Here is a 144,179-nt window from a genome sequence, read left to right on the forward strand (position 1 = left end):
CTTTATTTGATACTCCAAAGACATATATTTTGTTAATAAAAAAAGTCTTGAGTTCAATATTCTTAATGCAAATATATTTTTACTTTCAAAATGAGAAAAACTTTCATCTTTTTTATGACATACAGACAAATAATTTCTCAACTTTGTTATAAGTATACAAATGAATAGTGAAAAAAAACGCATGTTTACATATTTCATTGGCGAGATAAATTTAGTGTTTTTTTTCATATAATTTCATTCGTAATACTCTAAAGACATCAGTTTTATTCCGTATTATGTAGGATTACTGAAACTTTGCAAAAAATACGTGCGTTGTAGTTTTTCAGGAAAAATTTCATGAAGTATGTATTTAACTATGTGTAGTAGTATATAAGACTTGATTAGGAGGTTTGAAGTTCAAATACCACTATTCCCAGGTTAAGCAAAATGTTTTAGTGGGCTTAGCCGACTTAAAAAATGAGGTTCTTAAATAGTCAGATTTTTTTGTGTGGTATAAACCACGAGGTATAAGGTTCCATTACCGGGTTGGGTAAAGAGTTATTGAGAGTTTAGCCGACTAAAAAAAAGTAGAAAATTCTTAATTAGTTTGAATATTTGTTATGTATCGCAAATTACGAGGTCTGAGGTCTAATCAAAAAATAACTATTACTTACTTAAATACTAATGCAAGGTGATGCAGCAATAAACCTATGTGTTTTCAAAACACAATTTCAGCCGGAATTTGATTTCAATTACCTGAAACAACAAGAAATACATTTATTAGTATTTATACTTCAGTTTCCGTATGGTTAGTGGTGAATCTAGTGTCAAAGGTTTTTTCGTAACTGCCGCAAAAAGAATTGCTCTTGTGTCAGGACATATAGAAACATGCAAACAGCGGATGCAAAGTACAACCAGACCTGAAACAATTATTTGTGGATCTCTCACATCCTCCCGACGGCAATGGTAGCGTGGCGACCTAAACCAAAGCTTTCATAATATTAGTATAGATTTGTGTAAAAAAGCGATTTAAAAGGAAAGTTTTGTACAAAATTACAATATTGCAATATTAAAGCGGAGCGCTGCGGATATTATCCGCAAAAAATATCCGAGTTTTTCAACACTTGACATCACTATTGTAGGGCTGGCACGTAGTAATAATTTTCTTCATAATCGGGATATTTTCTAGTGTCGTTTTTTTTAAAAGGTGATTAATAATTTTGGATGTTTTTTGTGTGCAAAAATATTGCATAATAATATCATTTACTAGTTACGACAATTAATTATTTCGAGAATCTAATTTTGATTCCGCAGTAGACTAAAGTAATTTTATATGTTTTCTATATATTTTTTTGCATATTTTTTTAACATTTGCAACAGCAGTTAAATATAATATGGCGTGACCTTGTTTAATAAGTAACAAGTCTAACAAATACACCTCTGCCTACACAAATTGTACAACTTACAAAAAGATTTTTAGTATAACATGATTAAACAAATGTTTTTATTATTTTGCTCTCGCCAGCCCTATCCAGCAATCAGCAATTTGGTATAAAGTAGGTAGCGCGCAATCCATCGCCGGCTGTGCACCGAGCGGCGCAGTTGACCTGCATCACCACTGCTCTTTGTATAATGAACTCGACAATCGGAACAGCTCCTCGCACCACTGCCCGCCTGGTACTTTTCACTTATTGAAGTACTAATTTTGTACTACTAAATAAATATTTAATTAGTTTTTTGTATTTATTTATGATATTTAGTTTATAAACTATTTGTGTACAAAATTTCATGAAAATCTATTCAGTAGTTTTTGCGTGAAAGAGTAACAAACATACATACATTCTAAGAAACTTTCGTATTTATATTTAAGAGGATAATATTTTGTTTCGTATAGGAATCGAATCTACGACCCACGTAAAGATACTAATATCACTAACTAATTAACCACAAACGTGTTATATGTTATTTTATATGTGTATCTTTCTCCTTTATTCACCCCAAAACTGCTAAACCAATTTGGATACGAAATTAATATCTAATTAACTAATATTATAAATACGAAATTTTGTAAAAAATATGTATGTTACTCTTTCACGCAAAAATTACTGAACAAATTTTAATGAAATTTGATACACAGATAGTTTATAACCTAAAATAACTTATATTATACTTTTTTACCTTAAAAAATCTAGTAGATTTTATAGAAATACGGCGAAAGCTATAGGCCTAAACTAATGAAAATATAGTTTTGTAAAATGAGGTAATAATAACACTTTCTATATAAACGTTTCATGGTGGTTTTTGTGGTTAAGTTTCTATAACTAATAGAGCGTAGCTATTTATGTAGTCCAATCAGTTGCTACATAATATTACGACTTATTTACTAAGCGCTAGGCAGAGATTAATACTATTTTTATATACTATAGAGGCCGCCGTTGTAAATCCCGATCCCTCGGGAATTCCGAGATAAAAAGTAGCCTATGTGTTAATCTGGGTCTTCAGCTACCATTATACCATATTTCATCGTAATCGGTGAAGTAGTATTTGCGTGAAAGAGCAACAAACATACATACATACATACATTCTCACAAACATTCGCATTTATAATATTAGAAGGATTTTTTGTCCGCGTGGTTTGTGACTAAGGACATAATTTTCATACAAACTTTCATCCCCTATTTTATCCCCTTAGGGGTAGAATTGATCAAAATCCTTTCTTAGCGGATGTCTACGTCATAACATGTACCTGCATGTCAAATGTCAGCTCGATCCGTCCAGTGGTTTGTACTGTGCGTTGATAGATCACTATGTCAGTCAGTCACCTTTGAGTTATATGTATTTAGATTAATAAAATACAAAAAAAAAAGGTGTTCTCTATATATTAGTTTATTCTGAAAGTCATATAAATCGTTGAAACTATTTGATATTCATAATATTATATCGTGAAGAAACTACTCGCTTCTATCATATTTCACAAGCCTCTAGGGTCTATTAAATAAGACCTTTACTAACATACTGTATAAATATGTTTATGTCGTATTTTGGGCCAGTTTCACAGTCTATACCTACATATCAGTCTAACCTTTCTTCCAACTATGTTGTAGTCAGCTTCCAGTGATACCGGATGCAGCTGAATACCAGTATTGTACATGCAGCGACTGTCTATCGGACCTCCACAACACAGTTACCTGGGTTATAACACGATACTAAGTAACACTGTGCGTCACACTTTCAAGCTTCTGATTACTGTGACAGATAGACATATTTATATACTTGTAAATACATACTACATAGATGATGTAGTTGGTACAATAATACATTGATCTTGTCTGGAACTACTATAGAGTTCTGGTAAATAATCTGACGGCAAATATATAAAAGCCACTTAAAATTCCATCAGATACGCTATTTAATAGAAATTTTTCCTCTTCTTCTTATCGTATGGTTAGTGGTCAACCTAGTGTCAAAGTTGTTCAAGCCGCCCGAAGGCCTTTAACGACAGTTATCTTAATTAACAACAACCGGGACCGACTTTTAACGTGCTCTTCGAAGCACGGAGGCGCCCAGTTCAAATGCCACTATGCGGTCACCCATCTATGGAATGACCGCGCCAAGGTTTGCTTAACCCACAGATCGTTTACCGACTGGTGAGCGCAACTGGCTATGGGCGTCTCAAAAACTAATAGATATTTAGGCTAAAAGTTAAGAATACAACATCATATTAATATAAACATATAGCTCTATATGTATAGTGAGGGTAGTGAGGGAGAGGTTTCCGTGTACCGGTACCTCATTACCGAGTGCCGGCTAGGGAGGCGACCCCGGGATCAGGCCGGGATTATAGAGGTGAACCTTCTATGATATAGATAAAATACGGGATTTAGGTGTGTGTCGAATTTTGTGGATAGATATTGTGATAAAATTATTGATAACTAGGAATTTTGGGATTTCGTATTGACTTTTTTTATATGACGTTATGGCTTAATTATATTGTTTTAGTAATATTATAAATGTATGTTATATTTGTGAGAACGTATGTACGTATGTTAGAGTGTAACGTAAAAACTACTACACAAATTTTGATGAAATTCGATACATAAATAGTTTATATTCTTTTGTATACAAGGGGAAAGTCTGGATAGATTATAACCTAGATTATTAACACACAAGGTACTTGTTTATGCTTTCGTGGCTGGATAAATGAAAGACCAATAGTACTAATTGACTCAGGAATCGAACTCGAGACCTCATGATCTACAGCCGGATGCTTTACTAACGTGCCACAGAGCCAATCAATTCACAGATGAACTTTTAAAAATTATGAATAAAAAAATCCTGGAATATAGAAAAACTGAAACCAATATTTGAAAATACATATTTCAATATCAACATCTAAATAATTCACACAGAAAAATATTCCCGAATACACGTAAATTTTAGGCGTCAGATAAAAATTGCATCAATTTCCCGTTTCCCGGGACTGCAGCGCTTCCCTATCGGATGTCGTCCCGGAGTCGTCCCGGGCTCGCTTCCGCCACACTATCTCGTGTCAAATTGTACTCATATTTCTATATTTATTTATTTATTGAAATTATTTGACAACTTCTCACATTACTATGCGCCTGGTAGATGAAATATTATATGGATGTTTGTCACTCAATTATGAAGAAACTGCTTGATAGATTTTGATGAAATTTGGAAATCAGATAGTTTAAAACTGTCTGTCTCCGTTGCAAGAATTGCTCTTGTGTCGCGGGGACTTTTACAAACATACAAACAAACTCAAAGTACAACCAGACCCGAAACAAATATTTGTGGATCGCACAAATAATTGTTCCGTGTGGGAATCGTACCCACGACCTCCCGTCGCAATGGTAGCGTCGTGGTGACCTAGACCACTGCGCCACGGAGGAAATATTTAAATATCCATACTAATATTATAAATGCGAAAGTAACTCTGTCTGTCTGTCTGTCTATCTCTCTGCTACTCAATCACGCCTAAACTACTGAACCAATTTGCATGAAATTTGGTATGGAGATTTTGATACCCGAGAAAGGACATAGGTTATATATCATCACGCTACGACCAAAAGGAGCAGAGTACCAGTAATTAATGTTACAAAAACGGGGAAAAATTTTACCCATTCTCTCTTATTGGACGCAAGCGAAGTTGCGCGGGTCAGCTAGTATGATATAGTTTAGTCTCAATAAGTATGTACGCATAGTTTTCTAATATTTGTCGCATAGACGTATGTATGTACCTATAGGCAACCGGTCGGTGAAAGTTAGTACTCTTATTTAGGTCTAGACTTGTAGAGCTAGGCTAAACGGCGCGGTCACTGTTATAACTATTTCAAATACATACTAACACTAGTTGTATCGCACGGCTTTACTCGCGTGGAAATTAAGATTATTTTCAGAATATGGCCCCCACTGTATCATCTAGGGTTATAGAACAGAGCTTGTGACCTATTCTAATATAAACAACAAAGAAAAAGTACTTACAGAAATATGAAAATTCGTCTGTCTGTTTGTTACACTTTTTCGGCTAAACTACTGAACCGAATTCGATGAAATGTAACATGAAAATAATTGAACACCCTGAGTCCAAAGTTAGATAAATTTTATTGCAACCATACAAGTTTTCTCATAAATAAAATACGAGAAAAACCGCGCATCTCAGCAAGTTTCTAAACCAAAACGATTTGATATTTAATCAGCAAAACCTTTTTCGTCCCACCCAAGACATTTATTACAATCTAATCAACGCTGAGGTCCAAAACCTGGCAACATTACACCCCCAATTTTATTTGCTGGCAATTCTCTCAATTAATTGACCTCTGGCGGCGTAAATTACCGCTTGCTGACGTCACAGGGGGTTTTAATCAACGCCATCTATTAACTACAGATAGAAACTAACGAAGGTAGTTTTAATTAGCACATATCTATACTAATATTATAAAGCTGAAGAGTTTGTTTGTTTGTTTGTTTGTTTGAACGCGCTAATCTCGGGAACTACTGGTCCGATTTGAAAAATTCTTTCAGTGTTAGATAGCCTATTTATCGAGGAAGGCTATAGGCTATATAACATCACGCTAAGGTCATTAGGAGCGGAGTAGCAACGAAAAATGTTACAAAAACGGGGAAAATTTTGACTCATTCTCTTAGGTGACGCAAGCGAAGTTGCGCGGGTCAGCTAGTTCTTTTATATAAAACTATTCTTCTATATAGCTTCCGCCTGCGATTTCGTCCGCGTGAAAACCCTGTAAATCCCGATCCCTCGGGAACTCCAGGATAAAAAGTAGCCTATGTGTTATTCTGTCTTCATACACATACCAAATTTCATCATGTCTACATACCAAATTTCATCGTAATCGGTTCAGCGTTTGCGTGAAAGAGTAACAAACATCCATACATACATAGTCACAAACTTTCGCATTTATAATATTAAATATGGATATATCTGTATCATGTACGAGACTATAAACAAACTCCAGCTGGCCAGTTTATATAAAACTGGCCGCCGTGACCGACATCGTGTGACGTGTCGTGACGCAACAGGGTGCGGCGGCGCAACGACGCGCGACAACGCGCTCCATTGAGCATGCGTTACTACCGGTACTGTACACCTCTATGTTACTTATGACAACCTGGTACTTTTCGGAGAGACAGATTTGGAAAGTCATGGTCAATGACCATATTGGTGGTCAGAATTCAGGTTACATTACTAACATTAGGTACTTTGAACCCTTATTTTGTCGGATTAGGGGTGAAATTTAGGAAATTTTAGCATAATAGTAAATTGCTTAATGGAGTTTAATAGCGATAAAATTTACTTACATCGGTATTGGTCGAAGGCAGACTTAAAAAATATCCGTACCTAATTTTCGTCTATGCTAATCAAATCTCATTTCTCTAACTATTTCTCAACAAAATTTCATCAAAATCTTTTCAATAATTTAGTCGTAAGAGTGTGATAGGCAGGCAGAAATTAACTGCCTGATAAATGATGATCAGATAACCTTTTTCGACTACTTTGGAGTCAGCTTCCAGTCTCACCGGATGCAGCTGAATACCAGTATTGTACATGCAGCGACTGTCTATCGGACCTCCACAACACAGTTACCTGGGTTATAACACGATACTAAGTAACACTGCGCGTCACACTTTCAAGCTTCTGATTACTGGATAACGCCTCTCAAAAAAGCTTTGATAATGACAGCCGGGACCCACAATTTCACGTGCCATCCGAAACACGGAGGAACTCGATATGTAACAATATGGTCACCCATCCACTTACAAACCTCGGCAAGTGTAGCTTAACCTGATAGATTCGCGCGGCTGTTAGTCACTAGCTCTTATACAGTGTCACTCGGTATGTACAATATGGTCACCCATCCACTTACAAACCTCGGTAAGTGTAGCTTAACCTGATAGATTCGCGCGGCTGTTAGTCACTAGCTCCTATACAGTGTCACTCGGTATGTAACAATATGGTCACCCATCCAATTTCAAACCTCGGCAAGTGTAGCTTAACTTGATAGAGCTCTTATACAGTGTACAATGTAAGGAAGGAAACAGGAAACACTTAATGTATCGATTACTATCGAAACGGAACGAACTTTCTTTTTCACGTGGCTGCGCTTGTGTTCGTGCTAGCTACTAATACACTGTGGCGCCCGTAGCCAGTTGCGCTCACCGGTCGGTAAACGATCTGTGGGTTAAGCAAACCTTGGCGCGGTCATTCCATAGATGGGTGACCGCATACTGGTATTTGAACTGGGCGTCTCCGTGCTTCGGAGGGCACGTAAAAAGCCGGTCCCGGTTGTTGTCAATTAAGATAACAGTCGTTAAGCCACGTCAAAGTACTTCGGGCTTGAACAACTTTGACACTAGGTAGACCACTAACCATACGATAAGAAGAAGAAGACTAATACACTGTGTTAGTTTGTACTGCTTCTGTGTTGTCGGTGTATCAAGCTGCTGATCTTAAGGTCTAGGATTCAATGCCTAGGTCGGGCAAAGTACTATTGGTCTTTTAGATTTATATTGTAATGCGAAAGTTTGTGAGTATAGATGTTTGTTGCTCTTTCACGCAAAAACGACTGAACAGATTTTAATGAAATTTAGCACGCACATAGTTTAAAACATAGATTAACATAAAATATACTTTTTACCCCAGAGAAATCATTTCACCTGAACAAAATCACGCGCTGAAACTAGTATTATAAATATAGAATCTGAATTCATGATTTCTATGTTACTCTTTCAGGCCAAAAATACTGGACAGATTTAAATGAAATTTTGCACAGATACAGTTTAAAATATGTATTAACATATAGGATACTTTTTACCGTGAAAAGTCTCGCTACGCGGACAACATCACGTGCAGAAGGTAGTATTATAAAATGAACATAACATTTTCAATGTCAGGTGTCATTCACCTCTCACCTATTGTTGCAGGCTTCCTGCTTCAGATAAACTCTTCATACTTCCTGCTATCCTAGTACCCGGGGCATTGTTTAATGTCACGTGTGGAGGGTGTGTAGTGCCGGTTCGATTCCCATATTGCATTTTGTGTACAGTTTCGGGACTTATTTCTGAGTGAGGAATATTTGGATTCGATTCCTGGTTTAAGTATTTCTCGATCCTGTTTTTGGCCCAAAACTTAACTCAAAAGTTAATGTTATATGTCAATCTAGGTTATTAATTTTTTTTGGTGCCATATCATCAAAATGTGTCTAGTAATTTTTGTGTCAAAAAGCACCCATTTGCAAAATTAGCAGAAAAATAATATGTTTTATAATTATTATACATTAAAAATTTAAAGAACCCCTGATTAGGTATACAATTTTTTTCTTCATACTTTTTATTGGCTAGTTAGGTTAAGCCGTTCTTATATTCCCACCACCAACTTTCTCATCATACGAAGCTATTTGAGACCCCATCCGAGTAAATTTCCTCTCCTCCCCTCATTTTCACCCCCTACAACTTTTTACCGGCTCAACCGATTTTCATCAAACATGTCTAAGAACACTCGCACATAAGTATCCTTTAATACATAAAGAACTAAATTTAAATCCCTGCATCCATTCGTGAGTTATGATGCCACAGACAGACAGACACGTCAAACTTATAACACCACTTTTTTCTTGTTTTAAGACAACACCCGCACTAAGAATTGCTCTTGTGTCGCGGGGACTTTTACAAACATACAAACAACGGACACAAAGCACAACCAGACCCGAAATAATTATTTGTGGATCGCACAAATAATTGTCCCGTGTGGGAATCGAACCCACGACTTCCCGATTCTTGCGTCGGGGGTTAAAAAAAAACACAGGTACTATCGCGTTGCGTTGCGTAGGTCGCGTGGGACGACCACGAAAGGCTTATTTCACCATTATTATTCATATTGGGTACCAGGAAAACATATTTAACAAAGAGTTATTAACTTCTTAAGTATAAAATTATTCTCAAAAGGTTATTTTAAGTTGAAGGTTATACAACAATGGTACAAACATTATCGGTGTATCTCTTATTTTGCTGGCCCGATTGTTAAGAAACTTTTTGCTATTTATAGATAAAATATTGTAACTATTCTATGTACTCTAGCTCTTTGCGAAGTGTAAATACATTTTTCCTCTTTTTTAAAGACAACTACTGCACTAAGAATTGCTCTCATGTCGCGGGGACTTTTACAAACATACAAACAACGGACACAAAGTACAAGCAGACACGAAACAACTATTTATGTATCGCACAAATAATGATTCCGTTTGGGATTGAACCCACAACTTCCCGACGCAATGGTAGTGGCGTGGCGACCACCTTAACTACTGCGCCACGAAGGTCATCAAATTACAAGATCTCAGATTTGATTCTCGATGCAGGCAAAGTACTTAAGGACTTTTCATTATTGTTGAAATATTCTCAATAATTATCATTGGACAACACACACAATATGATCATTTGATTCCAAACTAAGCAGAGCGTGTACTGTAACCAAATAATTGATAAACATACTTATATACTTCTAAATACATACTTATATAGATACATTCACATCCAGGCGCAGAACAAATACTCGTGCTCATCACACAAAGATTCGTCCCAGGTGGGATTTGAACCCACCACAAGCGGCGCTTCGGTTATTGCGGCGAGGTGACCACTTGAACCACTGAGCCATACGTGCAGTTACATGGGACAAACATTATTAATAGTTGTTGTTATTTTTTAACTAAACTTAAAGGATTTTTTTTAACTTATTACTGCCCCACTGTAGGGCAAGGGTCTCCCAAACGAGGGGGAGGGGTTAGGCCTTGAGTCCACCACGCTGGCCAAGTGCGGGTCTTATCCTAAAGGATAATAAAATGATATAATTTTCATCCGAGCAATGTCCTGGCTGGTACTAGGAGCGCAGCGCGCGCGGGAGCAGTACCGGTCGGCCGTGAGGCGGGCCGTTGACCCCAGAGTTCATTGTCGACGAGGTCGCGAGATTGCACTGATACAGCCTGTACACTCTACCTCTGTGCTTTTATTGTTGCCTAGTACATTTTTTTAAACGAGTTATGACATTTTTGGTGATGTTTTTTTTCGAAAATAGTGTCTGTTGCTGTGATTTGAGTATTTTTTATGATTTAGTTGAGAAGTCACAGGTTTGATTCCTAAGTTAGGCTATGTTTTGAACATATTTGATGGTATATTCTTGGTCTAAAAGTCGATTTTCCATTTAAGGATGCTTAAATATTCCTCTCGTATTTAGCCCGGAGTTTGATAACGTGCCCGGTTTATGGCAAAAGGGCCCTCCCGTAGTTCATATGGGACTATTTTTCGCCCTTTGCATGGGACCATATAAATTTGTACGGGAATCAAAACCGTGTTTTTCAGTCATGCCAAAAGTACTAAACAAATTTCAATGAAATTTAGTTCTCAGACTCTATAATCTAGACTAGAACAAAGGATTTTTATACTGGGAAGTCCTTTCAAAAGTCGCTGTACAAAAGTTGTAGGTCCATGTGTAATTTTCAAAGATATTTGACGGTTACCAGTAGTCAGAAGCTTGAAAGTGTGACGCGCAGTGTTACTTAGTATCGTGTTATAACCCAGGTAACTGTGTTATGGAGGTCCGATAGACAGTCGCTGTATGTACAATAATCTCTACTAAGTCGTGATTCTATACTAGCTAGATTATCGGTATCGCTTATAAATTCAATTTAGGTACTAATTGGTTTAGGCTCAACTGGTGATCGTTGATTAAGTTATCTACGTCAGAGCCTACGATATTAAACGTAGCTTCACCACCTCTTACTAAGTCCCGGTTATCTTAACTGGGGAATTTTGAGAGTTTAATACTGTAACTTTATCTACTGGTTAGGTTATCCGAGAGTTATGTGTAAATCGTAAAAATGGTTCTAAGTGTGCAAGAGTAGTTCAGATATTAGGTAGTTTTTGCCCGTGAATTCAGGAGTGTGAAAAGATTTTCAGGGGTAAAAAGTATCCTAATTCGTACCGTCTCATTCATAAAAATATATGAAGTTATGAAAGGCTTATAAAGTGTTTTGTTTCTTTCACTCCTTAGCGAAATGGAAAAGAGAAAACATATTGTAGTAGCTTTTTAACTAAAATAGGTTTATAGTGTGTTTATGAATAAGAGGGTATGTGTGTACTGAATATCATAAAAATAGCTTCAGTAGTTTTCACGTGAAAGAGTGACAAATTAACAAACATCTTTATAAATGTTGGCATTTTTGCAGGCATTACAATTTTATTTTTGCTTGAAAATCTTTGACAAACAACTTAACCGATTTTATATGTATATCTTTAACCAATAAAAAACTGAACTTACAACCATTTTTATAAATGTTGGCATTTTTGCAGGCATTATAATTTTACTTTTGCTTGAAAATCTCTGAAACTACTGAACCGAATTTATATATTCTTTAACCAATTAAAAGCTGTATTATTTTTGAATAATATTATATACTTTTCATGTCAGGAAAGATTTACAAAATCACGGAAAAGCGATGTTAAAAATTTACTTGTTTTCACAGAAAATTGGCGGACATTTTTGGATACTGAACTGCATTAATGTGAAAAAGGGACAAAAAATAAGTCAAATGTATGTGTAAGAAAGAGTCAGAGTTTTAACTCTTCGAAGAACAATGAAATAAGGAATTTGAGTAATGTATTAGTCATTAAGTTTTTAGGAAAACTTTGTACATAAAAATGCTTGAGGTATTTTACGTGGAAAATAACCGTATTATAATAAAAGATGTGCCTTTTTACATTGTGTATTAATAGCCAGCGAAGCCTTTCTTCCAACTATGTTGTAGTCAGCTTCCAGTCTCACCAGATGCAGCTGAATACCAGTATTGTACATGCAGCGACTATCTATCGGACCTCCACAACACAGTTACCTGGGTTATAACACGATACTAAGTAACACTGTGCGTCACACTTTCAAGCTTCTGACTGCTGTTAACGACTGTCAAAGATCTTTGATAATGACAACCAGAACTCACTATTTAACGTCCTTTTCGCAACACGAAAAAACTCGAAATGTATAATATGGTCACCCATCCACAGAACAACCTCGGCAAATGTAGCTTAACCTCAGTGATTGTTCCGCGCGGTTGTTGTTAACTAAGCCACGAGTTCGCTAGTATGATATAAAAACTCATATGTACATATGTATGTATGTGTGTATGTATGTATTATGTAGTTCGCTACCCGCCGACCTTCACCTTGAGAGATTTGGCGGGAAACGAGTTATAACGATCAGTCCATACTGTCATGCTTGTTTGATGTAATTGCTTGACGTTTTGAACGTATACTGCACACTAGACTGTCTTTGTGGCGCGATTTGTTGTGTATTCGACTGTTAAGCATGTTGTTTCGGGTTCGAATCCTGGGTCGGGCCAAGAAAAAGTGTTTATTGTGTAGAATTTCTCCGAGATTGTCCGGAGTCAGGAAGTTGAAGTCGTAAACCTCCATGTCTCGGTAAGCACTTCAATCCGAACTCCGGTCTGCTATTGAAAATATCCATACTAATATTATAAATGCGAAAGTAACTCTGTCTGTCTGTCTGTCTGTCTGTCTGCTACTCAATCACGCCTAAACTACTGAACCAATTTGCATGAAATTTGGTATGGAGATATTTTGATACCCGAGAAAGGACATAGGCTACTTTTTACTCCGGGAAAATGACGCATTTCCCGGGAAAATTCAGGTGGCGAACGTAGTCGCGAATAATCAATATTATAATGACATTAAATAAACAAAATTCCGTTGTCATGGCAACTGTTTTAATGGCGGATATGCCTTAGCGCAACTTCGTTATATTAAGAGATATAAATAATATTAAGAATATTTTTCGTGGAAAAAAAGCATATTTTACCTATATCATCACACTACGACCAACAGGAGCAGAGTAACAGTAAAAAAGTGTTACAAAAACGTGGAAAATTCTGACCCTTTCTCTCTTATGTGACGCAAGCGAAGTTGCGAGGGTCAGCTAGTTTCTAATATTTTCCCTAACATGAAAAACAGTATTTAAATGTAAAACATTTATTTATGTAGTGTGAACACTCCATAACCAATTACAACCGGTTACGATTCAAATAACGAGCGCAATTATATTGTATCTGTGGTTTATTTGTTCAGCGTTAACTGTCATTACTGTCAAACAATAACTCTGTGTTTTAAGTACTTAAAATTATGTTCGTCTCTATCGGTACCCGGAGTATATGGCAATAGGCTCTCCTGTTACATGGGACTAACATTGTTAATGGTGAAACGTGAATTTAAGACTTTAGGGTTTAAAAGACTTTAAGTTAGTATTCATTATTAGATCGGTACCTCCCACGTAAGTGGTCACAGGTTCAGGCAACACACCAATGACTTTCCCAAGTTATGTGTGTTAAAATTAATTATCACTTGTTCCAACGGTGAAGGAAAACATAGTGATGCAACCTTGCGTGCCTAAAATTTGTTTAATTTTATTGTGGGTGTGCAAAGTCCACAACCCGCATTTGGTCACCGTGATGGGCCTTACCCCTCCTTCGTGTGGGAGGAAACCCTTGCCCAGCAGTGGGACAATAACGGGTTAAGAAAGATATTGTTCTATCCTAACTCATAACCAAATTTATTCATTAAATATCATCATATTTCGGTCATTACAAAAAATCTCAATAAATTACACATTGAAAACTTTTTCATGAATCACTCTATCTAAGAAAGTCGTTTGAAAATCTCTGTTCAACAGATTTCGAATTAATTCGAATATTTTTCTACACAAAATTACATTTATTAACAAGTTTTTTATATAAACTGTGTTCGCAAAAACATGATAAAGCCCTGACATATATTTTATGCCGCCATGACAGATGACAGCGCGCCAAAACTAACGTTCTATTTTTAAATTGACGCGGTTTTAAAACTATATCATAAATTGTTGATGTCTATGACACGTCGTGTTAAAGATAATATCCTGATTTATATTAAATCAAAAATATTAAAATGTTTATTACATAAGCATTTATAAACTATAGTTAATATATTATTTTGATATATTGCCAAATTAAGGAAAATACGGTAAAATTATGAACCTCCCTTTTTTAAGTCGGTAAAAATAATTAAAGTAAAATATCGCTCTATACAAAGTTACTTTATACTTGAGGATTTCTAAGAAAACTACTCTTTAATTTTTAATCTGGGTTTAATTAAATGAGGCCAAACGAAAAGCATAGCCTTACAAACTAAACAAAATCATGAAAATCTGTATCAAACATAAATAAATGAATAGAAAGAAATTGAGACCCTCAGCCTTTTTAAAGTCGTTCAAAAAAGTTATTTTTGACGTTTCATAGAGAACAGCTGATTTGTTTCGTAGTAATAGTAACAAGTCAATTAGTATGTTTCGATCAGCTGTTATACCAAAACTATGTTATTAGATGATAATTAAATTATGTAATACGTGCTAAATATCTTTGGAAACTATACTACATCGTGGGAGTCTTAGAGCCAGTTTCACAGTTTATAAGTGACAGATGAACTAACTGCTAGATAGATGGACAGCAAAATTTCGTCTTCATTCATTCATATCGTATGGTTAGTGGTCAACCTAGTGTCAAAGTTGTTCAAGCCGCCCGTAAGGCCTTTGACGTGGCTTAACGACTGTTATCTTAGTAGACAACAACCGGGACCGACTTTTTACGTGCCCTCCGAAGCACGGAGACGCCCAGCTCAAATACCACTATGCGGTCACCCATCCATAGAATGACCGCGCCAACGGTTGCTTAACCCACAGATCGTTTACCGACCGGTGAGCGCAACTGGCTACGGGCGCCTCAAATTTCGTCTGATAAGCTATCTTATAGTTATGTTTAGTGGTGAAGACAGTACTAATACTTTAGTAAGAAGTTTGTGTCAATTTTTTACGGCGTCCGTTTCGCAATGGTTATGGTCGCCTTGCCACTACCATTGCGTCGGGAAGTCGTTCGATTCCCACGCGAGACAATTATTTGTGCGATCCATAAATAGTTGTTTCTGGTCTGGTTGTATTTTGTGTCCGTTGCTTGTATATTCGTAAAAGTCCCCGCGACACAAGAGCAATTATTAGTGCGGGTTGTCTTTAAAAAAACATGTGAATGTTTGTGATGATGAGTGTACGTTTATTATAGCGTCGCGAAAAAACTACTTAATCGATTTCGATGAAATTTTGCAAATAGATCTTAGAGTTTATTACCTGTATCATCACATAGGTAACGTAGGGTACTTTAGCCCTGAGAAATCTTTTCATATAGACGAAATCGTAGTAAAAATGTATTACAATTTACCAAATCAAATAAAAAAAGCGATTATATTCACGCAATGTGTTTTTCATTTGAAATAAAAGTTATGAGTATAAAAAACAGTGTAGTTAGCGTAAAACGAAACGTTGTGAGAGTGTAAAGTTAATGGCGTGGAGAATATTATTTATGGTTGTTAAAAAAATAGCATAGACGGTTACTGTCTACGGTAAGAAATTAGGCGCCAATACTGCGTTGTTTGTGGTTTGTTAGTAACTAAATCTATACTAATATTATGAATGGGAAAGTTTGTTTTTCTTTAATATTCTTAAACACTTTTATTGCTAAAAAGAATTTGATAAAATGTTGTTTTGTAAGTATATGAAACATCCCCTATTTTAACCACTGGCGCCCATAGCCAGTTGCGCTCACCGGTCGGAAAACGAACTGTGGGTTAATGGGTTAAGCAAACCTTTGGCGCGGTTATTTCATAGATGGGTGACTGCATTGTAGTGTTTGAGCTGGGCGTCTCCGTGCTTCGGATGGCATGTAAAAAGTCGGTCCCGGTTGTTGTCTATTAGGATAACAGTCGTTAAGCCACGTCTAAGGCCTTTCGGGCTTTCGGGCTTGAACAACTTTGACACTAAGTTGACCACTAACCATAAGACAAGGGCATGATTTTTTTAATAAAATCAATCGGTCTTTATTTGATATGATTCTTCAAGTACTTCCATGGAAAATTTCATCAAAATCTGTGCATCAGTTTAGCCGTGAAAGAAAGAATAGCATAAAAGGTATTCTAACCAATGACGTAAAAATCCCACGATTTTATAAAACAATAGTTTTAGATAAGACGTATTAACAGTAGTCAGAAGCTTGAGTCTGACAAGCAGTGTTACTTAGTATCGTGTTATAACCCAGGTAACTGTGTTGTGGAGGTCCGATAGACAATCGCTGCATGTACAATACTGGTATTCAGCTGCATCCGGTGAGACTGGAAGCTGACTCCAACATAGTTGGAAGAAAGGCTAGACTGATATATAAAATAAAAAAATCGCTTACTTTTATTCAAAGATGTTGTACTTACGAAAAATCCCATTTCATAAATTTCTTGTTATTGTATGAACACTTTTTCAGCCAAAAATATTCCATTTTAATTACCTGAAACAATAAAAGATAAATTAATTGGTATTTATACTTCATTCTTCGTATGGTCAGTGGTCAACCTAGTGTCAAAGTTGTTCAAGCCGCCCGAAGACATAACTTAACGACTTTTATCTTAACAACCGAAACTGACTTCAAACGTGTCCTCCGAAGCACGAATACGCTCAACGACCAACTTTTTACGTGCCCTCTGAAGCACGTAGAGGCTCAGCAACTAACTTTTTAGTTGCCCTCTAAAGCACGTAGACGCTCAGCGATCTACTTTTTACGTGCCTTCCGAAGCACGAAGACGCGCAACTAACTTCTTTTTACGTGCCCTCCTAAGCAATTAAACACTAAGTTCAAAGACCAAGCGGTCATCCATCTAATTCGCGTCCTTACAATAATTCCTTACCATCACATAGTTCACATACCAAGCGGTCACCCATCCAATTCGCGTACTACGTAAAGTAATTTACCATCAAATATAACCTTAACTTGATCTCAAAGTACCAGGCTCGCATTAATTACGAAGAGTTGTAAACTTCCTACAATTAAAACAGTTTGTAACCTTCGGTGAGTTTTTGCTGAGTTTTTTATTATTCCTATTGTTTTGATACGTGAGAATTAATAAGTACTGTGTTATGTGTTAGTGGCAGGTTCAAGGTTCAATTCCCTGTTGGATTATTGTCAATAGCACGAAAATATACCCGGTATATAGCAATAGGCATTTTTTCAAATACGGTATTTTTAAAAAATACCTGTTTGTTTGTGTGTGTTTAACTCAAAAACTACTGAATCGATTTTCGTATACTTTTCATTAATAGATAGAGTGATTCTTAAGGAAGGTTTTGGTATATAATTTATTTAATTTTTGTAAAAATTTACTGAATTATGATGATATTTGTCGATTTCGAAAAAAATTACACTGCGTTCAATCTAACGTGTCAATTTCAATCAATTTATTTCGAAATCTCATGAGGAATAACTTTCATTTAATTCTTAGAAATAATGAATTGGTACATTTATTATTTAAGCCGTGTAGTGTAAGCCGGCTTATTCGGCTTATCAAATATTTATAGAACAATCTCATGGCTTATGTACCGGGAGTGCAGAAATGTGAAAAGGTGGTAGAATTATACTCAAGATAAGTTTCAGTATGAAGTGTCGGGTATACTATCCGTAAGATAAAGAGACTGTTAAAGCCAGTTTCACAGGTATTGGGTAAGTGTTAGATAATTTAACCGCTAGATTTACAGCAAATGTATTAAAAATAAAGTTTTATAACATTGACTAGTATATGCTCGCGACTTTGTCCGTTAAGACAGATTTTTCAGTGTTTAAAGTATTCTGTATGTTAATCCAGGTTATAAACTATTTGTATGTCAAATTTAATTAAAATCTGTTTAGTAGTTTTAGAGTGAAAGAGTAACAAACATCTTTACAAAAAAAATTGTAATATTGTAAAAATCATTTGCTATACATTGCTCGCTTTATACGAGTCGTACTTAGTGGTCTTAGTAACAATACAGCAATGTATAATTAATGTTATAAAGTTACAATTTGATGTGGTCAAGCGTATGGCCTTTGGTATAAGCTTACATGAGTATATTGTATCTTTAAGCATTGAGATTTAGAGTTAAACTACCTGACCCGCGCAACTTCGCTTGCGTCACATAAGAAAATCATAATTTTCCCCGTTTTTGTAACATTTTTCACTGGTACTCTGCTCCTTTTGGTCGTAGCGTGATGATATATAGCCTACAGCCTTCCTCGATAAATGGGCTATCTAACACTGAAAGAATTTTTCAAATTGGACCAGTAGTTCCCGAGATTAGCGCGTTCAAACAAACAAACTCTTCAGCTTTATAATATTAGTATAGTATAGATTAAATGATAATGTATCCAACTGCTGATTAAGAAGCCTTTGGTTCAATTCCCAGTTCAAGCAAAGTACTACCGGACACGAATTCTAGGAAATATCCTACTAATATTATAAATGCGAAAGTTTGGGAGGATGTATGTTTGTGACTCCTTCACTAAAAAACTACTGAATAGATTTTAATGAAATTTGGTACACTGATAGCTTATAACCTGGACTAACACATAGGATATTTTTCAGCCCGAAAAATATCTACACCTACTTTTTACGTGCCGTCCGTAGCAAGGAGACGCCTAATCGAATACACTATGCGGTCACCCATCTGTAAAATGACCGCGCCAAGGGTTGCTTAACTCACAAATCGTTTTACGGTGAGCGCAACTGGCTATGGACGCTGCAAATCTCAATAAGATTCTAGTTAATAAAAACAGTTAATAATTATAAAAATGCCAGTTTGTTTACATTTTTTCTGCGCTCCATTTGTTTACACTTAGCTGTGTGAACAAATTCTTTAACTCAGAATGTCCGATCGAGAATTTTATCTATACTAATATTATAAAGCTGAAGAGTTTGTTTGTTTGAACGCGCTACTCTCAGGAACTAGGTCCGATTTGAAAAATTCGTTCACTGTTAGATAGCCCATTTATCGAGGAAGGCTATAGGCTATATATCATCACGCTAAGACCAATATGAGCAGAGTACCAGTGAAAAATGTTACAAAAACGGGGAAAATTATGAGTCTCCTGTGTGACGCAAGCGAAGTTGCGCGGGTCAGCTAGTATTAGAATATACGTTGCGTAAAATGTTATATATCTTAGGTTTTATTGCACCGATTTTGATGATATTTGTTGTATTTTGTAGGGCATTTTATTGGCTTTTTTACGGTAAGTTTTGTGAAATTCTGTTCAGTAGTTTTTGTGATGTGTCTAAATATATAAATACATAATTTTGAGTGTTTTTAGGTTAGGTTGCTTTGTCGCCAAACCGCCCTTAGTTGTAGATCTTTCTTTTAAACGAGATTTTAAACAAATCCCGCACTAAGAATTGCTCTTGTGTCGCGGGGACTTTTACAAACATACAAATAACAGACACGAACACAAAGCACAACCGTACCCGAAACAATTATTTGTGGATCACACAAAAAATTGTTTCATGTGGAAATTGAACCCACTACCTCCCGACGCAAGAATATAATATAGTTTTTATTCCTGAAATTCTTCGGGAATGGGAACCTAGAGGTACAATCCACGCAAATAGAGTCACAGGCAAAAACTAGTTTCCAATAAATTCTGTTAACTAAATTATAAACAAAACTACACCCTATAATTAGTAGAACATAAACATTACCGCGGCATCCATCGTTGGGTATCGTCCAACACTTGACGGCGCGCACGGACCGGAACCGGCAGTGTATATCGAAGCGACCTTGACACATTTAGATCGCGCGCGCTAAGATCCGAGGGACGGACTGAATACAAAATGATATTGATCTAAGACTATTTATTGACATTGAAATAGAAAATAGATATTTTTAACAATTATTAGTATTATATCTATCTATCTATCTATCGTATGGTTAGTGGTCAACCTAGTGTCGAAGTTGTTCAAGCCGAAAGAAGAACGAAAAGTATTTTACATGTGAAAGTTGATGTTTACGCCAAAACGGCTAAGCTGATTTTAATGAAGTTTGTGAATGTGATAGACAAAATTCCAGGAAAAAAGCTATTCTTTTGCAATACGGTGGTTGAAGGTTACCATAGTAGGCGAACGTTGCTGGTTCTAATGCCAAGATAATTTTTTTTTTTTTTGAGCCACACGTAGTAGCCTAGTCACATTTTATGCTAATTATTTGTATGTTTGTATAAGTCCCTGCGACACCCAATATCTCAACATCTAATCCAACACAAACGGAATGTGAAGAAAAACAAGTAAAACTGAAACCCGAGACGATATAACAGCAGAATAAAGGCTCTTTAAACCACAGCTCGATAACCATTTGAACAATACTGAACAAACATCTGAAGAGTATTCACAACATAAACACGATCATATCAATATAACAACGCGGCTATCTCCACAAGCAATAATCATATCCTCAACCCGACACAAGCCTTTGACACGGTAGCGTACCTCTGACAGCGCCCGCTGACGTCATCAACATCTGTTTCCAACCCAAAGTACCCTAATACTATCCCCCTCTCGCTCTAACATTGGAAATTATCAAAAAAATACCGCAAGGGAGACAGGGATGGAGATACCTGTTGGGCGTCACTCAGGGGACCGCTCTCGGGCCACTTCTCCTTTTATACATTGTTTAAGTTTTGAAAGGGTTTGTCGTTGTTTTGCGTTTTTTTCCTTGCTACGTTTCTGGGTTAATTAATTTCGGCAACACTGGATTTTTTGTAATTACTACAAACAACTTTGTTTAGATGTTTTTTTCCCGTTAGTTACTTATTAATTTTTGTATTTAATTAGCTTTCTTGTTAGTTGTTTAATTGGGATTTATTGGAGTTATTACGAGTTGCTGTCGCCATGGTTACATAACAGGAAAGTCCCATAATATTATTATCCATACAAAATACTAATACAACAGTAATTTTATTTGTTATGCTTTAACAACTATAACTACTAAACCAATTTGTAACCAACTTGAAAAATATATAGTTTCTCAATTCGTCTGTAAAACCAAAATCAAATCATTTATTCATTTAGGTCAAATATTGACATTTATGATAGTCCTTACAATTACTGAATCTACCACTAGCTCGGAAAGTGAGAGAGAAAGCCTTATGAGAAGAGCTAGCGAGAAACTCACGGCCACTCTTTTCAATCGCCAAAAGTTTTGCAATGTGGTTGATACAATAATTGATCGTGCGAGGAGCTGCCAACAATCAGCGATATAGACTAAACGTCAATTATTAAGGAAAATGAATATAGCTAGGTTATTTATTAGTCTCTGATCATACCGTATGTTGGGAGCACCTACTAGCTTGTGATAATAAGAATATGGGCAGCAAGTGAGCACATTGGTTGTGAACATTATAGAAGAAAAAAAGTATTTCTTATATCTAATACCTAAGTACTCCGATATTTATTATAATAGCCAAGGAATTACAATTTGAAGAACAACAATCGCTTCTTTATCCACACACGAAACCACAGTAAAAAACTAGTGTATTACAAAATACAAAGTAATTTTATCTGTCTGTAACACTTTATCTCCTAAACTGTTAAACACATAATGATATAGTAGTATTTAATACAAAGTTGAGTCCAAACTAGTTTTCTTTCATAAAGTAACCAGTTTTTGGACAATAGACCTTACTCGGTTTAAAGTTGACCCGTGCGCGACGGGGCTGCAAAAAATAGGGTTATAATATAATACTTATTAATTATTATCTATATCTGCCACCGTGGCGCAGTGGTTTAGGTCGCCACGCCGCTACTATCGGGAGGCCGTGGGTTCTATTCCCACACGAGCAATTTGTGCGATCCCCAAATAATTGTTTCGTGTGTGGTTGTAATTTGTGTCCGTTGTTTGTATGTTTGTAAACGTCCCCGCGACACAAGAGCTGTTCTTAGTGCGGGAGTTGTACAAAAAATGAAAAACCAACGAAAATATGGCACTGTGACGTCACTATGTCATATTTCTATACTAAAGTTTTTGACATTTCATAAAGAGTAGCTGATTTGACTGGAAGTCAAGCACCTTATTCGTATCGGGCAAGACCGCGGTCAATAGCTAGTGAATAATATCTATACTAATAGGTACTAATATTATAAAGCTGAAGAGTTTGTTTGTTTGAATGCGCTATAATCTCAGGAACTACTGGTACGATTTGAAAAACTCTTTCAGTGTTAAATAGCCCATTTATTGAGGAAGGCTACAGGCTATATATCATCACGCTACGACCAATAAGAGCAGAGTACCAGTAAAAAATGTAACAAAACGGGGAAAATTTTGACCCATTCTCTCTTATGTGACGCAAGCGAAGTTGCGCGGGTCAGCCAGTGGACGATACAATCATAGTTTTGTTTTCATTACAATCGTTTGGTATGTGACATGACGTAATTTTAAACAATAACCATTCTCTGAGAGAAAGAATGCACTATTCATTGGATCAGTTTAATGTACTTTCTTTAGATAGAGGCAAACACAGGAGGCAATACTAGCTATTATAAGTACAAAATGTGTGTTTGTTTTAACGCCTTTTATGCCAAAACCAGTGAACTGAATTGAGTATAATTTAGTGAAGTGATAGGTTATATTCTAAGCTGCTATTTTCAATAAAGAAAAATGGTTTTATCATACTAACTATTACAAATGCTAATTTGTGTATGTTAGCTACTCAATCATGCTAAAATTACTGACCAGATTTTGATGAAATAATGCACAAATGTAAAATGGTTTTATCATACTGACTGAAATGCAAAAGTGTTCATGTTAGTTACTCAATCACGCTAAAACTACTGAACAGATTTTGATAAAATTTTGCACACAGATAGTTTATAACCTAAAATAACACATAACATAGGGATATCTCTTCACGCAAAAACTACTAAACGAATTTTGATGAAATTTTGCACACAGATACCTTATAAACCGGGCATTTAAAAATACTTTTTACCTGGCGAAATTTTGTCACGCGAGCAAACTCACAAGCAAAAGTTAACTCAACAATAAATATAAGACACCAGGAGCACATAAGTGTGTAGAGTTGCACGGAGAGGAACCCGATACCTGGCGACGCGACGTTGCGACGTTGCCGCTCGGCGCCGGCGCACGACGCGGCAACACGCAGGTGCAGGGGCGCGCGCCCCGGCTTGCACCACACAATACATACTTTGACTTTTGGAATACAAAAACGTTATAGTTCCATGTCTGTCTTTTTGTGAGACATAATCTCGAAAATTGCTGGAGAGATTTTGATACAGTTTTTGGTATTGAATAGGTTACAAATTACGAGAGTGTTTAATCTCGAAAACAATTGAACAGATTTTTATACAGTTTTTGGTGATTGATAGATTGCAAATTATGATAGTGTAGTAAGTGTAGTAGTGTAGTAAGAGACTGTTTTAATTTGTTTGTAAAAGTCTCGAAAACTGCTTAGTTGGTTTTGATACGGTTTCTGATACAAGATAGTGAGAGAATAAATATTAGTTTCCTTATTTATTTATTTTTTAATTTGTTTAAAAATATCTCGAAAACGGCATAACTGATTTTGATATAGTTTTTGGTACCTAATAGATAGAATACAAATTACACTAGTACAGTTAGATTGCTTATGTATTACTATTTTTAAGATATTGCATATTGTGAAATTTTGTCTTTTGCTGCATAAGTCGGTTTCAACAAAGCTCGAAAACTGTTGTACTGATTTGCATGTAGTTTACACTTATAGATAGAATGGTTTATAAAGGAAGGTTTTGGAAGGAAAATAATATATGTGTTACATAATTTTTTTACCCCGGGAAAATTCTTCATACGGGCAAAGTCGCAGGCAAAGCCAGCATAAATATATTTTAATTATAAAAATATGCGAAAAAGTTATATAAAGATTATATCGGCCTGTCCCCATGGGAATAGCGCGTGATGTTTTTGTATGTTTGTAAAAAATAACCTTGCTATATAGTTAATTGACAAGTAACGCGATCCGAGAAGTCCCAAGGTCGGTGCCCGGTTGCGTAAATATAGATTTTTTCATATTAATGTATAGAAATTAATCAATTTTATTTTTCTTAAGTACTAGGAGTACATGATATACGAAGAGCTTTATAAATACCCGCGCAACTTCGCTTGCGTCACATAAGAGAGAAAGGGTCAAAATTATTCCCCGTTTTTGTCACATTTTTTACTGGTACTCTGCTCCTACTGGTCGTAGCGTGATGATATAGGTATAGCTTATAGCCTTTCTCAATAAATGGGCTATCCAGTGTTGGGCAAAATTTAGTTTGATTGATGATTGATGATTAAGATTAAATTATTTAGTCATGACTAATGAATAATGACTAAAAAAATTCAATCATGAGTCGTGATTGATGATTAATTAGTGTTAGTGTTAGTTATTCAATCATGACTAAAATTTTAATGACTAAAAATAATAGTTAAATAAAACTAAGCTTTTCAAGTCTACGTTCCATGACTGTTGATTTGTTAATCACAGGTTTTTAATTAAAGCTAGTTTTACAACAGAATCAGTTATTTTTTTTTTAATTTACACAGGTACACATTTGCAAAAATAAGTTCGGGCTAATTTAGTTTAAAATAATTTAAATTGCTTTTTAAAACTACGCGTTTTGAAAATCAAATTTTATAAATAATGGAATTATCTTCTTTCAGTCAACTTAATGTGGTGATCAGTTATAGTTTTATAGATGTGTTCAATTAAACTAAAATTATGTCACCTGAATTATTTTTTTTAGTTTAATCATCATACAAAAATACAATAAATTAGTCATCAGTCATTTAATCATTAAATGATTGATGACTAATTTATTTAATCATGATTATGATTATTATTTTTACTCATGATTAATTCAATCATGACTAAATAATTCATGACTAAATTAGTCATGACTAATCAATTGATTGAAAAAATTAGTTGATTGACCCAACACTGGGGCTATCTAACACTGAAAGAATTATTCAAATAAAGACCACTAACCATACGATAAGAAGAAGAAGCTGACTTTGCTCAGTAGTTTAGCAGTAAACGCGTGACAAACAGACAGTTCGCTATTTGTATATTAGTAGGAGCATGGGAATAATATCATATTTCTTGATACAAAACAAATATGATATGTTCACGTTGTACTTAAAAGTACCAGGAAAGCATGATAATATAGGAGCTCTTCCGTATTTGATAGCCAATGTAACATTACTCATGTGACTAAAATCTTTATAAACAAAATCATACTAATATTATTATAGCAACTGTCTATCTATTATAGTGCTATAGCTAAATTGCTGAACCGATTTTGATAAAATTTAGCATACTGATAGAAGAAGAATAGAGATTAAAAACATGCTTCAGATTTTTTCAAAAATCAACCACTGAATGTTTAAAATCTATACTTAATACTATAAAAATGTAGAGTTTGTTTGGTTAAATGCGCTAATCTCAGGAACTACTGTTGTGAATTGAAAAAATATTTTACTGTTGGATAGTCTATTTTTTGAGGAAGGTTATAGGCTATATAATGGCTATATTATCACGCTGCGACCATTACGAGCGGAGTAGCAACGAAAAATGTTACAAACGAAAATTATGACCCATTCACTCTTATGTGACGCAAGCGAAGTTGCGCGGGTCAGCTAGTATTATACTTAAAGTATATGAGCGAAGCCGTAAGGACCTACTAGTTTATTATAGAAGAAACATTGTCTCAATAGGTCTACGTCACTACTCAAGAATCGAACCGGGAACTCCATTTTGTAACTACACATTCAACCACCTATAATCATATTTCAATTAATAAGTAATTAAAATCGAATCGAATCATTAATATATATCTTTATAGCCACTACATATCACTGTGTGTAAAATATATTGATTGTCACTTAAACGATTATTAATTAATTCTAACTAATTAGACATCAGTTCGTGGAGCTCGTGGCTTAGTTAACAACAGCCGCACGGATCGATCTCTGAGGTTAAGCTACGCTTGCCGAGGTTGTTCTGTGGATGGGTGACCATTTTATACATATTGAGTTTCTCCGTGTTAAATAGTTAGGATGGAAGTTAAAGGAAGGAAGGCTAGTTAAATAGTGGGTCCCGGCTGTCATTTTCAAATTACAGTAGTCAGAAGCTTGAAAGTCTGACAAGCAGTGTTACTTAGTATCGTGTTGTAACCCAGGTAACCCGACTTTTTAAATGCTCTCCGAAGCAGCAGTTAAGATACCACTATGCGGTCACCCATCTATGTAATGACCGCGCCAAGGTTTGCTTAACTCACAGACCGTTTACCGACCGGTGAGCGCAACTGGCTATGGGCTCAAACTAGCACTGTGTTAGAGGCCAAATTGAAAGTCCGTTATACCGTCACGAGTCTCTCTCAATTCAGACGAGTCACGCAATACTATGACATGGTTGAAGACTTTTTGTCGTTTTTAATCTAATCTATACTAATATTATAAAGCTGAAGAGTTTGTTTGTTTGAACGCGCTAATCTCAGGAACTACGGGCCCGATTTGAAAAATTCTTTCACTGTTAGATAGCCCATTTATCGAGGTAGGTTATAGGCTATATATCGTCACGCTACGACCATTAGGAGCGGAGTAGTAACGAAAAATGTTACAAAAACGTGAAAAATTATGACCCATTCTCTCTTACGTGACGCAAGCAAAGTTGCGCGGGTAGCTAGTTTATAATATAACTAGCGGCTGTTCGGACTTCACACGGGCGGACATTATGTTTTTCTTGAAATTAAAATAGCCTAAGTATATGAATGAATTAGTAATAATGTAGCATTCATATAGTGAAAGAATTTTTTAAATCGGTTCAGTATTTTGAGCTAATTCGTTGCAAATACACTTATATACATTTTTTTCTTCTGTATAATATTAGTATAGACTAATTTCTACCCTCGATTTTTTCCGCATATAAGCATTTTCCGGGAAATAAAGTATCTTATGTGTTAAACTAGGTTGTAAACTATCTGTGTACCAAATTTCGTCAAAATCTATTGAGTAGTATTTGCGTGAAAAAGTCACAAACATACATCTAATTTCGTAAACTTTTGCATTGAAATTATGTGTGGAGTCTGTTTCACAGCTTATATTGAAGTCTCGGTTAACCTACCCAATAGATAAAATTACAATAAATGTATGAAAACAAATGTCAAAACTTAATTTGATGCACTAACTGATACTTTTTCAGAAGTGATGGTACCGAGATTAAATATTGTAATCTAAGGGCCAGTTTTCCTGAGTTATAGATAAGTCTCGGATAGTTTATCTACCAGATAGTATAACAGCAATAGTTCTTAATTCTACCGGATAAGCTAAAACCCAGAATAATGCTATTCCGTGAACTAAATTGCTAAATTTATTTAGTTGAGATGAAAGTATTTCAATCTTTCAATTTTCTATTTCATTTTATTTTAATTTAACTATTGGTAATTTTAATAACATAACTGTAATCTAATTGTTATAAACACAATTAATTTTAACAAACTATCTATACGGACATTAACAATACCTAAGTAGGTCCGCTTCATTGGAGGTCAATGAGTTTGAAAAATTAAATTGTTTGTATGTCAATAACTCAAAAACTACTAAATATATTTTAATGAAACTTATACAGAATGAAAGGTTATTTTTCAAGCCATAGCCTTATACAAGTTTGATCCAATACAGTTAAGTGGTTTTGGAGATATGAGTGGTTTTCTGAAGTAATAGTTTTTCGATTGTTATAAAATTACCTTTCATTTTTTTATTGTGATATAATATAATCTAGATTACATTTACTTTCAGAATACCGTCAGTCGTGTTGAAAAACGATTTATATAATACATAGCGCAGTGGTTGCATTGAGCTATATGCTATTACTATTGCAAAGGAAGCCGTGAGTTTGATTGTCTCAGGACGCAAATGCATTTCGTGACTCAATTATTTTTTCTGACTGGAGTTTGTCTATGGCATTTGTATGTTTATAAATTCAGCATTGAGGCCGTAAATAATTTTATGGTTGATTAAAAACAAACTCTTTTCCATATTTATCAATTAGATCAATTGTAGGAAAATTTTACTTAACTTGGGAATCGAATTACCATGAAATAAATCATATAACTACTAGTACTGCTTGAAGAAAAGTAGCACTTTACATTACAAATTCATAAAATTACATTTAACCAACAATTTGTCTGAGAATCGAATCTTCACATTCAAAACTCAGAAAAAATAACAATAAAAAGCCGCTCAAGCTTCACCAATATTTTTTTTTCACAAAACGATATCTTGAAATCGATACTTTCTAACAGGCTGACTGTACGCCGCCTGTGCGCGGTTCATTTAAACTAGAGCATTTGGAAACTGTGCCTCTATGGTTCATTACTTAACTCTATGATTGTTTAAAAAAAAAAACACTTACTGCCTCTATGGCGCAGTCGGTAATGTAACTCACTGCTGATCTGGGGGTCTTGGGATTGATTCTCAAGTCGGGAAAAATGATTTTTAAGTATATTCTATAGTAGTAAAGTATAATTTTTCAATAGTAGTAAAGTTTGGTAACGTGCCCGGTATATGGCAATATGGTGATATTTGAACTGAGCTTCTTCGTGCTTCGGAGAGCACGTCAAAAGTCGGTCCCGGTTGTTGTCAATAAGATAAAAGTCGTTAAGTCACGTCAAAGGCCTACGGGCTTGAACAACTTTGACACTAGATTGACCACTAACCATACGATAAAAAACAACAATATAAATTAGAAAAGATCCATCGAACCTGGATCCTCATGACCAGCAGTAGGACACTACCGACCGTGCCACAGAGGCAGTTTATTTGTATGTTTGTAAAAATGAAATCCACATTGATTTCAGTATTCTTTCCTTTGTGGTCGCACAAAGCAATATTATTTACGAACTGCTCGAACAAATATCAAATATTTTTGTACATTTCTTTTATTTTAGATGAAAATATTCGGCAACATTTTTTGGACATCTGACAAATGGTAAACAAAGCCTTAAGATAAACTAGCTGTGCCACGCGGCTGCGCTCGTAAAAACTTTCATTATTATCATGCCAATTTCAGCCGTATTAGGCCTTCGTTTTATCTTCTTATCGTATGGTTAGTGGTCAACCTAGTGTCAAAGTTGTTCAAGCCGAAAGGCCTTTGACGTGACTTAACGACTGTTATCTTAATTGACAACAACCGGGACCGACATTTTACGTGCCTTCCGAAGCACGGAGACGTCCAGTTCAAATACGCGGTCACCCATCTATGGAATGACCGCGCCAAGGTTTGCTCAACCCACAGATCGTTTACCGACCGGTGAGCTCAACTATAGGCACCTCAAACGTGCAGTTAATTATATATTGGCAATGTTCTCATAAACATAATGTGTTCGTATGTTCATAGAATATAGTTCATAAATCATGTTGTAAGACGTACTTCTGAATGATATTGTTTGAACTCATTCATTAGTGAATGAATGGTTGAATGATTTGGGCACGTCACTAGCTGTCATGGCGGCTATTAGTGATGACGTTATTTCAGTTAATCATATTTACGAAAAACATTATGTGTGTGCAGCAGTGATAGCCGAGTGGTATAACACCTCCCATGCAAGTAGTTGCAGGTTCGAACCCGAGGCAACACACACACCAATGACTTTTCCAAGTAACATAGTTTAGAAAAGTAAGGAGACGCTCAGTTCAAATATCACTGCACCTACATATATGTAATGTACGCGGTACTTAACACATATTCATTACTATTGTTGGGTAAATATTTTCGACAATACAGATCAGTAATTGGTAGACAATTCGAACAATTGAAGCGAGCGCATTCTAGTATAAATGAATCATTGAATTGTCCCATGTTATACGTACCTACTTCTTAAAGATCTCTTCTATGTTTCTGCGAGTCTAAACCACGGTTTCTGAGGTATATTTAGCGGTAGTTTATATATTCAATAGCGTTTAAACTTATAAAAAAAAAACGCTATTGAATAGATAAACTACCGCTAAATGTACCTCAGAAACCGTGGGTTAGTCTAGTGATATGTTTGTTACTGTTTCATGAGAAAATTACTGAACGAATTTTGATGAAATTAAGCACACAGATAGTTTATAACCTAGATTTCGTTTACATCTATATTTATTAAAACTCAAAGGTGGCTGACTGACATAGTGATCTATCAACGCACATCACAAAACACTCTATAAGATGAGAGGCCGCTTTGTAGCATTTAAAAAGAGTGTTTCCGTGCTTCGGCATGTAAAAAGTCAATCCTGGTTGTAGTCAAGTCATGTCAAAGGCCTTCGGGCGGCTTGAACAACTTTGACACTAGGTTGCGACTGTCACTCAACTAAAAAATTGCCTGAAATATTGAAGTTTCAGGTTACAGGCTTCCGTGCTTCAAAGAGCACGTGTGTATGTTCGTGTGAGCTCTCGCGGGTGATGTTCGTCACACGCGCTATGAGAGTGATGTAATACAGAGTGTATCTGTGTATTGTACACAACACACTGTAAACTAACTACTACACAGTTTGTTTCAATGAAACTATCTTTGAATATCGCCTGGAAAGACATTATTATTAAACTAAATTAATGTTGTGCTAACCGGTTAGTTAACGATTTGTGAGTTAAGCAACCCGTGCCGCAGTCATTCTATAGATGGGTGACCGCACATTGGTATTTGAACTGAGTATCTCCGTGATTCAAAGGGCATATTAAATGTCGGTCCCGGTTGTTGTCAATTAAGATAACAGTCGTTAAGCCACGTCAAAGGCTAGGCTTGAACAACTTTGACACTAGGTTGACCACTAACCATACGATGAAACAAAAATATTCTTATCGTATTTACAAAGCGTGAAATTTTCAATGAACATAAAATAACTTGTAATCATATTATGCGTACTATAAAATTGTTACCGTTTTGTTGGAACATAACTCGTAAACTATAGTACTGATTTTGATAGGACTTTTGCGATAAAACGCTGCATACTGATTTTCGGTTTATAAAACTTAGTTATATTGGAAATTAGATTACTAATAAATACAGAATAATATGTTTGTATATGAAATTAGTATTTTGCATTATGATCCTTAATCTTAGACTAGCTCTTTTACCAAAATTCTCAAAATCGGCTCAGTGGTTAATTGGTAGCCGTAAAAACGTAACATACATATTCCACTTTTAATATATTAATGGAAATTATAATGTAGAGCGAAAATTATGACTTCAGTTTCAAGATGTCTGAATAAATATCGCTTATTTAAGAAAAAAGAAATTAAAAAAAAGGACAGCTATTGCTTTTTTTTTTCTTAAAGACAACTCTCGCACTAAGAATTGCTCGTTGTGTCGCGGAGACTTTTACAAACATACAAACAACGGACACAAAGTACAATCAGACACGAAACAACTATTTGTGGATCGCACAAAGAGTTGTTCCGTGTGGGAATCGAACCCACGACCTCCCGACGCAGTGGTAGCGGCGTGGCGACTTAAACCACTGCACCACGGCAGTCTTATTTTATCTACTGGATAACTTATTCATCAGTTATCTAAAAGCCATGAATCTTGCCTTCTATATAAAAGGCTTTATTCAAACTCTTCAGCCACCTGAATATCACAATTCCTTCACATTTATGAGTTCCTAGTAACACCGATCTATTTCATTGTACTATTGCATGTTTGTTTGTTTGTTTGTCTTATGGTTAGTGGTCAACCTAGTGTCAAACTTGTTCAAGCCCGAAAGGCCTTTGACGTGGCTTAACGACTGTTATCTTAGTAGACAACTTACAGCCAGGACTGACGTTTTACGCGCCCTCCGAAGCACGAAGACGCCCAGCTCAAATACCACTATGCGGTCACCCATCTATGGAATGACCGCGCCAACGGTTGCTTAACTCACAGATCGTTTACCGACCGGTGAGCGCAACTGGCTATGGGCTAACTATTGAATGAAACTATTCATTCATGTATATTGAATTATGCATATTTTATTGAATACATACTTGTTGTAGATTTGTGTTCAGATTTGTGTCATGTGTTCGTGTTTATATCACGCTTGTTATAACTGAAGGTATAGGCAGGTATGAAATACACTCATGTTTCGACAACTTATGTTAGCCCCATGTAGTAATGAGTGCCATATACCGGGCATGTTACCAAACTAAGAGCTACTAGTTTTGTATTATAAATTTGAAAATCTATATAAAATGTCACAGTTTTCGTTACCTCCGAAACGGCTTGACCGATTCTCATGAAACTTTGTGAGCTTATTGAGTAGGTCTGAGAATCGGCAGACATCTATTTTTCATGCCCCTAAGTGACACTTTTTTTTAAATTTTTTATGGTATAACAACGTTTGCCGGGTCAGCTAGTGTCTGTATAGTATTGTCCGGCCGGCAAATCAAACCCGAGACCTAATGTTTAGCAGTTTTCTTCTAATAACCTATAAGCCCTGGCCCTGGAATTTCGTTGGTCACACCGGTTGCAAAAAAGTTTTTTTGATTTATTTTTGTATTTATAGTTTGTCAGAGATTGCCCGGAGTTAGGAATTGAGGTCGTAGACCTAGGTATATAATTATATAAGGTATAAGTATGTATAAGCATGTTTACTTATCTATTATATAAAATTCTCGCGTCACAGTTTTCGTTGCCATTCTCCTCCGAAACGGCTTGACCGATTCTCATGAAATTTTGTGAGCTTATTGAGTAGGTCTGAGAATCGGCCAACATCTATTTTTCATGTCCCTAAGTGACCATTTGTTTTTATTTATATGGCAAAACAACGTTTGCCGGGTCAGCTAGTATTATAATATAAATACAAAAAAATAAACAAACTTGAACTTTGAAACTTCAAAGCTCAGGTTACGTATAGTTTTTAGAATTAACAAACTCGCTTTTATTACTTAACTAGCTGACCCGCGCAACTTCGCTTGCGTCACATAAGAGAGTATGGGTGTTTCCCCCGTTTTGATAAAAAAAATTACCTACTGGTACTCTGCTCCTTTGGGTCGAAGCGTGATGATATATAGCCTATAGCCTCGATAAATGGACTATCTAACACTGAAATAATTTTTCAAATCGGACCAGTAGTTCCTCAGATTAGCGCGTTTAAAGAAACTCTTCAGCTTTCTTTTTTTTTTTTTCTTTTTCTTTTTTAAAAGACAACTCCCGCACTAAGAATTGCTCTTGTGTCGCGGGGACTTTTACAAACATACAAACAACGGACACAAAGCACAACCAGACCCGAAGCAATTACTTGTGGATCGCACAAATAATTGCTCCGTGTGGGAATCGAACCCACGACCTCCCGTTGCAGTGGTATCGGCGTGGCGACCTAAACCACTGCGCCACGGAGGCAGTCAAATATTCTATTCTTTATAACATTAGTATAGATATGTTTGAAAAGTCCCTATAGATCTGTCAAGTGCGACCACGTTGGCTGTAAACACAAGTTCAGTCTTTTGTCCTTACTGTCATTTGACGGACAATACAACAGGTAACGGTTTTTCGTAATTAAATGTATAGTACACAGTTTTACGTGTACTCTTACCTTTAAAATGTTTGACAATAAAAACCCTTTGTTTTAAAGTGACCTAGTTTTTGCCCGGATATATATTTCGATTATAATTTTTTACCGTTAGAATATTGTTATACAAAGTCATATGTGTATTTTGAACTATATTTGAAATGTTTGGGACAAAAGTATTTTATGAAATGATTAACTAAATAATTACTAAAAGAAAATTATGTCTCACTGCTGGGCAAGGGTCTCCTCCCGTAATGAGGGAGGGGTTAGGTCTTGACTCCACCACGCTGGCCAAGTGCGGGTTGGGGACTTTGCATACGTTCAAGAACTGTTCTAAACAACTCTCAGGCATGCAAGGTTGCATCACGATGTTTTCCTTCACCGTTGGAACAAGTGATAATTATTTCTAATACACACATAACTTAGAAAAATCATTGGTGTGTTGCCTCGGGTACGAACCGTCGACCTGCCTTTTGCCATGCAGATATATGTTATGACGTAGACACCTGCTAAGAAAGGACTTTGATCAATTCTACCCCCAAGAGGATAAAATAGGGGATGAAAGTTTGTATGAAAATTCTGTCCTAAGTCACAAATCAAAGGCTAGTTTATAACATTCGTATGACGGGATTACCAGGGTAGCAGCAATATAAAAGAGGTCTTCTAGACTAAGGTACCTGAGAGTCGTGCAGTTGTTGAAGATGTGTAATCGTATGTAGTAAATAATCGTGATAGAGTTTGACCTTATACATAGGCTCTATGACGGTCACGGTTATATACAGGTAGAGTCAGACATGACCATTAACGAATGAAAATGTTTCTCTCATTTAAATCAAATGTTGTATTAATACAGTCAACCTGGGTAACTTTGAATCATTTGGGTAACATTGACAGTGGGAATTTGAACTAGTTTCGATTATTTTTTCATATGAAACCAAAACAATTGATAAAAGTTTGCGAAACTAAAATAAACCACAGTCAATGTTACCCAAATGATTCAAAGTTACCCAAATTGACCTTACAGAACTGATAAAATAATACTGGTTCATTTAAAATATTTTCAGGGCTGTAAGCTCGCCCCCTTTTGCGAATTAATGGCGAATTTTGTTAATGGCGAAACGTGGGTACATATTTTTTTTAAAGACAACTCCCGCACTAAGAGTCTCTCTTGTGTCGCGGAGACTTTTACAAACATACAAACAACGGACAATCAGACCCGAAACAATTATTTGTGGATCGCACAAATGATTGTTCCTTGTGGGAATCGAATCCACGATCTCCCGACGCAATGTAAATATATGAATAAATAGGGAATTTACAATTTTTTCCCAAAAATGTAAAGGCTTTGAGAATTGGCAGAAAAAAACATAAATTTAAATCGGAGATTTTATAATTGTGGTATTTCACTATAATAGAGTGTTATAGTAGCTACAAGCAATTAGTGAGATTACTATATCACAACATTTTATATTTATGGTTAGTTAAACTCTATGTGAATATAAATGAATCACCAAATGTGTTGTGAAGTTAAAACTCGAAAATTATTGCACCATTACGGCTAATTCTTTTTGTCATATTTTCTTTAAGGTATGCGTAGATTTTTAATGGAGAAAAAACTTAAGAAATGCGAAAAAAAATGAAAAATTTTGGGGAAAAACAAATAATTGCCGATGTTTTTTTTTCTTTTTTGTAACCTTTTGCTACCCTACTGTAGGGCAAGGGTCTCCTCTCTAGGCTTCCCCGTTTTTGTAACATTTAAAATAAGGAGTGGTTAGTCTTTATAGTTAAAAAAACTACCAAATAATATGCAAGTAGTAAATAAATCACTCAAAAGAGTTGTCTAGTGTTAATTGCCAGCTGAGCGCTCTACATTTTTTAATCCATACTAATATTATAAATGCGAAAGTGGCTCTGTCTGTCTGTCTGTTACTCAATCGAGCCTAAACTACTGAACCAATTTGCATGAATTTTGGTATGGAGATATTTCGATACCCGACAAAGGACATAGGCTACTTTTTACCCGGAAAAATTACGCATAGTGGGAAAATTAAGGTGGCGAACGAAGTCGCGGGTAATAAATAAATAAATTTAACCCGTTAATGTCCCACTGCTGGGCAAGGGTCTCCCATATTGAGGGAGGGGTTAGGCCTTGAGTCCACCACGCTGACCAAGTGCGGGTTGGGGACTTTGCATCAATAAATTAAATTAATAAAAACTATTGTCAATTTGAAAATCTTTGGAGATTAATTCACTCGCTATTTTATTACATTTCAAGACTGATGTTATATTAGGTCGGGGAAAAAGTCTTTTCGCATTATAGTATGTATGAACTTGTAATAAAATCTCTTTGACTTCAACAATCACAAATGAGTACACGGTTCATTAGGTTTCTTTCAGGGAGCTCGCGAGGTACCCAAATATCGAGCTTTTTTGTGTAGAGAAAAGATTTTATTACAAGCTCATACATACTATAATGCGAAAAGACTTTTTTCCCGACCTAATATTTAAGAACTCTCAATAAAAAAATGTTCAATCAAGTGTGAACAATTGTTATAGATATCGACCCGTAAAGTTATCTAAAACTTAACCGGGGGTTATAATGCTTATGTGTTAAAAATAAAAGTATATAATTTTGAATAAGAATTATAAATGGGTAGGGTCTTTAATCTGTTTTTTATGGCCAGTATCAAACTACCTGCAAACTGTCGCAATTACCAGGGCAGCATAATATATGAAGAGGTATCAACAAAAGAGTTTAAATTAGGTATGAAAAACACTAATTGGCGACAAAAAATGTCTGTCTTGAGAACCTTTACATTACAAGGAAAAAGATTGCAATAATACGCAAGTATTAAACCTATTGTTTTTAATCTAATTTCTCTATGAAACATTGAAATGTCACAACAATTAACCCATAGACAAGCTTGCGCATAGACAACGAGGAAGTGGTGCATCTTTTTTTTATTTTTTCATAACATTATCTAAGTAGATGCAATAAATAACAAAATATGTTATTTTAGCACTTTTAAAAGATAAATTAAGGTGTATTTATGTAAGTAAATGTATATTTCTGGTCCAAAACAACAGGAATCCATTGTTATACCGATCACATGTCCTTTTTTAAACTCCAACGAAGAATATCTTGTCAGAATTACTTATTTTCATATGAAAATCTTTATAATAATGGTTGAAATGTATTAAAGCATTGTTTTTGCATTCAAATACATAAATTTCGAGCTATTTCTTCTTACTTGGGCATTGTAAAACTGTGGTTTCTTTAGACATTTTGCTTTCAAAACGCTTTGTATAACACAGTACAATAATATTTTGAATAAGAATCAGTTTTTTCAGTAAGTGATTCTGTTTTATGTCAAAATTGAAATGCATTTCATGTTCGCCGTCAAATGGTAATGGCGAACGCATTTTTGAGCCAGAATTCACCAGTTTTGAGTGCATATCGATCGATTCTGTCCCATTCACGTCTGCATGGTGCATGCTTACACTTTCACAGCAAGAAACATGTTATCTTGATAGAAATGACGACTGGCGACTGATTGTGTTTCACAATTAAACGTAATGGACAGTTCTTTGTAACTCGAACGCAAACATGACGAGAGGAGATCATGTGTCGGTATATATGTTTACACATAGCGAGGTATCACAACAACGACGTCTCGTGGCGACTGTGAGGGACTGAGAGTGACTGAGGGTGAGTGACAGTCGCCGGCACAACGCCGCAGTGCTAACGATTACTGAACAACTTGCAAGTGCTGGCTATGCGGCTCGGCGCAACAGGAAGCCTGTTTACACCGACGACACGGCCACGACACGCTTCCGAGAATCGATTTATCGACGCTGACATTGAACGCAACAGATTGAAAAGCGATTTTAATACTATTTTTAGTGATATCCACACGTTAAGGAGAGCGGCGTCGTATCGACGTTTCGTAGTAACTCGGTGAAGCGGCACCGGGCAGACGCAGTCGCGCCCCGTACATAACAACACTTGATACGCATTTTTATGGCTTCGGCGAGAACGGAACACAATCACTGCGGTGGTGGCGCGGGCGGCCTGTGCTCACCTGAGCCTGACGGGCGGCGGGATGTTGAACGCCGGGAACAGTTTCGCATTGGGACTCTCGAACAGCATCGCGTATGTTTTATTTCACCGCGCGGGCATCGTGTCACGTGTGCGCGGTGTGGCGGCCGGCCGAACACTGGCGCTGCGCCGCGGCCGCCTCCCCGCGCCCCCCGCGCGCCCCGCGCCCCGCGCCCCGTGACGTCACGCCCGGAACGCCAAGCTAGGCTTCTCGTCCGCCGTAGCGCGCCATCCCTCTCTCCGCCGTAGTGGCGAGCGAGACGGCGAGCTCTTACAAAGGATATTGCGTCGATGCGTATTAGCAAGTCGGGCGCCGGGGCCCGCGCGTAGGGCTTCGCCGCGGACTCGCAGCCCCGACTGGTTTATTTATAATGACCTCGGCGATGTGGCGGCCGCCAGGTATGAAATATTGAATGTCATCTCTGTGAGGGGTGGCAGAGCATCCCCTGTGGCGCCAGGCACTGAAGCACGATCACGAGAATACCACCCTGTTATAAACCTTAGAAAATTTACCTATTATAGTACAAGTTATTTCATAAACACATTTTGCAAATAGTTTAACTTAACAAAACTTTGAAAATGTAGAGTCATTGTAGAGTTTCAAAAAGATCTAATTTCTAACATTTTAAACTTCTTAATACAAATAAAATCTATCTTACATTACTCGAGGATAATATAACTATCTATTAGTGAAAGGATTATCAAAATCCGTCCTGTAGTTTCAGAGATTAGCGTCTACAAACAAACAACATTTCCTTCCTGTTTGTAGAGATTACATAGCTAAGAAACTAACTGACTCTTACATTTATTTTATTTACAAAAGACTCTACTTTTTTACTTTGAAATTACAGCTACACTAGAGCACTAGTTTTCGCGATTTCGTTTGCGTTAATATAATAATTATTAATAATATGAATTATATCAAAAATATCCTATGTGTTTGACCTATTAGTGTAATAAATTTCATTAAAATCTGTCCAGAACTGTTTTCATTAAAGAGTAACAAACATACATACATCCATACATATTTACAAACTTTCGCATTTATGATATTAGTAAGATTAATTAAAATTGCTCAAAATTCCCACAGGAATGTTATCAATAGGATAAAATTTCATTATACCAAGAAGAAACCGGGCCAGTCTGCTAGTAAATAAATAAAATAAAAACGCTATAGTGGATGGAAAAACTTGTAAATTATATTTTTTACCTTGACTTTGAATCGGTGGAGAAGGTGAAGGTTTATACTATACTACTCGGCTATCATGGCTATATTTCATATTATTATATCAATGCTAAATTCAATTTTAATCTAACTCCTTCCAAGGGCAGTAGTGGAGGTGGTAGTTCGATTCCCACAGGGAACAATTATTTGTGCGATCCACAAATAATTGTTTCGGGTCTGGTTGTGCTTTGTGTCCGTTGTTAGTGTGTTTGTAAAAGTCCCCGCGACACAAGAGCAATTGTTAGTGCGGGAGGAGTTTTTAAAGATTACTTATAACGTAGAGATAAGTGGAGAAACAGGGCTAAGCAGAAGCTATATTTTTTTCGAATCAACCCCTAAGCGGCTTCTTTGGGGATGAAAGTTTGTACACGATTGTCAGGTAGTAACTAATAATATAAATGCAAAAAACGTTCTTTATCTTACAGTAGCTGACCCGCGCAACTTCGCTTGCGTCACATAAGAGAGAATAGGTCAACATTTTCCCCGTTTTTGTAACATTTTTTACTAGTACTCTGCTCCTATTGGTGTTGTATAGCCTATAGCCTTCCTCGATAAATGGGCTATCTATCTCTGAAATATTTTTTCAAATCGGACCATATGGTAGTGGGGCCAGCTTTCCTTATACTCTCCCTCCACTTCGCCCTATCCTTGACGTCGTCCTCCTCAACCTCACATGCCACCTTTTTCTCTTTAGAGATTAGCGCGTTCAAACAAAGAAACAAACTCTTCAGCTTTATAATATTAGTATAGATTTGAACCACAGAGCAACTTTTAATTCATTTTAGGGTAGAGATGGATGAAAAACAGGATGAAAGTTTGTACGCAAGCGGGGTCACTAGTTGGCATTTATTTGTTATAAACATGAGATGGAGCGGATCTTGCGGCCGTGAGTACTCAGTGTGGTGCACATGTAAATAGTATACTGTATGAATTATTACAGCCTTCAGTATAACCTTTATATTATTGTACCGACGGTGGCCTGAGGCTGAAGAGTTAAATATTCTCTACTAACACTATGCTCCCGAAATCAGAAACCGATTTTTTTAGCACTTTTGATACTCGATACTATAATCCAACAAGTTAGTAGAGATTTGGTATTCACGATTTATCTAGATTACAATTAACTAGAGGCCGCCCGCGACTTCGTCTGCGTGGAAACCCTTCCCGTGTAAATCCCGATCCCTCGGGAACTCCGGGATAAAAATTAGCCTATGTGTTACTGGGTCTTCAGCTACCTATTTATTTTATTTTTATTTGCGTGAAAGAGTAACAAACATCCATACATACTTACATGCTCACAAACTTTCGCATTCATAATATTAGTAGGATAATTTTGCGTTTTATTGAAATAAAATATCTGTATCGAAAAGTGCATCATCAGCTGCATAAGCCGAGTCACTGATGTTATACATTCTGTATGTTGTATACCTCCGTATCGCGAACCTTGTGTACAAGACTCTCTGCTAAGTGGATGGACTACGAGTACTAGAAATAGCGCAAATTTAGAGAGTAATGTTTTTTTACTAATAATTTAAGTTTAAATAATGACATAAGTAAATTATAGTATAACTTTGACACTTTATAGTATACAGTAATTAATTATACATAAGACAATGAACCAATGATTTGGTTCTGACTACAGATAGAGTCCCACAAATGAAAAAATTGAGAAGACATATTATTCTGTATCAAGTTGCTTTCCGTATAAAATATAGTTTATTATAAAAAGTGTATGGTTATATTTTGAAAACATACAATATCTCACGCGCAGATGAAACACCGCTCTCGTTTCAATTTCCTGTTGTAAACATTATAAGATGAAATAACTCTGTCCTGAAACGACCCGACTGCGCTGTAAACCGACTCTCTGAAATATTGTGCAAAGTTCTTCAAAATCAAAATCAAATCATTTATTAATTTAGGTCAAGTGCTGACACTTATGACAGTCAATGATACAGAGAGTGAATTTACCGCCAGTTCGGAAGGTAGCGCCAATGAAAAGAGCTGGCAAGAATCTCCTGGACACTCTTTTTAATCGCCAAATGGTTTTAACAATATTTCTATTAGGTATACATAATTGATAATCTAGGGAGCTGCTACCAACACTGTCATAGTCATAGGTCTTCAAGTTCGAATCCTGGTTCTGACTTAAAATTTACACACATACCTATAAAATCACGCTTACGCTCTTTCTTATATGACTAGGCAGACACCATCGATCATCAATCATCATCGATCGAGCATCGATCGCCACTAGGTACGATATAAAGTTAGCTTGATTTTTTCCTGAAATTTTCGAGCTAGAAATTTTCAGTGATAGCATATGGTATGGAAATTGAAGTCGTAGACCTCCGTGTCTCGGAGAGCACGTGTGTATGTTCGTGTGAGCTCTCGTGGGCGATGTTCCTCACACGCACTATGAGAGTGATGTAATAGACAGTACTACACAAATTAAACTACAGTTGAATACCAATTAGTTCCTTTATATTATGAAAGAAAAAAATTGCGTACGGAGATCGTAGGTTCAATTCCCACACGGAACAATTATTTGTGCGGTCCACAAATAATTGTTTAGGGTCTGGTTGTACTTTGTGTCCGTTGTTTGTATGTTTGTAAAAGTCCCCGCGACACAAGAGCTGTTGTTAGAGCGAGAGTTGTAAAAAAAATATAGCCAAAAATCACGAAAATATGTTTTGATTATATAGTGTCAACACAGTCTCATGTTAAATATTAATTAAAATATAATGATGGCGTAGTGGTCGGCATTCTTCGTCATTGTGTGATGTGAGCTGTTCACTGTTCCCACGGGTCATGTAACCTTTGATTCTAGATAATATCTGCATTTTTAAATGGTATTAGGTCGGGGAAAAAGTCTTTTCGCATTATAGTATGTATGAACTTGTAATAAAATCTTTTCTCTGCACAAAAAAGCTCGATATTTGGGTACCTCACGAGCTCACTGAAAGAAACCTAATGAACCGTGTACTCATTTGTGATTCTTGAAGCCAAAGAGATTTTATTACAAGTTCATACATACTATAATGCGAAAATACTTTTTTCCCGACTTAATATTTGTTTGAAAAATCACTGATAGTTGATAAAAAACGTTTGTTATTTATTTAGAAGTATATTTATTTTTATATAGAGCCGAGTGGTGTAAATTGAAACCTCCCATACAAGTGGTCGCAGGATCGAAACTGAAGCAACATACCAATGACTTTTGTCAAAATTGATCAAAGTTGTCACGGGAATGGAATCAGCGGGATAAAATTGTACTATACCTGGACAAAGACCGGCCAGTCTAGTAGTTCAGAAATAAAGTAGGTACATTAGAAATTTACCCCTAAAGTATATTATAATGTCGGTCGCCAAACTATCCATAGACAATAATAGACATATATCAACACTCAGGGCTACTAACGATGTTTTAGTTAGTATATTACAGTCAAGCCTCCTAATTACAGTCGTAATGATACATATTCTAAATTATAATGTTTCAAACACTACAGTGACCTTGTGTCAGTGTTTGTAAAAACAATTAACTTTTTGTGTATGTCTCGTTGCACTTATCTACGAAACTGCGCTACATATTATGATACGACTAGAATTATTTTTTTTTTTCTTTTTTTTTTTAAAGACAACTCCCGCACTAAGAATTGCTCTTGTGTCGCGGGGACTTTTACAAACATACAAACAACGGACACAAAGCACAACCAGACCCGAAACAATTATTTATGGATCGCACAAATAATTGCTCTGTGTGGGAATCGAACCCACGACCTCCCGACGCAGTGGTATCGGCGTGGCGACCTAAACCACTGCGCCACGGAGGCAGTCAAACAAGAATTAACGTTAATCTATACTAATATTATAAAGCTTAAGAGCTTGTTTGATTTTTTGTTTGATTGTTTGTTTGTTTGAAGGCGCTAATGTCAAGAACTACTGCTTCGATTTGAAAAATCGATCAGTGTTAGATAGCCCATTTATCGAGGAAGGCTATGGGCTATACATATATCATCATGCTACGACGAATAGGAGCAGAGTACCAGAAAAAATATACAAAAACGTGGAAAATTTTGACCCATTCTCTCTTATGTGACGCAAGCGAAGGTGCTATACATTAATATCATGAATTGAAAAGTCTGTCTGTCAAAACTTCATGGCTAAAAACTGGTGAGATTTTCATGAAATTATATTCACACAGAAAACTACTATGTATGTATGTAACATACATAATAGTTTTCTGTGTGTTCGTTTTGATAGATCGGTGTCTGCCTCTAAATTAAATGTCCAGTAAAAAAAAAGATTATAAATAGCTTTACCTCTAAACCTGGTTTTGTGTAAGTATAATGTTTTTAAAAGCCGGTATATAAGAGTATAACTAAGTATATAGAGAGTTCAAGGCTGCGTCGAGTAGACTGACAGACTGAGAGGCGCCGACATCATCGAACTGACATAACACGAACTTAGGAAGGATGTACACCGGCATTTATATCTGGGAGATAAAGAAATAATTATCATTGGACAACTCACACACGATCATTTGATTCCAAACTAAGCAGAACTTGTACTATGGTGACCAAATAACTGATAAACATACTTATATACTTGTAAATACATACTTATATAGGTACATTAACAAGCTCAGAACAGATACTCGTGCTTATCACACAAATATTTGTCTCGGGTGGGATTCGAACCCACGCAGCACTATGGTTATTGCAGCGAGGTGACTACTTTAACACCTGCGACAAACGTGCAGTTGAATGAGATGAGTCCCCTCAGGAGCGATAAAACTTCACCCCAATAAGAATATCAATCAAACAACTAAGTTATTTTGATATTAGTTTGATGACTGTTTCCCCCACTTTATAAGTATTCATATATTTTATTTATTTCTTTTCTTTAAAAGTTTCTTTAAAAAAGACAACTCCCGCACTAAGAATTGCTCTTGTGTCGCGGGGACTTTTACAAACATACAAACAACGGACACAAAGCACAACCAGACCCGAAACAATTATTTGTGGATCGCACAAATAATTGCTCCGTGTGGGAATCGAACCCACGACCTCCCGATGCAGTGGTATCGGCGTGGTGACCTAAACCACTGCGCCACGGAGGCATTTAACTACCATACTTTGACGAATGAAACAAGACATTCAGTAGTGTATATGTATACAGAGGGTTCGAATCCTGTTCAAAATTTCTCTGAGAATGTCCGGAGTTATAAAGTTGAGTTTGTAGTCCTCCATGCTTCGGAGAGTACGTAAAGCTGTGGGTCTTGCGCTTGGCCGTCACACTTGGACTCTATAAAAAAAACCAGGAAAGTAACTAACACAGCACAGTTACCTGGGTTATAACACGATACTAAGTAACACTGTGCGTCAGACTTTCAAGCTTATGACTACTGTTAACGACTGCCAAAGATCTTTGAAAATGACAACCGGGACACACATTTTAACATGCCTTTCTGAAGACAGAGGAACTCGATATGAATAAACCCTATTCACAGTACAACCTCAGCAAGCGTCGTTTAACCTGAGAGAACGATCGACGCTGTTGTTACTTAGCCAAGAGTTCTTCATTTATTTAATCTCTCTGTTGCCTGCGTCAATGAAGCAAATAATTTAATTATCCACTGACAAATTGCGAGATAGTTGACAAACTGCCTCTACTACGTAATGTTGAGCAACTGTCGCAACAAAAGAATAAGATTTTCGCACTGATGACATTCTAGTGAAACTATTAGAGGTCATAGTAGCTTATCTTTTTGGTATACAAGACTATACGTATAGACTGATAGGTACTTTGATTGTATTGCTCTCTCCTTAGCCACTTCCACCACTATGATTCTATATACCTAAGATTATGGACTAGGCTCTGTAACACTTATTTATTTCGCTACTCTCCTTTGCAGTAATAGCCTGTTATTTTCTTGGTATTTATATCCTAGATAATCGATCCTGTTCCTTCTTATAGCGTTGTATTTACAGAGCAGATGTTTTATGGTTCTTACTTCCTCGTAGCAATGTCTGCGTTGTGGATCCAGATTAGCTATTATTTTGGAGGCACGTAAAGAGCAAAGTTGATGGTATAAGTACCTAGTTGTGTTCAAAAGGCTTATTTGATAGATGAATTGATAGAAAATGTTTGACGAAATGATCGAAATATTTCAGCTATCTATATTGCTTAATACATTCATAAAAGTTTCAGTAATTCTTACATTTAACCTTAGTTTTCTTGACGTTTAAGCGCAGATTGCACTGGCCGTGAAAGTCAAGAAAACTAAGGTTAAATGTAAGAATTACTGAAACTTTTATGAATGTATTAAGCAATATAGATAGCTGAAATATTTCGATCATTTCGTCAAACATTTTCTATCAATTCATCTATCAAATAAGCCTTTTGAACACAACTAGGTACTTATACCATCAACTTTGCTCTTTACGTGCCTCCAAAATAATAGCTAATCTGGATCCACAACGCAGACATTGCTACGAGGAAGTAAGAACCATAAAACATCTGCTCTGTAAATACAACGCTATAAGAAGGAACAGGATCGATTATCTAGGATATAAATACCAAGAAAATAACAGGCTATTACTGCAAAGGAGAGTAGCGAAATAAATAAGTGTTACAGAGCCTAGTCCATAATCTTAGGTATATAGAATCATAGTGGTGGAAGTGGCTAAGGAGAGAGCAATACAATCAAAGTACCTATCAGTCTATACGTATAGTCTTGTACACCAAAAAGATAAGCTACATTGGCCTTTAATAGTTTCACTAGAATGTCATCAGTGCGAAAATCTTACTGTTTTGTTAAGTCAGTTGCTCAACATTACGCAGTAGGCAGTTTGTCAACTATCTCGCAATTTGTCAGTGGATAATTAAATTATTTGCTTCATTGACGCAGGCAACAGTGAGATTAAATGAATGAAGAACTCGTGGTTAAGTAACAACAGTCGCTCTACGCTTGCTGAGGTTGATCTGTGCATGGGTAGCCATATAATATAGGTGTACACTGTACCTATACCAAGTTTTTCCGTGTTTGGGAAGGCACGTTAAATTGTGTGTCCCGGCTGTCGTTTTCAAAGATCTTTGACAGTCGTTAACAGTAGTCAGAAGCTTGAAAATCTTAGCAAAGACTTTTTGGTTCGATTCTAGGATTCGAAGCGTCTGCGCCAGAATCTTATGTTTTCTAAAGTATAGATGATGAATACAATATATGAATACTTGTATAAGTGGGGGAAACAGTCATCAAACTAATATCAAAATAACTTAGTTGTTTGATTGATATTGTTAATAAGGGTGGAGTTTCATCGTTCCTGAGGGGACTCATCTCATTCAATATCGTATTTTTCTTATTATAGTCTGACAATTTAGTAGAGACTATCGACACACACGATTTATTTCGATTAAAATAAAAACATCTGTGTATTTCTAAAGCTATTTCACAGCTATATGAAACAGGTCACTTTTCTTGACGTTTAAGCGCAGATTGCACTGGCCGTGAAAGTAAGAATTTAAGAAAAATGCGTTTCCGCGTTAATACCTTACTTTTATAAGTTAAAGTTTCCTCTAGATCCCTGACTATTACAATAGTTACCAAAGCTCAGTAGCTGTGAGATGCACAGTTCTAGATAATGTTACAATACAAGCAACAGTCACGATCTGAGTGAATTGTCGCAACGACTGTCACTCTCAACTGTTGCAGCATGTACCGACGTCGTCAACATAACGCGGTTTGTACATACTATGATCTAAGATATTAAGGGCTTGTTCTATAAATATTGCTAGCGGCCCACCCCAGCTTCGCCCGGTTTAAAGAGTTATTTCATAAGAACTATACGATTTTCCCACAAAAACTTTCCTTTTGGATCCCTCATTCTACGTATTAAAAACTGAATCAAAATCCGTTGTGTAGTTGTGAAGATATAAGCATACATAAAAATAGATAGAGGAAAGCGACTATTTTGTATACCTCTACGATGTAGTGATTATTATGAGAGAAACTATTTTTTATAGTAGTGCTGTGGTAGGCTGTAGTACCAGTTATCTTAAAACATAACTTATTTCGCTAAGACAAAGGCGTTATTTTTCAGTAATTAGTTAATTTCTTAGACCTTCAGTTATATCGGTCTATATCTAAAACTATGCATTAAGTCATAGTATAGAATAAGAAAACAAGTCAAAATGCCTACCTAATATTTAGGTTATGATGTACTTACCTAATAGCTCCTGGCAAGCGTACTTATTTTAAATATTGCTAAGTTTTTTCTTTCGTCACGAAGATATTAAGAGGCAAGTATTTTACCACATACAGATATTATCAAAGATACAGCATCCTTTCAAGACTTGAGTTAAATAAAACAACAAACTCAGTTATTCCAATCACATTTATTATTAAAGTTTATAAACAAAACGATCTCCAGATCAACTTAAAACTATAATTTATTATTAACATAATATTATATGAGATTAAGGCTTTCACGCGCAACTATCTCCGAGTCATATGTACAGAGTATATTATTATGTCAAACAGTACCATTGAATGAGATGGAAAGAGTTCTTCATCTTGTCCAGTATATATCAGTCTAGCCTTTCTTCCAAACTATATTGTAGTCGGCTTCCAGTCTCACCGGATGCAGCTGAATACCAGTATTGTACATGCAGCGACTGTCTATCGGACCTCCACAACACAGTTACCTGGGTTATAACACGATACTAAGTAACACTGCTTGTCACACTTTCAAGATTCTGACTACTGTTAACTGTTAAAGATCTTTGTAAATGACAGCCGGGTACAATTTAACGTGCCTTCCGAAACACGGAGGAACTCGGTATGTTTTATATGGTCAGAATAACCTCGGCAAGCGTAGCTTAACCTCAGAGATCGACCCGTGTGACTGTTATTACTCTGCTAAAGTCTCTTGTACATATGACACAGAGATATTGTTGTATTTCCTAATAATATTGTACTACTATACACTAATTATATAAATATTGTCAAAACTGTGGAAGGTTAATTTAAGGCTATTTTGTAAGTCATTAATTATTTAATATTGTTATGAGGGTCTAGATATTGACAATATTTCGTCCATGTATTAAGTAGCACGGCTTCTGTAGGCGACTTTGTCCGCATTTAAAATTGATATTATAAAAATATCAATAAACCAGGTGTGATATTATGTAAGTATAAATACACCAGCTTACCGACATGGCGGTCGTATAGAGTTTAGTTAATACATAAAAAAAATTGTTTAAAATTAGTAAAAATGTAAGTTTATAAGTTTGTATGTAGGAGGTAATCTTTGAAACTACTGAACCGATTTCGCTATGATGCTGATGGCTTCAGCCGTTTAGGAGAAAAAGTGTAACAAACAAACACAGCTCGAGAAGACATATATGCCATTTATAATGATCACAAAATGAAGACAAAGTCGCTCACAAAACTAAGTTAAATTCCATGTTATTTTCTAATACAGTATCATCATCCTTCAGTGTGTAGTGGGTAGGCAGTAGTCATAGTATATATGTATCACAGTAGAGTGAGTGTTTATCGTCCGCAGCCGCCGCCGCCGCACTTGGACTTCTTGGGCGGCCGGTACGAGGAGGTCGACGCGCCCGCGCTCAGGGGCAGGTAGTCACCTGGAATATATACATACATTATTATTATGGGCCTATATTGTCCCACTGCTGGGCAAGGGCGACCCCTATATCATATTCTAGCTGACCCGCACAACTTCGCTTGCGTCACATTGGAGAGAATGGGTCAAAATTTGCCCCAGTTTTTGTAACATTTTTTACCGGTACTCTGCTCCTATTGGTCGTAGCGTGATGACTTGTAGCTTATAGCCTTCCTCGACAAATGGGCTATCTAACACCGAAAGATTTTTTTAAAATCGGACCAGTAGTTCCTGAGATTAGCGTTGATACAATTATTTATCACGCGAGGAGCTGCCAACAATCAGCGATTCAGACTAAGCGTCAAATTTGGCAAAAGCATACATAAGCATATAATGCTGTATATGCCATATACAGCATATATTGAATAGTTATGTATGTAAAATCTAGATTTTTTAATTTTTCCCAAACGGGTAGGCAGAGTCCAAAGAACGCCTTTAGGTAGGATGTTTACAAACTACCCTTCTACCTTCTTTATATAAGGATGGTAAGATATTGTATTTTTTATAATTTTGTCTTGCAGGTCGAAATGGAAGCTGAGAGTTCGAATCCGGTGTTGGGAACGATAGTGAGGTAAGTGAGTAACAATAAATATTCAACAATTTTATAAAATTGCGCTAGTTATAACCAAAGAGTACATCAATTATATTTCACATTATGTATAATCATTAATCACTGATGGAGTGATGGTACATACCATCGTTCGCGTCTCCAAGTCGTTGTCCGCCCGCGGAGCCGTACTTTTCAAGACGTTCTGCCATCTCCTGACGTTTGCGCTCCTCACGCTGAAATGGATTAAAAACCTTATATTATTCAGTTTGTGGATAAGTCTGACCGTCGCGTCGTGAACAATTCGTTATATATTATAATTTGTATGAAAGATTTAACAATGGAGATATAGCTGAAGAACCGAATAGTTTAGAAACCTAGCCTTTTTATAAAAAAAAAGCTCCTTAAAAGCCACCCTAAAGATGTAATATGAATGCTTCAGAATATAAGCTATTGAAAAGTTAAATTAGTTCAGCGACTTTCGTAGCTGACTATTCCTATAGATACTAAGTGGCTTAGTGAACAACAGCCGCGCGGATCGATCTCTGAGGTTAAGCCATGCTTGCCGAGGTTGATTTTTGGATGGGTGACCATCTTATACATATCGAGTTCCTCCGTGTTTCGGAAGGCACGTTAAATTGTGGGTCCCGGCTGTCATTTTCGAAGATCTTTGACAGTCGTTAACAGTAGTCAGAAGCTTGAAAGTCTGACAACCAGTCTTACCGAAGGGTATCGTGTTATCTCAGGTAACTGGGTTGCGGAGGTCAGATAGGCAGTCGCTCCATGTAAAACACTGATATTCAGCTGCATCTAGTGAGACTGGAAGCCGACTCCAACATAGTTTGGAAGAAAGGCTAAGCTAATAATAGATACTAGGTTTACTCTAACTAAATGGTCACAGTTGAACTGTGGTGTTGAAGCATGTGTCAGTCACCTCTCTCTGTTGCTCGAGCGCTCTCTCGGAGGCGGCGAGCAGTTGTTGTTGTTGCTTCTCGCGCGCGCGCTGGATCGCCTCCATGCGAGCGAGAGCTATGTCTGGGTCTGCAATATACACGCAAACAAAATGTTAATAGCAGAACTCATAGTAATTACATCTTCTTCTTATCGTATGGTTAGTGGTCAACCTAGTATCAAAGTTGTTCAAGCCGCCCGTGGGCCTTTGACATGGCTTAACGACTGTTATCGTAGTTGACAACAACCGGGACCGACTTTTAACGTGCCCTCCGAAGCACGGAGACGCCCAGTTGAAATACCACTATGCGGTCACCCATCTATAGAGTGACCGCGCCAAGGGTTGCTTAACCCACAGATCGTTTACCAACCGGTGAGCGCAACTGGCTATGGGCGCCTCAGTAATTACATGAAATGTAGGTTACAGGAATCATAATGGGAGCTCTTCTTTAGTCTTAACCGAATCATTTAGGAATAAGATGTGATATTACATTATTATGCAGAGAATTGGTGACTTCTCTTTAACAATAAATATGTGTTGTAGGTACTTATACACATAAATCATGGACTCATGGTATAACTAGACCAAAATTTTTGTGGATCACTGAGACATTTGTTCTTTACAATAATCAAATTTATGATCCTAATTCTCATGCAGGATGTAAGCTATAAGTACTGTGCTTAATTCTCTCGCTGGTCATGTTCGTCACACGCACTATGAGAGTGATGTAATACAGACTGTATCTGTATATTGTACACAACACACTATAAACTAACTACAATACAGTTGACCTATTTTAAACATTTACCCTCTTATTCATAAAAAATATATGAAGTTATGAAAGGTTTATAAAGAGTTTTGTTTCTTTTACTCCTTAGTGAATGAAAAAGAGAAAACATATAGTAGTAGTTTTTTAACTAAAATAGGTTTATGAAAAAGAGTGTTAAAATCTATACTCACTCTTATGGTACTCTGCATCCTCTCTGGCCTGCTTCCATGCGTTGATCTTGGGTTTGAGCTTCTGTGCCAGGTAGATGGACAGAGCACCCGCTCCCACCATGTACCATCCATATGATGCTAGGAACTGGAACGCTGAACACATCATGTGATGTTAGTACATGATTATAAGACCACATTGGTGGGTCACAGTTATCAACAAGGTAGCAGTCTTGTGTTTTATAAAACTACCTCAGTGTACAAAATACTATTAGGGTTAGTTCATATCTGACGGAATATAATAATATGTTGCATATCATTTGTCAAATAATGCCAGAACAGACAAATGTAGAAAAACACTTAACCATTCACACTCAACTGATGATGCGTCAGTGGGAAGATGTCAACTAACACTTAGACTTGCAAACTACATTGTAAACATACATTTACCTCATAAGTATAATCAAAGAGGCTCGGAGAAATAATTTGATACTTCTAGTGAATTATATCATTCTATGGCATGTCTGCTTTCAGATATTACTTAAAATAATATACGTATTGTTCATGCTTGGCCTAAATTACTGGTAGTGAATAAAATCCGTAGTTTTATTATCTATGTGGAACAATCATGTCATCAGTGATGACCTTTTAATCTATGCTTATAGTAGTGTAGTAATTAATTCACACTTCCAATATCAAAGTAAATTATGTAAAATTCAATAACTTCAGCTATTATAACAAATCTTTAGTGTTTTAAAGTTATAACACGATAAAATGTACCGTAACTTTCGTACGTAAAGTAAACTGTACGATTATGAAAAGGAATTTTCCTCAATTACTTTTAAAGTAAAAATTTAATACTTACCGAAAACAAATGGGTACATGACGCGGCCGGTGAATGAAGACCCTTCTTCCTCGTACAAAGGCTCCATTTTATTGATAAAAACCTTTAATTTATCACTGAAAACCGGATATTTCACAATCGACACCCACTCGACACTAAAATACTAATTACGCTTGTATTTTTACAAATCACTGAACGAAAGTGAATGCACTCGAAGTATTGAACTTTATTTCATTTAAATTACAAATGAATAACAATTGTTTAGAATAATTCTATTTATTTCTAGAATATTTGTTTGGGTTTCGGTTCCAAAGTGTGACGTGTGATTGTCAAAATGACAATGTCATTAGGAAATATGACGTGTGAGTTGTGAAACCAGAGCTTTTGAGATCCTAAACATTTTGTTAACAGTTATCTACCAATCAAGGTAACTAATAATATTATTTTTGTTGGTTTTGTAAATCTCAGTTACAAGTCAGGTATTTCTGTGACCAATAAAATAAAATAAAAACGCTCAGGATTTACTTATGTAGCTAAACCTTTTAGCCGCCTTTTATGATGAGTAAAACTCATTTTCAATTATTTACTAGCGTTCTCGTAACTAACTATCACAACCCACTTTTAATAGCTTAATGCATAATACTAGTTCAAAATTAGGAAATAACTAAGCAAGTAATAAATATATTATACTGTGAAGAAAATCTTCGTGACATGGACTTACATACTAGAGTTGATTACAATTTTTTGAAGAATAGCAAAGTTCTTGCACTTTGCCAGTGCGGGGGACTCAAAGCGTAACCCCTCTCTCATTTCGAGAGTAGTCCCACGCCCAGCAGTGGGTCAGCAATACATTAAATTTAAATAAAACACATAGTATTGGATCATAAGGTTCACTTTACTTAGGTTTACAACACACAGACATGTTTCTGTTCATTAATATAATATATAATATACAATACATTCATATCATTACACAACTATCTATATTTAAGTCCGATCTGCCTAACTACTGTAACTACACATCACATGGTCAACTACCTAACGCCAAGGGGGCGCTCACAGGAGCATTTGCAACCCCCTCCATCCCTCCTTTAGTTTTAGGGTGACGGTCAAAGCATTTAAAATACCCCCCCCCCCCCCATTAGAATTCAATCTATACTAATCTATACTAATATTATAAAGCTGAAGAGTTTGTTTGGTTGTTTGATTGTTTGTTTGTTTGTTTGAACACGCTAATCTCGGGAACTACTGGTCCGATTTGAAAAATTATTTCAGTGTTAGATAGCTCATTTATCGAGGAAGGCTATAGGCTATATATCATCACGCTACGACCAATAGGAGCAGAGTACCAGTGAAAAATGTTACAAAAACGGGGAAAATTATGATTCTCTTATGTGACGCAAGTGAAGTTGCGCGGGTCAGCTAGTATAAAATAAAATTCCATTGTCACGCGGGTCATATAGACCACTCTGCCTTGACATAAAGCCCCCCCCCCCCCTCAATTACATTTACTGGAATAAGTCAACCGTAATGAAATTCCTATCCACAGACCTTATCTAAAGATAGGTTATTAGGACACGTCAAATCACAAGTTATTGTAATCAGAAATAACACGTTTATTAGTAATATAAGTATGTGTAGTTACAGTAGTTAGTTAATAATTATTATGTTGAGCATAATATTATTCTCATATTTACACCTCTAGCGTTAAGTCCATGTACTAGAGTTTATACACGTGCCATATAACTTTGTGTCTCTGAATATAGCAACGAGCCGCACACGAAACAGGAACAAGAGACGTATACAAGGAGTGAATAATGAAGTGAAAGAACGTCGCTGTTATATCGCGTACATGCGACTTGTGGCTAAATTCAGACATACAAAGTTATATGGCGCGTATTATATTTTTAATTTTTTAAAGGATTTCACTATATTTCATAAAGACAAATACTCATCACTCGAGTTTAAGTAGCACTCACTATTTTATAAAGGCAGGATGGGATTTACGACTTACGTCTTAATTCTTTACTTAAACCTGAGTTCGCACTCAGTAGGTACAGTCAACTTGGGTAACTTTGAATCATTTGGGTAACATTGACAGTGGGAATTTGAACTAGTTTTCATTATTTTTTCATATGAAACCAACACAATTGATGAAAGTTTGCAAATCTAAAATGAATCTTTATCAATTGTGTTGGTTTCATATGAAAAAATAATGGAAACTAGTTCAAATTCCCACGTTCAAAACCTAAATGATTCAAAGTTACCCAAGTTGACTGTAGTTATTTTATATTTATTGACACATTCGTTCAGTTCCTTACTCGACCATTAGAGTCTATTTTACGGTCGTTGACCAACTCTAAGGCCCATCTCAAACCAGAGGAGAATCAATCAATCATCAAATTAATTTAAAATATACTTGAACTACTGTTTTCTGTTATTTCTCTCACTCACACGTGGATGAATAAATCGTTTGGTATTTAAAATTCATATATTACAGAATAGAAGGACAATTTGTTTTAAAAGTTTCTAAGTTACTTGTTACAAAACATCATTTCGATCGATCTCTGAGGTTAAGCTACGCTTACCGAGGTTATTCTGTGGATGGGTGACCATCTTATGCATATCGAGTTCCTCCGTATTTCGGAAGACACTCCCGGCTGTCATTTTCAAAGGTCTTTGACAGTCGTTAACAGTAGTCAGAAGCTTGAAAGAGTGACGCGCAGTGTTACTTAGTATCGTGTTATAACCCAGGTAACTGTGTTGTGGAGGTCCGATAGACAGTCGCTGCATGTACAATACTGGTATTCAGCTGCATCCGATAAATATAAATCTATTTCCACTCACCTTGTGGTAAACGCTCAGTGTGTTAACGCGTACATTACATAGATGTAGGTGCAGTGATATTTGAGCTGAGCGTCTCCGTGCTTCGAGCACGTTACAAGTCTAACTTGTTAACATAACATGAGTTCAGACAAACACTTCAACTACTTTGACACTAGGTTCACCACTAACTATACGATTAGCTTGCGTCATCTCACTGCTGGGCAAAGGTTCCTACTATAGTTTCCATTCAATTAGATCTCTTTGCTAGAGTGATCAAATGTTTTTCCTTTTCTCATTCGTTTCAGAATTCGTCAAATAAAATAGTTAATAATAGTTTAAATTATGTTTTGTAATAAGTAACGTGGTATGGACGCGTGTGTGTGTGTGTGCATGTCTGTTTCTTTGTGTGTCTGTCTGTACATGTGTATGTCTGTTTCTGTGTCTGGTAGTGTGTATGTGTTCGCTAATGTGTTTATTTGTTCACGTGTATATGTGTGTGTCTGTCTGTTTGTCTGTTCACGTGTTTACTGTAGTTATGTATGTCAGTGTGTTTGTTTGCTAGTGTATTTATCTGTTCGCGTGTGTGTGTATGTGCGTGTGTGTGTTTGTCTGTCTGTACATGTGTGTGTGTGTTCATGTGTGTGTCTGTATGCCTGTTTCTTTGTGTGTGTATGTATCTATGTACGTTAGTTTGTGTCCGTTAGTATGTGTGTATATGTGTATGTGTTTGTCTGTCTGTACATGTGTGTGTCTGTTAGTGTGTGTGTGAGTGTTAGACGAGCTCGAGCACTTTGATGGTGCCCTGCGAGTTGGCGGCGAGCAGCACGTGCGTGTCGGGCGCGCGCCGCCAGCACACGGCCGACACGAACTCGGACGGCTCCTCGTCGCGCCGCTCGCGCTCCAGGAACCCGCGCACCGCGTCGAACCTGACGCAAATAATATATTGTACCACGAATGACCATACCATACCATATTGTTACAACCACTATTAGATCACGCTTTAGAACGTGGTCGAGCCTGCGATGTGACCACAGCTAGACCACACTATGACCACAGTCAGACCACTCAATGACCACAGTCAGACCACACTATGGCCACAGTCAGACCACACTATGACCACAGTCAGACCACTCAATGACCACACTATGACCACAGTCAGACCACACTATGACCACAGCTAGACCACACTATGACCACAGCTAGACCACACTATGACCACAGCCAGACCACAGCTAGACCACACAATGACCACAGCCAGACCACACTATGACCACAGATAGACCACACTATGACCACAGCTAGACCACACTATGACCACAGCTAGACCACACTATGACCACAGCTAGACCACACTATGACCACAGCTAGATCACACTATGACCACATCTAGATCACACTATGACCACAGCTAGACCACACTATGACCACACTACGACAACACTATAACCACAGCCAGACCATAGCTAGACCACCCTGACCACAGCCAGACCACACAATATGACCTTATTTAGAACACACTCTAAAACGTGGTTAAAGATAGGATGTACCCATACTAGAGACGATAGCTAAACTACAGTATTAGCTCAATATGACCACACTTTGACTACATTTCAACCACACAAAAAGCTCATTATCACTGTACACACTAAGACTCTAAGACCACATTGTAATCACAATATGACCACCACATTATAACCACAGCTAGACCACACTTTGACCACATTTAAACCACACAAGATCATTGATACTGACCACACAAAGACTAATCTGTGACCACATCCAGACCACACTATGACCACAGCTAGACCACACTATAACCACACACTATAGCATAGTATAACTCACCTATATGCTAGTAGCGGGCGCGACAGTCCGCTATAGTACACATAGAGCGCGTTGTTCTCTGACCCGCAGGCCACGTACTTGCCGTCAGTGGCCAGCCCCACGAAGTTCTTCTCGTTGGCGTGTTCGTTACCATATTATGACCACACCAAGACGTTACGACCGACATAAGACCACAAATAGACCACGCTCTAACATATGTCTAGTCTAGGATGTGACCACACCCGATACGATCATACTATGACCACACTTTGACCACATTCAACCACACAATAGGTAATCATTAATAGTGACCACACTAAGACTAATGTGTGACCACACTGCAATCACACTATGACCACAGCTAGACCACACTATGACCACACTTAGACCACACCTAGACCACACTTGGACCACACTATAACCACATACTATAGCATAGTTCAACTCACCTATAAGCTAGTAGCGGGCGGGACAGTCCGCTATAGTACACATAGAGCGCGTTGTTCTCGGAGCCGCAGGCCACGTACTTGCCGTCGGTGGCCAGCCCTACGAAGTTCTTACTGACGTATCCGACCACACGTACGACCACATAAGGACCATGATGATACGACACAATGACCACTTTAAGACCCACAACACCACGACCAAAATATGACCTTATTTTGAACACACTAGAACGTGGTTAAGGCTAGAATGCGACGATAGCTAGACTAGACTATGAGTTCAAAAAGACCACCACACTGACTGCAATACGACCACACTATAACCACATACTATAGCACAGTTTAACTCACCTATAAGCTAGCAGCGGGCGGGACAGTCCGCTGTAGTACACATAGAGCGCGTTGTTCTCAGACCCGCAGGCCACGTACTTGCCGTCGGTGGCCAGCCCCACGAAGTTCTTCTCGTTGGCGTGGCCGGTGAAGGAGCGCACGCAGCGCGGGGACTCCACGCGCCACAGCTTCAGCTGCGAGTCCGTTGATGCTGAGACTAGCGTGCGCGCGTCTAGGAACTAACAACAAGGAGGAATGGTGGTTAGGGTCTTGGGTGACTAGTTGACACTGGTATGTGCGATATTAATCTATAGCATAGGAATGATTAAAATACGAATTATTTTACTTTGTACATAAAATAATGTTATGCTTGTTATATCCGGCAGGCACGAAATACACCTACGTTTTGCCATTAACAATGTTAGTCCCAATAGTAATAATGGGATAGACTATTGCCATATACTGGACACCATAAAAAATTCTGGACTACTTTTGAAAATATTGTAATATAAATTGAAATTAACGAAACTACTTTGTCCGACTCGGAAAGCGAATCCGAGCCCTCATAATCAGCAATCGAATACATCAGAGGCAATTCAGTGGAAATTATCAAAATTGAAAAATTTGTAAAATAATTTATAAGACATCCGTACGAATCAATGTCAATCGATTCTATCTTTACGATTAAATAAATAAATTTACTTGTTATTTACGATTAAAGCTACAAAAAATAAACAGGTTTAAAGAATACATACCTTGACATAAGACACGGCCTTCCTGTGGTCCTTGAACACAGCGAGCGGCGTGCGCGGCGCGCGCAGGTCGTAGTAGTGCACGCAGTGGTCGGCCGAGCCGAAGGCCAGGTGGCACGACGAGCGCGGGTTGAAGCGCACGCAGCACACGTTGAACTTGGCCTCCAGCGTCGCCACCGAGCGCTCCGCGTTCAGCGCCCACAGCTTCACGCGCGCGTCGTCAGACCCTGACGGACATATATACAACATCGTACATACGTATACACACACACACGTATACATACTTGCTAGCACGTACGCACGCTTGCACGAATGTACGCTAGTACGTACGCTCGCACGCACGCACACACGCACGTACTTGCGTATGCTCGCACGCTATAGTTAGTGGTGAAGCTAGTATCAAAGTAGTTGAAGTGTTTGTCTGAACTCATGTTATGTTAACAAGTCAGTCTTGTAGCGTGCTCGCACTCACCCGAGGCCAGCAGGCGCACGTCGGCGCGGTTGAAGTGCACGCTCCAGCAGCGCTTGTCGTGCTCCTGCAGCGCGCGCGTGCGCTGGCCCGTGGCCGCGTCCCACACGGACACCGTGCCCTCGTAGTCGGACGAGGCCAGCACGTTCTTGTGGTACGCGTTCCACGACACGCACGAGATCTTGTGCGAGCACTGCATCTCGGCGCACGGGTAGTGCACGTCCACCGCGTCGCGCACCACCGACTCGAACTCGAACACCTGCCGCAGTAAATTGCTTAACATTATTTGGCATTTTAGGCAAATATAGCATTTAATTTCATATTTTTTATATAAATTTAAGGTAATTTGCATGCCTACTTCAAGGCAGATTGTACAAGAATCTTAAAATAATATTATGTCATCAAAATATGTACCTACTTCCTGAGCAAACAAATATTTCTATTTCTGTGTTTAAGGCCTCCCTCACATTAGGCGAGCGCGCTGCATATTCGTCATGTATTGGGCCAGGAAAACCCGCACGTCGTATGTGAGGGGGGCTTGAAGTTATGCATGTGGGCGCGTACCAAGAACGTGTAAGCGACGCGAGCACCGTACGTACAAAGCAATTTGCTGACGAGCGTCGTTCAAAATTATTTCTAGTGTGAACCGTCAGTCAGATAGTCAATCAGTTAGTCAGTCAGTTAGTCAGTCAGTTAGTCATTCAGTTAGTCAATCAGTTAGTCAGTCAGTCAGTCAGTCAGTTAGTCAGTCAATCAGTTAGTCAGTGAGTTTGTTAGTCAATCAGTTAGTCAGTGAGTTAGTTAGTCAATCAGTTAGTCAGTCAGTTAGTCAATCAGTTAGTCAACCAGTTAGTCAGTGAGTTAGTAAGTCAATCAGTTAGTCAGTTAATCAGTCAGTCAGTTAGTCAATCAGGTATTCAATCAGCTAGTCAGTCAGTTAGTCAATTAGTTAGTCAGTCAGTTAGACAATCAATCAGTTAGTCAATCAGTAAGTCAGTCAGTTAGTCAGATAGTCAATCAGTTAGTCAGCCAGTTAGTCAGTCAGTTAGTCAATCAGTTAGTCAGTCAGTTAGTCAGTCAGTTAGTCAATCAGTTAGTCAACCAGTTAGTCAGTGAGTTAGTAAGTTAATTAGTTAGTCAGTTAATCAGTCAGTCAGTTAGTCAATCAGGTATTCAATCAGTTAGTCAGTCAGTTAGTCAATTAGTTAGTCAGTCAGTTAGACAATCAATCAGTTAGTCAATCAGTTAGTCAGTCAGTTAGTCAGATAGTCAATCAGTTAGTCAGTCAGTTAGTCAATCAGTTAGTCAGTCAGTCGGTTAATCAGTCAGTCGGTCGGTTTGGATGGATATTAGAGCTAAATGAATAAATGATTTAATTTGGAAGCGGACCTTGATCCGCTTGGTGACGCCGGCGATGGCGAAGAACTCCTCGTCCTTGTCGAACTCGATGGTGGACACGATGGTGGAGTAGTTGATGGCGTCGGAGCAGTACGACAGCGTGGCCAGCGGCCGCAGCGCGCGGTACCGCGTGAACGCCACCAGGTCCTCGCGGAACAGCTCCAGCCCGCGCCCGCCGCTGCCTATACCTGCAGACACCTCACACAGTCAGATCTGCAGCCCTAGTACTTTATTGTCCCACTGCTGGGCAAGGACCCGAGCGAACACGCCAATGACTTCAAAGTTATGTGTGTATTAGAAATAATTATCACTTGTTACAACGGTGAAGGAAAACATCGCGATGACCTTGCATGCCTGAGAGTTGTTTAATACTTTTATTGAGTACAAAATCCCTAACTCGTAGTTGGCCAGCGTGGTGGACTTTAGGCTTAGCCTTCCTCGTTTAGAAAGAGACCCTTGCCCAGCAGTGGGACATTAATGGGTTAAATCTATTTATTTTCTACAAAGTTTCATTAAAATTTCCATAAGTCGTTTTTCTTAGGTTTTTAGTTTCGTTCTTTCGTGAATTATAGTTTGATTATGAGGTTCCTGAACAGTTTCTCCACTTTTGAACAAGTAGGTATTGGATATTGGATAGCTTTTCAGGAGCAATTTTGTCATCATTTATTGTAGTGTCTTGTATATGCTGTTCGACATTTACCAACTATCGAACGAAGCTAAGAAATAAACGAATTTATGGAAAGAATACTACATTGACTTTTTTAACCGGTGGGAAATTCATGTAATTTGATCTTAATTACCAAATTATTTGATTTTAATTTGCATATTGTACATACCTGCTGGTGTCCTAGTATTACAACTCTCCACATTGTGGCTCTCTGGCGCGTCTTCGGGCGCCCTCTGGTCCCCGCCCGCGCTCACGGAGGAGGGCGGCGCCTGCGGCACGTGGTCCTCCGTCACGGGGGTGGCGGGGGTCACGGGGGCGGGGGGCGGCGCGCACGCCTCGCCGGGGGTCACGGGGGGAGGCGCGGGGGTCGCCGCGCCCGACGGCGGGAAGTACAGCTCGTCCGCGCGGTGCGCGAAGTAACACTGTGCATAGAACATGGGGAATAATGCACAGCAAGAAAATAATCTATCATTTTCTTCCTAGATTTCCATTTCATGATCAGATTCCATTTAAATTGACATTTTAAAGTAAAAACTAGAAAAGAATGCCGTCCATCTTTCGCTTCAAAATACGTCTCTTTTTCACACACTCTTACGTTCTATTACCCACAATATTGTTGTGATGTTGTTAAAAACTACATTAACAGGAATGACTAACGTAGTGATAGTAGTCAAAGTTAACTAAGCATTACAATTTTGGTTTGATATACAATTTGAATAATTAATCTTATGATTTTCAACTCTTGGGGAGTGCAGTAGGATCCTATAGTCCTGTATTTGAGCTCTCCTCAGTGGTGTGTAAGTGTAAAACGCGAGTGATGTACCTGCACGAAGTCGTCGAAGTGCGCGTGCAGGCGGCGCCAGCGCGTGGCGAGCGCGTCGGCCGCGGCCGCGCCGCCCGCGAAGCTCTCCTCCTCCGAGCCGCCGCCCAGGCTGCTGCCCGTCAGCTCGCCTGCGCACACGGACAATACCAGTCATTATCAGACGGGTTCTGACTGATCGAGGAGCCTCGCAAGACATTATTTCAGTCTGACTGAGACTGAGATGTTGTGACGCAAGGTTACTACGAGATAACATACAAGGTAATGAAAGAGCTACTACACATGGAAGCTACTACCCGCGACTACTAATCACAGGCATTCGTAGCTCAATGCACGGACTACCTAAATAAGCTTTAACAATAAGTAGAGGTACACATACCGTCAGCGTGTGCGGCGGCGTCGCCGACACTGCCGGCCAGGTCGGCGAGCTCGCGGCGCAGCGCGCGCACGGCGTCGCCGGCGTCCGAGCGCGCCTCGTCGTCGGCGCCGCCCGCGCTCGGCACGCGCGCCAGGCCCTGCGCGCCCGTGCGCAGCTCCCTGGGAACACCGGGGCTTTACATGGACCAAATTGGCGTTTGAAATGTTTTAAAATAAAATATTTAACAGGAAATTATTGAAAACACAATCATAAATAAGAAAAAAAAGGTTTTAATTTTAGTTATACTGAGGATAATGCTGAAGGTTCTGAGATTTTTGGACTGACTTATCCAATGAACAGTAGCAAAAGTATCATAGAAAATCGCAAATAATAGACCACATTATATTTTAACTGACCTATAAGTATGAATCTACAACGAAAGAGTCAATAGAGCAACAATCTAGGTACAAAATATCCTTAGATCCTCACCTGAGCACAGTGGCGACATGGTCCATGTCTCGCCTGACGAGCGCGGCCTCCCTGGCGAGCTGGTCGAGCTGGTGCGTCCGGTGGCGGTGCAGCTGCGCCAGGAACTCGTACAGCAGGCGGTGATGCGCCGCCGCGCACTCGGCCTCCAGCAGGCGCTTCCTCCGCGTCAGCAGGTCCAGCATGGCGTCCACGTCGGCCAGCGGCAGCCGCCGCGCCTCGGCCGCCACCAGCGCCCTCACTCGCTCCGGCCCGCGCACGGCCGCCACCCCCGTGCCCGCGTTACTCGCGCCCCGCCTCGCTCGCACGCGCCTCCGCGCCACCAGCTCGTTGAGCAGGAAGTTGGGGAATATGTGGTCGCGGGAGGCGAGCGCGGCGCCGCACTTGGGGCAGCGGCGGTGCAGCTCCACGGCCTTGCCGATGCAGGCGTAGCAGAAGGAGTGTCCGCAGCGCGTGACGTAGGCCTCGTCGATGAGCTCGAAGCACACGGGGCACAGCAGGTCGCAGTCCTTGTCCTCCAGCGAGCCGCCTAGCCCGCCCAGCGCGCCCGCGCCGCCGCCCGCCGCCGACACCGGCGCGCCGCCCGCCGCTGTGCCTGACATTGTCACTCTGTGGACGTGGGCTATGATTATTTACTATTATTATGTACACATTAGTCATATTACCAATCCAATCAAATATCTTTGGGATCCAATTATTAGGTTGTCCACTGTATGTTGCGAGATTTCGAGTCCAATTTTTCTATTTAGGACTTTCAATCTGTTTTAATCCATCGACAAGGTATTTGAAATAAACCATACTCCAATATCATGGCTAAAATATACCCACATATGTATATACTCTGTACACCAGTTATTACTCAATCACGCCTAAACTTCAGAACCAATTTGCATGATATTTGGCATGGAGATATTTTGATACCCGAGAAAGGACATAGGCTACTTTCTACCCCGGGAAATTGACGCATTCCCATGGGAAAATTCAGGTGGCGGACGATGTCGCGGGTAAAAGCTAGTAAGTACACAAAAAAGAACCATAAATACCGAAACAATGACACCAGCTGCAGATATTGATTGAATAAAGTAATTTATCAATAGAAAAAATTACTTTTACCAATACCAATAATGACAAGTGTACCTTCACATCAAAACAGTTAAAACTAATAAATGAAATACAAAGTAATACTCACAATACATGAATATTGTACTCTATATGAAATTCAATTACTTAGTGTAGATATGATGTATGTTTCCAGTAATTGATCACATTCTGTGTGAAGTATAGCTTTATGTCGACTCAGTAGTAATATAAAACTGTTTGTGTGTTGGCTTATACATTTATAAGGAGGTACTCAACCTTTTTTAACTTAGTGTATCCTACTAGTATTATAAATGCAAAAATCAGTTACTTTGTATGTGTAAAAAGAAGCCTATGTGTTATTCTGGGTCTGAAACTACCTATATACTTAATTTCATCGTAATCGGTTCAGCAGTATTTGCGTGAAAGAGTAACAAACATCCATACATACATTCTCACAAACTTTCGCATTTATAATATTAGTAGGATAGTAGGATTATTAGGATGATTTTGTAGACTGTATGTTGGGAACCAGTGATCTAAATAAAAGGAGTTATGTGCTGATCACTATGGAAATCTGATGCCTGTTCACGAGTAACATACCTGGTGCAAAAGTATGCAAAGAGACACATTTATGCATTTTATTTGAAGCAAGTAATATTATATGTATGTACACACATTTTTTTTTAAATTTTACACATACATAAGTACAAGATATTGCTTTTTCTCATAGGGGTAGGCATAGACCAAAAAATGCTATTTGGTTAAATCCTTCCAAATTTCCTAGCCTCATTCAGATTCATACACATTGTCATACAGGACCACCGGTTACGAGTAGCACCTGACCTTTTTACAAGACATCACTAATATGATCTGTATATGTCTTTCTAGGGTGTCCCCTCACAGCATTTCCATTTATGTCCAGTTTCAGTAATTTTTTGAAGTTATTCTGCATACATTCATTCCCTTTACAAGACCAAAACTGAGCATCCCTTTCTCAATCTTTGTCAAATCTTCTTTCAGACCACAACAATACAATGGACAATTTAATATGCATAAATACCATCACAGTTATACACTAAGGTGCGGGCAGAGGTGTTTGACATAGAGTCATGTTTCACTGTTAACAATGTTAGTCCCATGTAATAGGGTGTCTATTGCCAGATACTAGGTACAATACTACTCTTACACAAAAAAACTACTGAATAGATTTTGATAAAATTTTGTACATAACTACATAGTTTATAAAATTTGGTATATAGCTTGGATTCACACATAGGCTACTTTCTACCGTAGGATTTGATCAATGCAGATGATTTCACAGGTAGGAGCTAGTCTAATAAAAATTTTAAATAGACCAGCCCCTACAGTCATTATAAATCAAAGCAGTATCAACCTACTTTTCAGTTTAAGTAACTATTTTGTTGATCGTGGATGTGACAGAGTGACCAGAGACAACTCTTATCATCGCACACAATACTACATCATGGGCATAAATAAAAACATTTTCAGCTTTTTCAAGTGGTTCATATCAGAACAAGGGATATATTATTAAATAAAATTGAAAATATAAATTATAACTTTTTATATTCACTAAGTTTGAAATTACTCTTGTAGGTTGTGCCTTCCAAGTCATCAATCATAACTTTTTAACAAGATTATAATAAAAAGTACTCACTTATACGCGTTTATATTTCAGTAACCACCTGTTACTCGCTCGCAAGTGAACTACGAGGCAGTTTCCCGCGTATTTTTAGCGTATAATCAATAAATATTGATCAAAGCATGTTCAATTAAACATGAACGACCTCAATCATTTCAAGCGATTAATGAATGACCACGTACGTGTCGTCGAGCCGCGAGGTCAGCAGGGGCTCATGCTAGCCTGCGCCAGGTGCCTGCTGCCTCAGCTTCCACTCCTCGGGTCTGCTCAGCATCAAACGCCACCGCCCCGGCGAACGCGCCTCCCGCCAAACTGCCACGCAATAATGTCACTCGCACTAGCGTCCAAAACAAGCGCGTTGCTCACCAAACACCTCACAACTCCAACACCCATCGTTTAATTACAATAAAACGCATTTTATCACGATTTTCAGCAAAACACTTGTATATCGTTCCACTTTGACATTTGAGCTGTGAAGTTGCCAGGGCTAAATTTTTAATTAGGTCAGTCCTGGGGTCAAGGACTTTTAAATCAGGTCATTTAATAGGTCATGCACACCCGGACGAATTTATTCTTCCTTATTTTTTTATGAAAAATATAACATTTCAAGTATTCTGCCTAATCATAAAAGCTTGCGTAAAAAATATAATAATTATTATGATTTATAATCAATTACTTTAGTAAATATTTACCTTGAGGGTGGTGCCATCTAGGCATATTTGACCAAACTATTTCATGTGCTGTTTGACCGACACGGATTTCACAGAAACTGCTTGACTGACAGATCAAACGCCATTTTGCTATTATTACAGGAGGCTGCTTTATCTGTTCGTCAACAATGTAAAGTGAAATGTTTGCTGGATTTTTATAGTGAATGTGATGTGCAAGTTCAGTTTTCAGTACCTGAAAAAATACTAGGATAATGGAGGAAGCCAGCGAGGAGAATAGGGTCATTCCCGGTAAGCGTGACGCATAGAAAATAATGCTCGAATATGTGAGTGTCCGTCATACGAGGTCGTGTAATGTTAGCTTTCCCGATTTCAGAGCTCTACTTTCTGATAGCGAAATTTCTCTCCGGAGGGCCGCTGAAAGAGACTGCAAAGGTAAATTGGCTCGGAATATGTCTGAATGATTGGCGTGTGTGGTTCATTGAGCTAATTGAGACGTTTTCTGTTTCAGACATTGCTAAAAGAGCTCGAGACGATAGAGGTAGGTTTGAGCTTTTCCTAGTGCCGGGTTGTGAGCTTATTGTTGTTTTGGTCGCGGACGCACGTGGTTGCGGCTGTCAAACTCGCTGAAACTTCGCTGAAAAGTTTTTGTAACGTTCGCGCTTGTTGCAGGTGCTGCCCCGACGACTCGACTGGGAAGGCACCGAGCACACCCAAACTTACGACGAATTGGTGAGTTTAGCGATGTTTTGCCTTCGAAACATTGTTTATTTACGTTTTCTGGTGATAGAAGTGATAAGAAACTACGTAAATTCCGCGAAAACGGTAAAAAGTCTTAAAATGTGATATGCACGAAAATGATCGTGAAAATACGGTGTAACATCGAGAAAAATATTTTTACCGTGTTTCTGTGATAATTTGGATGTTTTTAGCTAATTTGCGAAAATTTTGTTATATCATGCACTATTGGGAAGGAACAGTGTCGTAATTAGAAATATCGCTGTCCCTCTCTTTCGCGTTGAATATGGGCGTTCTTCCGTGTGCCGTCTCGCTCTGTCGCTCGCTTGCAATGGCGCTTGTCTGCGATTGGCTAATAAGAATCCGACGAGGGCCGAGCGGCGCCTCATGTACGCTGATGTACAAATGGCGCCGAATTTAAACGTCACAGAATAAAATCCTCTTTGTTGTTAAATTAATACAATGACGAGCGAAACCAAATTGAAATATAATGGTTATTAATTAGGTTTTTACATGCTCTGAGATAATAATTGAATAAATGTTACAAAGTGAATAGAAACTAATATCCATCCTAACTTATGTATTAAAAATCCTAATAATATGGTACTAAAAAAAATTATAAAAAGAAGATTACCTTACCTGATTGCTTATTGGCTTTATACATAGAATTCTCTTGGAACACAAATTTCTTTAAAAATCTGTTCATCCCACAAGATTTACCTACACAGCTAGCTATTAATCTCAATTAGTTCAGTAGTCGAGCTGTAAGAGTGTGATGGCTGAGATATCCACATTTTGGACCTACCTTGGTTATTGCCTACTGTATTGGAAATAGATGGGTTGTAATGTATATTATGTACATACATACATACATACATAAAAACACAACTTCTTCCCATAAGGATAGGTAGAGAACTCCACTTGGTACGATCCTTACATACTTCCTTTGCTTCATTCGCATCCATATACCTTATCATTGAATGTATGTGTGTTATATTGTTGTGTGTCTGTTGCAGGACTCTCAGAACTCGGACGTGTCATGGCACCGGCTGGTGACGGTGTGCGAGCGCGCGCTGACCCTCGCGCAGCACGCGCCATGCGCCACCACAGATGCAGCGCCACAAGGTACTTATATTATATTATTACTACTGATTATCAAAGCTGTGCGATTTTTAATAATATTATTTTTTATATTATTACTTCTCTTGTATGCTTGTGAGTTTATAAAAACTTTTTTTTAAGGTATGCAATCTCTCCAACCCCCTTTGGGATGCTTATTTAGAGACATGACTTGTGATTAACAATAAAAGTAATTTAAGTTAAAAAATGAATGCTAAGATAAGCAAAATTTACTTGTACATTATGTGAATGGCCACATTGTTAGGTAATTCCTACCCACTCTTGATACTTGCTTGCAAACCGTTTTAGATGTGATGTTCATAGTAAAATATAAATCAATTTTTAACCTGCTACAAGTCAAAAATTTATTTCTTTGTTCCATAGCTAAAGTATGTATTAAATAACTTGGTGTATCTAAATATAACAGCAAATTGGTGCTGTGAGATAATATAATAAAAAGAAAATATTTAAAGAATCCATTACTTGAATTGCTCTGCTTTGCACTCAAAATTATTTGGGGCCATATCACTAATAATCACTATATAACAATATTACATAGCCACTAACCCGTGTTTTACTTGTTGCAGGACTCAAAGCCCGCCTCTCCCTGCTAAGCGAGTCGCTCGTCCGGCCCAAACCACAGTATGCGTCACACAAACAAGACCATGCCCTTGTGCGACGCCTCATAGCCAGGGAACTGGGTATAGGAGCTGCAGCCATACCTGGAGGGAGAGGAGGACAGGCCACCTTCTCACCGAGGATGTTAGGTTAGTTGATACAGCTCCTTACGTTACTGCTAGCCTGGTAGTTAGTTGTGCAAGACCGTGCCCCTGTGCGACGCCTCATAGCCAGGGAACTGGGCATAGGAGCTGCGGCCATACCTGGCGGACGAGGGGGACAGGCCACCTTCTCACCGAGGATGTTAGGTTAGTTGTTACAGCTCCTTACGTTACTACTAGCCTGGTACTTACTTGTGCAAGACCATGCCCTTGTGCGACGCCTCATAGCCAGAGAACTGGGCATAGGAGCTGCAGCCATACCTGGCGGACGAGGAGGACAGGCCACCTTCTCACCCAGGATGTTAGGTTAGTTGTTACAGCTCCTTGCGTTACTGCTAGCTTAGTAGTTAGTTGTGCAAGACCATGCCCTTGTGCGACGCCTCATAGCCAGAGAACTGGGCATAGGAGCTGCAGCCATACCTGGCGGACGAGGAGGACAGGCCACCTTCTCACCAAGGATGTTGGGTAAGTGTCAGCTCCTTGCATTACTGCTAGCTTAGTAGTTAGTTGTGCGAGACCATGCCCTTGTGCGACGCCTCATAGCCAGGGAAGTGGGCATAGGAGCTGCGGCCATACCTGGAGGAAGAGGGGGACAGGCCACCTTCTCACCGAGGATGTTAGGTTAGTTGTTACAGCTCCTTGATTGACTGCTAGCCTGGTACTTGAGTAGTAGAACATGTACTGCTGAACAATGATATATCCTTGCGTCTGGTACCTTGGTACCTGGTACCTTGCTACTCGAGCTTGCTTAAACCTCGAGTAGTATTGGTAAATTTTGTAGTATTGTCAGAGCTATCAAAAATCTACCACCATTTAGAAATATCGAATGTGCCATTAAACTCGAATTTATCTTGAAACTTTATAATAAGTGTATCCCTACATCTCCTTGCTCCACTGTGTGCCTGGTATTCATTTTGTATATTTGTTGCAGGGTCACTGAACCTGCAGCGTCGCACCCTGGGCCACCTGTCGGCCGTGTACTGCGTCGTGTTCGACTGCTCCGGACGATACGTCATCACCGGCGCCGATGACATGCTCGTCAAAGTAACTACAACTCACTCACTCAATCTCTCGGTCATTCACTCACTAATACCCTACCTCACACTCAATCATTTATTCACCCGATCACTCACTATTATTCACTCAATCATTTATTCCCTCCCTCATTCATGCACACTCAATCATTCATTCAATCATTCATTCACCCAATCATTCACTCATACATTCATTCACTCACTCATTTACTTAATCATTCATTCACTCTACCATTCATTCGCTCTATCATTCATTCATACACTTACAATCATTCACTCACTTAGCCAATCATTCACTCAATCATTCATTCACTTAGCCAATCATTCACTCACTCATTCAGTCACTTAGCTAATCATTCACTCAATCATTCATTCACCCACTTATCCAATCATTCACTCAATCATTCATTCACTTAGCCAATCATTCACTCATTCATTCAGTCACTTAGCTAATCATTCACTCAATCATTCATTCACTCACTTAGCCAATCATTCATTCACTCACTCATTCAGTCGTTCACACACTCATGTTCTCACGCTGTGTTCACTTTGACGTGTGTCAGGTGTGGAGCGCCGTGGACGGGCGGCTGGTGGCGACGCTGCGCGGCGTGGGCGCCGAGGTGACGGACGTGTGCGTGACGGCGGACGGCGCGCTGGTGGCGTGCGGCTCGGTGGACCGGCTGGTGCGCGTGTGGTGCCTGTGCTCGGGCGAGCCGCGCGCCGTGCTGGCGGCGCACGCCGGCACCATCACGTCCGTGCACTGGGCGCCGCCCGCCCGCCGCGACGTGCGCTGGCTGGCCTCCACGTCCACGGACTGCAGCGTGGCGTTCTGGACGTGCTCGCCCGACGGTCACTTCCTGTCGCAGCCCGTGCAGTACGTGGAGCGCATGCGGCCCGGCGTGTGCCACATGATCTGCGCCGCGTGGTCGGCGGGCGGCGCCTTCCTGGCGGCGGGCTCGGCCGACCACCACGTGCGCGTCTACACCGTCGAGCACGAGCCCGGCGGACCGAAGAGAGTGAGTGTCTTGTCACATTATTTCAGTATAGATTTGTAGTAAACTTTTAGCGATGTTTGTAATGTGCAGTTGTATGAATTATGAGTGCGTGTACGCGTATACACGTTAAAGGGTCCTGAATTGGGTATTTTATTAAGCTAACGAAAGCATGTTAGAAGTGATTTGATCATAAAGAGAATATTCTACTTGTGATGTGATATACCATAATATTGAATTTCACATTTGAATGCATTTTCGACTTTGCAAAAACAGTAGGAAAAGATTGTAAAGAATAACTCAGTCGTTCAATTTCTTTAGTTTCTTCGTTCTAATATGTTTTTTTTATTTTTTTTATTCACTATCATTCACTCATAACTTTCATTATTTTTTCTCAATCGTTCGCTCTTTCGTTAATTATTTCGTTAGTTCACTCCTCCATTCTTTCATTCGTTCACTCCTCCATTCTTTCATTTGTTCACTCCTTCATTCTTTCATTTGTTTACTCCTTAATTGTTTCTTTCTTTCATTCTTTCTTTCGTTCACACATTCATTCTTTCGTTCATTCTTTTTATAATCAGTCTCGGTGCCTCGCAAGGGTCCGAACTTTGACCTTCGGGTACCATTTGTATAGTCCAACGACTCTTTAAAGAGTTTGTACACAAAGTTCACAGCTGGAGAAAGACAAAATTCTGAATGTATATGGAATGTGGCTTCCTTATTTAATACTAGCTGACCCGCGCAACTTCGCTTGCGTCAAATAAGAGAGAATGAGTCAGAATTTTCCTCGTTCTTGTAACACTTTTTACTGTTAGTCTACTCCTATTGGTCGTAGCGTGATGATATAAAATATGATTTTTTTCACGAAAAATATTCTCAAAATTATTTATATCTGATAATATAACGAAGTCGCGCTAAGGCATATCCGCCATTAAAACAGTTGCCATGACAACGGAATTTTGTTATTTCAATGTCATTATAATATTGACTATTCGCGACTTAGTTCGCCACTTGAATTTTCCCGGGAAATGCGTCATTTTCCCGGGGTAAAAAGTAGCCTATGTCCTTTCTCGGGTAACAAAATATCTCCATACCAAATTTCATGCAAATTGGTTCAGTAGTTTAGACGTGATTGAGTAGCAGACAGACAGACAGACAGACAGAGTTACTTTCGCATTTATAATATTAGTATGGATTTAAAAGTATTAGCTATAATCTAAACACTTCGTGCATGTCATGGCTTCCTACTGAGTTGTCAGCCTGAACCATTGAGAGTGTCCTCCCATTGTGTGAGTGTGATCACTGTACTGACAATCCTGTGTCGTGGTCAGGTGCTGGAGACGGCGGTGCACGACGACGCGGTGGACTCGATCGCGTGGGCGCGGCGCGGCCTGCGCTTCGTGTCGGGCAGCAAGGACGGCCGCGCCGCGCTGTGGACCCTGCACGCCACCCAGTGGCGCCACGTGCTGCTGCAGCCCGCCGCCGCGCACAACGACGGCAAGCGGCTCAAGGTAAGCGCGCTCACCCGTCACTGACCACTGCTGGCCGAGGCTCTCCGACCGGAGTGAGCTAAAGCGTCGAATTGTATTGAACAAAAACAAAAGTGGTACAAACAGCGCCAGCGCCAGAAGTCACTACACTATACGACGGGAGCGTAAACGGGAGGAAAACATTTCCATGAATGAACACAAGGTTATTAACAATCAAATGTTTAAATATGATAAAAAAACCGAGCTAAGAGCGGGGTGAGAATACTTCGACGCACTGTTGCGTCGAAGTATTCTCACTCCGCTTAGCCATTGCGGTCATCGGTCGGTAAACGATCTGTGGGTTAAGCAACCATTGGCGCGGTCATTCCATTGATGTGTGACCATTGATGGGTGGGATAGTGGTATTTGAGCTGGGCGTCTCCGTGCTTCGGAGGGCACGTAAAAAGTCGGACCCGGCTGTCGTCTACTAAGATAACAGTGGTTAAGCCACGTCAAAGGCCTTTCGGGCGGCTTGAACAACTTTGACACTAGGTTGACCACTAACCATACGACAAACAAACAAACACTGTTGCGTCTCACTTTTATAACTTCGCTGAAAGCGCGCGGCGTTGTTGTGACTTGCTTGCAACGATGCGCCGTCGAGTAGTTATTATAATAGTTACTACTGTTACTATGTTGTGTGACTAGTAATGTGTGTATGTGTGTTCAGATGACGATGGTGTGCTGGGACTGCAGCGACGCGTACGTGATCACGGCCGTCTCCGACAACACCATACGCGTGTGGTGCTCCCGGTCCTGCACGCAGGTATGTACACATTTCAACTACTTGCCCCTATATAACAATAGTTGGCAAAGTTTACTTAAATGCTGGTTTTTAATACAAAATATTAGGTCAGGGAAAAAGTCTTTTCGCATTATAGTATGTATGAACTTGTAATAAAAAAATTTCTCCACACACAAAACCTCGATATATGGGTACCTCACGAGCTCACTGAAAGAAACCTAATGAAACCTGTACTCATTTGTGATTGTTGAAGCCAAAGAGATTTTATTACGAGTTCTTACATACTATAATGCGAAAAGACTTTTTCCCCGACCTAATATATACATTATATTAATACTGTGTGGTGTAGGTGCGCGCGCTGTCGGGTCACCGCGACGAGGCGTACGTGCTGGAGTCGCACCCGTTCCTGGCGGGCGTGTTCCTGTCGGCCGGCCACGACGGCCAGCTGTTCGTGTGGGACGCGGCCGCCGACGCGCCGCTCGCCAACTTCCACAACCGCATCGACGGACACGGCGACGGCGCCATCTTCGACGCCAAGTGGGGGGGAGGCGCTACTGTCGCCGCCACTGACTCGCACGGACATCTGCTGCTGCTCGGTGAGTGATGTACACAATATTTATTTGGTCCAGTTTAAGTGATTTTTAACCCTGTAATTTACCGAACAGTGAACACAATGAGCTTTCTTTTGTGACTTTTAAGAATTTTTTAATAATTTTTTTGTTTTACCAAAAATCTGAATGAAATATCCTTAACTTTAGATTCATCAACCTCATATTTTTTATCGTGAACTAAATGTAGGTAACTGAAATTAACCCTGTACGAAATATAACTAGACTTGATTTGAAGGTGACCTCGATTTTATTCATTGTTGCCTTTCATTGAAGAGTATTAGCGATAGTTAGCCAGTAACGTGGGTAGTGAATGCAATCCCGATCTCGCGAGATCCCGTGTATTTTTTCGGGATCAATCCCGAAGCATAATATGACGAGATCCCGTTCGGGATTGTCGGAGAGGGCATTTTCAGCAGCTGGCTACATTGCAATAGACTTAAGATGCCGATTAGAAGCTCGTACTATTGATACACTTTGTATTTTAAAAGGCTACTTTCAAAATGCCATGTGATTACTTTTTATTTTGATCTCCTGGAGCTACACATACTTTTTTGATTATGTTCATGTTATTACACCTGTTAATTATGTTACGTTGTTAGTAATATTGAAAAATAAAGGCTTTTATTTTCTTTCAAATAATAATTTATTGCATTCACCACACTATCACACAAATATTACATTAACACGTTCGCTGCCCCTGACGCGTATGTGCGTTTTGTAGAACGCACATACGCGTCGCGGGCAGGGAACGTGTTAAACAAGCTGTTCGAATTGTATTATTTTTACTAACTAGACGGGATCCCGAAAATCTCGGGATCCCGCGGGATTGATATTTCTGATCGCGAGGGATCTCGAGTTGACGATCTCGAGTCGGGATTGCATTCCCTAAACGTGGGTGTGTTGTGTGCAGGTCTGGGGCGCGGGCACCGTCTGTTCTCGCTGCTGCCCACGGAGCTGTTCTTCCACACGGACTACCGGCCGCTGGTGGTGGACGCGGCGGGCGGCGCGCACGACGAGCAGACCGACACGCCCCCCCACCTGCTGCCGCCCCCCTTCCTCGTGGACGTGGAGGGCGCCCCCCACGCGCCCGAGTACCAGCGCCTCGTGCCCGGTATGTACACACACACACACACACACACACACACACACACACACAGACCGACACGCCCCCCCACCTGCTGCCGCCCCCCTTCCTCGTGGACGTGGAGGGCGCCCCCCACGCGCCCGAGTACCAGCGCCTCGTGCCCGGTATGTACACACACACACACACACACACACACACACACACACAGACCGACACGCCGCCCCACCTGCTGCCGCCCCCCTTCCTCGTGGACGTGGAGGGCGCCCCCCACGCGCCCGAGTACCAGCGCCTCGTGCCCGGTATGTACACACACACACACACACACACAGACCGACACGCCCCCCCACCTGCTGCCGCCCCCCTTCCTCGTGGACGTGGAGGGCGCCCCCCACGCGCCCGAGTACCAGCGCCTCGTGCCCGGTATGTACACACACACACACACACACACAGACCGACACGCCCCCCCACCTGCTGCCGCCCCCCTTCCTCGTGGACGTGGAGGGCGCCCCCCACGCGCCCGAGTACCAGCGCCTCGTGCCCGGTATGTACACACACACACACACACACACAGACCGACACGCCCCCCCACCTGCTGCCGCCCCCCTTCCTCGTGGACGTGGAGGGCGCCCCCCACGCGCCCGAGTACCAGCGCCTCGTGCCCGGTATGTACACACACACACACACACACACACACACACAGACCGACACGCCGCCCCACCTGCTGCCGCCCCCCTTCCTCGTGGACGTGGAGGGCGCCCCCCACGCGCCCGAGTACCAGCGCCTCGTGCCCGGTATGTACACACACACACACACACACACACACACAGACCGACACGCCCCCCCACCTGCTGCCGCCCCCCTTCCTCGTGGACGTGGAGGGCGCCCCCCACGCGCCCGAGTACCAGCGCCTCGTGCCCGGTATGTACACACACACACACACACACACACACACACAGACCGACACGCCCCCCCACCTGCTGCCGCCCCCCTTCCTCGTGGACGTGGAAGGCGCCCCCCACGCGCCCGAGTACCAGCGCCTCGTGCCCGGTATGTACACACACACACACACACACACACAGACCGACACGCCGCCCCACCTGCTGCCGCCCCCCTTCCTCGTGGACGTGGAGGGCGCCCCCCACGCGCCCGAGTACCAGCGCCTCGTGCCCGGTATGTACACACACACACACACACACACACACACACACACACACAGACCGACACGCCGCCCCACCTGCTGCCGCCCCCCTTCCTCGTGGACGTGGAGGGCGCCCCCCACGCGCCCGAGTACCAGCGCCTCGTGCCCGGTATGTACACACACACACACATGCTACAGACTGAAATACGCACACGTGCACGTATACGCACATACACACGCTTTTGATCGACATACGAGCACACACGTATACACGCACACGAGCACACGTACTTGCACACGTGCACGCACACGCTCGCGCGCACACATCCTACAGACCGACGACTACCCGTATAGAAAAAAACTACCTTTAGCGGTTGCATGTTGTTTAATAACAATAAAAAATTATGCTTCACTAAAACTAACTTTAGTAAAAAGAACATTTTGTACAATATCATATTGGGTTGGAACCCGCTTAACAAAGTTCAGACATACAAACTTATTTGGCGCACTTTCTATGTATTTGTGTGTTTGTAAGTCGTACTTATGTCTGTATGTATGTAAAGTGTATATATTTGTTGCGTGCGTGTGGTGGGCAGGCAGCCCGGTGCGGCGCGTGCCGCGGCACGTGGCCGGCCTCGTGTTCCGGCTCGTGCCCGCGCTGTGCCGCGCCCGGACTCGAACCCCGCGCGTAGGTGTGTGTCACTCACCGTCTACTGACCCTACTGAGTGTTGTGTGTCGGAGTTGGAGGTCGAAAGTTGACAAATTTGTAAAAATTATTGCTGTTGTGTAAAAGGTTTTCTTTTCGCTCGTAAAATAAAGGTTTGCTGTATAAAATAATTGGCGAATATTTGTGTTTTTATGTATGGTGGTGGGTTCGAAGTGTTGTCTAAATGACACTTTGAAATGCTTAATGACCAAAAACTATGCTCTTGGGCGCTGGGGCTTTCGTGGTAGCAGGATGAAATACTACTTTTAATTATTACAATGTAAAGGAAATGTTTTTCGCAAGTCTTCGTGCTCCGTGCGCGGGGTTACTTGCGTGCTCAGTGCCTTGCACTAGATAGGCTACGACGGCCCCGCGAAGGGCAACGTTGTGGTCTCACGAGTATCGTCCACGTGCACGTACGTGTTCACAGTACGGGTGCCCGTCGTCCGCTGTACGCAGCATCGAGGCTAACATGTGTGTGTTGGTCGGCAGGTCGCGAGAACCTGGCGCTGTCGCAGCTGATCCCGGCGGCGGACGCGCCGCGCTCGCAGATCAACTCCCTCATAGAGGCGCTGGCGGCCGGCATGGGCGGCGGCGGCGGGCGCGGCGTGTGGCGCGGCGAGGGCGTGCGCTACACGGCGGGCTCGTGGCAGCGCGGCGACCCGCTGCTCGTGCCGCAGTGCACGCGCCCCATCGTGCCGCCGCTCGCGCCCGCCGCCGCCGACCACCTGCACCGCGCCGCCACCGAGCTCAACGCGCTCGAGCAGGTACGCACTCTACATGTACACTACACACACTACACGGTTACAGAGCTCAACGCGCTCGAGCAGGTACGCACTCTACATGTACACTACACACACTACACGGTTACAGAGCTCAACGCGCTCGAGCAGGTACGCACTCTACATGTACACTACACACACTACACGGTTACAGAGCTCAACGCGCTCGAGCAGGTACGCACTCTACATGTACACTACACACACTACACGGTTACAGAGCTCAACGCGCTCGAGCAGGTACGCACTCTACATGTACACTACACACACTACACGGTTACAGAGCTCAACGCGCTCGAGCAGGTACGCACTCTACATGTACACTACACACACTACACGGTTACAGAGCTCAACGCGCTCGAGCAGGTACGCACTCTACATGTACACTACACGGCTACACGGCTACAGAGCTTAATGCACTCGAGCAGGTACACACTGACTAACAGACCATGCTCTTAACATATATGTTTAAGACCGCCACTAGCTATGTGTGGTGCTCGACAACACACACTGCACTGCACCGCTAGAGTGCTGGCGTTTTATGCCACAGTAACGTATATTTAGGTATAGGGTAACTCGGAGCGTCGGAGAACACGTTAAGCCATTCAGTTTTGCGCCTGACCTTTGTACGAGTCGTGTCTTCCCTTCACACGGTTGTGAAAGTGAAGGAATAGAAAGTGAATCTGTGTATTGTACACACGCTTGGACACTACAAACTGGCCGGCTAGTTACTATAATACTGACCGTGGTAGCCAAGAACATTATATTCTCAAAACAATCTACAAAAGTTCTTCAATGCTGTCTCCAGGCATGGTATCGTCGCGAGATGCGTCGCCGGCCGCTCATGATCAGCACCGCGCCGGACGGCGGCGGGGGACCGCGGCGGCGCGCGGGGCGGCGGCCCGGGGGGGCCCGGCCGGCGGCCCGCGCGCCCCGCCCCGCGCCGCGCCCGGAGCCCCCCGAGCCGGACAGCGCGTCGTGCTCGGACACCAGCGACGAGTGGGTGCAGCGAGGACAGAGGTCGCGCCACTCGCGCAGCAGTAACGACAGCCGCGCCTCCATCACCAGTCTGGAGCTGGATGATACTAGCAGGTATGTTAGAATGTTGTTGATAGTTGGGTGGTATAAACAGCTGGCGTTGTGATTCACCGTCCCTTTTGAACAAGTCTTTGAGCCCTGCCTCACTAGGACGCAGCTAAGCCAACGTAGCCAAGCAGTTAATATTGAAATGTCACGTTGCCACACCGTTGTCACGTGAGGTAGGTGACATACATTTCAATACTAACTGCTTGGCTACGTAGCCAGCGACGCCGCCATGGCGTCCTAGTGAGGCAGGGCTCTTACACATTGTCATACTGAATGTCTAAATATTTGTTTTTGTGTATTGTAATAGTTACTTAGCCAAAAGTGTAGGTGTATCGTTTGTTTACATTACAATTTCATCGTATCACGCAAAATAGTTCAGAATATCACTGGACTGATTTAACTATTATTTCATGCCGACTAAAATATAATATTGTTTTGAAAGCTTTAAAATTGTTTCTTGAAAGGACATCTCTGGTGGTTCACTAGATATACTAATGGTAGTATTAATTTATCTCAGCTCGCATTCAGTCAGTCGGAGTGGCAGGTAGGTAGACCAAGTATAAATAATAAGTCCCCTTTACACAGTTTATAAATAAGTAATAGATTATCAATATGCTTAATAAAAATATTTTTTAATAGTAACTTTTCTGAAGCACAAATTTTTGTGCTATAATGACTCACATGGTTACTCAAATTATGACCTTTTTTCGAGTGTGAAAAATACTTTCGTTTATCCGACTTTAATGTGGGCATAGTCGAGTTATCTGGTGTTACCACTAAAGTTCTACCACAGAAACCTTCTTTTGATACTTTACAAGACCTTATGTGTGAACATCTCGTACGCATAATTGGTTTAATTAGATACTGTTATCTCTACAACTTCAGGAATTGCTAAGCTATATAACCTACAGACCTATAAGATACCTATTCGTTAAGTTTCTAGTACAATCTCTTGTATGTATGTATGTTTGTTTGCGTGCAGTTCGTCGTCGTCGTCGCAGTACAGCGACTGGGAGGCAGGCGCGGCGCTGGCGCCCCCCGCGCGGGCCCGCAGGAGACCGCTCAGACCTACCAAGAGGTAACTACATTACTACACATATAGTATTTATATTATGTTTCATTTACTAATTACTACTACTTATAAATACCTTCTCGTCACATATTATAACGTACGGTAGCTCCGTACGTTATAATATTATGTGCACCTACCACTAGCCGATCCAGAGGTGGGAGGTTCTACTGGACTTAGAGGGGAGGGATATGTGTGGGAGCTCATAGGGAGGGGGGGATGGAATCGGACTCAAAACACCCTCTCATGACATTGTATTAATATCGATTTTAAACGATCAAACAACGAGATTATATATCATTCTTCTTCTTGGTCGCTACACTCTTGACAGAGTGGTCGTGGTCGTCAGTCGTAGTCATCGGGGTTGGTAGCTCGCTTCACTATTCGTCGCCACTCGTCTCGGACTGCTGCCTTTCTCGTACACTCATAAAGGGTACTATTAATAGCAGTCTTGACTTGGTTATTATTGGTCATTCATCATTAGAGCTATTTTTTTCAGGCTGTAATGTTTTTTCGCCATAAAGCTTTTATATTTTTTAGTTGAAAAAGGTTAGAATGTTTTGTGTGTATGTTCAGGTACAGTCCGAGTCACGTGGCGCCCAAACGCTCGGAGCGCTCGGTGCCGGCGCCCGCGTCGCAGGCCGCGCCGCCCACCACCATACCCGCCGACCCGCCACCCGGACCTGCAGGTAACACACACACACATATATCATGGTCACTGCATCTGTGTACGTCCCAGGTTCCAGCCCTATTTGTTAATTTTCTTCTGAAAGTTTTTTTCATTATTTTATTGTATAATTGGCACTGGCATTACTTAACGATTATCTTTATTGACAACATCCGGGACCGACTTTTTAAGTGTCCTTCGAAGCACAGACGCAAATACCACTATGTAGTCACCAATCTATGAAACGATGAGACCAGGAGTTGCCTAATCTACAGATCATTTGCTCACCTGATGATGATGATATCGTACTCCTCCGAAACGACTTGACCGATTCTCATAAAATTTCGTGAGCATATTCAGTAGGTCTGAGAATCGACCAACATCTATATTTCATACCCTTAAGGGTTGTCTACCCTGATTTTTTTTTTCGAATTATAAAATAGATACCACCCTAAATTTTTTACTTTTTATCACTAACCACTATTTTTCTATAACTATTTTAGTATAATCTATATGGCAAAGTTTGGCTTGTCAGCTAGTTTTTGCTATAAATCTTTATGTATGTATGTATGTAGGTCCGTCCGTGAGCGTGGAGTCGGTGGCGGGTCGCGGCTTGGAGCTGCCGGACGCGTACCGGCCGGGCGAGTGGATCACGGCGGTCTCCCCGCGCAAGGCGCCCTACCACCCGCAGATGGGCGACCAGTGCCTCTACTTCCGCCTCGGACACCAGAGGTACACACCCCCCCCCACCAGTTAACTTTGTGTGTCGGAATGGTAGCTACGAGTGACGTAGTGCTAGTAGAGCTAGTACTACGTCAATCGGTTACAGGTTTATCTTATCTATACTAATCTATACTAATATTATAAAGCTGAAGAGTTTGTTTGTTTATTTGTTTGTTTGTTTGAACGCGCTAATCTCAGGAACTACTGGTCCGATTTGAAAAATTCTTTCGGTGTTAGATAGTCCATTTATCGAGGAAGGCTATAGGCTATATTTCATCACACTACGGCCAATAGGAGCGGAGTAGCAACGAAAAATGTTACAAAAACGGGGAAAATTTTGACCCATTCTCTCTTATGTGACGCAAGCGAAGTTGCGCGGGTCAGCTAGTAATAAAGACAGATTTAGAATTTTTGAGGTTGATTAAGCAATACTTTGTATTTTCTAATTTTCAACATGCAAGGTTTGTTCACAATGTTGTACTACATTGTTATAATAAGTGATTATTGTTCTTGAAATATTATTTGGAAAGTTGTTGTTTATATTGAAATTAATCTATCTATTTAAATATAAATAAATCATTGAAATATTTTTTTAATAACTAAACTTTATTGATTTCTTATAAAATATTTTTGTTATTGTCGAGACAAAGTTTGTATGGGATTGATGGCATCAAAATTCCTACGGTAATAGAATCTTTGGGTTAAAATTGTGTAGCATCCGGATGAAGTCGAGTCAGTTCGCTAATTGTTTATGTGTTATTAATTAGATAAAGTTAACAATTATTATGTATTGTAAATTAGTGGGAAAGGTAAGGTAATTATTTATATTTAAATTAATATTTAATGTAATTGTGCAGGTATTTCGAAGCAGTGGCTGAGAAGGACGTGTACAAAATTAATCCTCGGGATAAACCGTGGGACAGAACACATGTATATGTGAGTATATTGTATATTATGTAATTATAAAAAAAAAAATATTTGGAATGTAGAGACAAGAGTGGTTTTAAGTTTCGGTATTGTAATTTAGTTTATATGCGTTTGTAAGTTTTAAAGTTTATTTCGTGATTTTATCAGAAAATTAGGTTTTTACTATACGGGAGAGTAATAATTATAATGTGAGTGGAATGAAACGTGTTTATAAGTATAGTTAGATAGAGGTAGCGAGTGCGTGTTGTGTGAGTATGTGTCACCCCTCGCGCCCGCTGTCACGGGGGGGCGAGGGCTCTGGTGCCGCGCGCACTGCGGCGCACGCTGCACGACTGCCTCCGTGGCGAAGTAGTTTAGATCGCCACACCGATACCACTGCGTCGGGAGCTCGTGGCTTCGATTCCTACACGGAACAATTATTTGTGCGATCCACAAATAATTGTTTCGGGTCAAGTTGTACTTTGTGTCCGTTGTTTGTATATTTGTAAAAGTACCCGCGACACAAGAGCAATTCTTCGGAAGTTGTCTTTTTAAAAAAAATACATATAATGTAACTACCTTTTTGCTTCCGTTATAAATCTACCTATAATATTATACTACCTGACTCGTGCAAACCCCTTACATCACCTAAGAGAAAATGGCTCATAATTTTTTCCACTTTTGTAACATTTTCTACTTGAACTCTGCTTCCATTAGTCGTAGCGTGATAGTATATAGCCTATAGCCTTCCTCAATAAAGTTATCCAACAATAAAATATTTTTTTCAATTTCAGTTCAAACAAACTCTACTCTTTATAATATAAATATAGATTATATTAGTACTTTGAGGCGCCCGTAGCCAGTTGCGCTCACCGGTCGGTAAACGATCTATGAGTTGACCAAACCTTGGCGCGGTCATTCCATAGATGAGTGACCACATAGTAGTATTTGAACAAGGCGTCTCTACGCTTCGGAGGATACGTAAAAGTCTGTCTCGGTTGTTGTCTACTAAGGTAACAGTCGTTAAGGCATGTCAAAGGCCTTCGGTCTTGAACAACTTTGACACTAGGTTGAGCACTAACCATACGATAAGAAGAAAAATATATATGTGTGTGTGTTGCAGGAGTGCGAGGTGGTGAAGGTGGTGGGCATCAAGTACGTGATCAAGCCGCCGCGCGTGGTGAGCCTGCGCCTGGCGTGCGCGCTGGCCGCGCCGCGCTCGCTCACCGTGCGCTACCACGACATGCCCGACGTCATCGACTTCTTAGGTATATATATTATATAATACCTTCTAACTGTTATATGTTACGTTTTACATAACCATATAGTGCGTTTATCTCTAAAACAGATCGTTTGAAATCCGACTTATTTAACCAATTTCAAACAAAAACAATAATAACCCACTGAATACACTTTTGTTTATAGCATTAGAAAAACTACCTTAATATACACTTTGTTCCCTAGATAATTGATCCTACTAATATTACAAAGGAAAATGATTATAGAAAATTACACACTCAAAAAGGAAATCAAAACAGTTTGTATTTTTAATTTATTTTTGATAGATGATTGACGCAAAATGTATTATATTAATTACTAGCTGGCCCGCGCAACGTCGCTTGCGTCACTGAAGAGAATGGGTCAAAATTTTCCCCGTTTTCGTAACATTTTTCGTTGCTACTCCGCTCCTAATGACCGTAGCGTGATGTTATATAGCCTATAGCCTTCCTCGATAAATAGGCTATCTAACACTGAAAGATATAAGTATGTACTTGCATGTGTATTAATATTGTATCGTATATAATAATATTAAGTGGTGTTGTGCAGTGCTCCGGCAGCAGTACGAGGCGGCGGTGGCGCGGCGCTGGGGCGCCGGCGACCGCTTCCGGTGCATGATCGACGACTGCTGGTGGACCGGAGAGGTAATACATACTTTTATTTGGTTAATAATAGTAGTTAAACACAGATTAATATTATACATACATTATATAGGGTACAAAGAAAATATGACCCATGGAGGACCCATGAAGATATGACTCCAATTTTAAAAGTTATGATTTGTAGTAATATATTACAAATTGTAATTTTTATAGTTTCGCTATGCATGTTTAATACATAATAGGGAATGGTAATTAACTTTTGACTGCCTCCGTGGCGCAGTGGTTTAGGTCACCACGCCGATACCACGGCAACGGGAGGTCGTGGGTTCGATTCCCATACGGGACAATTATTTGTGCGATCCACAAATAAATGTTTCGGGTCTGGTTGTGCTTTGTGTCCGTTGTTTGTATGTTTGTAAAAGTCCCCGCGACACAAGAGCAATTCTTAGTGCGGGAGTTGTTTTTTTTTTTAAAATAAAGAAAAAAAAAATAAAGAAAAAAATTAACTTGAAAAACTATTTTACATAAGATTGCCTAACATTTCGGCGCATGTTACATTCGCCGTGGTCGCGGGCTATCTGCGTGTTAATTCCTGTACAGGATTTTATAAGTACTATAACATTTTTATGTTATAGTACTTATATATATTATCTGAAGTTACTTAGAAGAAAGGCACTTCCATTATTGTTTAAATTTTAATGAATTACAATAGTCAGGAATTCACAATTTATTTGAAGGAGGGGTATATTTTTGAAGAGCCATCATGACCTCTCATATGCACAATAGTCGTTAAGTTCTAATCATCAACGTGTACTCACAGGTGCTGGAGCGCGCGGGCGACCCGGGCGCGGGCGCGGCGGAGCTGGCGCCCACGGGCGGCGGGCCCGCGGCGCTGGAGTGGGCCGCCGCCGCCGCCGCGCACTTCCTCGCGCTGCGGGTGCGCTGGGACAACGGGGAGGTACGTACTGTCTGACTACTAATACTAAGTTAATAGAAGCCTGGCTGTCACGACGTGTTTGACAATACATACTTACAATACTGCATCATTTTAACTGAAAATTAGACTTTAGTCTCCTACTTCTATCCTAAATTTTAACGGCTTAATTATTTACTATGTCACTTGTTGACCTATATTGAAATTTAAGTATGTCAAAATTAAAAATTCCTAAAATGAATATTGAAAACGAACGGGAAAATATTATTGTATAGCATGTAACATTCATTGTTCATATAATTCTCGCAGGTGGAGCGGCTGTCCCCGTGGGACCTGGAGCCGCTGGACCCAGCCCGCCTGCCCAGCATGCCGGGCGGCGCCGTGCCGGTCCTGCCGCGCGAGCTGGACGCCGTGCTGTACCGCGCCTCGCCCGACGAGTGGGACGGCGACCGCGCCACCGCCTGCCGCGCCATCGCCGAACATATCGGTACAACATAATATACTCTATAACATTATTATGACTATATATTAGTAACCGACCCGCCGACAATAGTTGGCGAGATTATGTCGGCCACTTTTTAATTTATGAAAATAGTGTCGGTAATTTGTTGACATACCTGTGAAATTTAACTACCGACATCTAATTGCCGATATATGTATGTCGGCGAGTTGGCAACCATAGTGACTCTATTGCTCTACGCTTTACTATTATACTATGCATCCCCTAACGACCACCACCCAGTTTCAGTAGCGTGATTTTTTCTACAGTAGGTACTAACAAGTATCTTAAAATTTAAAATGTTCTGAACTGTTAGTTCCTACGGCACCCGCTAGTGGCGCTGATCAGACTTTTATACAAAATTTCTCAATAACCTTCCAGTTGTCAGTAATAATAGAGAATCACGCTAGGGATCTCCCAAAATTACTAAGTGCAGTATATTATGTCCATACTGCATCTAACACTCACCTCTCCCCACAGGTTCAGTGATGACCCTGGGCGCGGCAGAACCCTTCGTGGCACCAGTAGACCTGCAGCAGTACCCGGCCTATGCCCGCGTGGTGCCGTACCCCGTGGACCTGGCCACCATCCGCGCGCGCTGCGAGCAGCTGTTCTACCGCCGCGCCGCCGCCGCGCAGTTCGACGTGCGCTACCTCGCCAGCAACGCCGAGAGCTTCAATGAACCTCATGCTAACATCGTGCGGTGAGTACACCTCTACTGATGTTATGATCGCCTGGTACTTTTGACTACTATAGTGAGTACCTCTAAGTCTAATGCTATATTACTTACCCCCGGTTTCTGCGCACATTTAGCGGTAGTTTATCTATTCAGTAGCGTATCAACTCATATAAAAAATGCTATTGTTAAGAGCTCCGCAGTAATTATGTGGACCTGGTACTTTCACTATAACTATTTTAAAGTCGCGCGACTTGCACACAATAAAATTAACATGTTGAGTACATACCTTTTAAAATAAATAAATAAATAATACAATAAGTTTTCAACGCGATTCTTCTTCTTGTCGTATGGTTAGTGGTCAACCTAGTATCAAAGTTGTTCAAGCCGCCCGAGAGGTCTTTGACATGACTTAACTACTGTTATCTTGGTAGACAACAGCCGGGACCGACTTTTTACGTGCCCTCCGAAGCACGGAGACGCCCAGTTCAAATACCACTATGCGGTCAGCCATTTATGGAATGACCGCGCCAAGGGTTGCTTAACACACAGATCGTTTACCGACCGGTGAACACAACTGGCTATGGACGACTGACTGTTGTCATGATAGCCTGGTACTTTTGACTCCTAGACGTTCCAACTATAGGGAGGAACTCTCAGTCTAATATTACATTATTTAACCCCGATTTCTGAGGTATATTTAGCAGTATTTGTAACCCACGACGCAAAAAAAGAGGTGTTATAAGTTTGACGTGTGTCTGTCTGTCTGTGGCATCATATCTCCCGAACGGATGCAGTGATCTCAATTTAGTTTTTTTTTTGTATTAAAGGATACTTATGTGCGAGTGTTTTTAGACGTTGAGCCGTTAAAAAGTTGTAGGGGGTAAAAGTGAAGGGAGGTGAGGAAATTTACTCGGATGGGGTCTCAAATAGGTTTGTATGATGAGAAAGTTGGTGGTGGGAATATGAGAACGGCTTAACTTAACTAGCCAATAAGAAATATGAAAAAACAATTGTATATAATCGGTGGTATTTTAAATTAATAGTTATTGACAATGTTTTACAATGTGGGAGTAAAGAGGAAAGGATGGAATGAGGGAAGTATGTCCAATATATAGCTGACCGCTCAGCTATATTACAAGTGTGCTGTGAGTTACCTTCTCACGTCACTGCAAGCCTGGTACTCGTCCCTCAAGTACCAGGCTCACATAACTTGAAGGAGATGTATTAATTAACTACTACTTATATTGTTGTCAGTCAAGCGCGGCTGGTGACGGACCTGCTGCTGCACATCATCGCCAACTGGCGCGAGTGCGACGTGCTGGCCAAGTACCACGAGCTCGCCGACAACTACCGCTCCTCCGATGATGAGCCCCTGGTCGCTACCAAGGTGAGTTGACTATAGTAGATAGTTATAATGTGTTTGTCTGTATCAATGATTGTTGATAAAGTACTAATTCGCACGGTTTAACGGTCGTTTTCAATACTCTATCTATCCACGGTTTACTTACTGAAGATAAATATTAATCTATCAGTTTATCGTTACGACTATTGAAATCGAATTTCAATAGTCGTATAGAAATAGATCTCTATGTACAAATTGCCTGTCATTCGTGAATAAATTTAAAATTTTCAGCTTTTCAAATAATAATTCTTGAAATACGCAGTTGTTTATTTTTTAAAGTGACGTGGACATAACGATTTCGTCCTTCCGTTCTGTCACACGCACTCCTTGCATACGTCACTTGTATTTATATTTCGCCTTCTATTTTGCGTATTATGTAGCTATATTTCGTCTTACAAAGTGTCATGTGTCGTGTTTCCAGTCCCGGCGCGGTCGCGGGCGCGGCGCGGGCGCGTGGCGTGCGGCGTGCGGCGGCGTGCTGGCCGAGCTGTGCGCGAGCGCCGACGCCGAGCCCTTCCGCGCCGCCGTGCAGCCCGACCAGGCGCCCGGTACGTGCCGCACGCTACACTGTACTGCACCACGCTACACTACACGACACGACATTACACGACACGACACGACATGACATGACTCAACTCGATACAGCGCGACACAGCACTTCTCTACACTACATAGTGACAGTGACATATGATACAACTCATTTCAAAATGATATAATACGATAAGACACGATACGACAAGCTCTACGACACAACATGTCAACGTGCATGTTTTTAGTGATGGATGTTTTTGAACACACGAATTATGCATAATTGAGCTACTGAGTCACGGAAAGAGAAAGAAGAGTCACAAAAATTATGAAAAAAAGAGAGTGGACGGTTAAAAGAGATGACGTCAGACGGAAATGAGTGAAGGAAGAAATGATGTGCCGCCCTTACTTAACGTGGGAGGGTTACGACGATAGTGACTCAGACAGAGTGGAACATTTATTCATTTATTCATGGAGGTCCAACAGCTTGATATAATTTGACAATAAGTTTAAGTATATAACATAAAAGCGAATTATTGGTCCCTACTTTTAGTTAAACAATTATAAAATTATATCGCATTTTTTTAGTTCTTCACATAGAGAGACAATCCATATTAATATACAAATTATAAATGCGAAAGTAGCTGTCTGTTACTCAATCACGCATAAACTACTGAACCAATTCGCATGAAATTTGGTAGATATTTTGGAACATAGATATACAATAATACTACAACTGTATATATAATCGCAGACTACCTGCTGGTGGTATCTCGGCCCATGGACCTGGGCACGGTGCGCGCGCGGCTGGCGGACGGCTACTACGCCACGCCCGACCACTTCGCCGCCGACGTGCGCCAGGTCTTCGCCAACAGCAGACTCTACAACACTAATAAGAGGAGCCGGGTGTGTTACACTAGTATTTATAACATTGTTACATTTAGTCAAGGGTTTAAGACTTAAGGACCAAAGAACTGGATAAGTGTGGGTACTTTAAATACAACGAAAAATTATATTTTTGATGATCGTGTGTCTTTTTCTAGTGCCCTTTCTTTTGTGGCTTTTAACTGAAAGTTTACTTTTAGTAATTTTTTTCCGGAGTTTCATCTATTACTCTTTTAAAACTGTATTACAGGTTTCTTGGAAAAGGACATTTGTAAATGAAGACTGAATTATTTAGAATCTGCAGAGATCTAAGAGATTTTGAAGTAAATCTGTGTTTGATTAGTTAAAAAAATCGAATGTAGTGGTAAATGATAAATTTTGTGTCTGCCTATACATTAACGACTAGCTGACCCGCGCGACTTCGCTTGCGTCACATAGGAAAGAATGTGTCATTATTTTCCTCGTATTTGTAGCAGTTTTCATTGCTACTTCGCTCCTAATGGCCGTAGCGTGATGTTATATAGCCTAAAGTCTTCCGCGATAAATGGCCTATTTAAAACAAAAATAATTTTCCAGCGTTATAATATTAATATAAACGTAAGTATGAGACATAGATGTACTAATACATAGGTACTTCTGTTGCAGATCTACTCGATGACGGTCCGCCTGTCGGCGCTGTTCGAGGCGCTGTGGTCGCGGCACAGCTCGCGCGCGCTGCGCCCCGCGCGCCCGCAGCGCGAGCGCCCCGTGCGGAGGCCGCGCCGGGCCGCGCGCGCGCCCAACAGTATGTATAGCTCCTTGCGTTACTGCGCGCCTGGTACTTGTGTGAGGTGTGAATGTGTTGTGAGGAGGCTACACCTGGTACAGGCGGGCTATTATAGACTGTCTCTGTGGCGCAGTGATAGAGGTGGTCGTCACGCCAATACCATTGCATTGGGAGGTCGTGGGTTCAATTCCTACATGGAACAATTATTTGTGTGATCCACAAATAGATGTTTTGGGTCTGGTTGTACTTTGTGTCCGTTGTTTGTATGTTTGTAAAAGTCCCCGCGACACAAGAGCAATCTTAATGCGAAAGTTGTTGTTTTTATAAAACAAAAAAACATCAGAAGTGCGAATTACGTAAATTTACTTATATCATATCACTTTCACTCATATGACTGAGTATAGTAAGTCTAGTCGTAGTACTATCGTCACAATTAGCTTTTATCTCTGAGCGGTGGTACTGGCAACAAGCAAACGTGTAGTATGTACTTGCAGCAACTGAACAAGCAGTGTGTCCCCCAGAGATGGCGAACGGGCGGGTGTCGCCAGGCAGCGGCAGCGACAGCTCGGACTCGGAGACGCTGGCGGCCACGTCGCGCCGCGTGCACGGCGCGCGCGTGCCGCCCACCCCCTCCCCCGCCGCCCACGAGCCGCCCGCCAGCGCCAGGGACTCCTGGGACAGTGATGCGCCGCTCAGGTTGCACAAGGGTTTGTACTGAATCACTGTTGGAAATAACTATAATACTGTGATACAACGCGGCTGACTGTCTGTCTCAATCAGATCAATTTTTTTAAGGAATTTTGCTTTCACGAAATGTTTAAAAAACTGTATGATATACAACGAAATATCGAATGTGTACGTGTTATAGAACTCATAGACAACGGCTGTTTCTCTCACCTTCGCGATACTATAAATAAACTATGCACTTTAAGTTAAAGACTATTATCATAATGGTGTAAATCGAGATCAAAGATAACTTTTTACTAACACCCGATAACTAGAGCTTCGTTCTTAGTAAGTGGCGGAGTCTTGGGTAAGAGGAAGAGGGGAGGGGAGAAAGTTTGAATACTTAAACGTCTACATAAAACTATGCTGTGTGTGATGTGCAGGTAAAGGAGTGGGCAAGAAGAGTAAGAGCAGTAGTGCGAGCGCCAGCGCGGAGCCTGTCGCAGGCACCAGCCGAGACACGCACGGTACGTACACAATATACACTATTGACCCAATATAAATATTGCTGTGTGTTTGAAGTCAATTTCAATGCTTTTTTTTATTCCGTTTAATATACTTTCCTTTTAAAATATCATTAGTGCACTGGTGTGTATATTTTAGAGCTCTATATCTTTCGACAGCAGTTCGAAGCCAATGATAGATTTGATAGGGAGGGTAGGGTATTTGATAGGGTATCGTAGATTCACATCTACGATAATTTGAACTTGTTTTGTTATTATATCGTGTGTGACAGAGGTGTACGCGGAGGCGAACGGCCACTCCGGGGCGGAGTCGTGGGCGGGCTCGTCGTCGTCGTCGGCGGAGGAGGGCGAGGAGGGCGAGGAGGAGGGCTCGAGCGCGTGCTCCAACATCGAGGTGCTGGAGGAGCAGCTGCACACCGAGGTGGAGCTCACCTACACCGACAGCGAGCAGCGCTACCACCCGCCGCACGTGAGCACTTCACTATAGCTATCAACCTAGTGTCACTCTTACATTCACTCACTCAATCACTCACTCATTCACTCACTCGTTACTCACTTGTTCCCTGTCTCACTCACTCACTCGTTCACTCAATCATTCACTCGTTCACTCATTCACTCACTCGTTCACTCATTCACTCACTCGTACACTCATTCACTCACTCGTACACTTACTCGTTCACTCAATCATTCACTCGTTCACTCATTCACTCACTCGTTCACTCATTCACTCGTTCACTCAATCATTCACTCGTTCACTCATTCACTCACTCGTTCACTCATTCACTCACTCGTACACTCATTCACTCACTCGTTCACTCAATCATTCACTCGTTCACTCATTCACTCAATCATTCACTCGTTCACTTACTCACTCACTCGTTCACTCACTCACTCGTTCACTCATTCACTCGTTCACTCATTCACTCACTCACTCGTTCACTCATTCACTCACTCACTCGTTCACTCATTCACTCACTCACTCACTCACTCGTCCACTCATTCACTCACTCGTTCACTCACACATTCACTCACTCGTTCACTCATTCCCTCACTTGTCCACTCACTCACTCGTTCACTCATTCACTCACTCGTTCACTCATTCACTCACTCGTTCATTCATTCACTCACACATTCACTCACTCACTCGTTCACTCATTCACTCACTCGTCCACTCACTCACTCGTTCATTCATTCACTCACTCGTTCATTCATTCACTCACTCGTTCATTCATTCACTCACTCGTTCATTCATTCACTCACTCGTTCATTCATTCACTCACTCGTTCATTCATTCACTCACTCGTTCATTCATTCACTCACTCGTTCACTCATTCACTAACTCGTTCACTCATTTACTCATTCGTTCATTCACTCACTCATTCACTCAATCATTCACTCGTTCACTTACTCACTCGTTCACTCATTCACTCGTTCACTCATTCACTCACTCACTCGTTCACTCATTCACTCACTCACTCGTTCACTCATTCACTCACTCACTCACTCACTCGTCCACTCATTCACTCACTCGTTCACTCACACATTCACTCACTCGTTCACTCATTCCCTCACTTGTCCACTCACTCACTCGTTCACTCATTCACTCACTCGTTCACTCATTCACTCACTCGTTCATTCATTCACTCACTCACTCGTTCACTCATTCACTCACTCACTCACTCACTCGTCCACTCATTCACTCACTCGTTCACTCACACATTCACTCACTCGTTCACTCACTCACTCGTTCACTCATTCACTCGTTCACTCATTCACTCACTCACTCGTTCACTCATTCACTCACTCACTCGTTCACTCATTCACTCACTCACTCACTCACTCGTCCACTCATTCACTCACTCGTTCACTCACACATTCACTCACTCGTTCACTCATTCCCTCACTTGTCCACTCACTCACTCGTTCACTCATTCACTCACTCGTTCACTCATTCACTCACTCGTTCATTCATTCACTCACACATTCACTCACTCACTCGTTCACTCATTCACTCACTCGTCCACTCACTCACTCGTTCATTCATTCACTCACTCGTTCATTCATTCACTCACTCGTTCATTCATTCACTCACTCGTTCATTCATTCACTCACTCGTTCATTCATTCACTCACTCGTTCATTCATTCACTCACTCGTTCATTCATTCACTCACTCGTTCACTCATTCACTAACTCGTTCACTCATTTACTCATTCGTTCATTCACTCACTCATTCACTCAATCATTCACTCGTTCACTTACTCACTCGTTCACTCATTCACTCGTTCACTCATTCACTCACTCACTCGTTCACTCATTCACTCACTCACTCGTTCACTCATTCACTCACTCACTCACTCACTCGTCCACTCATTCACTCACTCGTTCACTCACACATTCACTCACTCGTTCACTCATTCCCTCACTTGTCCACTCACTCACTCGTTCACTCATTCACTCACTCGTTCACTCATTCACTCACTCGTTCATTCATTCACTCACACATTCACTCACTCACTCGTTCACTCATTCACTCACTCGTCCACTCACTCACTCGTTCATTCATTCACTCACTCGTTCATTCATTCACTCACTCGTTCATTCATTCACTCACTCGTTCATTCATTCACTCACTCGTTCATTCATTCACTCACTCGTTCATTCATTCACTCACTCGTTCATTCATTCACTCACTCGTTCACTCATTCACTAACTCGTTCACTCATTTACTCATTCGTTCATTCACTCACTCGTTCACTCACTCATTTACTCATTCGTTCATTCACTCACTCGTTCACTCACTCATTTACTCATTCGTTCATTCACTCACTCGTTCACTCACTCATTTACTCATTCGTTCATTCACTCACTCGTTCACTCACTCATTTACTCATTCGTTCATTCACTCACTCGTTCACTCACTCATTTACTCATTCGTTCATTCACTCACTCGTTCACTCACTCATTTACTCATTCGTTCATTCACTCACTCATTTACTCATTCGTTCATTTACTCACTCGTTCACTCACTCATTTACTGCATGCATGTTTTTATCCCGTGACCTTATTACACTGAGGCAGTAACTAACCAGGTGTATATGTGTACAGAACGGCGCGCGGTCGAGTCGCAGCGCACGCAAGCGTCGCCTGGTGAGCTCCGACACCAGCGAGGAGCGATCACGACGTAGGACACACCGACAGAAACAACCTAAACGGTCAGTACATCACCTACCTATACATCTCCTAACGTTACTGACAACCTGGTACTTGTGCCTCCGTCATATGTGTGGTGTGCTAGATATTCTTATACGTATCTTCTAGCGTTACTGTCGCCCTAGTACCAGCAGCCCCTGGCGTATAGTGCAGTATAGTGCATGTGTTGCACAAACAAAGGCGCTTATTTCCTTGCTTTACTGCGAGCTTGGTACTTGTCACTCGGCCATATATGGTATCATATATGTTAGACAAAGTGACTTTACGCACAAAGTTGTGTGTGTATTTTTCTTAGTAGACGCGTGTGTGTTTAGACTCTATACCGAATGCCTTTTTCATTTTGTGAGAAGACCCTTGTCCGGCAGCGGGACAGTTATAGCTAACTTGTAAATTGTAATGTGTATTGTGTGTGTGCAGTATCCGCGAGCGGTTCACGGGCGGCTCGTCGTCGTCGTCGTCGGGCTCGTCGGAGGCGGCGGGCAGCGCGGGCTCGGCGCGGCGCTACGAGTCGGACCGCTCGTACCGGCCGCGCTACTCCACCGACGACGACCGGCCGCTGCACCTGTACCGCGAGCCGGCCGCGCCCGCCGCCCGCGCGCCGCGCTCCCACCCCCACGTGAGTACCCGCGCTACACACGCTACACACGCTACACACGCTACACACGCGGCGCTACGAGTCGGACCGCTCGTACCGGCCGCGCTACTCCACCGACGACGACCGGCCGCTGCACCTGTACCGCGAGCCGGCCGCGCCCGCCGCCCGCGCGCCGCGCTCCCACCCCCACGTGAGTACCCGCGCTACACACGCTACACACGCTACACACGCTACACACGCGGCGCTACGAGTCGGACCGCTCGTACCGGCCGCGCTACTCCACCGACGACGACCGGCCGCTGCACCTGTACCGCGAGCCGGCCGCGCCCGCCGCCCGCGCGCCGCGCTCCCACCCCCACGTGAGTACCCGCGCTACACACGCTACACACGCTACACACGCTACACACGCGGCGCTACGAGTCGGACCGCTCGTACCGGCCGCGCTACTCCACCGACGACGACCGGCCGCTGCACCTGTACCGCGAGCCGGCCGCGCCCGCCGCCCGCGCGCCGCGCTCCCACCCCCACGTGAGTACCCGCGCTACACACGCTACACACGCTACACACGCTACACACGCGGCGCTACGAGTCGGACCGCTCGTACCGGCCGCGCTACTCCACCGACGACGACCGGCCGCTGCACCTGTACCGCGAGCCGGCCGCGCCCGCCGCCCGCGCGCCGCGCTCCCACCCCCACGTGAGTACCCGCGCTACACACGCTACACACGCTACACACGCTACACACGCGGCGCTACGAGTCGGACCGCTCGTACCGGCCGCGCTACTCCACCGACGACGACCGGCCGCTGCACCTGTACCGCGAGCCGGCCGCGCCCGCCGCCCGCGCGCCGCGCTCCCACCCCCACGTGAGTACCCGCGCTACACACGCTACACACGCTACACACGCTACACACGCGGCGCTACGAGTCGGACCGCTCGTACCGGCCGCGCTACTCCACCGACGACGACCGGCCGCTGCACCTGTACCGCGAGCCGGCCGCGCCCGCCGCCCGCGCGCCGCGCTCCCACCCCCACGTGAGTACCCGCGCTACACACGCTACACACGCTACACACGCTACACACGCTACACACGCGGCGCTACGAGTCGGACCGCTCGTACCGGCCGCGCTACTCCACCGAGTGGTACTCCACTCCACGTGAGTACCCGCGCTGCACACGACACGTGCTCTATGTACTCGTATATATAACATGTGTCTGTATGTCCGTCACAGGGTGGCGGCGTGTCGCTGCGCGCGCGGCGCTCGCAGCGACACGTGAGTGCACTCACCACGCGGCGCTACTGTGTCGTTACTCGTATATAACGTGTCTGTCTGTCTGTCACAGGGCGGCGTGTCGCTGCGCGCGCGGCGCTCGCAGCGGCGCTACAACGAGGACAGCGAGGAGGACTCGGTGGCCGCCATCAGCAAGCGCCTGCAACACCACGCGCGCGCGCAGCACGCGCACCTCGCCACGCGCCGCAGACACCACGCGCAGCAGGTAACACCACCACCAGCTCTACTGACTGTCCCTTTCTTCCTAACCTCTCTTTATCTCTCTCTCTCTCCCTCTTTCTCTTACCCCCTCTCTCTCTCTCTTACTCTCTCTCTATCTTTCTCTTACTCTATTTCTCTTTCTCTTACTCTCTCTCTATCTTTCTCTTACTCTATTTCTCTTTCTCTTACTCTCTCTCTATCTTTCTATTACTCTATTTCTCTTTCTCTTAATCTTTCTCTCTCTTACTCTCTCTCTTTCTCTTACTCTCTCTCTCTCTATCTCTCTTACTCTTACACCAGCTCCCCCCCCCCTCTCTTACTCTCTCTCTTTCTCTTACTACCCCTCCCCCCACCCCCTCTCTTTCTCTCTCTCAGTCATTTTATTAAAGTTCCAAAGCTCATTTATATCAAAAAAAGGGTTACAGTGTTTTATTTATACTTCGTTCTTTCTTTATTTATACTATGTGTACAATGTGTTGTGTTCCAGAGCGCGAGCGCGGAGGGCTCGTCGCACACGAGCGACCACAACTACTTCAACGGGCACGCGGCGCACCTCACGCACGCCACGCACGCTACACACGCTACACACGCCACACACGCGCCGCACAACAACGGTACGTAGTACGTATGCCAGTAGACTTATTCACACGACAGGTTATTATATTTGTTTTGTAACCATGATTGATATTTGAACGTGTAGGGTATGAAAAATGTATCTGCGTTTGTACTTCATATTGTTGGTACTATGCAATATGGGGCGAGCTTTAAAAATATAAATATTTTAAATAAATATAAATATTATTGGACAACTCACACACGGTCATTTGATTCCAAACTAAGCAGTGTTTGTACTTTGGTAACCAAATCTATACTAATATTATAATGCTGAAGAGTTTGTTTGTTTGTTTGTTTGTTTGAACGCGCTAATCTCAGGAACTACTGGTCCGATTTGAAAAATTCTTTCAGTGTTAGATAGCCCATTTATCGAGGAAGGCTATAGGCTATATAACATTACGCTACGGTCATTAGGAGCGGAGTAGCAACGAAAAATGTTACAAAAACGGGGGAAAATTTGACTCATTCTCTTAGGTGACGCAAGCGAAGTTGCGCGGGTCAGCTAGTAACTGATAAACATACTTTTATACTTGTAAATACATACTTATATAGATACATTAACATCCAGGCTCAGAACAAATACTCGTGTATATTTTGGTTAATATCATTATGATGATGAAAGTTAGTTGATAAACTAGCTACAAAAGTCCGCTGTCTTTCCTACTACTAGGGAAAAATCGTTCCTGTATTTCACTATCTCCAGAGATTTTCATTAATTGAAAGAGTTCTCTCAGTTTATGCTTATTGTTATGATTTTAACTATGTTATTCTGTGTGCAGGAGGTCCATCGTCAGCGGACGCGGAACCGTCGAGCAGTACCAGCGGCAGTACGCCAGCCGGCGGCGTGTCCATCTCTATGCGCGGGCGCGTGCGCAAGCTCACGCCCAAGGCGCGCGGCCTGCTGCGCGAATAACCCCCCGCCGCCGCGACCTGTCGCCCCGCGCCGACTGGTCGCGCTCCACCAGGGGCTGCCCGTGCTCTCCCTTTCACTAGGCGTCCTGTGCCATCCACGAGTCGCGTCCTCCCGATCACTAGGCGTCCAGTCGCAACGACTAGTCGCAGTGTCCCAGTGACAAGTGAAACTAATCCCATCACTAGTCGCTCAGTGACAACAACGATTTCCACCCTTCCGCTCTCCAGTCGCCCCGTCGCATCGACTAGTCGCACGATTCCATCGACTAGTCACACAGTCGCTAACATTGTGCCTCGAACTGGTCTCATCTCACCTGACTTCACACTGTCTAGATGCAGCGTTCTGTTGACTAATATAAGACCGATTAATCGCAGCGATTCTCCGACCATCAGTGTGGCCGCTAATTCCAATATTGGAACACGTACTGTAGCGACTAGTCGCTCTGTCGCATCGACAAATCGCACCGATATAGCAGCAAGTTCCACCCCTAGTCTTCATATTGAAACACGTAGCGTCCCCGCAAGTGGCAGCAATGTGGCGTCAAGTCGCAGCGATGCATCACCAAACCCTGCAACTAGCCGCAGTGTCGCACCGGCAAGAGTAGCGACAAATCGCAACGTCGCGTCGACAAGTCGCAGTGGTGTACCAACAAGTGCAGCGGTTGACTATAATATTAGAACACGTAGTACGAGAACAAATCGAACTGTCGCAACGACAAGTCGCAGTGTCGCGTCGTCAAGTGAAGTGGTGGCGACTAATCGCACAGTAGCGTCGGTGTCGAGTCGCGGCCGCGTCAGGACTATGACCCCTAAGGGACTGCAACATTTCTGTAAGACACACAAGTATAAATAAGTGTTTTATATACTAGTGAACAAATGTGCCGCGACATCGAGCGATATGTGTTCATAAGCTCTTTTTAAAATTAAAAGGTGTATATTACATAAATAATGCAAGAACAGTACTCTCATAGAAAAATGACACATCATGTCGTTTACGACGTTTTTATTTTGACAATGCAGTAACTTTTCGCTAAGGAAAGCTGAGACACATGTATTTTTAAAAGGGCTTAAGTCAATATTGTAATAGAAAATGTATTTTCAGTGATGTTTACCATGTGATTTAAATTTCATACACATTGTTATACTACTGATACTATTCTACTTATACTTTGAGTGCAAGGCGTTATGTTTCTAGACTGAAATATAGACCGAATTGTGTTTCAGTCTGTATTTTGAATCAGCTATGTAACTGTTTTTAGTTTTGACGAAACCTGTGATGGGATAAGACGGTATCACAACGTGGGGGTAGCCGGTTCAATTCCTTAGCTAGTATATTACTGTCCCACTGCTAGAAAAGGTTTACCTTTCATAATAAGGAAGGGTTTAAACCTTAAGTTCACAATGTTGACCAAGTGTAGATTCAATTAGAATCGCACGGAACAAATTTGTTTGTGTGATTTTCAAATAATTTTTCTTTAAATCGTTTGTAAAGCATTTTGCAAATCAGTCCGCCGACACGCCGACAAATGTCGGCGAATCAAGATAATTTTGTTGGCGTCTTGTAGAGCAACTGACAGAACGCCGCCAACATGTAAAGGTATGTTGGCGGATTTCGTGTATTGACTATTAAAAGGTCTTCAAGACATGTTGTTAGTACAGGAGTTGTCTTTGTTAGTATATAAGTATATATTGGTGTGATAATTTGTACATAGTGATAGTGGAAGCTCAAACTGTCTTATATAAGTGTAAACTATCGATTATTTTTTAACGGCCGGTTTCAATAACTCTGGATAAGTGTCGGATAGTATTTTTTGGTATTTTGACAGATTTTGTTCATGAACTTTATCTAGAAGATAGCTTATTTGATAGTTATTCGTATGTCGAGGTATTGATTAAACCCGGGTGTTTAGACTTCGAGATAAGTATGAAAAAGAGTTTTTCATAACTGTTTCTTTTAGATAGCTTATCTGAAACTTACCCATTAGCCGTGAAACTGATTTAAATCTGATTTTTCGACTTCTGGATGGGTATCAAAGTAGTTATAACAGATTTTTCCATAAATTCAGATTGTTTATCTGTCAGTCAGGCTATCCGACACTTATCCGTGAGTGTTGTAACTGGTTGTGCGTGTCATATCTTAGTTGTTACTTGTACTATGTTGTAAGTAGACAATGTTCTCATCCACGATAGAGAACTGCAATCTCAATGTATCACCGTCTTACTGATTCACCACGTTTGTAAGACCAATACTTTAGCACGTAGGTACCGTCCCACTGCTGGGCTAGTAGCCCACTCCCACTATTAAATAGTGGGATTAGTGAGTGCAGTGGTTAGTTGGCTACTGCGCTTCGAGTGCCAGGTGGAGTAAATGTCTTATATAGTAATAAAGTAATTTAAAATATAGTAAATATAGGATAATAAATAATTTAAGAAATTGTATTTTAGAAATAAATCATACTGGCTAGTTCCTCCGGGTTCGGTCAATTTATGCAAACAGTGTATCTGTGTATTGTGCACACACTTGGACACTATAAACAAAGTCCTGCACAGATGGCCAGTTTCCGCCGGGAAGACATCATACATACATACATAGGCAGAATAATTGATTATGTACCTTTCAATTGAGAAAGCTTGATTCAAAATACATCCAGTAGATTCCGAGATTATCCCTTAACATACGCACAAATTCACAAAAGACTAAAATTATTTACTAAATAAGACATTTAAAGCAAAACAGACTAAAGCCTACTTACACTAGTTCTGGATAAGTAGTAGATAGCTTATTAAGTAAAACTTTGACAGTCGATTTCGTGCATTTTCCTCACATTATCTAACAAATAAATTAAACTGACACTTATTCATTTATTACGTAAAACATTGACAGATAAATTGCCTGCCTCCTTATGCAGTAGATAGGTTATCTAACATTTATCAAGGAGTGGTGTAGTTGGCCCTAAATGTGATATGTTTCGTGTCCGTTGTTTGTATGTTTGTAAAGTCAACGCTAAGTTAGCAGTTAGTCTTTGTAAAAGAAATTAACTGGGCATCTTCAGCGCAACAGTGGGACTGCAATGAACAATGAATTTTGTATATAAGTAGTATATAAGTTTGTACTTAACGCACATAAGGTAAATATAAGTAATTTGTACTGTGGTTCACTAGGTGTAAGGACTTCCCAGCTCGGACGTTGAGTTATCAAGTGATGTTATAGTTAATTAATATAATTATATTAGTTCATTGAAATGTTACGTTTAGGGGCAATATACCCCCTTTTTTCCAAGATGGCGGCCGGGGGACAAGGGTGGCGACCCCACAAACTTTAACTTAAGTTTGTACTAAACACTCCAATATATTTATACTTATAATAAATCTGTAGAGAGGTTAGAATACCTTATATGTTCACCCGACGCTTCGATCGCATTCCAACGACCGTGGTAGAGTCAGCTCGTGACCACGGTCGTTGTAATGCGATCGAAACGTCGGGTGAACATATAAGGTATTCTAACCTTTAATTTTCAATCGCGATTAAGACCCGTTACATTATAATATTATGTGTACAAGTCGCGACAGTTTAAAATCGTTAATCTGTAGAGAGGTCAATTCTGTACATTGAATATAATTAGTTAAAAAAAAATTGTTGAGTCCTCTGAAAATGCAAGCGATAAGCCTGAAATGTAACATTTCAGTAGACTATTTGGATTAATTGAATAAATTATTTTTCAATGAAGTGACTCTGCGTGTGTACAGTGTGTGTACTGTACATGGCGTGGTTTGAACAAAACTTGTAAATATATAATAATAGTATAATGTGACAATTCTCAGTGATTTCATCATGATCTAGCTTTAAGTATTTTTTCATACTTCCACTTGTAAGGCCGGTGCCAATAACTTATCTACAGATAGGGATTGGATTGTTAGGGTTAAACATAAAGTATGAATTTAAAAAAATGTTATAAGTGAAAAATTAGAAATATTTCTTTTACAATAAATTCTTTATCTGATATTAGTCTCTACTTAAAATGTAATGAGCAAAATTAACTTATTTTTATACAAAACACTTACTCAATCATTGACAACGAATTTGATATTGATAAGAATCTTGAAGCAATATTCACAATATTATAATGAACCTGTAGCCTAACCTATCTCTACGTAGAGGTAAGGTATTGACACCGGCACTCGATATGACTAATTGTGTCATTATTGACAACTGTAACTTGAAATACACACTTAATTAATTAGTGTATTTAATACACATACTAATTGAAATATTCGTAACGAATACGTGTGCTGAAAATAAAAAAAATCTATACTCCGTGTCATATGTACAGTGCGTGTGTGTGTCAAGGCCTTCGGGCTTGAACAACTTTGACACTAGGTTGACCACTAACCATACGATAAGAAGAAGTTTGTAAAGAATCATGTGAATATGACAATGTGTAGTGTGTGAGAGACTCCGATATAATGACGTCACATAGTGAGTATAATACAGCTGAGTGACGTCACGGCATTGTACATATATGACACGGTGTGTTACAGTTGTCAGTGTGTGTGTGTGCACTGTACCTGTACATAGTACTTATGTATATAGTAATGTAATGTGTGTGTGTGTGTGTGTGTGTGTGTGCGTGTGCGTGCGAGGCGCTCGTGACGTCACGATGATACCAAACTGAAATAAATGAATATTTTGTAGTATAGCAACTTGGTTTCATTACATTTTATATATTTGATTTAACTAAAAATATGTATTATTTTTACACTTACGTATACATGTATCGCCATCATCATCATCATCGTCGTCATCATCATCGTCATCGTCATCATCATCATCACATCGACTTTTCATCATTTCTTCATACAAATTTTTATTACAAAAAAACAGTTGTGCCGGCTTGAACGTTCTTTACTCGTGCGCCCGAGACGCGCGGGGGTCGGGGATGCGGTGCGGGGTGGTGGCGGGGGTTCAACTTGATGCATGTATCTTGTCTTGTCAGTCGGCCGCGGTGACGCGCACGCGCTGACGTGCACGCGTCAACGAACTCTCCGCGACGTATCGATCGATGTGATTAAATACTTATTTATTTTAAATAGTAATAATAGTATAATGTAGTGAGTCTTAATCCTTGTAACTGAGTAGGCAGCGATTGTGTAGATGTGTGTAGTTTAAGTGTTGTGTAACTATTTGAAAATAGTGAACACACAAGTGAGGGTAGGCGTTGAAACCGTGCGGAGACGACGCTTGGCAGCTACGTCACAGCCGCGACCACGGCGGGCTGCAAGTAAGGTATCGTAACTTTACAATTCTTACCGCATTTAAGTTCCGTTTAGCAATTTAGTATTATGCATAGTTATGGTAACAAATTCATTTTAACTAAATAATTATGTATTGTAGAGAGGGTAGTTTTAAGTTTTCGCGACTACATAATTATTACAATGGAATATTATATTTTCTAACAGATTACATTGGATTCTAAATGTTTTTGATAGCGTTGCACATAGCGCTCAACTATTATTATCATGAGGGTAGGCATGCGCGAGCGTCGTCATACCGTGCTTTTGTTTCTTCTACCCGCAACTTTGTCTGCGTCAATACATCTCCAGGGTAGAAATAAAATTAAAACTTAGCATTTATAATATCAGTAGGAAACCGAAACTTATGACTATGACAAATGGTATGACCGTACAATGAAAACTTAAAAAGTGGATTATTTTTCATGAATTGGTATGGTCAGAACTCGTAGAACAAACATTTAAGATGTAAGGTATCTAGGGCTGCGAGCTTGTTAGTATTTTAAATAACTTAGTGTACGAACTAGGGTAGTTGCGGATGTCGATGTTTAGGATCACAATGCTGATGTAGGATTTACTCTAAACATTCGCGGAAGCAGATGCTAAGATCTGCAAGACCCCTGATACACATGATCAATGTGTTCTCGTAACGCTGACATTACACGTGCAGTACGTACGTGCAATGTTATTTGAGCTGAGCGTCTCCATGATACAAGTCGCGATTGTTGTTTAACATTGTCTTGAGAGCCTCTATTAAGTTCGACAACTAATCATACCACAGACACATAAATAAAAACGTGATAATTATAAACAATTTATTAGAAAATACACATTCTGAGCCATAATTGTTTAACACATATTATAAACTGTATACGTTATGTCTCACGAGTATACAGACCGCTCGCATATAATATGTACGATGTATTCTCTACTTCTCAGTAATCACTAATATTAACAATACGAACATCTATATGTCTCTTTTAAAAAAACCATGATTTCCCTCCATGGCCCGTAATTTTTTCCACTCTATCACATCACGATGTGTGACACTTCAATGTTATATGAACCATCACGATTTCACTAAACGAAGATTTCTGAGTGCCGAATGAAAGATAAACTAATTCTACGCGGATTTAAATAAGGGTCATTCTCAGTTAAGAGGTAATATGATGTTAGAAGAGGCGGCATGACAAAAATGATAAAAAATTAATGTAGTATCAGTATTTTCTTACCAAAACACTTATTATCTTCATATCCAGACAACAGCCAGACAAAATCTTAATTTTTTACCATTTTATAACTGACCAGGGGAGATACTGAGGACAGGGGAGGGACATTTATGTTGTATTATGAAATAAATAACAGTGGTAGTTTGAGAATCAACTTCATTTTTGTTTAATATTAATCAGACTTAATTTCAACAGCCATCAGACATCACTATAACATAATCTTTCATTCCTACAAAGCAACAAAGACATGACATTATACGAAAATCAATTTGTTTGTTCTCTAGGTGTCATTTCATTCACAGTTTTAATTAGTCCTTCTTTTTTCTTATCATATTTCTTTTGCTCTTTAATCTTTTGCTGTTCATATTTCACAGGGTCATTTTTTATTTTTTGGTATCTCAGTCTTTCCGCTACACGTTTTTTTTCTAAGCGTTCTTCACGCGTCATTTTTTTTCGTGCCGCCATAATCTGTAACCAAAATATGGTAACTTGGCATCGACGTTTTTCTATATGGTAACCGGGTAAAAAGGACTGCTCCTTTACTTATTACAAAAACAATAAGAGTTTCGAGGAACACTACCTGGTATGAGATATTTAGGATGAAAGCGACAATAAACACTCGTACAATCGACATTTAAAATAACAAGATTTATGTTTAAACTAAAACCAGACTAGGTAAATACACTCGGATACTAAATAATGGATAACTGCATCATAAGCAGGAAGAAGTTATCTCCCCTGAGCAGTAAGTATCTCCCCTGGTACCTTAAGCGGCAGGGGAAAGAAGACAGGGGAGATACTATTTCGACAAAATATCGATATAAAAGTCTAAATTTTTGTAACAAGTTATTAGACGGGAAGATTACGATTCTTTGCATACATTACAGTAATTCTAGGAAGAAAGTAAAATATTTATGCTTATAATAAAGAATAAAATCTTACCAGGGGAAAGAACACACTCACTGAACCACGACAGTTTTCACCAAGTGGCGTCTGTGTAATAGCGAACCATATGGCGGGCGCATTCGCGCCGACGGCTTGCTGTCAACTTCACGTTAGTAACTTGGTGCTCAAGGTCAGAATTTACGCGGCGAAATTAAAAGTCGTGAGTTTTTAATAAAAACAAAACGCCAGGGGAAGAGATGCTATATACGAGGGACAAATTTCAATATTAAACATTTTATGAATATCTAAATGTTACCTTTTTCATTTTTTTCCATTGCTTTAATTTAGTTTGTCTAGTTTTTAAATAATACACAATTTAATTTATTTAATAATTTAAAGATAGTTAAAAATACTAATTTATTAACATGATCGGTTAAAGGACAGACCAGGGGAGATAAATTTTTCATGTTTAAGGCGCTTTTGTGACTAAATTAAAAACATTTCATCGGTGAATTTTAGTGACCTTACAGAAGATACTGACTTTGATAATCTCACAGCTTTATTTTAAATAAATTATCAATTAAAAATATAAAAAAATTCATTGACATTGAAATTACCTCATAACTTAGAATGACCCATAAGTAATTGATGAAAGTTCAATAGAGTAAAGAAAAGCTTGATAATGAACAAATATATTACAATAATAGTACAATCAACTGAACATCTTCGTCACTTAACAACTAGTAACTTAAACAAACAATTGGAAAATTAACAGAAAATACAAAAGTAAAGGTATAATGTCAGGAAGACAACAAGTCGAGCACGATTATAACAATTAACTGACTGTACTGTCACCAAAATATCTTTTTAAAATAATATTGTTCTTCATAAACATTAATGTTCTGTCTTACTTATAAACGTGGTATAAGCTCTGATTAGTTATTCAATTTTTTGTCACTCACAATTTGAAACTATTTAGGAGTAAATGTAAAATTACGTAAGTGACTTTCGATCTTAGACTGAGGACATAAGATGCCCTCTGCAGCTGTATTTACAGTGTCACATACCACAATTAAATATGATTTTAACCACATTTATATATGTATAATACACGTCAAAGCGTGCTCGCAACTTGTGCCGATAAGGCAGATACTATACAGTCTACGAATTATAACAACATGTGGAAGAAGAATTACAGTTTATTAGTATGGAAGCTTATAGTCGTTTTTACAGCCAAGGAACAATAGAGGCATATATGTATTTTATTATATATACTTAGTACAAGATTGTGTCTGTCAGACATAGTGACCACTCAAGTATATACATATTATTATTCTCTCAGGATAACATAAGAGTATTTTGTTCTTTAGGTATTTATCTACAATTTCTATATGGAAGAATATTTCGTGGAAAGAAGTAATTGACATATTATTTTGTTCATTGTTATTCATTTGTTACAATTTAAGCTTCAAATAATCACTCAAATATATACTCAGGAAAGAAAAAGTTATAAAGTTGAATGCCCAGTTACACTACGTCTGGGTAAGCATCAGATGGCTTATCTGGAACTAATCCATATTGTGATATAAGCCTATATAAAAAAAACAAAGTAGGAGTCTACTTATGTATCAGATTATATTAACAAATTAGCATTTGATCATATTTATACAATTTATCTGCCACTTTATCTACCAGATAGCTTTATCCGTAAGTGACGAGATTTTAATTTCTAATCAGAGGTAACACGGGAAGGTATCAGGCGCGCAGTGACGCGAGGAGTTGTAACGTACTCAGTACACTTGCAGAGAACATTATAGCTATCAGTCACAAAAATATGTCTATTGATATACTAGCAAACAACAACAAAGCAGTTTTCAATAACTTGACATTAGCTATTTCGCAATGGTTTACCTTGGTTCCTCAAAATTAAATATTTTAAACATAATAGTCATTGTTCAATTCAACTATAATAACCCTAACAAGAGTTAGTTACCAGTCAGTCGTCCATACCGCGCGAGGTACCAGGCTGACAGTGACGTGAGGAGTTGTAACTCTACTCTCTGTATTTACAACACTCTTACTACCTACGAGGGTCACACATAATCACGCTTATTAACTAATTACCATTGTCGATTACTGAAAGTAAGTTTAACCTCTGTATGTATGTGTGTGTCGTGCGAGCCTCGTCACATAACCAGCTTAGGATTGAATAATTTGCGTGAGCGTGACGTGGCTGGAGGGGGCGAGGGCTGCGGCGTGGGGGGCGCGCGTGAGCGGCGCGGCCGCCGGGGGGACGCGGCGGGAGGAGACGCGGCGCGCGGCGCGGGGGACGACACGTCGGACGAGTTGCGCACGTCGTTGTAGGCGCGCGGAGCCACGAAGTACGAGCGCAGCGACTGTCGCTTGCCGCCGCCCGCCTTGTCTTCCTCGCTGTCCTCCTGCGACGACGGCGCCGCTCGCTTCCGCGGCGACTTCACCCGCGGTTCCTCGGGCTCCGGCTCCGAGTCGGGCGCGACACGAGGCCGGCGCGTGGAGGCGGCGCGCACCACGTCCTCCTTGAAGATGGAGTTCCGCCGCGGCGCCTCGGAGTTGGCTCGCCTCTTGTGCTTGATCTCGCCGGTGGCGGCGGCGGCCCTGAGCCGGGACACGTGCGCGGGCGGCAGGCGCAGCGCGCCCAGCGCCGGCAGGATGTAGCGCAGGTAGCGGTTGCGCAGCGAGTGCCAGGAGCGAGCCGCGCCCGCCAGCGCCGGGAACTGCTCCTGCAGCTCGCGCCACACCGAGTTGCCGTTGACGCGGCGCGCGCGCCCGCCCGACGACACCCACGCCACTATCGCGTGGTCCTCCAGGTTCGAGTACTCCTTCAGCCGGGAACTAGACGCCCTGAAACATAACATTACATATTATTCGACTAAAGCAGGGCAGGAACTGAACTCAAATAAACTAAATTTTATGATAGGTTTACATTTAACGTGTACATGCAGAACCGCTGTTCATGCTGACCTTATCACTGCGACGTGTATCGTAGCGACAGATATTTTCAGCAACATTTAAGACTGTATGAAATTGCTAAATAAATAAATAAAATAGATATTCAATAACAAGCTGAAAAAAAGTGTTATATTTGAATAACTCACCTTTTACTGATAACATGTATGTGTTCGTTGTCTTCCGTCTCGCTCACTCTGTTCACCGCGCTCGTCGCACTCGTGGCACTGCTCTTACTCTTCACTTTCTGCTTGGTGCTGGCTGCTGACACTTTGTCTGCTTCTCTCTCACTGGAGCTCATTCTACTCCTCCACTTGGACTTCTTGGCGGGACTAACTAAAGACTTTGTTGCCATCACTTTCTTCACTCTATCTGCATCCCTTTCTTTACTAGACTTTGATTTACTTTTATCTGAATTAACTACAGGTTTATTGTGTGTTTCTTTCCTTCTATTGTCTGTCTCGCTCGCACTATTTGAAGAGCTTGATGCTCGTCTCTTTTTTGATTTCTCTTGCATTTGTTTTTTCTCCCTGTTTGTATATTTATCTTTGCTGATCAATGTTGATTTCTTTTTAATAGAATTCACTAGTGACTTTTGTCTCTCTCTGTTCTCGTCGTCTGTCTCACTCACACTGTTAGAGCTTGATGATTGTCTTGTATTTGTGTCAACTTGTTTCTTATCTACAACTCTCTCTCTATGAGGATGTATTGCTTTCTTCTTCACTGAGTTACTTGTTGTCTTGCTCGGAGTGTGTGTCTTCTCATCATCTGTCTCACTCACACTGTTCACTGTGTTTGATGATTGCCTCTTGTTAGATTTAGTTTGTTTCACCGGCAAAAATCTACCTTTTTCGTCCCTCTTCATAAGTGATGTTCTGGCTTTAGTGGCACTTACAGGTGATTTTGTTTGTTTGTCTTTCCCTGCATCGTCTGTCTCACTCACACTGTGTGAAGAAGTTGACGATTGTCTCTTTCGAGGTTTCAATTGTCCATTGTTGACTTCTCCTCCTTTAGTAGCAGAGTTACGCTTAACAGAGTTAGTTACTGTCTTGTTGTGCGTCTCACTCTTATCTGTGTCTGTCTCACTCACACTGCTGGATGAGCTCGACGATTGTCTCTTGTTAGATTTAGTTTGTGTCACTTGTTTACTGGTCGCCTTGCTCCTACTACTACTCCTTGTGGAGTTAGTAACATGTCTAGTGTTCTCTCTCTTTTCCTCGTCGTCCGTCTCGCTCGCACTGCTCGAGGAGTCGCGTCGCCTGCTCTTGGCGGGGCTCGCTACTGGTTTGTTTTGCCTCACTTTTTTCACTCTAACTCTGCCATTTACCATGGCGTTCCTGGCATGAGTGTTAGTGGCGCTCGTCACAGACCTGGTGGTGTGTCGGCGGCCGCCCGCGACCGCCTCGCTGTCGCTGCTGAGCACCAGCCGCTTCATGACGTAGGGCGAGGAGCCGCGCTCGTTCTCCTTGTCCGTGTCGCTGGAGCTGCGCTCGCGGTAGTGCGGCGCGGCCGAGCGGCGCGGGCGGGCGCGGGGCGCGGCGGCACTGGGCGCGGGGGACTGCGTGTCGGAGCGGCGGGCGAGCCCGAGGCGCGCGGCGAAGTGCGGCAGCGCCGTGTGGTGTCGCTCCCGCAGCGCGCGCTCGGTGCGGGGACAGCGCGGCACGTCCACGAGCGGGTTGATGGCGTAGAACAGCGCGCGCTTGTAGGCGTCGTCCGCGTCGAAGCGCTCCAGCGCGCCGCGCCGCGTGCGCGCCACGAAGCTGCGCAGCGCCGCCACGTCGCTGGCCGAGATCGTCAGCTCCTTGCACACGGACTCGGCGCGCACCTCCTGCCGTCTCTGTCGCCGCGGCGTCTTGCTCGGTCGCTCGAAGTCGTCCGCCGAGTCGGCACCCGAATTGTCCTCCGCTCGGTCGCGTTTGTTTCTATCGGGGTGTTTGAGCAGAGACTGTAGCGGTGGCGCGCGTCTGCGGGACTCGTTGACGGCGGCGGGCGGCGCGGGCGTGGGAGCGCGGGGGCGGGCGGCGGGCGCGGGGCCGGCGGGGTGCACGGGGCGGGGCGGCGCGTGGTCGAGGCTGAGCGTGAGCGTGGCGGTGTCGTGCTGCACGCCCACGTCGCAGCGCCGCGCCGCGCCCGCACTCGCCGCGCACCACTCCTGCGCCTTGCTGTTGTTACATCTGAAGCACACACACGTCATCGTTGTACAACTATGAATATTTAATTATTACTTAAATTAATGTTTTCTCTCTGTTATATTATTATGAATTTGATATTAAATTAAAATATAATGTTGAATTATGGTCATATAAAGGTTATTGACACATTTGAATGAACCCACAGTGAACAAAGCTTGCTATGCATATGCAAGTATGCAAAATATTATACGACAAATGATTTAAGTGCATGTGTCAGCAGAAAGTGCTGATATGACAGTAAAGGCAACAATGCTTATGATGCTAACAATTTATATAGAATTACTAATAGATATGTACAGCCTTACATTATAAACAACTAGCATTATAATGATGACAGTTACCCATGTGAGTGCACACAGCACGTGTGTGGCTTGTTGTGCTCATCTCCGCCAGTGGTGGCGGAGGTCTGCTCCACAGTGTTGACACGGAGTGATGAGCGCGAGCCGCTGGGTCCTGTCTCCTCAGTACTACAAACACACACACACATACAGTCAATATTAATTATTATTTTAGATTTAATTACATGCATCTCAGAAAACTCTTCAGAATTGCAATTCATAGCTGTAGATATATCACTAAATGATTTTGATTTTGATACTCTGCTAAGTAAGTAAAGAGTACTAAGTAAAGAGCCTTGGCATGCACCATTTAACTGGAATATTTATATAATTATTGATAATTCTGTGTATACCCAAAATAAAGTAGTGGTATCAAACAGGCCTGCAACAGCTGCATGGGCCCGCGGGTCTCTCATGTTCGGAATTCAGATATTTGTATACATTCTTCAGCTTAGCGGCAGTTTGTTAATCTATTGTACTAAGTTGTTGGACTCATAACTTTGTATGTTTGTTACTCAATCACACCAAAACTACTGAACAGATATTGATTAAATTTGGCAGTGTTGTAGCTTATGTACACAGAGTAACACATAACACACACATGAACATGTGTGGGGTGGTGTATGAATCTGTATGATGGTGCACCCAATGGTGAAGTGTAAGATGATTGAGTGAGAGGAGAGACAATATAGTTAGACATGATTACGGCAAAAATATGAAGATGAAGATATTGAAAATAATGGTTATTTTGTATCAAAAATTAAATTTGGTGATTATAAAAAATTAAAAAGTTTATGTTGAAATTAAAAGATAGCATTGAAAGCCCAAGAATGCCTACATACATTTGCCTGTAGTTTGGTTCATTAGCCAGAGTCCTCTAGCTCCTGCTATTATTAGTGAATATAATATTACATAAACCACACAATCCAAACCAACTGGCAACTATAGTAATAATGCATGATTCCACATCACTTAACTATCTATTTTAAATCACATACAGTTAGCTCATAACATGAACAGAAACACCAATACTTGACTTAACTGAACATATGTACATCACTGATCTTTGTGCTTGCACCAATCATTCTTATCAGAACATGTTTAGATAATGTTGCGTTGACAATAATGTAATGCTCAGTGTAATTGGATATGAGTGACTGTACAAAAGAGGTGAGAACTGCATAACAAGATTTAGAACAAAACTATTGAACATTAGGTACCTGAGAGCAGGAACCCGAGGTCCGAGTCGCACAGCGCTGGGGCGGCCGGCGGCCAGCGCCTGCAGCGCGCCGAGCACGCGGCGGGTGGACGCCACATGCAGCTTGCCGCGCCGCACGTACACGAAGCGCGGCCGGCCGCGCCCGCCCTCCACGGCGCCGCGTTCCACGTCCACCTCGCGCCAGCGCCCGCCGCCCCACACGTAGTACCGCGCGCCGCTCATCCTGCCTCATCACACGCACTCGAGCACTGCACCAACCACACTTGCACACTGACACCTCACTTTGTATCTTACACCTAAGCACTACTTTTGATAATGTTATGTATGTTTCTATTGCGTATAGTCAGTTTATTGTACGCGTCTGCTACATAAATATGGTAAACACGGTGTTCCCGCCACCGAGCGATGCTACAGCTCGCGATGTTTATATTTTGACAACTGACGTTTGACATTGACAACTAGTGCCGTTGAGTCTTTTTTTTTCTGTAGTTGTAGACTAGCACTTTTGAGCCCTTCATTCATTATTAACCTACCTGCTGACCTTTGACGATAGTATTTTATTTAGTGAAACTACACAAGTGAGCAAAAAAAAAATATTAAAACATATCGCTCCTTCAATGCAAAAGGGCCACAACTCAAAAAAAAATGAAAATCGTTTTATTGCAAAAATGACACCTGAACCGACTATATTTTATAGTAAAAAAAAAACACCCATCATTTTTGCTTATTTTATGGCTGCACTGACTTACTGCCCTTTTTGCATTAGCTCACTTTGACAGGTAATGTCAGTGCAAAACAGCCACTTTGTGAGTTGCGCCCGGAGATTCAACGCAAATGCTCGTCAGTTGCGTGAAAAAGTGCCACAATCCAAAATACGTCTGTGTTGGGTGCAAAATTTCAAGTTCACGTGATTATATTTCACAATACAAAACTGCCATATTTTGGAAAACGTCCTTTTTGCATTCTAATTATAGTATTTGTTACCATATTTTGTTATACAAAAATGCCATATTTCTGAAAACGACCGTTTTGCATTCAAACACTAGTATTTGTTATTATATTTTGTAATATAACAGTAGCATATTTTGAAATACGTCCTTTTTGCAATAAATTATTGTGGAATAAATAATTATTTTTAGCATGCTACAATGGGAAGGCCATAAATATGACCGTTTGGCATGATAATAATTTTAGTATTCGTTAAAATTTACGAAATAAAATTAAACATTTTGATGCAGGGAAAGGCAAGGGGGGACCCTTCCCTTTCAAATCGCCCTTTTAGCGGCAAGATCCGACTAGTCCTTTTCAAATGCGTCTAGGTCATCCCGCCATCCCCCCCGACGGGTCTCCACCTTGCTGTGGTGGGGGGGCTTAGTAGCCGCAACCTTGAGTCCGAGGATTCGGTTGCGGTGAACCAAGAGGGACCCAGTGGAGAGGCCGCTTCCCTGTCTGGGTGGTACCGCACCAACCCGGGGGACCAAAGCGGCCGGCCGGCTGGGCCTAGGCGACGTAAGCCTGGCCGGTTTAGGAGAGGCTAGTCGCGGGGGAAGGGAGGTCGCTAAACCCTATCCTCCGCGACTGGGCGGGGCCGCACCGCGTGATGCGGCAACAGGGGGGCTGCCGTGGGGAGCCGGGGGTCGGGCGGTCGGACCCGGCTCTTAACCCATGGCGGCTGGTGGTGGGGCCGCTGGGCAGCTGGAGTAGTAGCGGGCGGACTGCCGCTCTTGGGTTCGGTGGCTAGGGTCACGGGGCAGCTGGAGTCGGAGCGTGGGACGCTCCGCTCTTGGGTCAGTGGCCTTGGCTGCTGGGCAGCTGGAGTGGGCGGACCGCTGCTCTTGGGCTCAGTGGCCGGAGAGGAGGTGGCGGCGGCCTACACATCTTCCGCCGCCGGCGGCCGGGACATGCTGCGCATCTGCGCGTGGCCTGTCCCGGCTTCCGAAGGCCCCCTGGCTGGTGAACTCGGGGGAGTTTGCTGGCCATTGCACAAGGGGGCATAGTGGGGGGACGGCATCCGTGTGTTGGGGTGTCGTCCCACACTGTGGAGGAGTCCACGCGTGGACGGCCGCGTCGGGGTCGCGGATGTGTGCTTAAAAGCGTTCCCGTGGCCTCGGCACTATGCGGCGAGGAGGAGGCAACACCTCGGTGGTTTAGTGGGTAGGCCTAGCCCTTCTGGTTCGGAGAGCCCCACATACCCCAGCGCTCCCCCGGGCGCTGGGGATGCAATTTCATGCATTAACCGAGTTAAAAAAAAAAAAAAAAAAAAGGTCATCCCGCCATCTCCGTTTAGATCTCCCGCGTCTGCGATGACTATCCTCTGGCATCCAGTTGGTAGATATGCGGGTCCACCTTTCCGGATGCATGCGGATAATGTGGCCGGCCCAGTTCCATTTCAACCTGGCGGTCTTCTTCCCTAAATCGGCTATGCGAGTTTGGGAGCGCAGTATAGAATCTGTTCTTCTTACATCTGATATACTACGCTCCATTTCTTTCTGGCAAACCTTCGGTTTCTTCTTTTGGTTTTCCGTAAGGGACCATGTTTGGGCGCCGTAGGTTAGGACGGGTAGTATAAACATTTCGACGAGCTTCCGCTTAAGTGACAGTGGAAGGTTACCTTTCATTAGCTCTTTCATGGACCAGGAGCTCTTCCAGGCACTTGTGACACGTTTGTCCAACTCTTTGTCCCGTCGGTTGTTAAAAGAGGTTATCTGGCTCAAGTAAGTGTACTCGTCGACATAGTGTATGACGTGTCAGCCTACCTCGACCCTACGTTTTGTGTTGTTGGTCATAACCTGGGTTTTTGTACGGTTCTTACTTAGTCCAATCTGAAGGCTTGCCGTGCTCAGATCTTTGAGCATTGATTCGAGTTCCAATGCAAAGGAAGAGAAGAGGACAATATCGTCTGCAAAACGAAGGTTTGTTAACTGTTTGCCACTAACAACAATGCCTTTCGATTGCCGCCAGGCTCCTGAAAAATTTTCGAGGGTGCTGGTAAGTAATTTTGGAGATAGCGGGTCTCCCTGTTTCACGCTTTTTTGGATTTAGAGAGATTGTTGTATATTGCTTTGATGAGTTTGATGTATGTAGCTTCGATTCTACATAGTATCTTCTTAAGGTCTTGGTTATGGAGTGATGATTCTGTGGCGGAATGACTGATGCTGCCAAAAGCTTTGGAATAATCCACGAATGCTAAATATAAAGGTTTATTAAACTCATAAAACTTTTCTATTATCTTATTTCTTTAATACTCCTGCTGCACTCAGTCTACTCGTCACGTTACCCATTGATTGATGATGATGATGGATGTTTAATTTTACTAAATAATGAAAGTTACGCACAAAGTTGATCTCTATTATATTACTTACTTAATAATAAGTAAAGATTTTTTAATTTAGATTGTTTAATATAATGTTTTCCTGGTGTCTATTCACTTATGGTTTTATTTACTAATAAGATTTAACTTTTTGATACGGTTTTTTACCAAAAAATGTACAATAAACCATTTTTATTTGCAAAACTGTGTTTAATTTTTGACATATTTTTCATGATATTGGTTCAAATTTTGAATGCAAAACGGACTTATATGCGTTTTTTTCTTAATAGGTAACAGCTATTACAAAGTTTATATTGTAGATAGATAGAGCTAAAAAATACGCATCTAATGATATATTAACATCTTATATTTAATTAATAAATATATAAAATATAATAAAAAAACTGTTTCAAAAATTTGTTTTGGCTGTCCTGTAAAATTTATAGTTTTCGATTTGTGGCCCTTTTGTATTCAAGGAGCGATATATTGCATCTTTGGCACAATCGTAACATTATACAAAGAGCAAAAGAATTATAGGTCATGGAAGGAAACTATTTTTTTTTAATATTGAAGATAATAAGTTTTACAACTTTTAATATTAACCTGTTAGGGTCATGGACTTTTTTTTTATTTTTTAGTATTTACGGCAAAAATGCTAGAACGTCTGTTTAGTAGGATATTGCTACTTCTCCATTTTAGTTCTCTAACAGTGTCACCCCCCTACCATGTCCGGCCCTCTTCATAGACCCCCATTGCACAATTGGTCCTTTCGCTATTCACATCCGTATCCCTATTCGTTATCGAATCCGTATCCGTATTGGAATCGCATAACACATCCGTATCGGTAAGCGGGTACTAACTCCGGGCAATTCACTGGACATTTGTTTAGAATTTGGGAAAGAGAAATCAGGTAAGGAATTGAATCCCGGGACCGAGGCGCGCGATAGTCGCATACTCTTACCGATCGCGCTACTTGCCGACGCAGTACGATATATCCTAAAACAGTAATTAGAACACATTGTACATTATTGGAGATAGTTGGACAGGGGCGGTATGAGGTTGACATGCAGAATTAAACTAAACCACGTTTTCATTCACTTTTATTATTCACATAATCAACACAGAATATGACATGTGCTTAGTAAACTTTTACTGTCTAGTGACTAGAGTGTCTGGTGGCAATTGAACGTTACACAAATGTATCTACTATTTATTACATCCACCACGTGTGTCTAAACTAACATCTCTTAAGAGCAGTGTGTGAAGTGTGCGGCCCCACATCTCCGGAGACCCGGAGACACGCGGGACACGTGACCACAAGCTGATATAATGTTGCTAACATGAATAAACACAGTCCACCTAATTAACTCATTCTGAATGCATACCTACTAGCTGTTAACTGACTAACTCTTATATCTACTACTAATAACCTAATAATACCTATACTGTAAAAATATGTAACTTGATTATTTCTCAGGTTATTTAAGGACTTATCTATACTAATACTATAAAGCTGAAGAGTTTGTTAGTTTGATTGTTTGTTTGAACGCGCTAATCTCAGGAACTACAGGTCCGATTTGAAAAATTCTTTCACTGTTAGATAGCCCATTTATCGAGGAAGGCTATAGGCTATATATCATCACGCTACGACCATTTGGAGCGGAGTAGTAACAAAAAATGTTACAGAAACGGGGAAAATGATGAGCCATTCTCTCTTACGTGACGCAAGCGAAGTTGCGCGGGTCAGCTATTTAGTATATAATAAGGTGAGTTGCTGTCAGCTGATGCTCAATACTAACAATCCCGTGAACTTCTATGTTAAGAATCACTTAGTGAGTCTGTCAGTGATAGTCTGCTAATATTTTTAAGAACGTCTTATTGGTCGGAGTCAAGATAGAGCAAAGTCGGTGCATGTTCAGCGGCGCGGCGCGGGCGTGTGCGAGTGCGCGGCCGTGTGGCGCGCGCGGCGCACGCTGGCCGCGTGCATGGAGGAGCGGCGGCGCGACGCCAGCGAGCCCGAGCGCGTGCGCAGCGAGCGCACCGCCTCCTCCGCCTCCTCCTCGTCCGCCGCCGCCGAGCCCGCCGCCTCCTCCGCGCCCGACGCCGCCGAGCCCGCCGACCGCGCCGAGCCGCCCGAGCCGCGCGACGACCCGCCCAGCGAGCCCTGCGAGTGAACCGCCGGTACGTTACGTTCGTGTCACTCGCGGAGGCGCGACGGTTACCGAGTCGCCGCTCGACTCACCTGCAGCGGTCTCTCGGACCGGTCGAAGCTGAACACGAAACGCAGCTCCTTCCAGAACCGCACGTGGACCGGCTCGCCGTTGAGGCGCGCGCGCCGCACCGCGCCCCACGCGAGATCGCAGCACGACAGCACCAGACCCAGCGCGCTGCCCACCACCAGCACCAGGAACAGCCCCAGGAAGTTCATCATGGACAGTTTCTCGCTCTCCCGATCTTCCACTTGCTGGAATTACAAAAAAGTACGTGACCGACGGTTCGAGAACGTGCCTACATCCCATGCGACATTATATCGTCATATGCGAGGCGGCGGTACCTTGCAGGCGCCGCCGCCGTGCTTCTTCTTCCACCAGGTCTCCTGCATCTCGCGCAGCGTGCCCGCCTCCTGCAGGTTCAGCAGGCCCAGGTTCAGCGCCTGACGGAACGTCGAGTCTGGGGACACATTCACGCGTCTCACACATTAACACATTAAACCGTTTATTTCTTGTTCATAAAAATAAGATAGATCATATCAAAAATAACATGATTGCTAATCTGTCATTGTTAATCATGTACATAATATGTGCAACAAAGAGCTACATACAGGTAAATAGCAACGCTACTCACTTTTTTTCATAGCGATGCCGTAACCCTTGCTGTCGAGCAGCGAGCCCACCTGTGAACGATGACGTCACGGTTACACGTGCAGCCGGATGCAGGGTGAGGGGTCGTGAGAGGTCGTGAGAGGTGGTGAGTAGGTGCGAGACTCACCTTGATGACCTGGCAGTTGCGCTCGATCTCATAGTCGATGGTGGTGGACTCCATCAGGAACGCGTAGTTCTCGGTCATCACTCTGCACGTTCACGCCACATGTACATTAAATAGCTCAGTATATAAGTAGGTACTTAAGTCGCAACTTGCATACAATCAACTGACAATGAACGTACTTTTGGATTCCTTCCGGATTAGAGTCGGGCATTTTGTGCTGCTTCATGTGCTCGAACATGTCCCTGTACAGCTTGTTCTCTGAGTGCTGGAACAGCGCACATACGTTACACCACTTACACGGTCACATACATATGGACATGTGTATGACATGTCCGGTCAGACACAGAACAGTGAACACTCACTTCGAAGAAGGTGTAGGTGGAGCCCCCCGCCTTGGCGCCGTACTCGATCCCGAGCTGGTTGTTAGCGAGGTCGTTCACGCTGTGGATGAGCTCGTTGGGGGACTTCTTGGCGAGCAGCGTGGCGAGGTTGGCGGTGTACGAGCTCGTGATCACCAGCGCGAACACCCACCACGCGCTGGCCACCGCGCGCGTGCCGTACGCCCTGCACAGACATGCCGCCACACGTCAGTCACACGTCAGCCGCACGCGACACACACCACTTACTGAACACACAACATGACGCCACGCACGAGATACCGACACGGGTGCGATCTCGGAGCCCTGCAGCAGGATGGCGCCGAGGTTGAACCACAGCGCGTTGGCAAGCGTGAACTGGTTTTCGAGCGCAGGGGGGTCATCGATGCAGGGGTAGGGGTTCTGCCACTCCTCGTGGCACAGCCGCCCCACCACGTACAGCAGCAGCGACGTTCCCAGGTACGCGAACCCCAGGCACAGCCACACCTGCGCAGTGCACACCGCCCGTCATACACACACACACACCGGCTCGCTTGCTCGCTGGTCGTGTTAGACAGGAGGGACAGGTCCAAGACAAACTCACGCCGTTGGAGAAGGGGTGCAGGAAGGCGAAGAGCTTGGGCTCGGGCTGCTTGGGCGCGCGGAACAGGATGCTGATGCCGAGGTTCATGAAGGGCGTGGTGAAGTCCACGGCGCGCTCGCGCTCCGCCGTCATCGTCAGGTCCGTGATCGCGAAGTCGATGTGCTGCGCGGTGCACATTCATCTTATATCAATACAACTACCGCTACTGTTAATAACTCTCATTTAAAACATATTTATTACGTTTACCAAAAAAGAGCTTAATAATATTGAATCAAAATTTATAAACTTTAAGTACTACCAATGGGGTATTGTTCTAGGATAGTTAATGCGAAGAAATATTTAATGTCAAGTAATGTAAAAATAGACAAGTAGTATAATGTAAAGAACCAGTGACCTGGTCCTCCATGAGGCGGCCGAGCATGCCGTCCCACTTGCCGGTGACGTTGTCGCGCGAGCCGTACGAGCCGTTCTGCTCCACGAACGTGTAGTTGAACTTGAGCAGCTCCGCCAGCCGCTGGATCAGCTCGATGCAGAACCCTGCGACCACCGACAACACGTCACTCTCACGTCACCGTCACGACACCGTCACGACACAGTCACGACACAGTCACACGGTGCGCAACAAACCGCTCATACGCACCTTCGTAGCGTTCGTTCCCTGACAGTCGCAACGTGGATTCTTGTTTCATCACATACGGTTTATTCTGGAACACAACATACATTGTAGTGTATCACAGACAATGTAATTATTGAACTGTGATACATGTAGGTGATAGTCGTGCGGTAGGATATAACAGGCAGTCGCGTCTGGCACAAATTACATATGTCCAAGAGTTTAAATGTAAGCACATCTTAATTAAGTTTGTTAATGAATGAAGTGTGTCGCACTGACACATACCTCAGCGATGAGCACGGTGAAGGTGCGGTTGACCATGGAGTCGGGCGGCGGCGCGGCGGCGGGCAGCTCGGCGCGGTGCCACGTGAGGCCGGCGCCGGGCGCCCACTGGCCCGCGCGCTGCAGCGCCCCGCCGCGCGCCAGCTCCACCACCTGCAGCTGCAGCGCGCGCCGCCCGCCGTCCGCCTCCCACGACACCGCGCCGTGCGCCGCCGACTCCCACTCCTCCTGCACCGCACTACGTGTATGTCCGTGATCGCGCGTCTCGCCGCCGCCTCCGCTCTCGCAGCTCACTCACCGAGCGTAGGTAGTTCAGCAGCGTGTCGGCGTGGAAGGCGCCCACTCTGACGTCCTCGTCGGCGGGTATGTCCGGCAGGTTGAGGCGGCGCCACGCCTGCGCCGCCAGCGCAGCGCCCAGCTGCGCCAGCAGAAGCGCGGTGGGCGGCGCCGCGACCAGCTCCTCGACGTCCGTCGCCGCCTCGCCAGCCTCCTCCTTGTAGTGCAGCGCCCACTCCGCCACCACGGCGGCCACGTCCGGCGACTCCGGGTCGAACAGTCGAAGACCTGACGAGAGTGCTCCGTCACGTGGTGCGGGGTGTGAGGGGCGAGCGCGGGGGAACGCGGCGGCCGTACTCACCGGTGATGTTGGCGCCCCCGTGGCTGTAGTCGGCGAGCGCCTGCGTGTGCAGGTCCAGCGACAGCGCGATGTACGAGTGCCGCTCCGACAACATTCCCACGCGTTGCGCCGCATCTAGCACGCGCACCGTGCACTCCGCAGAGCACCACACTATGAAGTTCATCGATCCGGACTTCTTCAAGACCAGCAACAAGTTTCTGCAAATTATAAACAATATAAGTGTCGGGCGTGTCGGCAGACGACGGCCTCACTCGTCACGAGAGCGCGCAGTACCTGAGCAGCGCCAGGTCGTCCGCGGGTGGCAGACGCCGCACGAGCAGCGCCGGCGCGTGCTCGTCGGGCGCCAGCAGCGCGGCGCCGCGCGCGCTTCCTTCGTGCAGCAGCACGGCGCGCTGCCACCCTTTCGCCTCGAGCAGCGCCGCGCACGCCTGTACAGTACGATGTAGATAAGTTACGGTCACGGTCGTCGCAAAACCGGTCAAAGGGCGGTCAGATCGAGACCTCGGCAATAAGTTCAGGATGGGGGAACAGCTCCAGCGCTTCCCAGGTTCCGTTGGCGGGGGCGGGGTCGACGAGGAGCAGCGGCAGCGCGACGCGCGCGGCCGCGTCGGCGGCCAGGCGCAGCGCGCGCTCGTCGCCGCCGGCCAGCGCCACGAGCGCGGGCGCGGCGCCGCTGTCGGGCTCGGGCTGCGCCGCCGCCACCACGCCGGCGGGCGGCGCCAGCGCCTCGCCCGGCTCCAGCGACACGACGCGCACGGCGCCCTCGCCGCCCAGCGTCACGCCCGCCATGCTGCCCAGCTGCTGCGCGCGCCCCGGCTGCTCCACCACACCTGCCGCGTCAAACACATACTACTTCACTTTTGTCACTGAATTTGTGAAATACTTATCTTGGGGTAATTACTAGAAACGATACAAGATTAAATTTACTAATAACTACACGACTACTATATGTCATATATTGTCATAAATACCTACCATACCTGTATAATAGTGTAATTATACATGTCATCGATCACAAACTGATATATTACATTATTGTGTATGTTATGTATGCTGGATTTGTAAAACACAGTTAATATTAAAACTAAAACAATGATGGTTTGGTGTACATACCGATAGTGATGTCCTGCGCGGTGACGCCGGCCAGGAGCAGCAGCAGTGCCGCCACTGACGCCGCCGACCTCCCTGCGGCGGCACGCATAGTGCCGGTCGTAGTGCACTCAGACACTCAGACGCACAGACACACAGACGCACAGACACACTAGGTAGCACAGAGCGAGGAACACTCAGCAGGGAAGTGCAATATGGTGGTCGCGCGCTCCTGCAGCACGCGACTCACGCTCACTGAAGGCGCGTGAGGGCGACGCGACGCGCTCTCTCAGCTATTTTGGGACGAGGACGCGTCACTATTTACGCGACACAGACACGTTTATTCCACTTTGTTTTTCTTTCTTTTTATTAACGAGCTTTCTTAATTTATAAGCTTAGTTAGCTTCTACCGGCGTGATAATATTTCTTTAATTGATACTGCTTATCCTATGTGACTTAAAGATAAACTGCAGGTATGATGTGTCAAATTTGATCAAAATCTTTTTTTGTTTTCTAAAATTACACGTCGACAGCGACACATGACGCACGACGCGCCCACCCATCGCGTTTCGTTCAAATTTCGCACCGCCAGCGCCACGCACGAGGCCAGCAGAACTGTTTTTAAACATTGAATTAATTTTTTCTATTAAGAAATTGATAACTGAATAAAATTGCATATTGGATTTGGACGTATTGGATTGGACATAGTTCATTGAAATATTATAGTATAATAAATTCCACGTCTCCCTGAAATTACATAATAACTCCTGAAAACTTATAAAATCTGCCTGAAATCTCATAAAATCTTCCTGAAACCTTATAAAATTTCCTGAAACCTTATAACATCTCCCTAAACTCTCATAATATCTCCCTGAAATTATATTATGATAATTAATTTAAAAAAAAAAAAAAAATTACATAATTACTTCCTGGAAACGCATAACATCTTCCTGAAATCTTATGTAATCTCCCTAAATTCTCATAACACCTCCCTGAAAGCTTATAAAATCTCCCTAAAATCTTATTGCGTCTTCCTGAAATAATATTATGACTCCCTGAAATTACATAACTACTTCCTGAAAACATAAAACATCTTCTATGTAATCTCCCTAAAATGATAATATGACTCCCTGAAATAACACAATATCTTCCTGAAATATTGTTACATCTCCCTGAAAACTTATAAAATCTCCTTGAAAAATTATTAAATCTCCCTGAAATCTCATAAAATACCCCTAAAATTATGACTATGAACGAATGACTAACTGAAATCTAATACAATCTCCCTGAAATGTAAAACAATCACCCTGAAATGTAATACAATTTCCCTGAAATCCTATAACATCTCCCTGAAATTTCATTCATTACAACATCCTGAAATCTTATAACATATCCCTGAAAACTCATAAAATCTCCCTGAAATCTTTAACATCTCCCTGAAATCTTTAACATCTCCCTGAAATCTTCTAACATTTTCCTGAAAACTGAAAAATCTCCTCAAAAACTCGTAAACTTCAAGTTATGAAATCTCATTGATGAATAAACGATGGTTATTTATGAATAATTGATGAATAATTGACAAAAAATTGATAAATAATTGATGAATAATTGATGAGGAGTTAGTGAAAAAAAAAAAAAAAAAAAAAAAAAAAAATTAATAAAAAAAAAAAAAAAAAAAATATTCATGAATAATAAATGAGTAATCGAAGTGAAAGTTGGGAAAGAAGTGTGATTCCGACGCCAAGTAGGTGTGACAAGCGACCCGTATAAAGGACGGTTAGGTTAGGTTAGGTTAGGTTAGGTTAGGTTAGGTTAGGTTCCGCCGCCTGGGGAACTCTTCTGGAGACACTGGATACCGATCCATGGGGGCGCCCGTATCGCTGGGTCAGGGGCAAACTTCGCCCCTGGGCCCCCCCACTTACGCAAAGTCTCCAGCCCCAGGCGGTCGAGAACGTGGTGTCCGCTCTGTTTCCTCTCAGGGCGGCACACATCCCGCCGCCCATGGCTCCGCCGGGCGAGACGCCGACGACGACGACGGAAGAGGAGGAGGAGGAAATTCCCCCGGTGACCCGGGTAGACCTGAGGGTGGCGGTGCAACGCCTCGCGGCAAAAAACACCGCCCCAGGGCCCGACGGCATTCCAGGCCGAGCGTGGGTCCTGGCTCGAGAGGCCCTCGAGCCCCGACTACTGGGGCTCTACAACGCGTGCATAGAGAGGGGCGAGTTCCCGGCACCGTGGAAGACCGGGAAGCTCGTCCTGCTGAAGAAGGAGGGGCGCCCCGCGGACTCGCCGTCCGCGTACCGGCCCATAGTGTTGCTGGACGAGGTGGGCAAGCTCTTTGAGCGCATCCTTGCAGACCGCCTCGTCGCACACCTAAGTTGTGTTGGGCCGGACCTAGCGGACCAACAATTTGGGTTCCGCAAAGGGCGCTCCACGATCGACGCAATTGCACGCGTCAGGGCCCTGGCGGAGGACGCAGTAGCCCAGGGAGAGGTCGTCTTGGCGGTGTCACTCGACATCGCCAACGCCTTCAACACCCTCCCCTGGAGCAGCATACGGGTGGCACTGGAGTATCACAGAGTGCCACTCTACCTCCGCCGCATTGTCGGGGCTTACCTAGAAGGCAGATCGATCGTCTACCCGGGTCAGAACAGTTGGTCGCGAAAAATAGTCACGTGTGGGGTTCCACAGGGGTCGGTTCTAGGCCCTCTCCTGTGGAACGTGGGCTATAATTTCGTTCTGCGCGGTGCGCTCCCGCCGGGCGTCGGCATATTCTGCTATGCCGACGACACGTTGGTAACAGCCCGGGGGAAGACGCACCGCGACGCGGAGGTGCTGGCCACAGCTGGGGTCGCACAAGTCGTCGCTCGCATCCGGCGGCTGGGTCTGGAGGTGGCACTTGAAAAGTCGGAGGCCCTATTTTTCCATGGGCCCCGACGCCGCCCGCCACCCGGATCCAGCATAATAGTAGGCGGAGTCCACATCGGCATTGCTACGTCGATGAAGTATCTTGGCTTAACTCTCGACGGCCGATGGGACTTCACAGCCCATTTCAGTCGGCTGGCCCCCAAACTAGTAGGTGCGGCGGGCGCACTATCTCGCCTGCTGCCAAACCTCGGGGGGCCAAACAACACCTGCCGACGGCTGTACGCCGGGATCGTGCGGTCAATGGCCCTATATGGCTCACCCATTTGGGCCAATGCCCTGTCGGCCAAGAACATCGCCGCGCTGCGACGTCCGCAGCGCGTGATGGCCGTCAGGGCCGTGAGAGGCTACCGCACGATCTCCTTTGAAGTGGCGTGCCTACTGGCCGGAACGCCGCCGTGGGACTTGGACGCGGGGGCCCTCGCGTCACTCTATACATGGCGCGAGGAGGCCCGAGGCGGAGGCTCACTGCCAGCGCCTCAGGAAATCGAGGCGCGGAGAGCAGAGCTCCGCCAAGATGTCCTGGCGGCGTGGAAGCGACGATTGGAAGACCCCAGCGCCGGCCTCGTCACTATCGAGGCTGTGCGGCCGGCGGTCACGGAGTGGCTGGAGAGAGGGCACGGCGCGCTCACATATCGGCTGACGCAGGTCTTGACCGGACATGGTTGTTTCGGCAAGTACCTGTGTCGCATAGGCCGCGAGCAGACGCCCAGGTGCCATCATTGTGGTGACTGCCCCGATACGGCGCTGCATACGCTGGCACACTGCCAGGCGTGGTCGTCGCAGCGCCGTCAATTGACCGGGGTGGTCGGGAGCGACCTCTCGCTCTCGGCTGTGGTTCTGTCCATGGTCGGGAGCGAGGCAGCGTGGTCGGCCGTCGCCTCATTTTGTGAAGAGGTCATTTCCCTCAAAGAGGCGGCGGAACGGGAGCGAGAAATCAACGCTCCCCTCCCTTCCCGCGCAAGACGCACTGGGCGTCGTAGGCGCCGGGATGATCTCCGGCCCCCGTGACGCGGACCTGTGGGCGGCGGAGGCGGAACGCTCCGTCGCCTGGACAGGGAACAGGTCCGAGAGGTGGGGAGTGCGCTGTGTGTTCCTGGCGCACCCCCGTGAAGTGGAGAGCTAGGGGGGGACAATCCTCAAGTCCGCCCCCGCTCGAAGTAGGGCCCGCATCCAAAGCGGGCCGTCACCGGCTGGGACGCGGAGTATCCGATTGGAGGTACCGCGTCCTGGCCACGTTATGGTGACTGTAGAAGGAACACCGTCAGGTTTTTAGTCGGTATGCCCATGTTAGCCGGAACGCCTTGCCGGCGGGAGAGCCCGACAGACCCCCGCTTTCCTCCCTGGGGCGGGACATGCAGTAATGCATTTTCCTGACGCAAAAAAAAAAAAAAAAAAAAAAAAAAAAAAAAAAAAAAAAAAAAAAAAAAAAAAAAAAAAAAAGGTTAGGTTAGGTTAGGTTCCCCCTCGTGGGTCTGCACCTTGTCGTGGTGAGGGGGCTCAGTAGCATTAGCGAAGCCAAGACAGACCCGAAGGGACCGTTTCGTTCTGAGGCCTTCAGGCTCAGAACCAGGTCCCTTCACACCGTGTGGTGGTGCGCGAGCGCCACTGCGCGAGAGAGGAAGGAAAACCTCTATAAAAAACCATGGGGGGGGCGGACTTTCATGTCCTGCCCGGGGTGGGGGTGTCCACTGAGTACTGTTCTCGGCGGACCCAAACCGCAAGCCTGGCTCAACTCTTGGGTCAGGATCGGGGGCTGCTTGTCGGAGGTTGGGGAGACAGCGGTCGCGAGGAAGAAAACCTCTATAAAAAATCACTGTGCGTGTCCCTCTGCTTGCAGAGGGCACAGGAGTGGGACGGGTGATCCGTCGGTGGGAGGGCGGGCTCTCCCGGTTTCGGTATCGTCTCCGGGAGGGCAGACTTCGGTCACCGCCTTCAAACTCGTTATCCCAGTGGAGGTGTCGTGGTCACGTCTCGCGGCCACTGCTGGGACCGAGGGCCTTGCCTTAATTGGCCGGGCCAAGAGGACTTAACCTCAATAAAAAATTTAGTTTTAAGATCCGGTGAAACCTGCCCGACCTCACCGTGTAATAGGGTTACCCAGGTACAGGGGGCTCTGCCTGGGTGGACGGTTTACTTCCCCCATACTCGTGGGACTTTTATGGAATCTTTAAATCTCAAAAACCAAATCGAAGATAACAGTGGGAGGGGCGAGAAGCCCAATAGTGAGGAGATTGGGGGCAAAAAGCCCGGCAGTGCAGACTGCGCTGCAGTAGAGGGGCGGCGCACGCCCAGTATTGTGCGCCCCTCGTCGGTGATCGGAGGAGGAGGGGGTTCTAGGCCCCTGTCCCCCGTTGTATTGCTGGAGCGGCTCCCCATTCATCTTGGGAGCCCCAGCGGGAGGACGAGGTCCCGCGTTGCTCAGGAGTCCAGTGTCGACTCTGACACTGGCTCCGACATGAGCATTATTTCTGACGGCACCCAGCCGTCAGTGAGTGGTCGCCTTTGGCGAAAGAGACGTCCGCGCCCTGAGTCCGAGGAGTCGGATGGGGCGCGGAAGAAGAAGAAGGCGCCGGCGACAAGGACGCCAGAGTCGGAGGACCCGGAGGACAAGTCTGCCAAGCAATTGGCAGAGGCTATCCAAAGCAATTTGGAGGCAGTAATCGCGGTCGCCGACAAGTCCGGCCACCTTAAAGGGACTTTTATTAAGTCATTAAAAGACGCTGCCCGAAACATCAGGCTGGCGACGTCTGAGTTAAGTCGGCGGTCCGCGACGAATGAAAACCTAGCGCTTCAGGCGCAAAACAGCCGGCTAAAGGCGGAGGTCGACCACCTCAATAAAGAGATGGCGGCGCTTAAAGCTGTGGTGGAGAACATCCACACCACCACCACCGGCGCCCAGCCCGTTATAATTGGGCAGGCGCCTCCATCCGTGGAATCCGCCATCGCCGACCTCCGCCTCATGGTGGACGCCCGTTTTGGGGCCATAGAGGCCCGGCTTCCGCCGGAGCCCCGCATTCGTCCGCCCCTGGCGGCGGACAAGAAAGCGGCAGGGGCACCTCCTGTGCCCGCCGCTAGAGCGAAGAAGACGGCGGCACCAACTCCTGCCGCCAGAAAGGGCAAGGCGACGGCGCCACCAGCGCCGGCAACAAAACCCACCACCGCGCCAAATCCACCGGCTCCCAAAGGGAAGCGCGACAAACAACCACAACCGTCGTATAGCGCGGTGGCGGCCATGCCCGCTAAAGAGGCTCCCGCAATCCCGGCGACTGCCAACGAGTGGCAGCTCGTCGGGAAGAATGGAAAGGCGGCAAAGGCGCCCAAGGAAAAGGCGCCTAAAACAACAAAGAAGAAGGCGGCGAAGCTCCGGACTCCTAAATCGGCTGCAGTCGTCATAACACTGCAGCCGGAGGCGGTGAAGAACGGCGCCTCCTACAAGGACGTCATTGGGGACGCAAAGGCCAAAATCAACCTGGCCGACTTGGGCATAGGCCCCAATGACGTCCGGTTCAAGGTTGCCGCCACGGGGGCTCGCATGTTTGAGCTCCCAGGAGCGTCCGGAGCCGAGAAGGCGGACGCCTTCGCCTCGAAATTACGCGAGGTACTGCCGGAGGACATCGTCCGGGTGTCCAGGCCCACGAAATCCGCCGAGCTACGCATCACGGGCCTGGACGACTCCACCTCCCCGGAGGAAGTAAAAGCCGCCCTCTCTAGGGCTGGCGAGTGCCCAGCGGACTCCGTCCGGCTGGGTCAGATCCGCCTCGGCCCTCACGGCGGCGGATCTATTTGGGCCTGCTGCCCAGTTGCGGCGGCCAAAAAACTTGTCGATGGCCGCCGCCTCTTGATCGGTTGGGTGTCGGCGCGGGTGGAGCTTCTCCCCCCACGCGAGCGCCGTTGTTACCGCTGCCTGGAAGGCGGCCACGTCTGTGCGCGGTGCACATCTGAAGTAGACAGGAGCGGCACGTGCTTCCGGTGCGGCAAGCCGGGCCACATTGCCCGGTCGTGCTCGGAAGCACCGAACTGTGCCGTATGCGCCGCGGCAGGCAAGCCGGCGGCGCACGTGGTGGGGAGCAAAGCCTGCGCCCCACCAAAGGGCCAAAAGAAGAAGGGGAATTTGGGGGAAAACCCCAAGAAGAAAAGTAAGAAGAAGGGCAAGAAGACTGCGAAGAAGGCCAAGGCCGCTTCGCAGTCGTCAGACCGGCCCGCGGCCTCCAACGCCGCCGAAGTGCCGGTAGACGTGGTGGAGATGGAGACCCAACAGTAATGGCTCTCCATCTCCTCCAAACGAACTTGAACCACTGTGCCAGGGCCCAGGATCTCTTCTCCCAAAGCCTGGCACAGTGGTCGATAAAGTTGGCAGTGGCGGCAGAGCCGTACTTTGTTCCGCCCAGGGATGACTGGGCGGGTGATTTAGACGGCTCAGTAGCCGTAGTCTCCCCGGCCGCCGTCGGAGTTCCGCCCCTCGTGCCCACAGCGAGGGGCCATGGTTATGTGGCGGTCACATGGGGAGACATAGTCGTCGTCGGCATATATTTCTCGCCAAACCGGAGCCTGGCTGAATTCGAGGCGTTTCTCGCGCGGATCGGCACCGTGGTCGGCCGTGATAGGTCTCGCCCCGCCTTGGTCCTGGGGGACTTCAATGCCAAGTCCACGGCTTGGGGTTCCCCCTCTACGGACGTGCGGGGCGAGGAAGTCGAAGATTGGTTGGCGGCCACGGGCCTTGTTGTCTTGAACCGGGGTGCCGTGGACACGTGCGTGCGCCAGCGGGGTGGGTCCATAGTGGACCTCACATTTGCCACCCCCGCACTTGCGCCCCGTGTCCAGTCCTGGAGAGTCCTCGAGGGGGTTGAGACCTTATCTGACCACAGATACATTCGGTTCAGCATCTCCCCGGTTACCTCGAGGGCCTTGCCTAACCAGGATGCCCCGGTCGAAGTCGGACCGCGCTGGTCCCTGAAACGCCTCGACAAGGAGGCGCTAGTCGAAGCCTCCATCGTCGACGCCTGGATTTCACAGGCGTCAGAAGATCGACCCGTCGACGTGGAGGCGGAAGCGGACAGGCTCCGGGCAGACATGACCCGCGTCTGCGATATTGCGATGCCCCGCGTCCGGTTCTGTCCCGGACGGCGGAGGGTATATTGGTGGTCGGCGGAAATCGCGCAGTTGCGCAACAATTGTACTGCGGCACGCCGCCGCTACCAACGCCTCCGCAGGAGGCGTCGCCGACCCCCAGACGCGGAGTCACAAGAGGCGGAGCTGTACGAGAGGTACAGAGCGGCGAAGAAGGCCCTGTCCACAGAAATCTGCAGGGCCAAAACCGCCGCCTGGGGAACTCTTCTGGAGACATTGGATACAGATCCATGGGGGCGCCCGTATCGCTGGGTCAGGGGCAAACTTCGCCCCTGGGCCCCCCCACTTACGCAAAGTCTCCAGCCCCAGGTGGTCGAGAACGTGGTGTCCGCTCTGTTCCCTCTCAGGGCGGCACACATCCCGCCGCCCATGGCTCCGCCGGGCGAGACGCCGACGACGACGACGACGACGGAAGAGGAGGAGGAGGAAATCCCCCCGGTGACCCGGGTAGACCTGAGGGTGGCGGTGCAACGCCTCGCGGCTAAGAACACCGCCCCAGGGCCCGACGGCATTCCAGGCCGAGCGTGGGTCCTGGCTCGAGAGGCCCTCGAGCCCCGACTACTGGGGCTCTACAACGCGTGCATAGAGAGGGGCGAGTTCCCGGCACCGTGGAAGACCGGGAAGCTCGTCCTGCTGAAGAAGGAGGGGCGCCCCGCGGACTCGCCGTCCGCGTACCGGCCCATAGTGTTGCTGGACGAGGTGGGCAAGCTCTTTGAGCGCATCCTTGCAGACCGCCTCGTCGCACACCTAAGTTGTGTTGGGCCGGACCTAGCGGACCAACAATTTGGGTTCCGCAAAGGGCGCTCCACGATCGACGCAATTGCACGCGTCAGGGCCCTGGCGGAGGACGCAGTAGCCCAGGGAGAGGTCGTCTTGGCGGTGTCACTCGACATCGCCAACGCCTTCAACACCCTCCCCTGGAGTAGCATACGGGTGGCACTCGAATATCACCGAGTGCCACTCTACCTCCGCCGCATTGTCGGGGCTTATCTCGAAGGAAGATCGATTGTCTACCCGGGTCAAAATGGTTGGTCGCGGAGCGTAGTCTCGTGTGGGGTTCCACAGGGGTCGGTTCTAGGCCCTCTCCTGTGGAACGTAGGCTACGACTTCGTTCTGCGCGGTGCGCTCCCGCCGGGCGTCGGCATATTCTGCTATGCCGACGACACGTTGGTAACAGCCCGGGGGAAGACGCACCGCGACGCGGAGGTGCTGGCCACAGCTGGGGTCGCACAAGTCGTCGCTCGCATCCGGCGGCTGGGTCTGGAGGTGGCACTAGAAAAGTCGGAGGCCCTATTTTTCCATGGGCCCCGACGCCGCCCTCCACCCGGATCCAGCATTATAGTAGGCGGAGTCACCATCGGCATCGCACCGTCGATGAAGTATCTCGGACTGACTCTCGACGGCCGATGGGACTTCACAGCCCATTTCAGTCGGCTGGCCCCCAAACTCGTAGGTGCGGCGGGCGCACTATCTCGCCTGCTGCCAAACCTCGGGGGGCCAAACAACACCTGCCGACGGCTGTACGCCGGGATCGTGCGGTCAATGGCCCTATATGGCTCACCCATTTGGGCCAATGCCCTGTCGGCCAAGAACATCGCCGCGCTGCGACGTCCGCAGCGCGTGATGGCCGTCAGGGCCGTGAGAGGCTACCGCACGATCTCCTTTGAAGTGGCGTGCCTACTGGCCGGAACGCCGCCGTGGGACTTGGACGCGGGGGCCCTCGCGTCACTCTATACATGGCGCGAGGAGGCCCGAGGCGGAGGCTCACTGCCAGCGCCTCAAGAAATCGAGGCGCGGAGAGCAGAGCTCCGCCAAGATGTCCTGGCGGCGTGGAAGCGACGATTGGAAGACCCCAGCGCCGGCCTCGTAACTATCGAGGCCGTGCGGCCGGCGGTCACGGAGTGGCTGGAGAGAGGGCACGGCGCGCTCACATATCGGCTGACGCAGGTCTTGACCGGACATGGTTGTTTCGGCAAGTACCTGTGTCGCATAGGCCGCGAGCAGACGCCCAGGTGCCATCACTGTGGTGACTGCCCCGATACGGCGCTGCATACGCTGGCACACTGCCAGGCGTGGTCGTCGCAGCGCCGTCAATTGACCGGGGTGGTCGGGAGCGACCTCTCGCTCTCGGCTGTGGTTCTGTCCATGGTCGGGAGCGAGGCAGCGTGGTCGGCCGTCGCCTCGTTTTGTGAAGAGGTCATTTCCCTCAAAGAGGCGGCGGAACGGGAGCGAGAAATCAACGCTCCCCTCCCTTCCCGCGCAAGACGCACTGGGCGTCGTAGGCGCCGGGACGATCTCCGGCCCCCGTGACGCGGACCTGTGGGCGGCGGAGGCGGAACGCTCCGTCGCCTGGACAGGGAACAGGTCCGAGAGGTGGGGAGTGCGCTGTGTGTTCCTGGCGCACCCCCGTGAAGTGGAGAGCTAGGGGGGGACAATCCTCAAGTCCGCCCCCGCTCGAAGTAGGGCCCGCATCCAAAGCGGGCCGTCACCGGCTGGGACGCGGAGTATCCGATTGGAGGTACCGCGTCCTGGCCACGTTATGGTGACTGTAGAAGGAACACCGTCAGGTTTTTAGTCGGTATGCCCATGTTAGCCGGAACGCCTTGCCGGCGGGAGAGCCCGACAGACCCCCGCTTTCCTCCCTGGGGCGGGACATGCAGTAATGCATTTTCCTGACGCAAAAAAAAAAAAAAAAAAAAAAAAAAAAAAAAAAAAAAAAAAAAAAAAAAAAAAAAAAAAAAAAAAAGGTTAGGTTAGGTTCCCCCTCGTGGGTCTGCACCTTGTCGTGGTGAGGGGGCTCAGTAGCATTAGCGAAGCCAAGACAGACCCGAAGGGACCGTTTCGTTCTGAGGCCTTCAGGCTCAGAACCAGGTCCCTTCACACCGTGTGGTGGTGCGCGAGCGCCACTGCACGAGAGAGGAAGGAAAACCTCTATAAAAAACCATGGGGGGGCGGACTTTCATGTCCTGCCCGGGGTGGGGGTGTCCGCTGAGTACTGTTCTCGGCGGACCCAAACCGCAAGCCTGGCTCAATTTTTGAGTCAGGATCGGGGGCTGCTTGTCGGAGGTCGGGGAGACAGCGGTCGCGAGGAAGAAAACCTCTATAAAAAATCACTGTGCGTGTCCCTCTGCTTGCAGAGGGCACAGGTGACGGAGGAGGGACGGGTGATCCGTCGGTGGGAGGGCGGGCTCTCCCGGATTCGGTATCGTCTCCGGGAGGGCAGACTTCGGTCACCGCCCTCAAACTCGTTATCCCAGCGGAGGTGTCGTGGTCACGTCTCGCGGCCACTGCTGGGACCGAGGGCCTTGCCTTAATTGGCCGGGCCAAGAGGACTTAACCTCACTAAAAAAAGTTAGTTTGTAAGATCCGGTGAAACCTGCCCGACCTCACCGTGTAATAGGGTTACCCAGGTACAGGGGGCTCTGCCTGGGTGGACGGTTTACTTCCCCCATACTCGTGGGACTCTCTATGGAATTTAATCTCAAAAACCTAAACGACGATAACAGTGGGAGGGGCGAGAAGCCCAGTATTGAGGAGGAGATCGGGGGCAAAAAGCCCGGCAGTGTAGACTGCGCAGTGGTGGAGGGTCGTCGCACGCCCAGTGTTGCGCGACCCTCGTCGGTTGTCGGAGGAGGGGGTTCCAGGCCCCTTACTCCTGTTGTGGTGCTGGAGCGGCTCCCAATCGGAGAGGTGGATGAAGTTTTGGCTTCGGGCGACGGTGCCCGCCGGAAAAGACACCGAACGCCCTCGGTGCTCGGGTCTGAAGTCTCGGGCTCAGAAACTGAAACCGAGGACCGCACTGCTCCACGTGAGCCGGTGGCTAGGCGCGGAAGGACCACTCCGGGTGCACCTTCTACCAGGAGTCGGTCGAGTTCGTCTCGTACCACAATGAGACCCCCGGCGCCCATCTTTGACCCGGACGAAGGGCTCGAGCGCCCAACACTTGACGCGCCACATCGGCTAGATGCCGAGCAACTAAGGGCGCAGGCCAGCGAGAGTGTAGCGGCCATTTTTGATGTTGTACGAACATCAAAGAACCTGAAGGGGGGCTATCAAAAGACCCTCAATGTGGCGGCGACGGGTCTACTTGACATTGTTGAGGCCCTGGCGGACAGAACGGTGTCGGACGAGGTGCGCCGCATCCAGGTGGAGTTCGCTCGCATCCGCCGGGAGAACGAGGCCTTGAAGGCTGAGCGCAAATCGCTGCTGCTGGAACTGGAGCAGGCGAGCGCTACAACCGCCACGAGGGCAACTTGCCCACCGCCTGCCCCAGCAATCTCGAGTTCCATGCCTGAGATGGGGCAGCTGCTTGAGGAGTTCAGGCGCTCAATTATAGCCTCAGTAGGGACGATGATTAATGCCCGCTTCGAAGGCATCGAGGAGCGCCTCCTCCCGGAGACGAGAATTCGTCCACCCCTAAGGGCGGACAGGGCCCCGGTGGGGTCAGTTGGCACCCCGGCGCCGGTGCCGGTGCCGGTCTCTGCCCCGGCTGCCCCGGCTCCTGTTGCAGCGGAGTCCACTCCCGCTGCGAAAAAGTCAGGGAAGAAGGGGAACAAAAAGGGGAATAAAAAGGGAGTGAGTCATCCCCCGGTCCCCGAACTGCCGGCGGTTCCTCCGACTCCGGAGGCGATGGACACTACTCCTGTAGCGGGTCCGTCGAACGAAGCGACCACTTGGACGGAGGTGGTAAAGAAAGGAAAGGGGAAGGGGAAAAAGCCAACGGCGGCACAGAAACCGGCCTCCCAGGCGGCTAAAAAGACGCAGCGGGCCATGCCTAAGCTGACCGCCCCGAAGACGGCCGCGGTACTGGTCACCCTCAACACGGAGGCTGCCGCCAAGGGAGTGACGTACGCCCAGCTCATGGAGCGGGCAGAGGAGGCGGTGAACCCGGCGGACCTGGGCATAGAGTCCGTCCACTTCCGCCGATCCGCCACAGGGGCCCGAATTATAGAAATTCCAGGCTCCCAAAGCCAGGACAAGGCCAATGCCCTGGCCGATAAATTGAAGGCCGCCCTCGACGGGGTTGCCGAGGTAGCGGTCCCCGTCAAATGCGCCGACCTGCGGGTGCTAGGGTTAGGGGATACGGCCACCGTGGAAAAGGTGGCCATCGCTGTGTCTCGTGCCGGGGGGTGTCTGGTGGACCAGGTCAAGGTCCACCCAATCACCGCGGGCCCCGACGGAATGGGCTCGTGTATTGTCGAGTGCCCGGTGGCGGCCACCAAGACTATTTCGAAGGCGGGCAAACTATTGATTGGATGGACCTCTGCAACGGTCCGACTACTAGAGCAGCGGCCTCTCCGCTGCTACAGGTGTTTGGGCGTTGGCCATACAAGGCCGACATGTCCCTCTCCCGTCGACCGCAGCAAAATGTGCTTCCGGTGCGGCGAGGAGGGCCATAAAACTGCGGCCTGTAAATCCGCAACTATGCGGTGCAGCGTTTGCGCTGCGGCCGGAAAGCCGGCCGGACATTTAATGGGGGGGAGGCTTTGTGCTCCCCCCACGGTAAAAGGAAAGTCGGGCGTGGGGGCGTGGAGAGCTTCCACCGCCTCGACTCGACCAGGAAGGGCAGACAGGGAGGCTAGCATGTCCGAATAATAATGGATTATAGTCGACATGCTAGCTTCCTACAGGCGAATCTCAACCACTGTGCGAGGGCACAGGATCTCCTCCTTCAATCCCTCGCGCAGTGGCAGGTACATGTGGCGGTGGCTTGCGAGCCATATTTCGTCCCCCCCCATTCTAACTGGGCCGGGGACCTCGACGGTTCAGTGGCGGTGGTGGCCCGGATGGGTGTTGGCCCCCCTCTTGTTGTCATCGAAAGGGGGGCAGGTTACGTCGTGGTGAGCTGGGGGGAGTACACCATTGTTGGGGTGTACTTCTCCCCCAACCGCTCCCTGGCAGAGTTCGAGTCATTCCTGGACTCTGTCAGGGCGGCTGTGTCCCGCAGGTCGTCGGGGTCCATCTTGGTCCTCGGCGACTTCAACGCGAAGTCCCGGGCGTGGGGCTGCCCCGTCACGGACGGGAGGGGGGAGGCGGTCCAAATATGGGGACTCCTCTCCGGGCTGTCCCTGCTCAACCTGGGGACAGTCAACACTTGCGTGCGGCACAACGGGGGGTCCATTGTGGACCTCTCCTTTGCCACCCCTGCAGTCGCGCGCAGGGTGGCCGGATGGAGAGTGGAGGAGGGGGTGGAGACCCTGTCTGACCACCTGTATATTAGATTCGAGGTCTCCCCTCCCTCGGGAGGTATGGCGAGTGGGCAGCGGCCCGTAGGAACTTTCCCCAAATGGAATTTGGGCCGGCTCGACAAAGAGCTGGCGGAGGAGGCGGCCATCGTTCACCGATGGTTCGCCCCCAGGCCGGAGGAGGGAGCCGACACGGAGGAGTTGACCGGCCGAATGCAGACCATCCTTGCAGAAGTGTGTGATTCGTCCATGCCGAGGGCGCGGCGCCGACCAGCACGCAAGTCCGTCTACTGGTGGACCCCAGAAATAGCCGAGCTACGGACAGCGGCCAACAGAGCCCGAAGAGCACACGCCCGACGTCGGACGCGCAACCGGCGAGCTCCGGACCGGGAGGGAGCCGATACTGAACTCGCGGAATTGTGGGAACAGTACGGAGTTGCCAAGAGAGCCTTACAGCTGGCCATAAGTCAGGCCAAATCGGCCGCCTTTGAGGAGATCCTGGCGGACCTAGATAGGGATCCGTGGGGGCGCCCCTATCGCTCGGCCCGGAAGAAACTACGGAATCTCGGCGCCCCGTTAACGGAGACCCTACAGCCGGATCTTCTCGGCAGGGTGGTGGGCGAACTGTTCCCCGATTCGCCGGGACACATGCCCCCGGTGATGGCTCCTCCTACTCCGGAGCCCGCAGAAGAAGAGGCTCCCCCCTCAATTTCAGAGGGAGAGATGGAGCTGGCCCTGGACCGCCTTCGTGGCAGGAAAACGGCTCCGGGGCCTGACGGCGTTCCAGGAAGAGTATTGGCACTCGCCCTCAAACACTTGGGAGAGCAGCTTCGGGGACTCTTCAACGCATGCATCAGCAGAGGAGAGTTCCCGAAACAGTGGAAAGTCGGACGCTTGTGCCTGCTCCCGAAAGGGGGAGATCGACCACCTGACTCCCCCTCGGCGTATAGGCCGATTGTTTTGCTGGACGAGACGGGCAAGTTACTGGAGAAGATCATCGCATCTCGTCTCGTCCAGCACTTGGATGTGGTTGGGCCCCAACTCTCGGAGGCCCAGTATGGATTTAGGGCAGGGCGGTCCACTTTAGACGCCCTAACAGCCCTTAAAGAGCTGAGTAAAGGAGCGGTTGCGGCTGGAGACGTAGTCCTGGGGGTATCGCTGGATGTGGCGAATGCCTTCAACAGCATTCCGTTTGAGACTATCATGGAGGCACTCCGGTACCATGGGGTGCCCCCCTATCTCCGGAAGCTGTTGGGGGCGTACCTCCAGGACAGAGAAATTGTCTGGGAGGGCCGAGATGGCCGACGGTATGCGCGGAAAATGACGTGCGGTGTTCCACAGGGGTCGGTTTTGGGTCCGACCCTGTGGAACATCGGATACGACTGGCTCCTCCGCGGGCCAGTTCCCCCCGGCGCGGAAGTCATCGGATACGCGGACGACACCTTCGTAGCAGCCCGGGGGGGGACTTACGAGGAGGCGGCGCGACTGGCCACAATCGCCGTGTCACTGGTGGTGGACCGGCTCGCGCTCTTAGGTCTGAGGGTCTCCTTATCTAAGACAGAGGCCCTCCTATTTCACGGACCGCGGAGGGGACCTCCCCCGGACGCGCGTATTGTCGTCCAGGGAGTGGAGGTGCCGGTGAGGGCCCAACTGAAATATCTGGGCCTCACCTTGGACGGAAGGTGGAACTTCGGGGCCCACTTCACACAAATGGCCCCGAAGCTGATTGCCGCAGCGGCCGCTCTAGGCCGGCTGCTACCAAACCTGGGGGGCCCGGGCTCGGCCTGCCGGCGCCTCTACACCGGAATTGTCCGGAGCATGGCGCTGTACGGTGCCCCCGTGTGGGCGGACGCTCTCACCGCTAAAAACTTAGTATTATTGAGGAGACCCCAGAGGGTGATAGCGGTGAGAGCGATCAGGGGGTACCGTACCATATCATGGACGGCGGCCACCCTTTTGGCGGGCGACCCCCCCTGGGAACTTCAGGCGGGCGTCTTAGCGCGGGTGTATGCCTGCAAGGTAGAGGCCCGAAATCGGGGCGAAAGACCAGAGTTTGAGGAAGTGAGGAGGAACAGATCGGAGGCACAAATAGACATGATTGAGAGGTGGAGCGACCAACTGCTTTCCCCAGTCGCTGGCCGGGACACGGTGGAGGCAATTCAGCCACACCTGTCCCGATGGTTAGGTAGGAAGTGGGGGGTTCTGTCCTTCCGGCTGGTGCAGGTACTTACCGGACACGGTTGTTTCGGTAAGTACCTGCACCAGATTGCGGGCCGGGAACCAACGCCGGCCTGCCACGAATGCGGCGCGCCAACAGATACGGCGCACCACACACTGGTCGAGTGCGCGGCCTGGGCGCCGCAGAGGCACGCCATGTCGGCGTTTGTGGAGGGGGACCTCTCGCTAACTAACGTGATCAGCTCGATGCTGAATAGCGAGGGGTCCTGGAGGGCGGTGGCCACCTTCTGCGAGTCAGTCATTTCGCAGAAGGAGGCCGCGGAGCGGGATCGTGAGGCGTCTTCCTCCGACCCGCGCCGCCAGCGGAGGCGGGGTGTAAGAAGAAGGAGGTACGCGCACCTCCTCCCCCCGCCGTAGTAGTAGTAGAGTAGTTGTTGGGCCGCCTGGTTCGGGGAAGGCAGTCTGCCACCTCCGGGCTCGGTGGCCGGTGCGGATTATACCGGAGGCCGGGACATACTGCGCATCTGCGCGCAGTCTGTCCCGGCCTCCGAAGGCCCTCTTCGGCCGGCGAACTCGGGGGAGTTTTCTGGCCATTGCACGAGGGGGCATGTGGAGGGACGGCACCAGTGTGTTGCGGTGTCGTCCCACACTGTGGACGGGTCCATGATTGGACAGCCGCGTCGGGGCTGTGGTTGCGTGCTTTAAGCGATCCCGCAGCCTCGACATTATGCGGAGGAGGAAGCAACACCTCGGTGGTTTAGTGGGTAGGCCTAGCCCTTCTGGTTCGGAGAGCCCCACATACCCCAGCGCTCCCCCGGGCGCTGGGGATGCAATTTCATGCATTAACCGAGTTAAAAAAAAAAAAAAAAAAAAGGTTAGTTTAGGTTAGGTTAGGTTAGGTTAGGTTAGGTTAGGTTCCCCCTCGTGGGTCTGCACCTTGTCGTGGTGAGGGGGCTCAGTAGCATTAGCGAAGCCAAGACAGACCCGAAGGGACCGTTTCGTTCTGAGGCCTTCAGGCTCAGAACCAGGTCCCTTCACACCGTGTGGTGGTGCGCGAGCGCCACTGCACGAGAGAGGAAGGAAAACCTCTATAAAAAACCATGGGGGGGCGGACTTTCATGTCCTGCCCGGGGTGGGGGTGTCCGTTGAGTACCGTTCTCGGCGGACCCAAACCGCAAGCCTGGCTCAATTCTTGGGTCAGGATCGGGGGTCGCTGTCGGAGGTCGGGGAGACAGCGGTCGCGAGGAAGAAAACCTCTATAAAAAATTACCCTAACCGTAAGGTTGCCCGTGCCGAGGCGGTGCGTGGCCGGCAGGGGTTCGGTCGCTAGCGGGTGTTAGGTTAAGTTTAGTTTTAAGGTTTTGTAGGGACCAACCCTAATTAAAAAAAAGGAAATATAATGGAGTTCGCATCTTGTCATATTGTAGTACCCCAGGTCGGTACCGGCAGCGCCGCTGCCGGAGAATCCGACCCCGCCGTTCCGGCGGGCAGAGCCCCCTCGTACTCTGGGGAGGGGCAACAAATGCGTTCCGACAGCCGGCTGGAAAGTTCGGTTGTCGATGGGCCGTCCTGCGCCTCGGGAGGTCCTGGGTCTGGAGAGGCAGAAGGAGAAGGTGACCTTTTTTCATCAGGTCCACCTGAAACGGGTGTCGGAGCCACTTCGGTGGCTCACAGTACTGTTAGCACCAGCAAACCAAGCAGGGAGTGCCTGCCGAATAGGGACGGTAAGGGAAGATTCCTTCCGTCCAAAAAGGTCGAGATTGGGGGCAAAGAGCCCGGCAGCTCAGACTGCGCAGTGGAGGAGGGGCGGCGCACGCCCAGTTTTGTGCGCCCCTCGTCGGTGATCGGAGGAGGAGGGGGTTCTAGGCCCCTGTCCCCCATTGTAGTGCTGGAGCGGCTCCCCATTCATCTTGGGAGCCCCAGCGGCAGGACGAGGTCCCGCATTGCTCAGGAGTCCAGTGTCGACTCTGACACGGGCTCCGACATGAGCATCCTTTCGGATGCCAACCAACCGACGGAGATCGGTCGCCTCTGGCGCAAACGAAGACCGCGCCCTGAGTCCGAAGAGTCGGATGGGGCGCGGAAAAAGAAGAAGGCGCCCGCGAAAAAGGCGCCTGATTCCGATCCGGAGGAGAAGTCTGCCAAGCAATTGGCAGACAGTATCCAAGACAATTTGGAGGCAGTAGTCGCGGTCGCCGACAAGTCCGGGAACCTCAAAGGGACTTTCATCAAGTCCCTAAAGGACGCCGCCCGGAACATTAGGTTGGCGGTGTCCGAGTTAAGTCGGCGGTCCGCGACAAATGAAAACCTGGCGCTACAGGCGCAAAACAGCCGGCTTAAGGCGGAGGTTGACCACCTCAATAAAGAGATGGCGGCGCTAAAATCCGTGGTGGAGAACATCAGCAACACCACCAACGGCGTCCAGCCAGTAACTTTTGGGCAGGCGCCTCCTTCTGTTGAACGCGCCATCGCCGACCTCCGCCTCATGGTGGACGCCCGCTTTGGGGCCATAGAGGCCCGGCTGCCGCCGGAGCCCCGCATCCGTCCGCCCCTAGCGGCGGACAAGAAAGCGGCAGGGGCACCTCCTGTGCCCGCCGCCAGAGCGACGAAGACGGCGGCTCCAACTCCCGCCGCTAGGAAAGACAGGGCAGCAGAGCCACCATCAGCGCCGGCAACAAAACCCGCCACCGCGCCAAATCCACCGGCTCCATTGACAAAAGCAGGAAAGCGGGGCAAAAAGGCCAAGCCGTCATACAGCGCGGTGGCGGCCATGCCCGCTAAAGAGGCTCCCGCAATCCCGGCGACTGCCAACGAGTGGCAGCTCGTCGGGAAGAATGGAAAGGCGGCAAAGGCGCCCAAGGAAAAGGCGCCCAAGAACGCCAAGAAGAAGGCGTCCAAAAAGAAGGCGGCGAAGCTCCGGACTCCAAAATCGGCTGCAGTCGTCATAACACTGCAGCCGGAGGCAGCGAAGAACGGCGCGACGTACAAAGACGTCATTGGGGACGCAAAGTCCAAAATCAACCTGGCCGACCTAGGCATAGGCCCCAATGACGTCCGTTTTAAGGTCGCTGCCACGGGGGCTCGCATGTTTGAGCTCCCAGGAACGTCCGGAGCGGAGAAGGCGGACGCCTTCGCCCTAAAATTGCGCGAGGTCCTCGGGGAGGACATCGTCCGCGTGTCCAGGCCCACCAAAACCGCCGAACTACGGATAACGGGCCTGGACGACTCTGCCTCTCCGGAGGAAGTAAGAGCCGCCCTCTCTAGGGCCGGCGAGTGCCCAACGGACTCCGTCCGGCTGGGGCAGATCCGCCTCGGCCCTCACGGCGGCGGATCTATTTGGGCCTGCTGCCCAGTCGCGGCGGCCAAGAAGATCGTAGATGGCCGCCGCCTATTGATCGGTTGGGTGTCGGCGCGGGTGGAGCTTCTCCCACCGCGCGAGCGTCGCTGTTATCGGTGCCTCGAGGGAGGCCATGTCTGTGCGCGGTGCACCTCCACAGTCGACCGAAGCGGCACGTGCTTCCGGTGCGGCAAGCCGGGCCACATTGCCCGGTCGTGCTCGGAAGCACCGAACTGTGCCGTCTGCGCCGCGGCAGGCAAGCCGGCGGCGCACGTGGTGGGGAGCAAAGCCTGCGCCCCACCAAAGGTTACGAAGAAGAAGAGTTTGGGGGAAAACCCCAATAAAGATAAGAAAAAGAAGAAGAAGAAGTCTGCGAAGAAGGCCAAGGCCGCTTCGCAGGCATCAGACCGGCCCGCGGCCTCCAATGCCGCCGAAGTGCCGGCAGACGTGGTGGAGATGGAGACCCAACATTAATGGCTCTCCATCTCCTCCAAACAAACTTGAACCACTGTGCCAGGGCCCAGGATCTTCTCTCCCAAAGCCTGGCACAGTGGTCAATAAAGTTGGCAGTAGCGGCAGAGCCGTATTTTGTACCGCCCAGGGATGACTGGGCGGGTGATCTAGACGGCTCAGTAGCCGTAGTCTCCCCGGCCGCCGTCGGAGTTCCGCCCCTCGTACCCACAGCGAGGGGCCATGGTTATGTGGCGGTCACATGGGGAGACATAGTCGTCGTCGGCGTCTACTTCTCGCCAAACCGGAGCCTGGCCGAATTCGAGGCGTTTCTCGCGCGGATCGGCACCGTGGTCGGCCGTGATAGGTCTCGCCCCGCCTTGGTCCTGGGGGACTTCAATGCCAAATCCACGGCTTGGGGTTCCCCCTCTACGGACGCGCGGGGCGAGGAAGTCGAAGATTGGTTGGCGGCCACGGGCCTCGTTGTCTTGAACCGGGGTGCCGTGGACACGTGCGTGCGCCAGCGGGGTGGGTCCATAGTGGACCTTACTTTTGCCACCCCCGCACTTGCGCCCCGTGTCCAGTCCTGGAGAGTCCTCGAGGGGGTTGAGACCTTATCTGACCATCGCTACATTAGGTTCAGCATCTCCCCGGTTACCTCGAGGGCCTTGCCTAACCAGGATGCCCCGGTCGAAGTCGGACCGCGCTGGTCCCTGAAACGCCTCGACAAGGAGGCGCTCGTCGAAGCCTCCATCGTTGACGCCTGGATTTCGCAGGCGTCAGAAGATCGGCCCGTCGACGTGGAGGCGGAAGCAGACAGGCTCCGGGCAGACATGACCCGCGTCTGCGATATAGCGATGCCCCGCGTCCGGTTCTGTCCCGGACGGCGGAGGGTATATTGGTGGTCGGCGGAAATCGCGCAGTTGCGCAAGAATTGTACTGCGGCACGCCGCCGCTACCAGCGCCTCCGCAGGAGGCGTCGCCGACCCCCAGACGCGGAGTCACAAGAGGCGGAGCTGTACGAGGGGTACAGAGCGGCGAAGAAGGCCCTGTCCACGGAAATCAGCAGGGCCAAAACCGCCGCCTGGGGAACTCTTCTGGAGACACTGGATACCGATCCATGGGGGCGCCCGTATCGCTGGGTCAGGGGCAAACTTCGCCCCTGGGCCCCCCCACTTACGCAAAGTCTCCAGCCCCAGGCGGTCGAGAACGTGGTGTCCGCTCTGTTTCCTCTCAGGGCGGCACACATCCCGCCGCCCATGGCTCCGCCGGGCGAGACGCCGACGACGACGACGGAAGAGGAGGAGGAGGAAATTCCCCCGGTGACCCGGGTAGACCTGAGGGTGGCGGTGCAACGCCTCGCGGCAAAAAACACCGCCCCAGGGCCCGACGGCATTCCAGGCCGAGCGTGGGTCCTGGCTCGAGAGGCCCTCGAGCCCCGACTACTGGGGCTCTACAACGCGTGCATAGAGAGGGGCGAGTTCCCGGCACCGTGGAAGACCGGGAAGCTCGTCCTGCTGAAGAAGGAGGGGCGCCCCGCGGACTCGCCGTCCGCGTACCGGCCCATAGTGTTGCTGGACGAGGTGGGCAAGCTCTTTGAGCGCATCCTTGCAGACCGCCTCGTCGCACACCTAAGTTGTGTTGGGCCGGACCTAGCGGACCAACAATTTGGGTTCCGCAAAGGGCGCTCCACGATCGACGCAATTGCACGCGTCAGGGCCCTGGCGGAGGACGCAGTAGCCCAGGGAGAGGTCGTCTTGGCGGTGTCACTCGACATCGCCAACGCCTTCAACACCCTCCCCTGGAGCAGCATACGGGTGGCACTGGAGTATCACAGAGTGCCACTCTACCTCCGCCGCATTGTCGGGGCTTACCTAGAAGGCAGATCGATCGTCTACCCGGGTCAGAACAGTTGGTCGCGAAAAATAGTCACGTGTGGGGTTCCACAGGGGTCGGTTCTAGGCCCTCTCCTGTGGAACGTGGGCTATAATTTCGTTCTGCGCGGTGCGCTCCCGCCGGGCGTCGGCATATTCTGCTATGCCGACGACACGTTGGTAACAGCCCGGGGGAAGACGCACCGCGACGCGGAGGTGCTGGCCACAGCTGGGGTCGCACAAGTCGTCGCTCGCATCCGGCGGCTGGGTCTGGAGGTGGCACTTGAAAAGTCGGAGGCCCTATTTTTCCATGGGCCCCGACGCCGCCCGCCACCCGGATCCAGCATAATAGTAGGCGGAGTCCACATCGGCATTGCTACGTCGATGAAGTATCTTGGCTTAACTCTCGACGGCCGATGGGACTTCACAGCCCATTTCAGTCGGCTGGCCCCCAAACTCGTAGGTGCGGCGGGCGCACTATCTCGCCTGCTGCCAAACCTCGGGGGGCCAAACAACACCTGCCGACGGCTGTACGCCGGGATCGTGCGGTCAATGGCCCTATATGGCTCACCCATTTGGGCCAATGCCCTGTCGGCCAAGAACATCGCCGCGCTGCGACGTCCGCAGCGCGTGATGGCCGTCAGGGCCGTGAGAGGCTACCGCACGATCTCCTTTGAAGTGGCGTGCCTACTGGCCGGAACGCCGCCGTGGGACTTGGACGCGGG

At 44.4% G+C, this 144,179-nt stretch overlaps 7 protein-coding genes across 11 annotated transcripts in view; 2 read left to right on the plus strand and 5 right to left on the minus strand.

Annotated features, from left to right (window-relative positions):
- The window catches only part of LOC142985081 (uncharacterized), a 129,229-nt gene extending 91,018 nt beyond the window's left edge, over positions 1-38,211 (minus strand). For both annotated transcript variants that reach the window (XM_076133035.1, XM_076133034.1), the window contains exon 1: positions 38,080-38,211. In XM_076133035.1, the coding sequence (XP_075989150.1) occupies positions 38,080-38,147 (68 nt within the window). In that variant the 5' untranslated portion in view covers positions 38,148-38,211. The remainder of the gene's footprint in view (positions 1-38,079) is intronic.
- Positions 38,212-47,699: 9,488 nt separating this feature from the next.
- On the minus strand, positions 47,700-52,634 carry LOC142985286 (selenoprotein S-like). The gene is made up of 5 exons (XM_076133368.1): positions 52,308-52,634; positions 51,467-51,598; positions 50,489-50,595; positions 49,703-49,790; positions 47,700-48,969 (listed from the first exon to the last, which is right to left on the minus strand). Exons 1-5 carry the CDS (start codon positions 52,372-52,374, stop codon positions 48,878-48,880), a joined length of 486 nt encoding a protein of 161 aa, XP_075989483.1. The 5' UTR covers positions 52,375-52,634; the 3' UTR covers positions 47,700-48,877.
- Positions 52,635-53,162: 528 nt separating this feature from the next.
- On the minus strand, positions 53,163-65,889 carry LOC142985344 (E3 ubiquitin-protein ligase COP1-like). Of its 2 annotated transcripts, none has more exons than XM_076133456.1 (10): positions 65,582-65,889; positions 62,663-63,268; positions 62,195-62,367; positions 61,819-61,946; positions 61,165-61,417; positions 60,320-60,516; positions 58,934-59,189; positions 58,465-58,688; positions 57,731-57,948; positions 53,163-56,038 (listed from the first exon to the last, which is right to left on the minus strand). In XM_076133456.1, the coding sequence occupies exons 2-10, from the start codon at positions 63,259-63,261 to the stop codon at positions 55,885-55,887; spliced, it is 2,202 nt and encodes a 733-aa protein (XP_075989571.1). In that variant the 5' UTR covers positions 63,262-63,268; positions 65,582-65,889; the 3' UTR covers positions 53,163-55,884. The 2 variants fall into 2 exon arrangements, with proteins under 2 accessions (XP_075989571.1, XP_075989572.1); XM_076133457.1 differs by having other exon boundaries at positions 62,195-62,352; positions 65,582-65,888.
- Positions 65,890-66,195: 306 nt separating this feature from the next.
- Positions 66,196-94,956, plus strand: BRWD3 (bromodomain and WD repeat-containing protein). 2 transcript variants are annotated; one of them, XM_076133453.1, is made up of 32 exons: positions 66,196-66,358; positions 66,444-66,502; positions 66,579-66,608; positions 66,740-66,799; positions 67,822-67,930; positions 68,512-68,691; positions 69,635-69,747; positions 70,301-70,753; positions 72,061-72,240; positions 72,929-73,024; positions 73,353-73,599; positions 74,525-75,616; positions 77,036-77,310; positions 78,131-78,414; positions 79,391-79,486; positions 80,054-80,166; positions 80,720-80,876; positions 81,725-81,803; positions 82,897-83,041; positions 83,601-83,695; positions 84,474-84,611; positions 84,897-85,074; positions 85,567-85,789; positions 87,020-87,152; positions 87,589-87,715; positions 88,450-88,601; positions 89,226-89,364; positions 89,868-90,053; positions 90,456-90,539; positions 90,809-91,005; positions 93,643-93,749; positions 94,165-94,954. In XM_076133453.1, exons 1-32 carry the CDS (start codon positions 66,322-66,324, stop codon positions 94,703-94,705), a joined length of 6,105 nt encoding a protein of 2,034 aa, XP_075989568.1. In that variant the 5' UTR covers positions 66,196-66,321; the 3' UTR covers positions 94,706-94,954. The 2 variants fall into 2 exon arrangements, with proteins under 2 accessions (XP_075989568.1, XP_075989569.1); XM_076133454.1 differs by lacking the exons at positions 66,196-66,358; positions 66,444-66,502; positions 66,579-66,608; ... (1 more) ...; positions 67,822-67,930; positions 68,512-68,691 and adding an exon at positions 69,224-69,324 and having other exon boundaries at positions 94,165-94,956.
- A 256-nt stretch (positions 94,957-95,212) lies between these two features.
- On the plus strand, positions 95,213-97,506 carry LOC142985004 (uncharacterized; the record flags this gene model as incomplete). The annotated part of the gene is made up of 4 exons (XM_076132915.1): positions 95,213-95,377; positions 95,687-95,839; positions 96,323-96,449; positions 97,230-97,506. Coding segments are annotated over 4 exons (579 nt in total), but the record flags the coding sequence as incomplete, so codon positions are not given.
- Positions 97,507-103,903: 6,397 nt separating this feature from the next.
- On the minus strand, positions 103,904-111,920 carry LOC142985130 (uncharacterized). 2 transcript variants are annotated; one of them, XR_012960184.1, is made up of 5 exons: positions 111,501-111,920; positions 110,284-110,409; positions 107,900-109,924; positions 104,823-107,645; positions 103,904-104,348 (listed from the first exon to the last, which is right to left on the minus strand). XR_012960184.1 is itself a non-coding variant. In XM_076133112.1 (4 exons), the coding sequence occupies exons 1-4, from the start codon at positions 111,719-111,721 to the stop codon at positions 106,952-106,954; spliced, it is 3,066 nt and encodes a 1,021-aa protein (XP_075989227.1). In that variant the 5' UTR covers positions 111,722-111,920; the 3' UTR covers positions 103,904-106,951. The 2 variants fall into 2 exon arrangements, 1 of the variants encoding a protein (XP_075989227.1); XM_076133112.1 differs by having other exon boundaries at positions 103,904-107,645.
- A 3,989-nt stretch (positions 111,921-115,909) lies between these two features.
- On the minus strand, positions 115,910-120,693 carry LOC142985263 (glutamate receptor ionotropic, kainate 2-like). Its single transcript, XM_076133329.1, has 15 exons — positions 120,560-120,693; positions 120,287-120,483; positions 119,948-120,213; positions 119,653-119,877; positions 119,395-119,458; positions 119,149-119,291; positions 118,755-118,916; positions 118,458-118,657; positions 118,157-118,358; positions 117,974-118,059; positions 117,798-117,879; positions 117,654-117,702; positions 117,364-117,479; positions 117,052-117,273; positions 115,910-116,973 (listed from the first exon to the last, which is right to left on the minus strand). Exons 2-15 carry the CDS (start codon positions 120,447-120,449, stop codon positions 116,725-116,727), a joined length of 2,229 nt encoding a protein of 742 aa, XP_075989444.1. The 5' UTR covers positions 120,450-120,483; positions 120,560-120,693; the 3' UTR covers positions 115,910-116,724.
- Positions 120,694-144,179: the final 23,486 nt, after the last annotated feature.

The sequence above is a fragment of the Anticarsia gemmatalis genome, chromosome 29 (assembly GCF_050436995.1).
Source record: "Anticarsia gemmatalis isolate Benzon Research Colony breed Stoneville strain chromosome 29, ilAntGemm2 primary, whole genome shotgun sequence".
Classification (NCBI taxonomy): domain Eukaryota; kingdom Metazoa; phylum Arthropoda; class Insecta; order Lepidoptera; family Erebidae; genus Anticarsia; species Anticarsia gemmatalis.

What these genes read in the sequence shown, in the direction of transcription:
- LOC142985286 (XM_076133368.1), bottom strand. Translation starts at nt 52,374, where the DNA reads ATGGAGCCTTTGTACGAGGAAGAAGGGTCTTCATTCACCGGCCGCGTC. An exon ending in CGCTCGAGCAACAGAGAGAG is followed by an intron (nt 49,791 to 50,488) that starts GTGACTGACACA and finishes AATCCATTTCAG; the next exon opens with CGTGAGGAGCGCAAACGTCA. An exon ending in ACTTGGAGACGCGAACGATG is followed by an intron (nt 48,970 to 49,702) that starts GTATGTACCATC and finishes TATATATTCCAG; the next exon opens with GTGACTACCTGCCCCTGAGC.
- LOC142985130 (XM_076133112.1), bottom strand. Translation starts at nt 111,721, where the DNA reads ATGAGCGGCGCGCGGTACTACGTGTGGGGCGGCGGGCGCTGGCGCGAG. An exon ending in CCTCGGGTTCCTGCTCTCAG is followed by an intron (nt 110,410 to 111,500) that starts GTACCTAATGTT and finishes GTGTGTTTGTAG; the next exon opens with TACTGAGGAGACAGGACCCA. An exon ending in TGCTGTGTGCACTCACATGG is followed by an intron (nt 109,925 to 110,283) that starts GTAACTGTCATC and finishes TGTGTGCTTCAG; the next exon opens with ATGTAACAACAGCAAGGCGC.
- BRWD3 (XM_076133453.1), top strand. Translation starts at nt 66,322, where the DNA reads ATGGAGGAAGCCAGCGAGGAGAATAGGGTCATTCCCG. An exon ending in CCGCTCAGACCTACCAAGAG is followed by an intron (nt 79,487 to 80,053) that starts GTAACTACATTA and finishes GTGTATGTTCAG; the next exon opens with GTACAGTCCGAGTCACGTGG. An exon ending in CACCAGCCGAGACACGCACG is followed by an intron (nt 90,540 to 90,808) that starts GTACGTACACAA and finishes CGTGTGTGACAG; the next exon opens with AGGTGTACGCGGAGGCGAAC.
- LOC142985344 (XM_076133456.1), bottom strand. Translation starts at nt 63,261, where the DNA reads ATGTCAGGCACAGCGGCGGGCGGCGCGCCGGTGTCGGCGGCGGGCGGC. An exon ending in CATGTCGCCACTGTGCTCAG is followed by an intron (nt 62,368 to 62,662) that starts GTGAGGATCTAA and finishes GTCCATGTAAAG; the next exon opens with CCCCGGTGTTCCCAGGGAGC. An exon ending in CGCCCGCTGCTAGCTTATAG is followed by an intron (nt 56,039 to 57,730) that starts GTGAGTTAAACT and finishes TATTTGCGTCAG; the next exon opens with GTTCGACGCGGTGCGCGGGT.
- LOC142985263 (XM_076133329.1), bottom strand. Translation starts at nt 120,449, where the DNA reads ATGAACTTCATAGTGTGGTGCTCTGCGGAGTGCACGGTGCGCGTGCTA. An exon ending in TGCACCCCTTCTCCAACGGC is followed by an intron (nt 118,658 to 118,754) that starts GTGAGTTTGTCT and finishes TGCACTGCGCAG; the next exon opens with GTGTGGCTGTGCCTGGGGTT. An exon ending in GCAACTGCCAGGTCATCAAG is followed by an intron (nt 117,703 to 117,797) that starts GTGAGTCTCGCA and finishes CATCGTTCACAG; the next exon opens with GTGGGCTCGCTGCTCGACAG.